This window comes from Chiloscyllium punctatum, chromosome 17 (assembly GCF_047496795.1).
Source record: "Chiloscyllium punctatum isolate Juve2018m chromosome 17, sChiPun1.3, whole genome shotgun sequence".
NCBI lineage: Eukaryota > Metazoa > Chordata > Chondrichthyes > Orectolobiformes > Hemiscylliidae > Chiloscyllium > Chiloscyllium punctatum.
Window position 1 is genome coordinate 45,503,069 of NC_092755.1, and position 144,179 is coordinate 45,647,247.

The window sequence follows — 144,179 nt, forward strand, 5'->3', positions numbered from 1 at the left end:
GCCCAAAATTGGGTACAGTACTCCAAATGGGGCCTAACCAGAGCTTTATAAAGTCTCAGTAACACATTGCTGCTTTTATATTCCAACCCTCTTGAGGTAAATGACAACATTACATTTGCTTTCTTAACTACTGACTCAATCTACAAGTTAACCTTTAGAGAATCCTGGACTAGCACTCCCAGATCCCTTTGTACTTTGGCTTTATGAATTTTCTCACCGTTTAGAAAATAGTCCATACCTTTACTCTTTTTTCCAAAATGCAAGACCTCACATTTGCTCACGTTGAATTTCATCAGCCATTTCTTGGACCACTCCCCTAAACTGTCTAAATCTTTCTGCAGCCTCCCCACCTCCTCAGTACCACCTGCCTGTCCACCTAACTTTGTATCATCGGCAAACTTCACCAGACTTCTCTCAGTCCCTTCATCTCGATCATTAATATATAAAGTGAACAGCTGCAGCCCCAAACTGAACCCTACAGGACACCACTTGTCACTGGCTGCCATACCGAAAAAGAACCTTTTATCCCAACTCTCTGCCTTCTGTCAGACAGCCAACCCTCAATCCATGCCAATAGCTCACCGTCAGCCCTCACCTTACTCAGCAGCCTCCTGTGAGGCACCTTATCAAAGGCCTTTTGGAAGTATAGATAGATAACATCCACTGGGTTTCCCTGGTCTAACCTACTTGTTACCTCTTCAAAAAATTCTAACAGGTTTCTCCCCTTACTAAATCCATGCTGACTTCTTCTAATCCGACCCTGCACTTCCAAGAATTTAAAAATCGTATCCTTAATGATGGATTCTAGAATTTTACTTACAACTGAGGATAGGCTAATCGGCCTATAATTTTCCATCTTTTGTCTTGATCATACAGAAAACCAGGCCAGAGGCTGGGACATGGTCAGTCAGGGCAAAAATGCCAGGGTCTTCTCATAAAGAGCAAGAACCAAATGCCAGGCAGCTGTCTGCTCACCATGGCATGTTCTGCTGTGTTTTGGGCTGTTTTCTCCTTGATGTAGAGACAGGGATGTGGTCAGCGATATGAAAGTGGCTTGCACAGCTCTGAGTGTTGATGAAGGTGGAGCAACTGTGGTGAAGTTTCCCAAGTGAGTGAGTGAGTGGTCAATGCTGAAGGCATGCAGGGTTAGTGTTGTCAGGGCTGGGATGGGTAAGAGTGAGTGAGGGAAGATAGAGTAGGCAATAATGTGAGTGGTGGAGCATGAGCCTTGGTGGGAGATGGATGGGACGTAGAGAGAGGGTGAGGTATCGGAGAGAAGATGGCGGCAGTTTTGCGAGCGGAGTGGAGAAGGACATTGACAGCACTGGGCATTTCCCCCAGAGCGGCTGAGACTGCCCGGAGCTGGGTGGTAACCTCGGACCAGCCTGGGCATTGTCTGGTGTCACGGCCTCCACTGCCCGTCCTGGGGGAAGACGACATGGTGTGTCTGCACCAGCCAATCCAGAAGGAGCTCCAGGGCACTGCCCACACCGTGGGGCACTGATCACCCCCGTCTGCCATGTCGGGGGGTAAATGTCAGGGACCATGCCCAGGATTGGCGGTGCTTGTCTGGGTGCACAATATATCCTTTTCAAGAAGGTGCCAGTGCCTGGGGTGGATATCCCAGGATAGTTTAGCAGTGACAAGTTCTTCCAGGAACTGTGAGTACTGGGATTGGGCTAAAATGAGACCAGGGTGTTGGCATTGGGTTGGGTAGATAGACCATAGGACAGGTTTGTGATGATATGGCAAGATATTTCACTAGGCCTCACAGAGGGAAATCCTCCATCAAACATGACAAAACTGGCAATTAGCCAAAATATGACAAGATTTCAGTTCTGCCTCAGTTTAAACATTTTTCAAACTGCCCTGCCACATCAAGCATTTATTTTCATATAGCCCTGGCCTTCTCTAGTCCCACACTATTTCAGGGTCGCATGCCATTTTATATTGCATCTACTCATTTTCCCCACCACAAATGTGTCCCCTTCCATTTCACTGCATTCACTTCCACACATGTACCTCATCCACAACCTCTGTGTATCATTCTCAAATATTTCACTGTCCCGCCAACAGTTCGCAATCCTTTCAAGTTTTCTGTCATCCGCAAATTTTGAAATTGGGCCTTGGTTAGGTCATTGCTATGATTATGAAACAGGAATAACAAACCAAACTGCATCCGGCCTCGTGGTCACTGGATTTGCAACACAGTGAAATTAGAACTCACAATGACCTCCAAACTGCCTGATTGTTCCTCACCAGACTTTACAAATAACACATTTCATACACCAAGTTTCTAACCTAAACAAAAGTTAACACGTCATCATGACTAATGTAACTTTAGCAGAACAAAGCTAATCAACAAGGTAATCTAATTAATATCTTTGATTTAGACCCAATCCTCTTTAAAAATGATTTCCCTTCTCACACAGAGACGGACAACAGTTAAGAAATAAATTGAAAAGAAAAATTAGTTTGATTTGATTTGATTATTGTCATATTTAAGAGACATGGGGAAAAATATCATTTTAAAGGCTAGCCACACAAATCATACCTTTCATAAGTATGTCAGGATAATAGAACAAGAATGCAGAATATCATGTTGCAGCTACAGAGAAGGTGCAGAGAAAGATCAACTCTAATATATGACAGGTCCGTTCGTAAGTCTGATAACAGCAAGGGAAAAGTTGTCCTTGAATCTGTTGGTACGTGTTTTCAAACATTCAGCCCGATGGAAGAGGGTGGAAGAGAGTATAACCCGTGGGGGAGGGGTCTTTGATGATGTTGCTGCTTTCCCAAGGTCGGGGGAAGTGTAGGTGGAGCCAATGGGTAGGATGGTTGGGTTTCGTGGTGGACTGGGCTGTGTTCAGATTTCTCTGTAGCTTCTTGCGATCCTGGGCAGAGCAGTTTCTATACCACACTGTGACACATCAGAATGCTTTCTATGGTGCGCCTATGGAAACTGGTAAGAGTCATTGTAGACATGTTAAGTCTCCTTTGCCTTCTGAGGAAATAGAGGTAGCGGTGTACAGGCTTTTTTGACTGTCGGACCAGGATGGATTGTTGGTTCACAGATATTTATTCGCAGGAACTTGAAGCTCTTGACCACCTCCACCTCAGCACCATTGACGCAAACAGGAGCACGTCCTCCACTCCACTTTCTGAAGTCAATGACTAGCCCTTTTATTTGCTGACCTTGAGGGAGAGATTGCTGTCTTTACACTATTCCAGTTATCTATCTATCTCCTTCCTACACCTGTCTTGTCATCGTTTGAGATCCAACCCACGATGGTGGTGTCATCAGTAAATTTGTAAATGGAGTTAGAGTCACACAGTCATGAATGCAGCAGGAATGTAGTAGGGGGCTGAGTACATCCCTTGAAATAAATTTTAAAAGTTAAGAAATAAGTAATTAAAAAGTTGTAATTGGCCAGTTCAGACAAACAGTTTTAAATGGTCGATGCTAAACTGTCATGCAATCCTCAGGTGATGAGTTACTCACAGGCCCAGCTATATAACTCATTTTAAAGTCAGCAGTGAATGCAATCAGATTCAGTAGACTCCCAGAATTATTGCCTGATTTCTTACAGACTGAGATTCTTCTATCAGAACATTCAACAATTATTCAACTGAACTGAGAGCTAGACAGAATATGAACCAACACTCAGTCTCCAAGTTTCCAAAATCACTTGTCAAAATCAGTTTGCCAGGACCATCACCAATCTCATTACCTTCCAAGATCTTCCCCCACAGCCTCCAACCTGACAGCCCCCCGACGCCGGATAGCCCGCTTCTACCTCCTTCCCAAAATCCACAAACTAGACTGCCCCAGTAGACCCCTCGTATGAGTCTGTTCCTGCCCCACTGTGCTCGTTTCCTCCATCTTTTCTCCACATGTCCAGACCCTGCCCTCCTACATCTGCAATTCCTCTGATGACCTCTACCATATTTACAACTTCCAGCTTCCCAGCCCTAATTGCCTCCTGTTCACCATGAATGTCCAACCCTCTCTCTATACCTCCATTCTCTACCAGGATGACCTGAGAACTCTCGGCTTCTTTCTCGATCAGAGGCCTGAACAATCCCCATCCACCACCACTCTCCTCCACTTGGCTTAACTTGTGAACAGTGAACTTCTCTCACTGAACAATTTCTCCTTTAATTCAACTCACTTCTGCCAAGTCAAAGGAGTGGCTATGGGCACCTGCATGCCTCTTTATGGGGTATGTGGAACAATCCTTGTTCCAGTCCTACCCTGGCCCCCTCCTACAACTCTTTTTCTCAGTAAATTGACGACCACTTTGGTGCCACTGCTTGTTCCAGCCAGGACCTTGAAAAATTTGTTTATTTTGCCTCTAATTTCCACCCCTCTATAACTTCCACATTGTCCACTTCCAACACTTTCCTTCCTTTCCTTGATCTCTGCCTCTATTTCCCCCCAGAATAAACTGTCCATTACCATCCACGACAAAGCCACTGACTCCCATAGCTGCCTTCACTATAGCTCTTCACACGCCACATTCCACAGGGATTCCAGCCCCTGCTCCCGGTTTGCCTGCATCATATCTGTTTGGATGAAGCCACCTTCCAAAACAGTGCTGCTGACATGGCTTGCTTATTCCGTAACCATGGTTTCCCACCCACTGTGGCTCACAGGGCCCTAAACCACGTCTGAACTGTCATCCATGCCTCCATCCTCGTCCCTTCCCATCACCCACAACGGCACGATCGCGGCCCTCTTGTCATCACTTTTCACCCCACCAGCCCCCGGGTTCAAAGGATCATCCCCCACCGTGTCAGACAATTCCAGCAGAACACCACCACCAAACACATCTTCCCCTCACTCCCCTGTCTGCATTTCACATGGATCGTTCACTCTAGTCCATTCCACAAGCACCAACACCACTCCCCTCCCCATGGCACCTTCCCATGTAACTTCCCGTACCCGTTCACCTCCTCCCTGCTCACCAACCAAGTCTCTAAACAGTCCTTCCAACTGAAGCACTATTTCCCCTGTACCTCCTCCAATCTTGTGGATTGTATTTGCTACACCCAGCGTGTCCTGCTCTACATTGGAGAAACCAAACGCAGACTGGGTGACCATTTTGCAGAACACCTCGGGCCTCTCCATTGCCAGTCATTTAAACACAGCGTACTGACTGCATGTCAATAGACAATAGACAATAGATGCAGGAGTAGGCCATTCTGCCCTTCGAGCCTGCACCACCATTCAATATGATCATGGCTGATCATTCCTAATCAGTATCCTGTTCCAGCCTTATCTCCATACCCCTTGACTCCACTATCTTTAAGAGCTCTATCCAATTCTTTCTTAAATGAATCCAGAGACTGGGCCTCCACTGCCCTCTGGGGCAGAGCATTCCACACAGCCACCACTCTCTGGGTGAAGTAGTTTTTCCTCATCTCTGTCCTAAATGGTCTACCCCGTATTTTTAAGTTGTGTCCTCTGGTTCGGCATTCCCCCATCAACGGAAATATGTTCCCTCCTGCCAGAGTGTCCAGTCCTTTCATAATCCTATACGTTTCAATCAGATCCCCTCTCAGTCTTCTAAACTCAAGGGTATACAAGCCCAGTCGCTTCAGTCTTTCCGTGTAAGGCAATCCTGCCATTCCAGGAATTGACCTCGTGAACCTACGCTGCACTCCCTCAATAGCCAGAATGTCTTTCCTCAAATTTGGAGACCAGAACTGTACACAGTACTCCAGGTGTGGTCTCACCAGGGCCCTGTACAGCTGCAGAAGCACCTCTTTGCTTCTATACTCAATCCCTCTTGTTATGAAGGCCAGCATGCTGTTAGCCTTCTTCACGATCTGCTGTACCTGCATGCTTGCCTTCATTGACTGGTGGACAAGAACACCCAGATCTCTCTGAACAGCCCCTTTACCTAATTTGATACCATTGAGGTAGTAATCTGCCTTCCTGTTCTTGCCACCAAAGTGGATAACCATACATTTATCCACATTAAACTGCATCTGCCATGCATCTGCCCACTCACCTAACTTGTCCAGGTCACCCTGTAATCCCCTAACATCCTCATCACATTTCACCCTACCACCTAGCTTTGTGTCATCAGCAAATTTGCTAATGTTATTGCTGATACCATCTTCTATATCATTTACATATATTGTAAAAAGCTGCGGTCCCAGCACGGATCCCTGCGGTACCCCACTGGTCACTGCCTGCCATTTCGAAATGGAGCCGTTAATCACTACCCTTTGTTTCCTATTAGCCAACCAATTCTCTATCCAATCTAGTACTTTGCCCCCAATCCCGTGCGCCCTAATTTTACTCACTAACCTCTTGTGTGGGACTTTATCAAAAGCTTTCTGAAAGTCCAGGTACACTACATCCACTGGATCTCCCTTGTCCATCTTCCGAGTTACATCCTCAAAAAATTCAAGAAGATTAGTCAAGCATGATTTCCCCTTCATAAATCCATGCTGACTCTGTCCTATCCTGTTACTATTATCCAGATGTGCCGTAATTTCATCCTTTATAATAGACTCCAGCATCTTTCCCACCACTGAGGTCAGACTAACTGGTCTATAATTTCCTGCTTTCTCCCGCCCACCCTTCTTAAAAAGTGGCACAACATTAGCCGCCCTCCAATCCTCAGGAACCGACCCCGATTCTATTGAACTCTGGAAAATAATCACCAGCGCATCCACGATTTCCCGAGCCACCTCCTTCAGTACCCTGGGATGCAGGCCATCAGGTCCCGGAGACTTATCAACCTTCAGACCTAACAGTCTCTCCAACACCAAATCCTGGCAAATAGAAATTCCCTTAAGTTCAGGTCCTTCAGCCACTGTTACCTCAGGGAGATTGCTTGTGTCTTCCCCAGTGAACACAGATCTGAAGTACCCATTTAATTCCTCTGCCATTTCTTCGTTCCCAGTAATATATTCCCCTGCTTCTGTCTTCAAGGGCCCAATTTTTGTCCTAACCATTTTTTTGCCTTGGACATACCTAAAAAAGCTTTTACTATCCTCCTTTATATTCTTGGCCAGGTTACCTTCGTACCTCATTTTTTCTCTGCGTATTTCCTTCTTACTAATCCTCTGTTGTTCTTTAAAAGCTTCCCAGTCCTCCGTTTTCCCGCTTATCTTCGCTAAGTTATACTTTTTCTCTTTTAACCTTATATGTTTCTTTACTTCCCTCGTCAGCCACGGCCGCCCATGTCTCCTCCTGGGATCTTTCTTCCTTTTAGGAATGAACTGATCCTGCATCTTCTGCATTATACACAGAAATATCCGCCATTGTTCCTCCACGGTCTTCCCTGTTAAGGTATTGAACCATTGAACTTTGGCCAGTTGCTCCCTTATAGCTCCATATTTCCCTTTATTCAACTGAAATATTGTCACTTCAGATTGTACCCACTCCCTCTCAAATTGCAGATTGAAGCTTATTGTATTATGGTCACTACTTCCCAATGGCTCCTTCACTTCGAGGTCACTGACCAATTCTGGTTCGTTACACAATACCAGATCCAGAATCGCCTTCTCCCTGGTCGGCTCCAGCACCAGCTGCTCTAAAAATCCATCTCTGAGGCACTCCACAAAGTCTCTTTCTTGAGGCCCGATACCATCCTGATTCTCCCAGTCTACCTGCATGTTAAAATCCCCCATAACAACTGTAGTAACATCTTTGCGACAAGCCAATTTCAGCTCCTGATTCAACTTACCTCCAACATCCAGACTACTGTTTGGGGGCCTGTAGATGACTCCCATGAGGGTCTTTTTACCCTTAGTGTTTCGAAGCTCTATCCACACTGACTCTACATCCCCTGACTCTAGGTCCGCCCGCGCAAGGGACTGAATATCCTCCCTTACCAACAAGGCCACCCCACCCCCTCTGCCCGTCAGTCTATCCTTACGATAACACGTGTAGCCTTGAATATTCATTTCCCAGGCCCTGTCCCCATGAAGCCACGTCTCAGTTATCCCCACAATATCGTATCTGCCAATTTCCAAAAGAGCCTCAAGCTCATCCACCTTGTGTCTAATGCTTCGTGCATTCATATATAGAATTTTTAATTTGTTACTGCTCTCACCCTTCCCCTCAACCCTTATTTCACTCAACTTTACAGCATGATGCCTTTTCCAGTTTCCTGCCTCCTTGACACATGTCCATGTGTCTGTCCTCGGCATGCTGCAGTGCTCCAGTAAATCCCAGCACAAACTGGAGGAACAACATCTTATCTTCAGGCTGGGCACTTTACACCCTTCTGGACTTAATACTGAGGTTAACACCTTCACATTGTGAACCAACTCCCATTCCTTCCCTTTCTTTTCACTTTACTCGTTACATTCCTTGTCACAGTGTCCTGCGTTTCCTTTCCCCACCGTCTGCTCTTTCCAGTCTGGCAGTTAGATACACCATTGTTCTGCCCTTTCCACATTCCGATCACTTAATCTGCACTCTCAACATCTTTTCTCCATCAGCAGTCTGCACCCCACCACTGCCAAGCCCCCTCCCCAAATAATAGCATAAATGCTGCCCCCTCCACACTTCACTTCAGCTCTGATGAAGAGTCATCTAGATTTGAATTGTTAGCTTGCATTCTTTTCATAAGTGCTGCCTAATCCGCTGTGATCACCAGCATTGGTTGTTTTCAGAATCAGTTTCTCCCTGGTTTTCTCTATTTAAATATATTTTCTCGGTGATTGGTTGGTTAGCACTGGTCCTCCCTTGATTGATTAACCCAATATCGAATCAGCTTCCAGCCCTGGGCATGGCTAAACATGGTATGGAGTACTGGATTAGTGGTGCTGGAAGAGCACAGCAGTTCAGGCAGCATCCAACGAGCAGCGAAATCAACGTTTCGGGCAAAAGCCCTTCATCAGGAATAAAGGCAGTGAGCCTGAAGCGTGGAGAGATAAGCTAGAGGAGGGTGGGGGTGGGGAGAAAGTAGCATAGAGTACAATGGGTGAGTGGGGGAGGGGATAAAGGTGATAGGTCAAGGAGGAGAGGGTGGAGTGGATAGGTGGAAAAGAAGATAGGCAGGTCGGACAAGTCAAGGAGACAGTAACTGAGCTGGAAGTTTGAAACTAGGATGAGGTGGGGGAAGGGGAAATGAGGAAGCTGTTGAAGTCCACCTTGATGCCCTGGGGTTGAAGTGTTCTGAGGCGGAAGATGAGGCGTTCTTCCTCCAGGCGTCTGGTGGTGAGGGAGCGGCGGTGAAGGAGGCCCAGGACCTCCATGTCCTCAGCAGAGTGGGAGGGGGAGTTGAAATGTTGGGCCACGGGGCAGTTTGGTTGATTGGTGCGGGTGTCTCTGAGATGCACCTCCGCCCTCAGACCCCACCCCTCCAACCGTAACAAGGACAGAACGCCCCTGGTGCTCACCTTCCACCCTACAAACCTTCGCATCAACCAAATCATCCACCGACATTTCCGCCACCTCCAAAAAGACCCCACCACCAGGGATATATTTCCCTCCCCACCCCTTTCCGCCTTCCGCAAAGACCGTTCCCTCAGTGGCTACCTGGTCAGGTCCACACCCCCCTACGACCCACTCTCCCATTCTGGCACTTTCCCCTGCCACTGCAGGAACTATAAAACCTGTGCCCACACCTCCTCCCTCACCTCTATCCAAGGCCCTAAAGGAGCCTTCCACATCCATCAAAGTTTTACCTGCACATCCACCAATATCATTTATTGTATCCGTTGCTCCCGATGTGGTCTCCTCTACATTGGGGAGACTGGGCACCTCCTAGCAGAGCACTTTAGGGAACATCTCAGAGACACCCGCACCAATCAACCAAACCGCCCCGTGGCCCAACATTTCAACTCCCCCTCCCACTCTGCCGAGGACATGGAGGTCCTGGGCCTCCTTCACCGCCGCTCCCTCACTACCAGACGCCTGGAGGAAGAACGCCTCATCTTCCGCCTCGGAACACTTCAACCCCAGGGCATCAATGTGGACTTCAACAGCTTCCTCATTTCCCCTTCCCCCACCTCATCCTAGTTTCAAACTTCCAGCTCAGTTACTGTCTCCTTGACTTGTCCGACCTGCCTATCTTCTTTTCCACCTATCCACTCCACCCTCTCCTCCTTGACCTATCACCTTCATCTCCTCCCCCACTCACCCATTGTACTCTATGCTACTCTCTCCCCACCCCCACCCTCCTCTAGCTTATCTCTCCATGCTTCAGGCTCACTGCCTTTATTCCTGATGAAGGGCTTTTGCCCGAAACGTTGATTTCGCTGCTCCTTGGATGCTGCCTGAACTGCTGTGCTCTTCCAGCACCACTAATCCAGTATTTGATTTTCAGCATCTGCAGTCATTGTTTTTACCATGGTATGGAGTAGCCTATCGTGTTTCTCAAACCAATAATTAAATTGCACTATCCCTCAGGCCAAATCACAACACCGAACATCTGCATCTATTCTCCTCCCTTTTCAAAACAGACTGCTGTTCAAAGTTTAACTAACTTTAACCTCACTCACAGTTCAACCAAAAAAATGAGAAAAATAAAAGAAAAGGAAAAGGAACGATGGTTTCTACAATATAGACCAGGAAAAGCACCGGGCCTAGTTTCCTCTGGAATTTCATTAGTTACCGCCCTTTCTACTCCTGGGCATATACTATGTGTTTTTTTAATACTTTCCTGGGAATCTGGATGGTGCTGGCAGATCAACATTGTTTGTTCATCTCTCATTGCGCTGGTAAGCTATCTTACTAAACCACTGCAGCCGATGTGGTCTAGGGACACCCACAGTGCTTTTAGGGAGGCTGTTCCAGGATTCCAATCCAGTCACAAAGAGGAATGGAAATGTCATTCCAAACCCTGATTATATGTCCTTCTGATTAGTAGAGATTGCACAGTTGGAAAGGTCATGTGGAGGGAGCCATAGTGACGTTGCTGCAGTTACACACTGCTGCCACTGACCATTAGGGGTGGAGACAGTGAGTGTCTAAGTTGGTGGCTCGGCTGATGGTCAAGCAGACTGCTTTATCTTCGATAATGTCGAACGTCTCAAATATTCCTTGGAGTTGCACCGATCCAGACAAGTGGGGAGTATTCCATCACAGTCCTGACTTGTACCTTTTGATGGTAGGCAGGCTCTATTCCTAGGCTCTGGCCTGCTCTTGTAGCTACTGTGTTTATGTGGTGAGTCCAGTTGAGTCTCTGGTCAATGGTAACTCCAAGGATCTTGGTAGTGGGGGATTGTTAACAGATAACACTGTTGAATGTCAAGAAGTGGTGATTAGATTGTCTTTTGGTGGATATCGTCATAGCCTGGCAGGAATGTTACTTGCCACTTGTCAGCCCAAGCCTGGACATTGTCCAGATCTTGTTGTATTAGAACATAAACTGCTTCAGTATCTGATGAGTCACAAATGGTGTTGAACATTGTGCAATCATTGGCAAACATCCCCACTTCTGCTCTTATGATGGAGGGAAGGCCATCACTGAAGATGGTTGGGCCTAGGACACTACCCTGAGGAACTCCTGCAGGGATGTCTTGGAGCTGAGATGACTGATCTCTAACAACCATGACCATCTTCCAATGTGCCAGGTATGACTCCAACCATTGGAGAGTTTGCCTCCTGATACCCATTGATTCCAATTTTGCTAGGGCTCCCTGATACCACATTTAGTCAAATGCAGCCTTGATGTCAAGGGCTGTCACTCTCACCCCACCCTCTGGAATCTAGCTCTTTTGTCCATGTTTGAACCAAGGCTGAAATGAGGTCAGGAGCTGAGTGACCCTGGGATAACCCAAACTGGGTGTCACTAAGCAGGTTATTGCTGAGCAAGTGCTGCTTGATAGCATAATTAACAAAACTGACTGAGTAGGAGTGGTGAGAATCGGTTAGATTGGATTTGTCTCGCTTTTCGTGGATAGGACATACCTGGGCAGGACTAGTTCTGGAGCACACGTCTGATTGTGGGCACTTTAGGGGTGCCATAGCCTTTGCTGTATTTCTTGGCTTCAACGTGTTCATATCGGATACAGTGGATCGAATTGGCTGAAGACTGGCATTTGTGATACAGGAGACTATATGCAGAGGACAAGATGGATCAGCCCTTCAACACTTCTAACTAAATGGGAGGTCATGTTGCGGCTGTACAGGACCTTGGTTAGGCCACTGTTGGAATATTGCGTGCAATTCTGCTCTTCTTATCGGAAAGATGTTGTGAAACTTGAAAGGGTTCAGAAAAGATTTACAAGGATGTTGCCAGGGTTGGAGGATTTGAGCTACAGGGAGAGGCTGAACAGGCTGGGGCTGTTTTCCCTGGAGCGTCGGAGGCTGAGGGGTGACCTTATAGAGGTTTATAAAATTATGAGGGGCATGGATAGGGTAAATAGGCAAAGTCTTTCCCCTGGAGTCGGGGAGTCCAGAACTAGAGGCATAGGTTTAGGGTGAGAGGGGAAAGATATAAAAGAGACTTAAGGGGCAACTTTTTCACACAGAGGGTGGTACGTGTGTGGAATGAGCTGCCAGAGGATGTGGTGGAGGTTGGTACAATTGCAACATTTAAGAGGCATTTGGATGGGTATATGAATAGGAAGGGTTTGGAGGGATATGGGCCGGGTGCTGGCAGGTGGGACTAGATTGGGTTGGGATATCTGGTCGGAATGGACGGGTTGGACCGAAAGGTCTGTTTCCATGCTGTACATCTCTATGACTCTATGGCTGTAAAGATAGCTGCAAATGCTTTAGGCTTGTCTGTTGTGCGGTTCCCCCATCATTGAAAGTGGGGTAATTTGTGAAGCCTTCTCCTCTGCTTTGCTGTTTGATTGTCCATTGTCCGTGGAGGTAGTCATGGGGGGCTTTAGATGATTATTTGGATAGAAATGCTGTGCAGGGATATCAGGAAAAGGCAGGAGATTGGCACTAGGTAATAGAATCAATGCAAGGACAATGGGCCGAATGGCCTTTTTCTGTGCTGTCACAACTCAGCGATTGTGGGTTGATTCACGACTGGATGCATCAGTGTGACAGAGTGTAGATTTGAACCGTTAGTTGTGTGACCACTGAGTCCCAACTGTCACATGTGTTTCTGCAGTTCCTTTGACACTATGTCCACATTGGAACATGGTGGGAAGATCGTCAACAACCACAAACACAACATCAGGATAGCAACCTTCAAAGCTCCAAAACCGATGTTAACACAAACAGTAAACATCTAAACATCTATGTTCTGACAGTCAAAGTACTTCTAAAAATGTTATCTTACTTACTAGGGCCGACCGGGACACAGATTCTGTCAATTGAGTGTTTGGAAATGGCTCAAACTAAAGATAACGTAATAATTTTGTATCTCCAGGAATCGTGTTGCATAAAGTGAACAGGTGCTCCTGGTAACATGAAAATATCCCAAATGATAGAAACAGATTATTTCAGCAGTGTCATGTACTAAGCCAGGATGGACTAACTGAGCCTGAGGACATGGCTTCTCTTTGGTGGACAGCAAAGAATTAGATAAGATTGAGAAGGTTAAAAGAAAATTGGACATAGTCCAGGCAGGCACTGAGACTGACTGCACGAAGCATGTTCACTCCCCTCCCTTTCCACTAAACTGCAAAATGGAGCAAAACCTAGGATGAGATCTCAGAGCCAGCCCCAGGATAGTCTTCAAAGCACTGCAACCCACAGTCTGCGGTCTGCCCTTTAACATCGGAAAGGATCTAATGCCCTATTTCTGTCATCTTTCCCATAGTGTAATTCCCAATCAGTGTCTCTTACCCTCTTAGGGGTAAACAAAACCTTAGGACATTCAGGCCTCCGGATTGAGTTAGCTTCACATCTCTGACCCTCAAAGGATCAATGGCATTCTCTAGAGGTAGTTTGCCCAATCTCCTCCTCTGATTAATAAGTGTATTAGAAGTCAATGTGCGGCGATGAGTGAGTTTCATTTTGTCTGGTCCATCATGGCCTGGAATTAACTCACACCACCAGCTGCTTTTCACCTCAACGATTCGGCAACCAAGTCACTCAGTGTATTTTCTCGGGGAATTGAGCAGGAGAGAGATGGAAGTGTGAAAACTTTCAGCTTCCTCTCCTCTCCTTTCCAGGAGGGAGGGAGGTGAAAGTCTAGGGAAAGTTGCAGACCACTCCAGTACAAGAGAATGCAAATATTAGCAGCATGGCGGGTTCCACAGAATTAAGATGCTTCACTTTTAAAGAAAAGGTCTTGATCTTGCAAAAAAGTGAAAGAGATCGATCAGGAAGAATCCAAGAGACGCTTCCAAAAAGGCTTTGGGAAAGACTTACAACTAAGACTTGCAGAGTTACATTGTACGTTGCTCAAAAACTGCATGAATCCATGTGAGACTCTGTTAACTCACTTTTTAGATTAGAATCAGTCTAACCATTATGGCACTGACAGGGAACACAGGGGGCTTACACCTTCAACATATTATCTGGCTGACACCAATTGTTACAGTAAACCTGAGAATGTAACTTTTAAAAAGAGTTTTGTGATTTACGTATGAAAGAAGTGAAACTATCATGGTCATTCTAACAGATGAGAGACTTAACAAACAATCAAGGTATCTTTCAATGTATAATTTCAGTTCCATCACACTGTAAACTTTCACTATAAATTCTGTGTCTTACAATTGTGTCCTTCACAACCACCTGATGAAGGAGCAGTGCTCCGAAAGCTAGTGCTTCCAATTAAACCTGTTGAACTATAACCTGGTGTTGTGTGATTTTTAACTTTGTACACCCCAGTCCAACACCGGCCTCTCCAAATCATGACTTATGACTAGATATAGAATTAGAACATAGAACATAGAACAGGCCCTTCGGCCCACGATGTTGTGCCGAACATTTGTCCTAGCTTAAGCACCTATCCATGTACCTATCCAATTGCCGCTTAAAGGTCACCAATGATTCTGACTCTGCCACTCCCACAGGCAGCGCATTCCATGCCCCCACCACTCTCTGGGTAAAGAACCTACCCCTGACATCCCCCCTATACCTTCCACCCTTCACCTTAAATTTATGTCCCCTTGTGACACTCTGTTGTACCCGGGGAAACAGTCTCTGACTGTCTACTCTATCTATTCCCCTGATCATCTTATAAACCTCTATCAAGTCACCCCTCATCCTTTGCTGTTCCAATGAGAAAAGGCCTAGCACTCTCAACCTATCATCGTACGACCTATTCTCCATTCCAGGCAACATCCTGGTAAATCTCCTCTGTACCCTCTCCAAAGCTTCCACATCTTTCCTAAAGTGAGGCGACCAGAACTGCACACAGTACTCCAAATGTGGCCTAACCAAGGTCCTGTACAGCTGCAACATCACCTCACGACACCTTACTTTGTGAGAAGACGCTAAACCTGAATGTCTTTTAAAACACAGGAAGGTACGATACCCGTGACTGAAGTAATTCCAAATCCAACTAGAGGAGATGACTAGGATGAGAGTCATGTGTTCTCTCAGAAAGTCTGCAGTGTATTTCTCTGGAATGCTTCTATTTCCTGACATAATGGCCCTCTTCTGAGTTGTGCAACTTAATAAGATTGCAGCAAAAGCAATAAAGCTAACGACTTTGGTGGATGAAAGTTTGTGAAGATTGTCCAGTTGTACCATAGTTACAAGGCACAGTTTTTGGCAAGTTCCTTTGGGCAAGAAGTCAAATATGCATTACTCCACTCAGGCAATTATTTAAGTTCGAGTTAGCTCGTATCATGTCACCACAAGAAACTTCCAAAAGGACTCTGTCAAACATCAACAGGGCCTTTAAGGAGTAAGATGCCACAATTTTATCACTGGTGAGTCTGTCAAAAAATGTGAGCTGAGGGTTACAGCAGTTTTAAATCTGCTTAAAGCAAGAAGAAGGCCTGACACTTAATGAAAACGTAGAATTCTCAGAAAACTCTATGTGTTTCCCAGAGCACTTTATTAGGAGCTGGGGTACATTAGCAAATCCACAAAAAATAAGATCTAATCATGAGTTCCCGCTTCCCAATTCCCATTTCAGTCCTAAATCATCAATGATTTCTTGGAATGATAAATCAGCTGACAAGCTTTTTGTCCAGTTTAGTCACTTACCGACCCCTTAAGACAGCTAGAATATAGAACAGTACAGCACAGAGACGGGCCCTTCAGCCCACAATGTTGTGCCAAACAGGATGCCAAAATAAACTAATCCCTTCTGCCTGCTCTTGGTCTGTAACCCTCCGTTCCTTACATATTCATGTGCTTATCCAAAAGTCCCCCAATAAATGCCCCTATTGCATCTGCCTGCACCACCACCCCTTGGCAATGCATTCCAGATACTGTCTACTTTCTACTGGAAAACATCTCCTTTGAACTTGCCCCCTCTCACCTTAAATAGCACGAAGGGTGGCTCAGTGGTTATGCATGCTGCCTCACAGTACCAGAGACCCAGGTTCGATTCCAGCCTCAGGTGACCATCTGTGTGAAGTTTACACATTCTCCCCATGTCTGCATGGGCTTCCTCCCACAATCCAAAGATGTGCAGGTCCTTTGAATTGCCCATAGTGTTAGTCAGGGGTAAATATAGGGTTGGGGAAATGGGTCTGGGTGGGTTACTCTTCAGGGGGTCAGTGTGTATTTGTTGGGCCAAAGGGCCTGTTTCCATACTGTAGAGATTGTAATCTTAAATGTATGGCCCCATTTTAACTCTGGGAAAACAAATTCTGACCGTCAACCCTATGTATGCATTTCATGATTTTACAGACTTCCACCAAGTCTCCCCTCAGCCTCCGCTGCTCCAGAGAAAACAACCTGAGTTTTGCTAGCCTCTCCTCTAAGGTTCATACCCTCTAATCCAGTCCAGCAAGAAATTGAAATATTTTGTTGGACAAAAGAAATACTGAGTTCCCCAGATATTTTAACATATTATAATCCCTCCCTATAAACCACAATTGCAGCCGATGCCTCATCTTCAACGTAGGGCACTGCTTCTCCAAGAACAGCCCGATCGATGACATGAACACGTTTAAGTACACATTTCGGTCATTGTCTGATACCGAGAGGAGGTATGTTGTCAGAGAGAAACAGGCTGTTGCAGTCACATGGGCTCGTGAAACGTTCTTAGCTGATATCATTGACTTAAAGGGCATGATGTAGACAAACCACAGATCCCTTGTTTCTTTCCTTTAACGAATCGAACATTTCAGAGAAGCCAGCGATTCTAATAAGGATTTTGTAGTGCAGATAGTTCTGGGATAACGTGCGTTTCGGCAGCACGATTTGGCTACAATGTCGCTGAAGGATTAGGAGTCGAGAATGTTGACAATAGCCCGGTTCCAGCAGGGATCAGTTTGTGCGCTCCGTCCTGCGCCTGTGTGATGTGAGCTCTGGTCTTCGGGCTGTCCTGTGAATGGACTGATGCCAGCTGCTGACTGAGCAGCTTTCTGTGAGAGATGCTGAACAGAGTACTGGGTTAAATTTACTTTGGTTTCATTAATAAATGTGATTTCAACCTTCATTCAGGATGTGCTATACTTTGTGTTAGATTTATGGGTGATTTTCTTTGAGTGATTGTGAGTGATATTTTTTGCTGGTCTGCCCCCAACTCCACCTTTTCCATAAGCCCCATTAAGTGATTTTCTATTAAGCGAGGTTTCACTGGAACGCAACTAAGGGGTTATAGGAGAACTACCTGTAATTGGCCCCCATAAAGACAAGTGCTGAGGTAGGAGTCATGTGACCTGCAAGTCCAGTCAGGGACAGACCTGAAGGAATCTGCACGAGGTGCGTGGGGACTTAGCCAATAACTGTATCAAGGAGTGAGCTCTGTAAATTGTCATATATCATGATGCTTTATAAATTAACCAGTGCAGCTAAGTGTTGAAGTTATTACATTGGCGATGAGGTAAAGGCCAAATTGCAAAAGAAAAAGCCTGTCAAATCCAATCTGCAAGGAAGATATCAGTGAAATGGCTCTTTTCTGAAAACTGGAGCCATTCAATCTCTTCAACACTTCAAACTCTTCAACCGTGAGGCTGAAATAGGAGGGGAGAAGAAACGCAGTGAATTTGTTAACCGCCCATGAGGGTGGGAGGCAGCAGGGGCAGACATAACAATCTAATCAAAATGTAATTGAATTGAATTGAATTGATTTGAATTTATTGTCACGTGTACCGAGGCACAGTGAAAAGCTTTATCTTGCGAGCAATGCAGGCAGATCAGAGTTAAGTAGCATAGATAGCAAATGATAGGTAAACAGTGGCAAAAGCAAAGACACAGGTATAGGCGAACATTAAGAGTTTAGAGTCCATTGAGTATTCTAACAACAGTAGGGTAGAAACTGTTTTGAAACCAGCTGGTGTGCATGTTCAGGCTTCTGTACCTTCTCCCCGATGGTAGACGTTGTAGAAAAACATTGCCAGGGTGGGATGGATCTTTGAGAATACATGGACATCAACTAGCAACAAAGAGAGATGACCCACTCTCACTAGCGTCCTTACATATAGATGAGGAAGGACGCCACTTCGACTGGGATAACACATCCATCTTAGGACAAGCCAAATAGAGACACGCACGAGAATTCCTAGAAGCGTGGCATTCCAGCCGGAACTCTATCAACAACACATCGGTTTGGTCCCCATCTATCGTCCTCTGAGTAAAAGAACCAGAAATGACATCAGCAAACACCCAAAGAAATCTAAACACATAAATAGAAAGCGGGCCATACCACCAGTGCTTCACCAGAGGCTCACTGATGATGTTACCTGGCATGGTGACAAAATGTCTAAGAACAAACCTTCCAGCTCAGCAAGCAAACCCACATCCAGGACCTCACTCTGAGTTACAAACCTTTTCAAAACTCACTAAGAAGGATATTCTGTTTCCATTCATTGGTATGTCAGTAACTGGAGGTCAAAGTTTCAAGGTTGTCAGCTAGAGAGCTAAGAGTGGGATGAGGAGAAACTCAGAGAGTTGTTAGGATTTGGAATCTGCTGCCTGGGAGAGTGATGGAGGTGGATTCCATTGGAAGTTTCAAAAGAAAGCTAAATATTTGAAAGCGATCAATTTGGAGGGCTATGGAGATAGGGCTAGAGAATGGGACTAACTGGGTAGCTCTTTCAGGAACCAGTACCAACACGACAGGCTAAATACCTTCATGTACTGTGAAATTCCACGATTCTAATCTGTGATGCTGTTTGAATGCTCACTGATTGTCCATTATTTTTCTTCCTTTTTTTGTTACCAATTTTGGTTTGGACCTGAGAACTGTGATCTGAAAATGACTTTGGACTGAGGGAAGCAGCTTGTGCTAAAGTAAGTGGAAGAGAGAACACAGAAGCTGGTGTTTGTTTGGTTGTGAGACCAGGCCTGGGAGTTAATAACAGGTTGATTTTTGATTGGAAGGTTCTGCAGACGCTTCATCACTGTTTATGTTTAAGCAGAGAGCAGCAGTTGGCTATTAAAGTGGCTCAGTGGTTAGCACTGCTGCCTCACAGCGCCAGGGACCCGAGTTCAATCCCAGCCTCAGGCGACTGTCTGTGTGGAGTTTGCACATTCTCCCTGTGTCTGCATGGGTTTCCTCTCACAATCCAAAAATGCGTAGGTTAGGGTGAATTGACCATGCTAAATTGCCCATAGTGTTCAGGGCCGTGTAGGTTTGGTGCATTAGTCTGGGCTGAAAATGTGTTGCTGGAAAATCGCAGCAGGTCAGGCAGCATCCAAGGAACAGGAGAATCGACATTTCAGGCATGAGCCCTTCTTCAGGAATCCCTTGGATGCTGCCTGACCTGCTGCGCTTTTCCAGCAACACATTTTCAGCTCTGATCTCCAGCATCTGCAGTCCTCACTTTCTCCTCGAAGATTTTTGCATTTGTCTGGGGTAAATGTAGAGGAATTGGTTTGGGTGGGGTACTCTTCGGAGGGCTGGTGTGGACTTTTTGGACCAAAGGGCCTGTTTCCACACTGTAGGGATTCTAAGACTACCTGGGAATTGTTTCCAGCAAGTCTGGAAGATTTTTAAGCATTTGGCAGAAGTTCAGAATAATTGCATGACAGTTTGTTTGCAATACTCATGCAGCTCACTCAAATTTAGAGGCTAATACCGGTGAACCATTAAGGGTTTTATTGGAAATGCAGAGAGAATGGGAAAAATATAACACAAGTTATACAAAGGTTTCGAAGGAGGGAAGATTGATCACAGGATTAGATTAAAGAGATGAAGAGCCCATATAAGTTTAATATAGGGACTCAGCCAGGTGTAATGATATGAGGTTCTTACCAATCATACAAAGTAAAAGGACTTCCTTCAGAACTATGTGGTGACGAGAGTGGGATATGCTGCTCAAGAAATTCGCTCACCACAGTCTTCTTTGAGTTGGGATAAGCATTTCTGACATCAGGCCATTATTTGGGAAAGGAGACAGTGAAGTCTGCAGATGCTGGAGATCAGAGTTGAGAGGGTGTTGCTGGAAAAGCGCAGCAGGTCAGGCAGCATCTGAGGAGCAGGAGAATCGACGTTTCAGGCATAAGCCCTTCATCAGGAATCCTGCTGAAGGGCTCCGGGCTGGAATGTTGATTTTCCTGCTCCTCAGATTCTGCCTGACCTGCTGTGCTTTTCCAGCAACACCCTCTCAACGTTATTTGGGAAACTTGACTCATGCGATACTACCAGCAAAGACCGGACCCAGTATGTGGAGAGAATGTGTCGCTATTTCCCAACAAATGAAGTTGGGGCAGATGAAAAACAGCAAGAAATTCTCCTGGCAGCTTGCGGACCTGCAGCTTTCTTGGTTATTCGGTGCCTAACGTTTCCTGAGGCATCAGATACTAAAGCCTTTCAAGAGTTGACGGGATCTGTCTATGGAATATTACAACCCCAAGCCTCCTCTAATTCTGAGATGCTTTAGGTTTTATTCAGCAATTTGAGAACCGGGGAATCTATACCGGGATTTTTGACGAGGTTAAGACGACTGGCAGAGGCATGTGACTTTGGTATAGCCCATAATGAGATGTTGAGAGAGTGTTTGGTACGTGGGATTAATGATGTAACCACGCAAAAGCATCTACTAGCTGGACTTACCACTGCAGCAAGTGGAGCATATGGGTTGCAGGGTATTCCAATGGAAGTGGACACCCTTGGGGAACACCACTTGAGTGAGGCCAATTGTGTAGCCTCACTCAGGGTATATCCTGAACAGGGGGACTCTAGGACAGCCCACAGCTAAACCCCAAAACAAGGCCAAGCCTCAGCCAAACTGTTAACATTTTCTTCAGGATCTGGGCTGGCAACCCATAATAGTTGCTGCTGGTATGCAGACTCAAGACAACAAAACAGTCCCACCAAGCCTAAATGGAGTAAGAGAACCTATAGACTGGTATCCAGGAGAGTACACACAGTTAAAAGTCTACCTACATCTGGTCTGGAACATCCAATATCCATATCACAGCCGATAAAATAAGCATATGGTTAAATGATCACCAGTGGTAGCAGAACTAGTCTTTAACAAAATTCATTCAGGACTCCAACACTTATGTTTGTGCAAGATCTCAGCTAGACAACCTGGGGCAGCATGGTGGCCCAGTGATTAGCACTGCTGCCTCACAGTGCCAGGGACCTGGGTTCAATTCCATCCTCTGGCAATTGTCTATGTAGAGTTTGCACATTCTCCCTGTGTCTGCGTGGGTTTTCTCCAAGTGTTCTGGTATCTGAGTGATGTGTGGGTTAGGTGAACTGGCCATGCTTGATTGCCCATAGTGTTCAGGGATGTGTAGGTTAGGTACATTAGTTAGGGGAATGGGTCTGAGTGGGTTACTCTTTGGAGGATTGGAGTGGACTTGTTGGGCTGTAGGGCTCATTTCTACATGGTAGAATTCTAAGAACCTATACTGGGGAACCTTTACAGATTAAGATTATGACTTTGGTTCCAGTCTCTTATAAGAAGCAGCTAGTTCAGTTACCCATGATTGTAGTAAAAGACTTGGGACCAAGCACGATGGGGAAAGATTGGTTGAGAAAGATTCACCTAGATTGGCTTAAGACTTTTTGATTAGAAAATGGCTGGGGACTATGGAAGGAGCCAAAGGCAACCTTACACATTGACTGGGAAGCAGTTCTGTGATTCTGCAAAGGCCAACCAGTGCCACTTACCTTATGGGCAAGAGTAGAGGAAGAAAATCAGGAAAATGAAGGTATCATCAAACTGGTCCAAAATGTGGAATGGACAGCACCTGTTTGTACCATGGTGAAGCCTGATGAGGCAGTTTGATGTTGTGGGGATAAATAACTAGTAAACAGTTTTGCGCAGCCTAATAGATACCCAATCCCTGGCATAGAGAATATATACACAAAGCTGGCAGGGGGCGCTGTCCTTCATGAGCCATACCCACTTACAATGAGCTGATGGGTGACCCAATGGAGAGGAGCATCCGATTGTGTATGCATCCAGGACTTTGGTTAATGCAGCACGTAAATATGCCCAGATAGAGAAGGAAGGTTTGGCAGCCACATTTGGATTCAGAAGGTTCCACCAATACCTTTATGGATGTAAATTTCTAATAATAATGGACCACAAACCCCTGCTAGGTCTACTGAAAGAGGACATACTTAAGACCGAATTCAGCAGTGGGCTCTAATACGAAGTGTGTATGATTACAAGTTGAACACCTTCCCCAAGGCCAAATAGCAGATGGACGATCCGGCGGGGGGGACAGTAAACCGGACGCTACGTCCAGAGCCCTGAAGGACACGGTAAAAGATGCCAAGCTGCACGATGTCTTCAGCACCCCTGCAGATGGAGCGCAGCGTAGATACACCTGGTCACGGGCAGACGGGTCTATCCGCTCAAGGATAGATTACCTGTTTGTGTACCGAACGCTCTCGGTCAGAACCACCGACATCAAGCCGGTGTTCTTCTCTGACCACTGCCTCCTGCTGGCCGACGATCACCTACAGGACGAGCAGCGGGCGGGCAAGGGAACGTGGAAACTGAACACTAAGCTGTTGACCCTGGGAAACATCGAAGAGCTCAAGAGGGACTACGCAGGTTGGAGAACCGTGAAGCCCCTCTTTGAGTCTCCAGCGGACTGGTGGGAAACAGTAAAAGGCAACATCAAGAGGTTCTTTATCCTCAAAGGTGTCCAGGAGGTGAGAGAGAGGTGGGGAAAACTGTCCCAGCTCCAGGAAAGTATGCAGAACCTGCTCCTGCTGCAGGCGATGGGGGTCAATGTCACGGAGGACCTCAAGGAGGTGAAGGGCCAGCAAGCCTCGCTCTTTGCCTTGGAGGCCTCCAAGATAATCTTCCGGTTCAGGGTCCGCTTGGTGGAGCAGGACGAGACGTGCTCACGTTTCTTCTTCCAGAAGGTGCACAAAGAGAGCTCCGTGCTCAGCAGCCTGAAGGAAGAAGATGGCTCGGTAATGTCATCTCAGGCTGACGTCATGAGGATCAGCAAATCCTTCTATGCCAGTCCGTATGACTTGAAGCCAACTGACAGTGCAGTCTCCCAGTCATTCCTGTCCTCTATCACGGAGGTCTTGGACGATGGAACATGAGAGAGGCTGGACCAGCCGCTATCTCTGGACGAGTTGACCAAGGCCCTCGAGTCCTTCGAAAAGAATAAAACTCCCGGAAGCGACGGCTTACCGGTCGAGGTTTATTCCGCTCTTTGGGACTTGATTGGCCAGGACCTGCTGGAGGTGTATGTCAGTATGCTTCGGGCAGGTACCATGAGTGAATCCATGAGGAAAGGCATCATCACCCTCGTCTACAAGCGGAAGGGGGAGAGGGAGGAAATTAGAAATTGGAGACCGATCTCACTGTTAAATGCAGACTACAAAATCTTGTCAAAGGTCATCGCCAACCGGGTCAGGTCTGCTCTGGGATCGGTGATCCACCCGGACCAAACCTGTGCTGTACCGGGCAGGAAGATCTCTGAGAGTCTCGCACTCCTCAGGGATACGATTGCCTACGTGCAGGACAGGGGGGTGGACACCTGCCTCATCAGCCTGGACCAGGAGAAAGCCTTTGACAGGATATCGCATACATATATGAGGGATGTCCTCTCCAAAATGGGCTTTGGGGAGGGAATCGGAAATTGGATCAGACTGCTCTACACCAACATTGTCAGTGCAGTCTCAATCAATGGGTGGGAATCAGATAACTTCCCTGTAAGATCTGGAGTCAGGCAGGGATGCCCCCTCTCACCCGCCTTGTTTGTGTGTTGCATAGAGCCATTTGCTGAATCCATCAGGAAGGATGCGAGCCTGAGAGGGGTGACCATTCCTGGCAGCGGGGGCCTGCAGGTTAAGGCCTCCCTGTATATGGATGACATTGCCGTTTTCTGCTTGGATCCGCTGTCCGTGCACAGACTCATGTGCATCTGTGACCAGTTCGAACGGGCCTCGAGGGCCAAGGTAAACCGAGGCAAGAGCGAGGCCATGCTCTTCGGGAACTGGGCCGACGAATCCTCGATCCCCTTCACCATCAGGACCGACCACCTAGGTATTTGGTTTGGGGGGGCTGGGGCGTGCGCCAAGTCTTGGGAGGAGCGTATCAGCAAAGTGAGGCAGAAACTAGGCAGATGGGGGCAACGGTCGCTCTCCATCGCGGGAAAAAACCTGGGCATCAGGTGTGAGGTACTCTCAGTATTGCTATATGTGGCACAGGTCTGGCCTATCCCCAGGACCTGTGCCGCCGCAGTCACCCGGGCCATCTTCCACTTCATTTGGAGATCAAAGATGGACCGGGTCCGAAGAGACACAATGTACAAAGACCGGTGCAATGGGGGAAAAAACACGCCCAATGCCACCCTCACCCTGATGGCCACCTTTGTGTGTGGCTGCATCAAGCTGTGCGTGGATCCCGGGTACGCAAACACCAAGTGTCACTACGTACTGAGGTTCTACCTGTCCCCGGTGTTGCGGAGGATGGGCCTGGCCTCGCTGCCGCGGAACGCTCCGAGTAGTTGGACCGTTCCATATCACCTGTCCTTCATGGAGAAATTTATGAAGAAAAACACCTTTGACCACAAGTCCATCAGGAAGTGGTCAGCACGTAGTGTCCTCGAGACCCTTCGGGAAAAGGAGAGGGTGGATCCTGTCGAGCAGTTCCCTGAGCAGACTGTCAAAGCCATTTGGCAGAATGCCTCATCGCCAGAACTTTCCAACAAGCACCAAGACGTGGCTTGGCTGGTGGTGAGAAGGGCTCTGCCTGTGAGATCCTTCATGCACGCCCGGACTCTCTGCCGCACTGCACGCTGCTCTCGAAGTGGCTGCGGGGGGGACGAGACTGTCACACACCTCCTTCTGGAATGTGCCTATGCAGAGGAAGTCTGGAGAGGAATGCAGTGGTGCTTGTCGAGGTTCGTCCCGAGCAGTGCCATGACGCGGGACTCCGTGCTCTACGGCCTGTTCCCCAGGACGCACACCAAGATGAACATCAACTGCGCCTGGAGGATCATCAACTCGGTGAAGGACGCTCTCTGGGCGGTCCGAAACCTGTTGATCTTCCAGCTGAAGGAGTTGACCCTGACTGAGTGTTACAGACTGGCACATTCCAAGGTCCAGGACTACGTGTTGAGGGACGCGCTGAAGCTTGGGGCAGCTGCCGCCAAGGCGCGGTGGGGAAAGACCACCGTGTAACATCTGCCTGCCTAAGAAGAACAGGGGGCCCGCGCAGTCATTTGGGCTCCGCTGACGCCTCAGCTAAATATATGGATATATGATTGATAAACGTACAGACCTGTATATAACAATGATAAATTCTGATCTCTGTATGTAAATGTTGACATATGTATGGCATGACCAACTGTACAGACAATCAAATTATTTTATGAATAAAGTATATTTTTGAAATAAAAAAAATAGCAGCTTTGAGCCACCTCCCACTGGCAGATACACCACCAGCGGTGCAGCTACTAGAAGTGTTTGTAACGGTTTTAAATTTTCAGGACACACTTCAAGACACACCTGACAATATCAGACTTTGGACACAGAAAGATCTGGTCCTGGCAAAACTGAATCTGCTAGTGGTGATGAGGGAAACCAAAGAGCTGTCACAACCAGCATTGAAACCTTTTCAGACCCAGGGAGGTCAGATCACAGTGGACAGCACCATATTATTATGGGGAGCAAGAGTGATTGTCCCGATCAAAGGTCACCACATGACGTCAACATCGACTTCTCCAGCTTCCAAATCTCCCCTCCCCCACCTTATCCCAGATCCAACCCTCCAACTTGGCACCATCCTCTTGAACTGTCCTACCTGCCCATCTTCCTACCCACCTCTCCACTCCACCCTCCCCACCAACCTATCACAATCATCCCCTACCTGCATTTACTTATCGCCTTCTCATCTACCTTCCCCCAGCTTCACCCTCCGAGTTAGCTCTCAGCGCCCTTCCCCCTCCACATTCCTGATGTAGGGTTAATGCTCAAAATGTCGATTCTCCTGCTCCTCGGATGCTGCCTGCACCACACTTGAGACTCTGATCTCCAGCCTTGGCAGTCTTCACTTCCTCCTGAACTTCACTCGGGTCTTCCAGGGGTTTTCAAAATGAAGATGTTGGCAAGAAGTTACGTCTGGTGGCCTGGACATTCAGACATGGCCATGTTTGTGGGGCAGTGCCCAGAGGGCCGATAGGGGCAAATGTGATTACGAGCAGTGCCCACACATGGGAATGGCCTGGTAAACCCTTCACTCAGCTACACAATGACTATACAAGTTCTTTCGTGGGCTCAAAGTTCTTAGTCATTGTGGGCACCCATCAAAGTGGCTGGACGTGCTCAGAGTTCATTCATCAAACACAGGGATGATAATAGAAAAGCTGTTCACGTCTTTTGCAATACATAGAGTCTCCATACCATCTATCATCCAAGGGTCTAGCAGAAAGAGCAGTCCAAACTTTGAAGACAGGCTTAAAGAAACAGCCTACAGCTTCACTCAATACCAAACTGTCCTGATTCCTAGTTGGATATCAGAGCACCCCTCACAAAACTGTAGGGGTAGCTCCAACTGAGTTGCTAATCCGGAGAAGGTTCTGCACCAGGTTAAATCAGATCTTTCTGCTGCGGGAAACAGGGTTGGGGGAGGGAGAAGGGTGAAGCAGCATAAGGAATACCAATGTCGGATACAAGTCTTCGTTAAGTGGGAGAGACAGTTTACTTCAGGAGTTGAAGTTTGGTGTCGGAACCACGGGAATGGTCCTGCATGAGTAACAAGCATGGTCAACACAAGATCAGGTCCAAATGATGGATAAGATGGTGTGACAGTCCTCCACAAGCATGTGGACCATATGAAAGCTGCAAACTCACAAACGGTGTGGGAACAAAACGTGCTCAGCTCCTCGACCGCCTTTCCGACTGTTCTGAAACCCATGGGATCCCCCTTTCCATCTCAGAACCTGAAACGGACATGAAGGATGTCACTGCCTCGATGCCTTGATGAAGAGGAGAATGAGCTCTTTCCAAAATCCTCTGGGCTTGAGAGATGAGCTTCTGTGGATCACATGCTGCCCGTACCAGAGGCAGGGTTGGAGGAACCTGACCTGATGCTAAAACGCCCCAGGAGAAGCGACAGAAAAAAGAATCAGCCTTTGTCCTCAGGTACTGAGGGAGTGGGATGCGGTGATTATTACAAGGTCAGACAGGTAGCCCTCATTGAATATGAGCTCCCTGATTGCATTGTAGATGTGGTCCAGCCACATAAACATAGAAAATAAGTGCAGGAGTAGTCCATTCGGCCCTCCTAGCCTGCACCACCATTCAATACGATCATGGCTGACCATGCAATCTCAGTATCCCACTCCCATCCTCTCCCCATACCCCTTGATCCCTTTAGCTGCAAAGGCCACGCTCAACTCCATCTTGAATGAACTGGCCCCAACAGTTTCCTGTGGGAGAGAATTCTACGGACTCACAACTCTCTGAGTGAAGAAATTCTTCCTCATCTCAGTCCTGAATCGTTTACCCGTTATTCTCAGACTGTGACCCCTAGTTCTGGACTTCCCCAACATTGGGAACATTTTTCCCGCATATAGTCTGTCCAGTCCCATCAGGATTTTATTCTTTATTCTTCTAAATTCCAGTGAGTACAAGCCCAGTCAATCCAGCCTTTCCTCATATGTCAGTCCTGCCATCCCAGCAATCAGTCTGGTGACCCTTCGCTGGGCTCCCTCAATAGCAAGAATGCCCTTCCTCAGACGAGGAGACCAAAACTGCACACAGTACACAGGGTGTGGCCTAACCAAGGCCCTGTATAACTGCAGCAAGACATCCTTACTTCGATACTCACTATGAAGGCCGGCATGCCATTAGCTTTCCTCACTGCCTGCTGCAGCTGCGTACCAACCTTCAGCGACTGTTCCACCATGACACCCAGGTCTCGTTGCACCTCACCTTCTCTTAAACTGCTGCCATTCAGATAATAATCTACCGCCTTTTAGATTATAATCTGCCTTCCTCTTTTTGCAACCGAAGTGGATAACCTCACATTTATCCACATTATTTTGCTTTTGCCTAGTGTTTATCCACTCAGCCAGTCTGTCCAAGTCACCCTGCAGCCTCTTACCATCCTCCTCACAGCACACCCTGCCACCCAGCTTAATGTCATCTGCAATTTGGAGATATTGCGTTCAATTCCTTCATCCAAATTGTTGATGTATATTTTGAACAGCTGAGGTCCCAGCACTGAAGCCTGCGGTACCCCTCTTGCCTGCCACTCCGAAAATGACCAGTTTATTCCAACACTCTGCTTCCTGTCTGCCAACCAGTTCTCTATCCATATCAATACATTACCTCTGATACCATGAGCTTTAATTTTCCTCACTAATCTCTGTGTGGATCCTTGTCAAAAGCCTCGTGAAAGTCCAGATAACAACACCTACTGATTCCCCTTGTCCACTCTACTGGTCACAACCTCAAAACATTCCAGAAGATATATCAAGCATGACTTCCCTTTAGTGATTTCAAATGCTCAGTTTTACATCCTTCATAATTGACTCCAGCATTTTCCCCACCTTCAATGTCAGGCTAAGCTGCCTATAATTCCCCATTTCCTCCTCTCCTTTTTTAACAAGTGATGTCACATTAGCTCCAGTCAATTGGAATTCTTCCAGAGTCTACAGAATGCTGGAAAATGATCACCAATACATCCGACATTTCGAGGACTACTTCCTTAAGTACTCTGTGATGCACAGCATTAGGTCCCAGGGACTAAGCAAGTTTTAATCCCATCAATTTCTCCAACACCATTTCCTGACTAAGAAGGATTTCCTACAGTTCCTCCTTCATTTTTGACTCTGTCCCCTAGCATTTCCTGAAGGCTGTGTTCTCCCTCAGGTCCAAAGTATTTGTTCAGCTGCTCTGCCATCTCTTTGTTGCCCATTATCAATTCACCTGATTCTAACTGCAAGGGACCCACATTTGTCTTCACCAGTCATTTTCTCTTCACTTATCTATAGAAGCTTTTCCAATCAGTTTTCATATTTTCTGTAAGTTTACTTTCATATTCAATTTTCCCTTTCCGAATTAAACCTTTTGTTTTCTTCTGCTGAATTTTAAATTTCTCCCGATCCTTAGGTTTGCTGCTTTTTCTGGCCAATTTATCTGCCTCCTCTTTGGCTTTAACACTATCCCTGATTTCCCTGTTTAGCCACCTTCCCTGTTTGACTCTTACACCAGACAGGGATGTACAATTGTTGAAGTTCATCCAAATGTTCTTTAAATGTCGGTCAATGCCTATCGACGGTCAACCCCTTAAGTATCCTTGCCAGCTTATCCTAACCAATACTTGCCTCATATCATTTAGGATAGCTTTCTTGAAGTTCAGGACCCTAGTTTGGGATTTAATTGTGTCACTCTCCATCTTAATGAAGAATTCTACTATATTATGATCACTCTTTCCCAAAGGATCCCGCCACATAATCAAGAACGTGGCTTACAGATAGGAATAGGTCTGTCAGCGATTCTGCTCACTCAGAGGAAGTTGGATCAGTGTCAAGGACATTCCACATATCAATAAAGGGTGACTTGGGGAAGGGATAGCGGCCTCTGTGGAGTTATTTCTACAAAACCAGTATCGAGCATTGGTTATTCACAGTCTGTGAGCAGTTATTCTAAAAGTCGGGCGAGGAGCCATTGGAGTCAATTTTGAGGGTCTTTGAATGTTTTAATCTGACTGTGCTGCGAATGTAGAGGTAGGGTGGCTGATTTGGTTTGGCTGTCTGTCCCTATGTTACAACATAACCCAGCAGAATGTTTAGATTGAAAAACCTACTTATGCTCCTACATCTTATGATCTGATGTGCCCCAATCAATCTCTGGTGGCACATGGTCAAAATATCAGAATATTCTTGTTGTTATTACCCTTGCTGAGTCCTGTAGGTCTTTCTTTACATTCAATGCTACAAAAACATGGTGCAGCGGTATGATCTCTCCCTCCAAGCCAGGAGGCCCAGATTCAATGCTGGCCTACTCCAAAGGGGCATAATGATATTCTCTGAAGAGGTTGAGTGGAGGAATGCATATATATATGCTGCTATAGTTATAGTTGTTGATGGTGTGCTACACTGTGGATTTTGAAACAGAAATTGCTGAAAAAAAACTCAACAGATCTGGCAGCATCTGTGGAGAGAAACCAAGTGTCAATGTTTTGGGTCCAGAGGCCCTTACTCAGACCTGTGGATTTTGAGGTAATCCCAATTCCTGAATAAAATAAGTTCAGGCAGAATGAATCGTCGCTATGATCCATCACCAAATAAACTGAAGGTAAAGATTGGACTTGTAAAAATGCTCAGAATAATGGCATGGCAGTTTATTCACAATACATCTTTCAGCTCAATCAAGTGCAGGCGCTAAAGCTAGTGATGCATTGAGTGCTTTATTGAAAATGCAGAGAGAATGGGAAAAATATCACACAGTGATGTAAATTATATCAAGGATTCGATGGAGGTAGGATTAATCATAAGATTAGATCATAGTGATGAACAACACACAGAAGATAAAACAGGAACTCAGTCAAGTTAATGATGTCAGATTAATGCGAGTATTCTAAAGCTTACAGAATTATGGTCACTGTTCCCAAAGAAATCCCCCACCGCAACTTCTACCACCTGGCCTGGCTCGGTCCCCAGTACCAGGTCCAATATGGCCCCTTCCCTTGTCGGACGATTGACATTCTGCTCTAGAAAACTCTCCTGGACGCTTTTTACAAATTCTACCCCATCCAGACCTCTGACGTTAAGTGTATCCCAGTCAATGTTGGGAAAATTAAAATCTCCCGTGACCTCCACCCTGTTGCCTCTACATCTTTCCGTAATCTGTTTACCTATTTATTCTTCTATCTCATGCTCACTGTTGGGAGATACCACCAGGGTGTGTACTGCACCTCAGCGAGATCCCACCAGGGCAAATACTGTACCTCAGTGAGTTATCGTTCAAGGAAGTTTGGAAGGTTAACGTATGATTTCATCAAAGTTTCTAAAGTACTGAGGAGAACAGACAGAGCTAGAGAGAGAGAAACTGTCTCCAGTTATTGTGGAGTCTAGCATTGGATAGGAAGTTTGGACTCCTGCTTAAGACACATTTATCTCTGTTGGGTTATATTAATTATAAATTTTAAATGTGAGATGGATCCTATGAACAAGCATGTAGTGACAACAGATATCTTAATTTTAGTCAGAGTTTAACTATGATCTGTTAGAAGATGTGATAGATCTGATAGGACAGATTGGCTCAAAGTGTTTAATCATCTCTTCCTGGCTGTGTTTCTGTTGACCCAGTGGGAAATCCATCATGGAATCCATATCCCAGTGAGACACTGAGAACAGTGAAAAGAGGGGTCTGGCAGACAGAGCAGGACAGAGTTTTTGGGAGGTATTTCTAACTCACTCTTGAGAGCTGTGATTTTCCTGTTTGAATGATCCAATCTGGAAGCGGAGCTGTACTGGTAGCAGCACTGTCAGGTAAATAGATTGGCTTTTATATTGTGTACTTTACAACTACTAGATTTTCCAAAGCAACTTAAAACCATTGGTGCACCCATCAAAGACTGTTCATTGCTGTGATGTAGGGAGACAGCAAATCCCTTACAAACTACTCTGTGATAGTAACAAGATCCATTGGTTTCCGCAATGCAGCCTAAGGGAAAGATAGCACCTCTGACAGTGCTGAATGTCTTTGGTTCTGCTCTGAGTTTGTCAGTGAGTGATGAGGCACTGAATAATGAGGCAGTGGTTCAGTGTATTTTCTGCTGCAAAGATCTTCAATCGAGTTTTCGAGGATGTTGATTAAGCCCCTCTCCTCCCTGCCCTGATTTAATTGGGAACTGTGAACCGCCTGGACAGACTCATCAGTTAGTGTCTCATTAATAACACACTTTTAGGAAGGGGCACCTAACTTGTGCTAACCCTGAGCCTGGATCATCCTCCATTCAGGTCTTATCACCTGAAGATAAGAATCTCCAGCATTTGCTAAGAGTGATCCTCAGCACACTTCAGTGCTGTGATGAAGTGCAGACAAAGACTGTATGAGCCACGTGTTTGTACTTGCTCTGAGTTGGAGCTGTGCTGACCTGTTCCATCGTTGTCTCACATACCCAGCGAACCATCATAGAATAAAATACTGACCCACTCGTTTCTGGGTGTGTTACAGAATTGGCATACGGATACAGAGTGTTTTCACTCATTTTAATCCTCAATTTGCTCATCCCATCTAGAATTAGACTTTCTTGTTTTCGCTCCCGGTCTTGGGTATCGGGACACGGTCATCCCCTGGGATCCTCGGGTGTTTTTAGGCACTGATTTGGAACAAGCAGATATTTGGCTTTCCTTTTCTGTTCCCAATAGCAACAGCCCTAAAGTTGACTGTAGCCTCTCCTCTAACTGTCCCAACTGTGAATGGCTAATTCCCAGAGAGAAGAGTTTCTGACTGTCTCAGGCATGTGCAAAACCACCTGATCCGTCCGAACAGTACCCTCACTGCTCAGTTAGATTCTCATCCGCCTTTTCAAGGGTCCTCCCCCAGGATGGAAGTGAGGCCATTCAGCCTTGTAGGTGTGCTGCACTACTGAATTAGATCATGGCTCATCATTAACCATTGACCAAGCTTTGTCCTGTATCTGTTGACTGGCCAAAACAAAAAAACAATTGTCTCAGCCGACAATCCCAGATATCAGGAGGAATTTCATTCCAATTAGAACTCTGTCCACCTTTTCCAGATTATTACTGTGTCATTGTAGTGCTTCCTAAACAGACTTATCCAGTCCATTCCAAGCCACTATTACCATTCACTGAGATCACCTGCCTTGGAGCCTGTGTCCTTCTATCGGGTCCAACAGAAAACCAGACTTTAGATTTTAAAATGTTAATTCAGGGTTCACCGTTTCACATTGGCAGGGTTGAGCTTCAATCTCAAGTTTGCAGATGACACAAAACTAGGTACGCAGACAAGTGGTGAGAATGATGCACAGAGTCTGTTGAGGGATATGGACAAGTCAAGTGAGTGGGCAAAATAGACTCATACAGTCAGAGAGTTGCACAGCACGGAAACAGACCCTTCAGTCCAACTAGATATCCTAAATTAATCTAGTCCCACCTGCCAGCACCCGGCCCATATCCCTCCAAACCCTTCCTATTCATATACCCATCCAGATGCCTTTTAAATGCTGTAATTGTACCAGCCTCCACCACTTCCTTTGGCAGCCTATTCCATACATGTACCACCCTCTGTGTGAGAAAATGTTGCCCCTCAGGTTCCTTTTAAATCTTTCTCCTTTCACCTTAAACCTACGCCCTCTAGTTTTGGACTCCCCTACCCAGGGAAAAAGACCTTGGCTATTCATCCTATCCATACCCCTCATGATTCTATAAACCTCTATGAGGTCCCCCTTCATCCTCTGATGCTCCTGGGACCAGAGCCCCAACTTCTCTCCATAGCTCAAACCCTGGGAACATCCTTGTAAATCTTTTCTAATCCCTTTCAAGTTTCTCGGCGTCCTTCCAATGACAAGGAGACCAGAACCAATGCTGTAGTCCAAAAGTGGCTGAATGAGAAGTTTGACATCGCCACCACTGAGGACATCAATCCAGCTCCTAGGTGCCCCCATAATGTGGCTTCTTCCATGGAGAGTTTGGCAACACTCCTTGGACAGCAATAGATCACACAGCAACAACAACTTAAATTTGTATGGTGCCTTTAAAGTATTGAAACATCCCAAGGTGCTTCACAGGAGCATTGTAAAATTAAGTACGCCACTGGACCTGCATGAGGAGATGTTAGTTGGGTCACCAGATGTTTGGTCAGAAGATCAATTCCATGACATTTCTGAAAGGAGGAAAAGGAGGATGTAATTTTCCAGCACAAAAATGTCCAGTTTGGTGGATCAGCCTCTATGAGCCACTGGCCTAGGCAGTGAGCGAAACGGGTGGATATTATGTTGGACTGAGTGTCTCAAATCCTTTCTGGGTTTGAGTTTCTCACCTTCCAAACCCAAGATCACTTCCATCTTGGACAAGGGCAGCAGATACATGGGAACAACACAACCAGCAAGTTCCCCTCCCAACAACTCACCATCCTGACTTGGAAATATATCACCATTCCTTCAGCGTCAAAATCCTGGAATTCCCTCCCTAACGTCTACCCACAGCACATTCACAGCAGCGGTACAAGAAGGCAGTTCACTCCCACCTTCTCAAGGGCGACTAGGGACGGGCAATAAATGCTGGATAAGCCATTGACATACACACCACACAAATGAATTAAACAATAAAGAAGATTACTTCTTGTGCTGGCTTATGGAGCAAAGTGTGGCAATACTCTTGGCCTTGGAAAAGAGCTCACTGTGAACCTTTTACAAGCCCCAGTGCAACAGGTCATTCTATCAAACACCCGCCATTTATTCCAGCTCACTCACCTAAACCAAATGAGGTCAGCTGTCACAGAAGGCCTAGGGTTAAAGGAGGCCCAATTCAACCAACTCCTTCCATTTTCAGATCTTCATTGGGTGTTACCAAGGGGACGTTCAGTGTAATATATGAGGGGGCTGCTCCCTGTGTCTTTTTGATGGCAGTAGTGAGTGAGTCCATGCATATAAGGAGCATTTAAAAGCGCACTGCCCCATCTCCAAAGTCACAAACTTCACTGAAGCAGCTGTGACGAACACTGAGGTACTTTCCTCACCAAAGTCACCACAATGTACCCCGAGAGGCCCTGAATCTAATGTACTCCGAGAGGGACTGAGCCCAATGTACCCCGAGAGGGGCTGAGCACAACTTACCCCGAGAGGGGCTGAGCACAACTTACCCCGAGAGGGGCTGAGCACAACTTACCCCGAGAGGGGCTGAGCACAATGTACCCCGAGAGGGGCTGAGCCAAATGTACACCGAGAGGGGCTGAGCCCAATGGACCCCAAGAGACCGTGAGTCTAATGTACCCTGAGAGACCCTGAGCCGAATGTACCCCGAGAGACCCTGAGCCTAATGTACCCTGAGAGACCCTGAGCCGAATGTACCCCGAGAGGGACTGAGCCAAATGTACACTGAGAGACCCTGAGTCTAATGTACCCCTCGAGGGACAGAGCCCAATGTACCCCGAGAGGCCCTGAGCCCAATGTACCCCGAGAGGCCCTGACCCTAATGTACCCCGAGAGGGGCTGAGCGCAATGTACTCCGAGAGGAGCTGAGTCCAATATACCCCGAGAGACCCTGAGCCTAATGTACTCCGAGAGGGGCTGAGCCCAAAACATCCCGAGAGACCCTGAGTCTAATGACCCCGAGAGGCCCTGAATCTAATGCGCCACAAGAGGGGCTGCGCCCAATGTACCCCAAAAGTCCTGAGCCCAACGTACCCTGAGAGGCCCTGAGCCTAATGTACCCCGAGAGGGGCTGAGCCCAAGGTACACCGAGAGCCTCTGAGTCCAAGAATATACCCCGAGAGACTCTAAGCCCAATGTACACCGCGAGGACTTGACCCTAAAGACCCCGAGAGGGGCTGAGTGCAATGTACCACGAGAGGGGCTGAGACTAACGTACCCTGAGCCTAATGTACCCCGAGAGGGGCTGAGCCCAATGTACCCCTAGAGACCGGGAGCCTAATGTACCCCGAGAGACCCTGAGCCCAATGTACCCAGAGAGGGGCTGAGCCCAATGTAACCCGAGAGACCCTGAGCCCAATGTAACCCGAGAGACCCTGAGCCCAATGTACAACGAGAGGAGCTGAGCCTAATATACCACAAGAGGGGCTGAACCTAATGTATCCTGAGAGGGACTGAGCCCAATGTACCCCAAGAGGGGCGGAGCCTAATGTACCCCAAGAGGGGTGGAGCCTAATGTACCCTGACAGACCCTGAACATAATGTACCCCGAGAGACCCTGAGCCCGATGTACCCCGAGAGACCCTGAGCCCAATGTACCCCGAGAGACCCTGAGCCCAATGTACCCCGAGAGACCCTGACCCCAATGTACCCCGTGAGACCCTGAGCCCAATGTACCCCGAGAGACCCTGACCCCAATGTACCCCGAGAGACCCTGAGCCCAATGTACCCCGAGAGACCCTGACCCCAATGTACCCCGAGAGACCCTGAGCCCAATGTACCCCGAGAGACCCTGAGCCCAATGTACCCCGAGAGACCCTGAGCCCAATGTACCCCGAGAGACCCTGACCCCAATGTACCCCGAGAGACCCTGAGCCCAATGTACCCCGAGAGACCCTGACCCCAATGTACCCCGAGAGACCCTGACCCCAATGTACCCCGAGAGACCCTGAGTCTAATGCGCCACAAGAGGGGCTGAGCCTAATGTACTCCGAGAGGGGCTGAGCGCAATGTACCCCAAGTGGGGCTGAGCGCAATGTACCCTGAGAGGGGCTGAGCCCAATGTACCCCGAGAGACCCTGAGTCCAATGTACCCCGACAGGGGCTGAGCCCAACGTACCCTGAGAGGGGCTGAGCCAAATGTACCCCGAGAGGGGCTGAGCCCAATGTACCCCGAGAGGGGCTGAGCCTAATGTACCCCGAGAGGGGCTGAACCTAATGTACCCCGAGAGGGGCTGAACCTAATGTATCCCAAGAGGGGCTGCGCCCAATGTACCTCGAGAGACCCTGAGTCCAACAATGTAACCCTAGAGGCCCTGAGCCCAAAGTACTCCAAGAGACCCTGAGCGCAATGTACCCCGAGAGGCCTGACCCCAATGTACCCCGAGAGACCCTGACCCCAATGTACCCCGAGAGGGCCTGAGCCCAATGTATCCCGAGAGACCCTGACCCCAATGTACCCCGAGAGACCCTGACCCCAATGTACCCCGAGAGACCCTGACCCCAATGTACCCCGAGAGGGCCTGAGCCCAATGTATCCCGAGAGACCCTGACCCCAATGTACCCCGAGAGACCCTGACCCCAATGTACCCCGAGAGACCCTGACCCCAATGTACCCCGAGAGGGCCTGAGCCCAATGTATCCCGAGAGACCCTGACCCCAATGTACCCCGAGAGACCCTGACCCCAATGTACCCCGAGAGACCCTGACCCCAATGTACACCGAGAGACCCTGAGCCCAACGTACCCCAAGAGACCCTGAGCCTAATGTACCTCAAAAGGCCCTGAGCCTAATGTACCCCGAGAGGGGCTGAGCGCAATGTACCCCAAGAGACCCTGAGCCCAATGTACCCCGAGAGGCCCTGACCCCAATGTACACCAAGAGACCCTGAGCCCAATGTACCCCAAGTGACCCTGACCCCAATGTACCCCAAGAGACCCTGAGCCCAATGTACCCCGAGAGGCCCTGACCCCAATGTACCCCGAGAGGCCCTGACCCCAATGTACACCGAGAGACCCTGAGCCCAATGTACCCCGAGTGACCCTGAGCCCAATGTACCCCGAGTGACCCTGAGCCCAATGTACCCCGAGACGGGCTGATCTTGATATGCTGACATGTGACCTTACCTATAGTGGTGAAAAGGAGAAGGAGGGTGGCTTGTGATGAAATCTCCCTCACTACACTCTGCCCTCTCAGATGCAGTGCCACCATCAGGTGCCCCCTTTAAGCTCTCTGCACTCTCCCCATTTTGATGGAGGGGTCAAACGCTCAGCTTTGACCATGTGCATCAGAGACTCAGCGGGGGGCCCAGTCTTTGAGGACGCTCTCCCAGGTCACCAAACTGATGTCCCTGAGGGTTTGCCTGGTGGGGTCTGCTGGGTGACTGGGAGATGGCAGTTGAGGAATATCCTGCTCAGGGTTGCAGGTACAACGCTGGGGAAAGGCATGGTCTGTGGCCCCTGGAGTGGGTGTGGTTTTGGAGGAGGGTCCAGATGCCTTGGGATCTCACCATTGTTTCCAGACAGACATATCCAGGGTCAAAGGGCAGGTGCCAAGCAGTTCAGACCTGCTGTTGTTTCAGTGGGGGTTGGTGCGGGTGGGGGACGTGGCCCCTCAATTTGGAAACATTTGTCAGCTGGTACACTTAATGGTAGGGTCCTAGGGAGTGTTGCTGAACAAAGAGACCTTGGAGTGCAGGTTCATAGCTCCTTGAAAGTGGAGTCTCAGGTAGATAGGATAGTGAAGAATGCGTTTGGTATGCTTTCCTTTATTGGTCAGAGTGTTGAGTACAGGACATTGGTTAGGCCACTGTTGGAATATTGCGTGCAATTCTGGTCTCCCTGCTATAGGAAGGATGTTGTGAAACTTGAAAGGGTTCAGAAAAGATTTACAAGAGTGTTACCAGGGTTGGAGGATTTGAGCTATAGGGAGAGGCTGAACAGACTGGGACTGTTTTCCCTGGAGCGTCAGAGGTTGAGAGGGGACCTTATAGAGGTTTATAAAATTGTGAGGGGTATGGATAGGGTAAATAGACAAGGTCTTTTCCCCAGGGTGGGAGCGTTCAGAACTAGAGGGCATAGGTTTAGGGTGAGAGGGGAGAGAAATAATAGAGACCTAAGGGGCAACCTTTTCACACTGAGGGTGGTACGTGCATGGAATGAGCTGCCAGAGGAAGTGGTGGAGGCTGGTACAATTATAACATTTAAAAGGCATCTGGATGGGTATATGAATAGGAAGAGTTTAGAGGGATATGGGCCAAGTGCTGGTAAATGGGACTAGATTAGGTTAGGATATCTGGTCAGCAAGGACGAGTTGGACCGAAGGGTATTTTTCCATGCTATACATCTCTGTGACTCTGTGACAAGGTGTCTCCTTCCCTTAGCTCCATTGATGAAGGTGATGTCATTTTCCCCAGGAGGTGAGGCATGGGGAGATTTGAATTGTACCCTCAAGGGTCAGCACTGCAGACAGACCCAGACCAGCTCAGCATCGGTGGGGGGACGCTGAGGGATTCAGTTGGTTCCTTGGTTTGGCAGAATCTCCATTCTGACTCCGTCACCTTCACCTTTGTGAGGCCTGGGGTGACCAAAATTGGGCAGCTCCAGCTTTCCAGGGCAAGTACCTCCTGTGTGCCAAAGACCAACCCGCAGCAGGGACCATTCACCAATCACTACCTGGTGTAGCTGGAGCTCATTGTGTTCGGTACGGGGCTGAGGTCCGCGTTCTGGCACTTTAACAACCTGCCCCTGGAGGACAGGCCATTCCAGGTCTTGTTTCATCACTTCTGGGCTGGCTGATGAAGGAAGCAAGGGGTGAGTCAGGCAGGGGGTTCCTCTCCTTGAGATTGTGGTGGGACTTGGGTAAGATTCACGTCCCTGCCTTCTGTCAGCTATACACATGGGGATCGATAAATCCAGGAACAAGGGGTTGGAGAAGGAGGTGTATGACCTGGAGTCACGTCTCAGTCAGCCCGATGTGGACCCGGCCCTGTGTGGGGGGGTGTACAAAGAGAAGAAGGCCACACTCAGCTCAGTGGGTCCCGGGGCGCGTACGTGAGGTCTCGGATCCGGCTTTTCCAGGACCTGGACTGCGGCTCCCCCTTCTTCTACTCGCTGGAAAAAAAATGCTTGGCACCCGTCAGCAGCTCCTTGTGCCTCTCTCTGAGCCGGAGGTCTACAGAACCCACATGAGAGGATTGTAATTCATCTTTTTTTCCTTTCCTGCATGTCTGGGACCTGACTGAATCATAGAATCCCTACAGTCTGGAAACAGGCCAATCAGCCCAACAAGTCCACCCCAACCCTTCAAAGAGAGACCCATTCCCCTGCCCTATTACCGTACATTTAACCCTGACTAATTCACCTAACCTACACATCCCTGGACACTATGGGCAATTTAGCACGGCCAATTCACCATAACCTGCACCTCTTTGGACTGTGGGAGGAAACCCACACAGGCACAAGGAGAATGTGCAAACTCCACACAGACAGTCGCCTGAGGCTGGAATCGAACCCAGGTCCCTGGAGCTCTGAAGCAGCAGTGCTCACCACTGAGCCACCAGCCACTCAGTCTGGGTCCCCCAGAGGTGTAAACCCCTCAGTTTCTCCATGCTCTCCTCAGCATTGGTCTCATTGAAACAAGGCAGAAGGACTTTGCAAACCAATGTTTGTGGGAGGCTGTGCCTGGATTTCAAAAGATAGAAACTGTCAAGTGGGACAGCTCTTTCCCAGCAGCCAGCTATCAGGAATATGCACGATATCCACTGGCAAAGGTTCTGAGAGAGCCCGAAATATGAAGCAATTCACTTCAGAGAATAACTGCCTACAGAGTCTATAAATGCAAGATTGATGACTTGCAGCATAAAGCAGGCACACCTCATGAAGGGAGTGCTAACTGACTAACTGTTCCAGAACTGATGGGTTTGGCAAAGCACTGCTTCTGAAATGACTTAATTGAGACACATCCCAGACACAGAACTGTCATTGATATGAAGGGTCAGAGACAGGAATCTGCCTCCCCCTATTCTATGAAGGCTCAGTGGAAGTGTTTCAGGTCCCACCTGCCCCGGAAGTATGTTATCATACAACTGAGAAAGTTCATTAAAATCACTTTGTCCATGTCAGGCGGAGAGCAGGCCCCTGACAGCGTCAAGGAGACAACCATTATCCTTTCAGATGCTCCAGTGCAAGAGAGCAGGGCTGGTCGAGTTTAGTACAGTGTGTATACGTGCTGCTGTCAAATGTGCCACACAGTGAACAAGAAGGTGCAAGGGAATATTCCAGTAGCCGTAGAAAGCCAAACGCAAAGATAAAGTAATAATTTAGACACAGGAAGTAAATGTAATTTCTCCACGTTTGGAGACAACACAAAGCTGGCTGGGAGGGTGAGCTGTGAGAAGGATGCGGAGAAGCTTCAGTGTGAATTGATCAAGTTGGGTGAGCGGGCAAATGCCAGGCAGATGCAATATAATGTGAGTAAATGTGAATTTATCCACTTTGGGGGCAAAAGCACAGCACCGTGGCTCAGCGGTTAGCACTGCTGCCCTCACAGTGTGAGGGACCCAGGTTCAATTCGCCCTCAGGTGTCTATCTATATGGAGTTTGCACACTCTCCCCATGTCTATGTGGGTTTCCTCTCACAGTCCAAAGATGCACCACTTCCCAGAACCTTACCATTACGTGTACAAGCCCAACTCTGATTTGCCTTTCCAAAATGCAGCACCTCATGTTTATTTAAATTAAACTCCAACTGCCATTCCTTGGTCCAGTGGCCCAGCTGATCAATATCCTATTGTATTCTGAGGTAACCTTCTTCACTGTCCACTACACTTCCAACTTTGGTGTCATCTGTGAACTTGCTAAGTACACCTCTTATGTTCATATTCAAATCATTTATATAAATGATGAAAAGTAGAGGGCCCAGCACCGACCCTTGCAGCAGACCACTGGTCACAGGCCTCCAGTCTGTAAAGCAATCCGCCACCACCACCTCTATCTTCTACCTTCGAGCCAGTTTTGCATCCAAATGGCTAGTTCTCTCTGTATTCTATGTGATCTAACCTTGCTAACCAGTCTCCCATGAGGAACCGTGTTGAACACCTTACTTTTAGATCATGTCCTGCCCTCATCAATCTTTCTCCTTACTTCTTCAAAAATCTCAACCAAGTTTGTGAGACATGATTTCCCTCGCACAAAGCCATCTTGACTATCCCTGACCTTCGAGTGCAGGTTCATAGTTCCTTGAAAGTGGAATCTCAGGTAAATAGATAGTAAAGGCGGCATTTGGTATGCTTTCCTTCATTGGTCAGAGCATTGAGTACAGGAGTTGGGAGGTCATGTTGCAGCTGTACAGGACATTACTTAGACCACTGTTGGAATATTGTGTGCAATTCTGGATGACAGGCCTGATATACGAAGAGATCAGTTGGAACTAAATTCACTGGAATTTAAAAGGATGAGGGAGGATTTCTTGGAAACCTATAAAATTCTAACAAGATTGGAGAGGGTAAACGGAGAAAAGCTATTTTTTTCTCCTTATCTCTGTACTTGTTTTGAATAGACATATCATTGACAAGGCTGTGATGAACTTTTACACTGTAATGATTCTGCAATTTGTAACTTATCCTTGATTTCCCTGAGAAGTGAGTGGTTTAATGTGGGGTTTATGCTGGGCTACTTCAGAGACCAGTTAAGCATCCAACCACCTTCATGTGGGACAGGTCCAGGTGAGCCCTGGGATGTTTGTGATTGGGCATGGTCCAGGAAAGTAGCATTGGGACCTCAATCAGACCAGCCACTACCTTATCGAATGGCAGAGCAGAGCTTGATAGGCTGAATGGCCTCCTCCAGCTCCTAATTCTAATGTTCATACATGTTGTTCCCAAAAGGACAGTACTGAACCTGTCAGATTTTGACAATAATTCTTCTAATCTTCAGCCTCAAGCTAATTTTCTTTCTTGAAGTGATTACAAAATCTTCTAGGATGCAGAGGATCATTTGACATTTTTTAAAAATGATAAAAACACGGAGCGTGCTGAAGAAATTCAGCAAGTCGGGCAGCATCTGTGAGAGAAAGAAACATAATTTGTGTTCAGTTTCCAATACACTTCATCTTCAGAACTGAAAGAGGTTGGAAAATGATATTTTTAAGTTGTTGATGGGGGGGAGTGGGGAGGAGCAAAAGGAATAGATTGTGAGGTTGTGTGAAGCCAAAGAGAAAGGGAGAGGTAACAATAGGGAAGGAGGATTGAGTTGTAAAATGAGCGAACACACAGGCGTGGAAAAGAGAATATGGGTCTGCTCTGTTGAAAATTGGGTTGCTTTGTCCTCCATTTTTCTTACATCCCTCCTCCCACAGCTACACTTGCTTTGTTTCTTGTTGACTTTGACCAATGCCAAGACGCTGAACATCTTAAATGACTAAATTATCTCCTGACAATCCAGTAATGACTCTAAATCTAAATCTTCATACGCAATATTTTGAAACATCTCACTATTTAATTGATTTGATCACATACATAATCTCTGCTTGGTTCCAGGCAAGTCCTTTCCAGAACATTCCTGGCCTGGTGCCAGTGCTTTCAAGCTCGTTCCTCAGGCTGAAGCAATCAAGCAATTGTACAAGGATCGGAGAACCGGACCCTTACCAGTCAAACAGAGAGCAGCCAAACCATTGAACATATAAGTCAAATAAAAACTCGCATCAGTTCGCTGCACCATGTAGTCACCTGAGTCCTTCAAAAACCCATGCCTATGCTGGTTCCTTGTTCATCACAATTACTGTCATATCTAATTGTAGATTAGTAGATCTAACATAGCTCAGATCCTTCCATCATTTTACCGACGATGGAGAGTAGACTGATGGAGCAGTATGTGGCCGTGTTGGATTTGTCCTGCTTTTTATGTCCAGGATATATATTGACAACTTTCCACATTGTTGGGTAGATGCCAGTGTTGTAACTGTTCTGGACCAGCTCGGTAGGGGAGGTTTGGAGCACATGTCTTCAGTACTATTGCTAGAATGTTATCTGGTCCCAGAGTATCCGATGCCTTCAAAGGTTTCTTGATATCACGTGAAATGAATCGAATTGGCTGAAGATGGGCATCTGTGATACTGGGGACCACTGGAGGAGGCTGAGTTTCCAGAGGGGAGGGAAGAGTGACAGCCCTTGACATCAAGGCTGCATTCAATCGAGTGTGGTACCAAGAAACCCTCGCAAAACTGGAAAAAAATGGGCATCAGGGGCCAAACTGTCCACTGGTTGGAGTCATACCTAGTACATAGGAAGATGGCCGTTGTTGTTGGAGCCCAGTTATCTCAGCTCCAGGACACCTCTACAGGAGTTCCTGAGGTAAATATCCTAGGCTCAACCACCTCTAGCTACTTCGTCAATGACCTTCCTTCTACAATAAGGTCAGAATTGGAGATGTTCACTGATAATTACACAATGTTCAGCACTATTCGTGACTCCTCAGATACTGAAGCAGTCCTTGTTCAAATGCATCAAGATAATATCCAGGGATGGGCTGACACGTCGCAAGTAACATTCATGCCACACAAATGCCAGGCAATGATGATCTCCAATAAGAGACAATCTAACGACCACCCCTTGACATTCAAGGTGTTACAATTACTGAATGCCCCACGATCAACACCCTGGAGGTTATCATAGAACATAGAACATTACAGCGCAGTACAGTCCCTTCTGCCCTTGATGTTGTACCAACCTGTGAAGCCAATCTGAATCCTCTCTATTCTACACTATTGCATTTTCATCCATATGTTTATCCAATTACCACTTAATGCCCCTTAAAATTGGTGAGTCTACTATTGTTACAGCCAGTGCATTCCACGCCACTACTATCTCTGAGTAAAGAACCTACCTCTGACATCTGTCCTATATCTATCATCCCTCAAATCAAAGCTATGTCCACTCATGTTAGCCATCACCATCCAAGGAAAAAGGCTCTCACTGTCCACCTTATATAACCTCTGATTATCTTGTATGTCTCAATTAAGTCACCTCTCAACCTTCTTCTCTCTAACAAAAACAGCCTCGAGTCCCCCAGCCTTTCCTCATAAGACCTTCCCTCCATACCCAGCAACATCCTAGTAAATCTCCTCTGAGCACTTTCCAAAGCTTTCACATCTTTCCAATAATGCGGTGACCAGAACTGTACATGATACTCCAAGTGAGGCTACATCAGAGTTTTGTACAGCTGCAAAATAACCTTGTGGCTCCGAAACTTAATCTCTCTACCAATAAAAGCTATCGATAGTCACAGGTGAGGTGTCTGAAGACTGGAGGTTGGCTAACGTGGTGCCACTGTTTAAGAAGGGTGGTAAGGAAAAGCCAGGGAACTATAGACCAGTGAGCCTGACCTCAGTGGTGGGCAAGTTGTTGGAGGGAACCCTGAGGGACAGGATGTACATATATTTGGAAAGGCAAGGACTGATTAGGGATAGTCAACATGGCTTTGTGTGTGGGAAATCATATCTCACAAACTTGATTGAGTTTTTTGAAGTAACAAAGAGGATTGATGAGGGCAGAGCAGTAAATGTGATCTATATGGACTTCAGTAAGGTGTTCGACAAGGTTCCCCATGGGAGACTGATTAGCAAGGTTAGATCTCATGGAATACAGGGAGAACTAGCCATTTGGATACAGAACTGGCTCAAAGGTAGAAGACAGAGGGTGGTGATGGAGGGTTGTTTTTCAGACTGGAGGCCTGTGACCAGTGGAGTGCCACAAGGATCGGTGCTGGGTTCTCTACTTTTCAGCATTTATATAAATGATTTGGATGCGAGCATAAGAGGTACAGTTAGTAAGTTTGCAGATGACACTAAAATTGTAGGTGTGGTGGATAGCAAAGAGGGTTACCTCAGATTACAACAGGATCTGGACCAGATGGGCCAATGGGCTGAGAAGTGGCAGGTGGAGCTTAATTCAGATAAATGTGAGGTGCTGCATTTTTGGAAAGCAAATCTTAGCAGGACATATACACTTAATGGTAAGGTCCTAGGGAGTGTTGCTGAACAAAGCGACCTTGGAGTGCAGGTTCATAGCTCCTTGAAAGTGGAGTCACAGGTAGATAGGATAGTGAAGAAGGCATTTGGTATGCTTTCCTTTATTGGTCAGAATATTGAGTACAGGAGTTGGGAGGTCATGTTGCGGCTGTACAGGACATTGGTTAGGCCACTGTTGGAATATTGCATGCAGATCTGGTCTCCTTCCTATCGGAAGGATGTTATGAAACTTGAAAGGGTTCAGAAAATATTTACGAGAATGTTGCCAGAGTTGGAGGGTTTGAGCTATAGCGAGAGGCTGAACAGGCTGGGGCAGTTTTCCCTGGAGTGCCGAAGGCTGAGGGGTGACCATATAGAGGTTTATAAAACCATGAGGCGCATGGATAGGGTAAATAGAAAAAGTCTTTTCCCTGGGGTCGGGGAGTCCAGAACTAGAGGGTGACAGGGGAAAGATATAAAAGAGACCTAAGGGGCAACTTTTTCACACAGAGGGTGTGTGTGTACAGAATGAGCTGCCAGAGGAAATAGTGGAGGCTGGTACAATTGCAACATTTAATAGGCATCTGGATGGGTATATGAATAGGAAGGGTTAGATTAGATTAGATTCCCTACAGTGTGGAAAGCAGGCCCTTCAGCTCAACCAGTCCCCACCGACCCTCCGAAGAGTAACCCACCCAGATCCATTTCCCCTCTGACTAATGCACCTGACACTATGGACAATTTAGAATGGCCAATTCACCTGACTTGCACATCTTTGGACTGTGGGAGGAAACCGGAGCACCTGGAGGAAACCCACGCAGACACGGGGAGAACGTGCAAACTCCACACAGACAGATGCCCGAGGCTGGAATTGAACCCGGGACCCTGGTGCTGTGAGGCAGCAGTGCTAACCACTGAGCCATCATGCCACCCCAAAACAGTTAATAGATTAGATTCCCTACAGTGTGGAAACAGGCCCTTCGGCCCAACCAGTCCACACTGACCCTCCGAAGAGTAACCCACCCAGACCCATTTCCCTCTGATTAATTCAGCTAGTGCTACGGGCAATTTAGCATGGCCAATTCACCTGACCCGCACATCTTTGGACTGTGGGAGGAAACCCACACAGACACGGGGAGAATGTGCAAACTCCACACAGTCGCCCAAGGCTAGAATCGAACTGAGGTGCTGTGAGGCAGCAGTACTAACCACTGATCTACCATGCTGCTCACAGGCGTTTGCAGGGGTATGGGCCGGGTGCTGGTAGGTGGGACTAGATTGGGTTGGGATATCTGGTCAGTATGGACGAGTTGGAGCGAAGGGTCTGTTTCTGTACAGTACAACTCTATGACTCTATGACGCCATATGCCTTCTTACCAACCCTATCAACCTGAGTGGCAATTTTCAGGGATCTATGTACATGGACACCAAGCTCTCTCTGCTCATCTACACTACCAAGAATCTTACCATTAACCCAGTACCTTGTATTACTGTTGCTCCTTCCAAAATGAATCACCTCACACTTTTCTGCATTTCACTCCATTTGTCACCTCTCAGCCAAGCTCTGCACTTATCTATGTCCCTCTAACCTGCAACAGCCTTCTGCACTATCCACAACTCTTAGTGTCAACCGCAAACTGACTAATCCATCCTTCTAATGCCCTCATCCAGGTCATTAGTAAAAATGATAAACAGCAGTGGCCTCAAAACAGACCCTTACAGTACTCCACTAATAACTGAACTCCAGGATGAACATTTCCCATCAACAACCACCCTCTGTTTTCTTTCAGCTAGCCAATTTCTGACCCAAACCGCTAAATCACCCTCAATCCCATGCCTCCTTATTTTGTGCAATAGCCTACCATGGGGAACCTTATCAAACACCTTACTGAAATCCATATACACCACATCGACGGCTTTACCCTCATCTACCTGTTTGGTCACCTTCTCAAAGAATTCAATAAGGCTTGGGAGCCACAACCTACCCTTCACAAAACTGTGTTGACTATCCCTAATCAATTTATTCCTTTCTAGATGATTATAAATCCTATCTCTCATAACCTTTTCCAACACTTTACCTGCAGCTGAAGCAAAACTCACTGGTCTGTAATTACCAGGGTTGTCTCTACTCCCCTTCTTAAACAAGGGGACAACATTTGCTATCCTCCAATCTTCTGGCACTATTCCTGTCGACAATGACAACACAAAGATCAAAGCCAAAGGCCCTGCAATCTCCTCCCTGGCTTCCCAGAGAATCCTCAGATAAATCCCATTCAGCCCAGGGGACTTATCTATTTTCACACTTTCCAGAGTTGCTAACACCTTCTCCTTGTGAACCTCAATCTTGTCTAGTCTAGTAGCCCATAACTCAGCATTCTCCTTGACAATATTGTCTTTTTCTAGTGTGAATAGTAACAAAAAATATTGATTTTGTGCTTCAACATCTCCTCAGACTCCATGCACAACTTCCCACTAGTATCCTGATTGGCCCGAAGCTCTCTCTAGTCATTCACTTATTCCTGATATACCTATAGAAAGGTTTCGGGTTTTCCTTGTTCCTATCTGCAATAACTTCTCATGCCCTGTCCTGGCTCTTCTACCATTGTAGAAACAATGACTGCAGATGCTGGAAACCAGATTCTGGATTAGTGGTGCTGGAAGAGCACAGCAGTTCAGGCAGCATCCAAGGAGCTCCATCTTCTTAGTTCCCCCCTAAGGTCTTTCCCGGCTAACGTTCAAGTGCCCTGACTGAGCCTTCACATCTCATCCTAACATAAGCTGCCTTCTTCCTCTTGACAAGTGATTCAAATTTCTTTAGTAAACCACGGCTCCCTTGCTCAAACATTTTCTCCCTACCTGACCTGTACATACTTATCAAGGACACACAGAAGCTGTTCCTTCAACAAGCTCCATGTTTCAACTGTGCCCATCCCCTGTAGTTTCCTTCCCCATTCTATGCATCCTAAATCTTGTCTAATTGCATCATAATTGCCCTTCCCCCAGCTATAACTCTTGCCCTGCAGTACATACCTGACCCTTTCCATCGCTAAAGTAAACATAATCGAATTGTGGTCACTATCACCAAAATGCTCACCTACCTCCAAATCCAACACCTGGCCAGGGTCATTACCCAATACCAAATCCAACGTGGCCTTGCCCCTTTTTGGCCTGTCTACAAACCCTCCTGCACACATTGGATAAATATCCCCCCCCCATTGGTATCCCTCTGGTTCAGGTGAAGACCACCTACCCCAGAAAGAGTCCCAATTATCCAGGAATCCAAAACCCTCCCTCCTGCACCATCCCTCTAGCCAAATTTTCAACTCCTCTCTCTCTCCCTTATTCCTTGATTCGCTAGCATGTGGCACAGGCAACAGACCAGAGATAACATGGGCGGCACAGTGGCACAGTGGTTAGCACTGCCGCCTCACAGCATCAGAGATCTAGGTTCAATTCCTGCCTCAGACAACTGACTGTGTGGAGTTTGCACATTCTCCCCGTGTCTGTGTGGGTTTCCTTTGGGTGCTCCGGTTTCCTCCCACAGTCCAAAGATGTGCAAGTCAGGTGAATTGGCCATGCTAAATTGCCCCAAGTGTTAGGTGAAGGGGTAAATGTAGGGGAACGGGTCTGGGTGGGTTGCTCTTTGGAGGGTCGGTGTGGACTTGTTGGGCCGAAGGGCCTGTTTCCACACTGTAAGTAATCTAATAACAACTCTGTTTGTTCTAGCTCTAAACTTCCATCCTAGCTCCCTGAATGTCTGCCTTGAACCCCCATCCATTTGCCTACCTATGTCGTCAGTGCTTACATGGACCATAATTTGGGGCTGCTGTCCCTCCCCTTCAAGGATCCCGGAAACACAATCTGAGACATCGCGAACCCTGGCATTTGGGAGGCGAAACATCAACCGCGGGTCTCTCTCATTCCCACAGAACCTCCTATCTGTCCCCCCTAACTACGGAGTCCCCAATGACTAATGCTCTGCTCCTCTTGCCCCTTCCCTTCTGAGCAACAGGGACAGACTCTGTGCCAGAGACCTGGACTCCATGGCTTACCTCTGGTAGGTCTTGCCCCCCAACAGGATCCAAAATGATATACCTGTTGAGGGGAATTGCCAGAGGGATCCCTGCACTGTCTGCGGGTTCCCTTTCCATTTCCTGATTGTAACCCTCTCCCTTTTTCTTACTCCTGAGGTGTGACTCCCTCCCTGTAACTGCTCTCAATAACACCATCAGCCTCCCGAATGATCTAAAGTCCATCCAGCTCCAGCTCCCTAATGTCGTGTTCGAGGAGCTGGAGTTGGGCGCACTTCCCGCTGATGCAGTCAGCAGGGACACTAGTGGTGACCCTTACCTCCCACATTCTGCAGGAGGAACATTCAACTGCCCTCACCTCCATTCCCACTATTCTAAATTCCCAAAGAGGCATTGAAAAATAAGGAATAAAAAATAACTAGTTACCTTACCAATCCGGCAGACAGAATCTTTTATTTGGTTAGAGGAGGAGGAAGCGTGGGAGACGTTACCTAAGTAGTGTTTCAGGTAATGGAACCACTCAAATATATTACTTCACTTACTCAGCCATTCTATGTCTGCTCCTGCTCAACGTGCGCTCCGCCTATTTGCGAGGTAACTTCTTAAATCAATGATTCACCTTCCCACCAGTGCCCTGCTCAATGCTCCCCCTCTTCCTGCTGCTGAAATAAAAATGGAGGACCCCAATGCTCAAGGTAAGTTTTTAAATCAGTGACTCACCTTCATTGACCAGAAACTCAACTGCTCTCACCACATAACCACAATGGCTACAAGAGCAGGCCAGAGGTTGGGAATACTGCAGCAAAAACACTGTGGATTGAGTTGTTGTAACAACTATGTGGTGGCTCATTGCTGACAGCTAGTTTGTGTTAAAGCTCTTCAACTGGTTTGAACTGGTTCATAAATCTTTGGAGCTCACTTTCTGAGCAACTGAAAGCTTTATAATGGAGCTTCTGTCTTGTTAGTGGATCAAATCAGATACATCTATAAAATACATGTGCAGAAGTCAAGAGTTCAGTGCAAGAGTTTAGCCAGACCATTGGCAAGATCCCACTGGAGCGTTCTTTGATTGAACAGGCCACTTCCAAAAATATTCGAGGAGGAAGTGAGGACTGCAGATGCTGGAGATCAAAGCTGAAAATGTGTTGCTGGAAAAGCGCAGCAGGTCAGGCAGCATCCAAGGAGCAGGAGAAACGACATTTCGGGCATGAGCCCTTCTTCAGCCTGACCTATTGCGCTTTTCCAGCAACACATTTTCAGCTCACTTCCAAAAATATCCAAATTTCAAATTCCAGGAGCCAGAAGCATGTTAACTGAACCTTTAAAACAAGTTTGGAGATGAAATGAAATGATTCAGAGACAGGAGCATAATAGAACGACTGTATCAGATTGTTAGCCAAGAAATTACTAAAACATTCAAACACGCAGAAGTGGTATGTCCTTCTCCAAACTTTACAGTCGATCTTTAACACTGAATCCCCACCCTCCCCCCACCATGACTAAACTGTTCACAGTAATTACAAAAGTGACCACCCTAATCCCACTGCTTTCACAATCCTTGGAAGTGTTAACTGAGGATCTGTTACCTAAGATGTGGAGTTGATTCAAGAGATAACATGTTGCAATTGACGTGCTGTGGTGTGGAGGTGATGAGGGTGGGGGAAGTGGGGAGCAGGGGGTGTATCATGGGCGTGACTGTTGTAGTGCAGGGTAAAAGGTGTGCATTTACAGAGAGAGTGAGTGAAATGGAAGGAGAAGCGTGGACAGGAGTGATCGCGTGTGCAGATTTAAAGCAAAATGCTGCGGGTGCTGGAGATCAGGAATAAACACAGACAATGTCGGAGAAGCTCTCTGCAGTGTCTGTGGACAGAGAACCAGAGTTACCCATTGTGAGCCGGGTTCGGAAGACATGTCAGATGTGATAGATGTCCATGAGTGACCATGATCACACTGCCGTTTCCAATGAAGGAAGCTCAAGGAACAGCACGTTAATTGAAAGCAATATGCAATCAAACCCAGTCTACTGGCATTCCTTCAAGCTCAGGGATGTGCAGGGTCTGTTTGTTCTATTGTGGGAAAGGAAATCCACTCCCTGGTCTCACTAGCAGAGGCTCTCAGATTGAACAAGTACTTTCTTGTATGGTAGCAACATGTCGCAGGTTGCACTGGTATGATAGGCATTGTTCCAGAATCTCTGAGAAGGAGCTTGGGCTCAATTTGTTCAGATGCTAGCTGTGCCTATCGGGGTGGTGTTTAAAGCACTTCTCAATATTCACCCTTTCAGAGCCTTACATCACATCTACCCCCCCCCCCCCCCCATGTTTTGTTCTCATCATTAATATGCATATACATCAATATTTCTACCTCTATCCCATGGTGACACCTTTAATCTGTTTCTGGATTAGTGGTGCTGGAAGAGCACAGCAGTTCAGGCAGCATCCAACGAGCAGCGAAATCGATGTTTCAGGCAAAAGCCCTTCATCAGGAATAAAGGCAGTGAGCCTGAAGCGTGGAGAGATAAGCTAGAGGAGGGTGGGGGTGGGGAGCGAGTAGCATAGAGTACAATGGGTGAGTGGGGAAGGGGATGAAGGTGATAGGTCAAGGAGGAGAGGGTGGAGTGAATAGGTGGAAAAGAAGATAGGCAGGTAGGACAAGTCCGGACAAGTCATGGGGACAGTTACTGAGCTGGAAGTTTGGAACTAGGGTGAGGTAGGGGAAGGGGAAATGAGGAAACTGTTGAAGTCCACATTGATGCCCTGGGGTTGAAGATGAGGCGTTCTTCCTCCAGGCGTCTGGTGGTGAGGGAGCGGCGGTGAAGGAGGCCCAGGACCTCCGTGTCCTCGGCAGAGTGGGAGGGGGCGTTGAAACTCCCCCACTCACCTATTGTACTCTATGCTACTTTGTCCCCACCCCCACCCTCCTCTAGCTTATCTCTCCACGCTTCAGGCTCACTGCCTTTATTCCTGATGAAGGGCTTTTGCCCGAAACGTTGATTTCGAAGCTCCTTGGATGCTGCCTGAACTGCTGTGCTCTTCCAGCACCACTAATCCAGAATCTGGTTTCCAACATCTGCAGTCATTGTTTTTACCATCTTTAATCTGTGTCAACAGAATGTTATTTTCAATTTGGTGGCCAATCCCCATGGATTTATGTCAACATTTTATTTCAGCTTGCTGATTGATTTGGACTGTCTTGTTCACCCTCAGTTTGCTCAGTTCTGTTGGTTGAAGATTTCCCTTTGCTTTGCATTATTTCTGCCGTCAGGAATTCTTCCTGGATGAGGAAATGAAATGTTCTATTTGAACTTAAACTCTTCCAAATTATCATGTCAATTCCCTTAACCCTTGAGTCCCTTTGCTGATTAAAAATCTCAGCCGTGAATATATTTAATGACCCAGTCTCGACAGCTCTCTGCAGTAAAGAATTCTTCAGATTCACCACCCTCTGAGAGAAAATATTCCTCCTCATCTCTGTCTTAGATGGTTGGCCCCTTATTCTGTGACGATGCCCTCTGGTCTAACGCTCTCCCACACGGGGAAGCAACCTTTCTGCATCTACCCCGTCAAGTACCTCAAGAATCTTGTATGTTTGATTAAGGTCATCTCTAATTCTTCTAAACACCAATAAGTGCAGGCTTAATCTCCTCAACCTGTATCAATGTTGAAAATGGATGGATTAACAGTTAATTTCAGGATTCCTGGCTTTGCAGGTTCATTGACCCCTTTTAATCTTCTTTCAGTTTTGATGGTGGTTGGTTGGTAGGACTCAGAGCAAGAGAGTCCTTCCTGTCATGCTCCCTGTTTAGCTGGCTTCTAGGACTCAGAGAGAGAGCGTCCTTTACCTGCAATGGAGGGGTGACTAGTAGGTTCCTCTTTGACTGTGATATTTATAGCACACTAGTACTGAAATACAAGGGAGTACACAAATACCTCAGCCCTCTGGAACATCCTGTGTGTTGAACTACCTGTGTATAACAGCCTGGGTAAGAGCATTAGTGTGTGCTGTGAAGGTCACAGTTGAGGAACTCTTCCCTCTTCACCTCTGCGTTGCAGGTAAGGGCAATGTCTCACTCTGAGCGCCAGAAGCCAGCTGGCTCCTAAGCCAGACAAATTGAAACAGGAATGGTGGAATTCAATAATGGTCAAAAAGAATCAGGACTACAGAATCTCAATCAACCTGCAGAGCTAAGAATGTGGAAATCTCCTGTTCACCTATCAATATCATCATCATTAATAATCTCCACTGAAAGGGCTAAAACTCCGCGCACTGCAAACAATTCAGAGAGTGATCAGTGTATATCTTTTTCTGAAACTTTCATCCTTTGAGACTCAACTCCTATTTCTAAATTGTGTGCATGATTAATTCTTCCCATCTTTGGTCACTAATAAAGTCACTCTGTTAACTCAAGAAAGCCTGGTTAAACCAGCTTCTTTGAAAACACGCGGAACTGGGAGAAATCTTGATATGACCAACCATGGGGGTGGGTGAATATAGAAGGAGGAAACTGTTCACCCTTTCTCACCCAGGGGTCTAAGGGCTTGAGGTATCCTGCCTGGCACTATAGTAAACTGGGTCTGGCCATAAAGCATGGTGACCTTTACCCTTAGTTAGCATCTCAAACACCGTGCTGGCTCTCAACACGGGGTTTTGCACTCAAGGGTCTGTGCCGGGATTTGGACTCACTGCCCTTACTGACTCAGATGTGGGATATGTCAGTGCCTTAATAGTTGAGTCAGCAGCTGTGGGGAAAAAGCTACAAGTAACCTGTTCTGATGAAGGATTATACCCAAGACCCTAACTAGCCTCAACTCCCCAACACCACGGCATAGATATCCTCTGTTTTTGTCAATAATGTTCCCTTTTTGGTTAAAATTCATCTGCATCTCAAAGTTAATTTGACCTTGGAGCAAAAGAGAATGGCTGATGATCAAAAATGTTGCCACATGAAACAAAGCGAAGTCAGTGAGGCCTGTCATCACCACACTCACAGAATATATAATTACTGAGAGGGCAGGAGTGAACAATAAAGTGGGAACCTCTGTGAAATGAAAAGGAAACACAGATAACATCAGACTCTCTCCCATGTGCAATCTTTCTTTGTTCAGCAGAGCGTGAGCAAACACTTTTCAACAAATCATCCAAAAATAACAAGGAAATCAGGCAACAGATCTGGCAGAAAGAAATGTTTTCAAAGCGCATTAAAGGAAATGTTTTCAACAATGTATAGCCATTTGCTTGTTTCTCCTGACCTTTATTCTTGGTACTTGTTTCTCCACAGCCTTTCAAAGTAAACGGATTTCCACTAAAAATCGAACCAGCTGCGGCACCTGGATGGAGCAAAGCGATTCACAAGCAGTGTAATGCTTTGAGGAAACACTTCTTTGCCAAGTGCCACGGGACCAGGGATGGGTGTCTCGAGTTAATTGCTGATTTTAGAGGGCTCTTCTAGAGGTTTGTGTGAGGACAACGTTTTGAGTTCGAGGGGCAACTTTTTAATCTTTTGGCCAGCCGGGTGGGCCTCATAGAATATGGGTTCCCTGACTGGGGCTGCTAATCTGGTCGAATCGGGGAGCCCTGGCTGATTGATATACAGGAGTGTCAGAGGTTCTGTTCACTCTGAGAAGCTAGACCAGTGTCGAAGTACTATCCACATGTAGATAAAGGGTGACTTGGTGACAGGATACCGTCCTCTGTGGAGTTATTTCAGACACCATAGAGTCAAATAGCATGGAAACAGACCCTCGGTCCAACCAGCCCATGCTGGCAATAATCCCCAAACAAAACTAGATCCACCTGCCTGGGCTTGGCCCATACCTGCTACATTTCTTATCCATGTACTTTTCCTTTAAATGTTGCAACTACACCAACATCCACCATTTTCTCTGGAAGTTCATTCCTTGTGCGAACCACTCTCTGTGTTAAAAGAAATTGTCCTTCATGCCCTTTTTAAATCTCTCTCCTCTCACCTTAAATATATGCCCCTAGTCTTGAAATCCCTCATGTTAGGGAAAAGGCACCTGCCTTTCTACTTATTTATATCCCTCATGATTTTATAAACCTCTCAACCTCCTATGCTCCAGTGACAAAAGTCAAAATCAAATGTCCTTCCTAGCATGCCCTAGTCATGTGACCTGTCCCATGTGGACGTTTCAGCGCTTAACCAGGACAATGGACTGGATTTGCACACAAATAGAGTGCGGCTACTTTCAGAATGAGAAAGAGTACCTGGCCATTGCCTGGGGCTGGTGAACATTTTCATCAAAACCCATTTCAAAGAGATAAATTGATGGTTCAGGTCAAAGTATTATCCTCAAGCTGCTACAATCTGCCCCAAAATGTCTGCAGAGAAGGTTAGTCAAGTGACAGAGATATCATCTGGGTGTGACATACAAGCAGGGGAAGCAGTGAACACATTAGGGATGGACACAAAGCTGTACAAACTGGACACGATAAACCAGACATTACATACCGTTCACAATGTGCTGGACACTACATATGGTACACGATAAACTAGACACTACATACTGTACCCAATTTGCTCTACTTGACATACTATATGTACTATGCTATATATGAAATTAAATACAATGCACAATATGCAATGTACGGTACACTCAATAGGGAAGCACGATATGATAGGGTTTCCCTAGCGCCTTCTTCCATCAGGAAGACCTGACATCATAAGGACGTAGCTCTGAATGCACATGCTCACTGGTTACCTTTAGAGTTTGATCCAGCCAGCTCTTTACTCCATGTGTTTCTCCTGACTTCAGGACACACCATCTCCTGTCTGGGCCAGGCAAGGCAAGGAAAGGGGGCATAGCAAACCGTCGCACATCCATGTACACTCCAGGGTGGGAAACAGAGGGGATACCTGGGATTGGAGGTGGGGCAGCAGCGTGTAAGAGACAGTTTGAGGAGCAGGTCCTTTTGGATTCTGTCCCATGCATTCACAACTCCTCCTATCACAGTACTCCAGACAGTGACCTCACCTGTACTTTAAACCCCCTCCTCCATTTTGTTTTTAAGGGGCTATTTATGAGGTTTCCAAGGGCACAACAAATGGAAGCAAAAGACACAACATCTGAGTCTATAGACCATTCCCAAGATGAATGAGTAATCCAGGAAGAAATGGAAAGGTTCAACCGAATGTTAATTGCAGAGACATGAGGACAGTGGTTTCTGAGGGGGGGGGGGGTACTTCTTTCAGGAACTCAGCCCCTCCCACACTGAGGAGCATTAAGTGGATTAGGGTAAGACCAGAGGAGGCCATCCATCAACTTCCCACTTCCTACAGTGCCATCAAAAGCAGTGGCCACGTTCAGACTTACATCCACCAACCCCCAGCAAACAAGAGCCAGGAACTGGTGAGAAGATATGTCTCAGGGATCTGTTAGCATGGCCCAGAGCTAGAAGGTCCCAAGGGAGGGGAGAGGCAGACAGTTAGTAATTAAGAGACCCACTGAATTATAGCAGCGACCCCCTGCCCTCGCAGATTCACTTGTGGCAGTGGGTCTAACCCTGTCCACGGTTACTGGATGACCAAATATCCCAGGAGTACTTAAGTCTTCGAAGAAATTGGCAAAATGGAAGCGGAGTGATAAAGATGGGAATACCAGAGAAAAGGAATCTTCGCTCAGACAAAATGCAGAATCGGTTTAGGCAGAGCTAAGGAATAACAAGAGGCAGAAATATCATTGGAAGCCATTTATAGGTCACCACAGAGTAAACAAAGTGTTAATCAGGAAATTAGAGTTTCACGTCACAGGAATAACACAGTAACCATGAGGGGATTTTAATCTTTATTTGAACAGAGCAAAAGGACTTTGCGGTAACAGTTTGGAGGCTAATTTCACAGGATGTGTACAAGATTGTTTATAGACCAAAGAACTGAGTGGGAGCAAGTTATTTTAAATCCAGTGTTCTGCAATGAGAAATAGTTAAGTGATAACATTATTGTAAAGGATCTCGAAGGAAGAGTAATCAAATGTGCTGGAATACTCGATTGATTTTGACTTTGTTTATTTAAATCCAATTCAACACAACAAATCTGAACAAAACAGACATTGTAGTTCTGAGAGGTGGACTGCCTCAGGTTGAGAAAGTAGGTTAAAAGATAAACAATAGCAAACGTTTAATGGATTAGTATTTACTTTACAATAAACATGCAATCTCTTGAAGCATCAAAACACCACAGGAAAAGTCATGTAACTGTAGCTAACAAAAGGAGTTAAGAACATTGGATTAAAGTGAGAAGCTAATAATGTGGCCAAAAAGAGTAAGAAACCTAGGATTGACAAGATTTAATGTTTGACAAAGAGGGTCCAGGAATTTGATTAAAAAGGAAAATTAGGCAGCACAGTGGCTCAGTGGTTAGCATACTGCTTCACAGCACCAGGGACCTGGTGTTCGATTCCAGCCTCAGGCAACTGTCTGTGTGGAGTTTGTACATTCTCCCAGTATCTGTGCGGATTTGCTCTGGTTTCCCCCTACAATCCAAAGATGTACAGGTTAAGTAAATTGCCCACAGTGTTCAGGCTGTGCAGGCTAGGTGGGTTAGCCACGGGTAATGTGGGTCTGGGTGGGATGCTTCCACACTGTAGGAATTCTATGATTTTATAATGTTGAATTAAACTAGCAAGGAAAACGAAACAGATGGTAAAAGCTTCAGCAGATATGTAAGAAGGAAGCAACTGGTGGTTCTGAGCTGCCTGCAGTCCATGCGTCTAAGATACTCTCAATTCTATTAGTTGCCCTTGAGAAGGTAGCGGTGAGCTGCCTTCTGGAACCGCTGCAGTCAACATGCTGTGAGTTGACCCACAATGCCCTTAGGGAAGGAATTCCAGCCTTTAGACCCAGCAACACTGAAGGAAGGGGGATATATTTCCAAGTCAGGATGGTGAATGACTTGGAGGGGACCTTTCTCACAGGTTTGAAGTTGTGGAAGAGCATCTTATTTCCAGCACTCCCTGCTGCTGTTGCATGTCAGTGGTGAAGGGAGTGATTATTGAAGGTGGAGAGTAGGGTGCAATTGAGTGAGTTGCTTTACTCTGGGTGGTGTCAAGCTTCTTGAATGTTGTCCCAGACAGTGGAACGGTAAATCTTTACACATGGCTTCATCTAAGTTGAAACAATGGAAGATGGTCAGAATAAACTATTTATCCACAGTTTATTTCTAGTTAAGTTGGGACCATAAGCAAGAACAATCCCAGTCCGAATTAATTCAGAAACTGAAACAAATCTAATGATTCTCCTGAAAAGTTCTTCCATTGATTTTGAACAACAGAAAAAAATGAGGCTAGGTTTGGGGATTTTGCAAAATCTATATGTTATACTGAATCATGTTATAATTATACATGTTCCAAAAACTTATTGCCAACCAGAGGATTGGAAATTTTTTAGGAACCAGAAGCAGATGACTTTCAGTTTTGAAGTCACACCGGACATAAAAAGTCAACTTTGTTTCACCCTCTGCTCATGTTATCCGTTTCTCTGACAGCCTCTGTGTCGTCATGTGTGTCGCTATCTAACCAGTTCAATTCATTTGCTGTTAGCTATAAGAAAATAAGAACCAATGAATATGATGTGATAGCTATTCTTGGAAATGTGACCGCAAGGTGACCGAGACTGAGGACTGAATGTTGAAGGGAATTTGATATTCCTACAAGACAGACAAACAGGAAAAGGAGGTAGAGTAGCTTTGTTAATGAAGGAAGGTACCATTGAGGCAGTGAGCAGTCATTTAGGTGAAATAGATGGTGATGTGGAATCAGAGTGGATGGGATAGCGAAGGTTAGAATTCATGGGTGGGAGTTGGCTATAGCCACGGAGAGTTGCCCCACCTTTTAATTTTTTGAAAAATTCATTTATGGGCTGTGGGCATCACTGGCTGTGCCAGCATTTATTGCTTGTCCCTAGTTGCCCTTTGAGAAGGTGGTGGTGAGTTGCCTCCTTGAACTGTTACAGTCCATGTGCTTGAGTAGGCCCTCAATGTCTTTGGGAGGGAATTCCAGGATTTTGACCTGGAACGGCACTTTCATGTGGTGGTGGTCCCATTTATCTAGTGCTCTTTACCTTCCAAATTGGAAGTGATGTGGGTTTTGGAGGTGCCGTCTGAGGACCTTTGGTGAATTTCTGCAGTGCATCTTGGAGATAAGGCTGCGTCTGAGCGCGGGTGATGGGGGGGGGGAGTGGATCTTTGCGGATGTGGTGCCAAGCAAGCAGGCTGCTTTGTCCTGGAAGATGTCGAACTTCCTGTATATTGTTGGGGCTGCACTGATCCAGAGTTATTGGGGAGGAATCCATCACACACCTGATTTAGAGTCATAGAGGTGTACAGCACAGAAACAGACCCTTCGGTCCAACTCGTCCATGCCGACCAGATATCCCAACTCAATCTAGACCAACCTGCCAGCGCCCAGCCCATATCCCTCCACCTTCCTATTCATATACCCATCCAGATGTCTTTTAAATGTTGCAATTGTACCAGCTGCCACCACATCCTCTGGCAGCTCATTCCATACATGTTCTGTGTGAAAAAGCTGCCCCTTAGGTCTCTTTTATATCTTTCCCCTCTCACCCTAAACCTCTCATTCTGGACTCCCCCAGCCCAGGGAAAAGACTTTGTCTATTTACCCTATCCATGCCCCTCATAATTTTGTAAACCTCTATAAAGGTCACCCCTCAGCCTCCAAAGCACCAGGGAAAACAGCCCCAGCCTGTTCAGCCTCTCCCTATAGCTCAAATCCTCCAACCCTGGCAATATCCTTGTAAATCTTTTCTGAACCCTTTCAAGTTTCACAACATCTTTCTGATAGGAAGGAGACCAGAATTGCACACAATATTCCAACAGCGGCCTAACCAATGTCCTGTACAGCCGCAACGTGACCTCCCAACTCCTGTACTCAATACTCTGACCAATAAAGGAAAGCATACCAAATGCCGCCTTCACTATCCTATCTATCTGCGACTCCACTTTCAAGGAGCTATGAACCTGCACTCCAAGGTCTCTTTGTTCAGCAACACTCCCTAGGACCTTACCATTAAGTGTATAAGTCCTGCTAAGATTTGCTTTCCAAAAATGCAGCACCTCACATTTATCTGAATTAAGCTCCATCTGCCACTTCTCAGCCCATTGGCCCATCTGGTTCAGATCCTGTTGTAATCTGAGGTAACCCTCTTCGCTGCCCACTACACCTCCAATTTTGGTGTCATCTGCAAACTCACTAACTGTACCTCTTATTCTCACATCCAAATCATTTATGTAAATGATGAAAAGTAGAGGACCCAGCACCGATCCTTGTGGCACTCCACTGGACACAGGCCTCCAGTCTGAAAAACAACCCTCCACCACCACCCTCTGTCTTCTACCTTTGAGCCAGTTCTGTATCCAAATGGCTAGTTCTCCCTGTATTCCATGAGATCTAACCTTGCTAATCAATCTCCCATGGGGAACCTTGTCGAACGCCTTACTGAAGTCCATATAGATCACATCTACTGCTCTGCCCTCATTAATCCTCTTTGTTACTTCTTCAAAAAACTCAATCAAGTTTGTGAGACATGATTTCCCACCCATAAAGCCATGTTGACTATCCCTAATCAATCCTTGCCTTTCCAAATACATGTACAACCTGTCCCTCAGGATTCCCTCCAACAACTTGCCCACCACCGACATCAGGCTCACTGGTCTATAGTTTCCTGGCTTGTCCTTACCACCCTTCTTAAACTGTGGCACCACGTTTGCCAACCTCCAGTCATCTGACACCTCACCTGTGACTATCGATGATACAAATATCTCAGCAAGAGGCCCAGCAATCACTTCTCTAGCTTCCCAAAGAGTTCTAGAGTACACCTGATCAGGTCCTGGGGAGTTATCCATCTTTATGCATTTCAAGATATCCAGCACTTCCTCCTCTGTAACATGGACATTTTTCAAGATGTCACCCTCTAGTTCCCTACGTTCTATATCTTCCACATCCTTTTCCACAGTGAACACTGATGCGAAATACTCGTTCAGTATCTCCCCAACTCCTGTGGCTCCACACAAAGGCCATCTTGCTGATCTTTGAGGGGCCCTATTCTCTCCCTCGTTACCCTTTTGTCCTTAATGTATTTGTAAAAACCCTTTGGATTCTCCTTAACTCTATTTGCCAAAGCGATCTCATGTCCCCTTTTTGCCCTCCTGATCTCTCTCTTAAGTATACTCTTACAGCCTTTTTACTCTTCTAAGGATTCACTCGATCTATCCTGTCTATACCCGACATATGCTTCCTCCTTTTTCTTAACCAAACCCTCAATTTCTTTAGTCATCCAGCATTCCCTATACCTACCAGCCTTTCCTTTCACCCTGACAGGAATATACTTTCTCTGGATTCTTGTTATCTCATTTCTGAAAGACTCCCATTTTCCAGCCGTCCCTTTACCTGTGAACATCTGCCTCCAAACAGCTTTTGAAAGTTCTTGCCTAATACCGTCAAAATTGGCCTTTCTCCAATTTAGAACTTCAACTTTTAGATCTGGTCTATCCTTTTCCATCACTATTTTAAATCTAATAGAATTATGGTCGCTGGCCCCAAAGTGCTTCCCCACTGACACTTCAGTCACCTGCCCTGCCTTATTTCCCGAGAGTAGGCCAACCTTTGCACCTTCTCTAGTAGGAACATCGACATACTGAATCAGAAAATTGTCTTGTACACACTTAAGAAATTCCTCTCCATCTAAACCTTTAACACTATGGCAGTCCCAGTCTATGTTTGGAAAGTTAAAATCCCCCACCATTACCACCCTATTATTCTTACAGATAGCTGAGATCTCCTTACAAATTTGTATCTTAATTTCCCTCTGACTATTAGGGGTCTATAGTACAATCCCAATAAGGTGATCATCCCTTTCTTATTTCTCAGTTCCATCCAAATAGCTTCCCTGGATGTATTTCTGGGAATATCCTCCCTCAGCACAGCTGTAATGCTATCCCTTATCAAAAATGCCACTCCCCATGCTCTCTTGCCTCCCTTTCTGTCCTTCCTGTAGCATTTGTATCCTGGAACATTAAGCTGCCAGTCCTGCCCATCCCTGATATTCCAGTCCCACGTCCCTAACCATGCCCTGAGTTCACCTGCCTTGCCTGTTAGACCTCTTGCATTGAAATAAATGCCGGTGTTGGACTGGGGTGGACAAAGTTACAAATCACACAACACCAGATAGTAGTCCAACAGGTTTAATTGGAAGCACTAGCTTTCGGAGTGCCACTCCTTCACCAGGTGGTTGTGGAGTGCACAATTGTCTTACAGTTGTGTGATTTGTAACTTTGAAATAAATGCAGTTTAATTAACCGCTCCTACCTTGTTCTCTGCTTTGTCCCTGCCTGCCCTGACTATTTGACTCGCTTCTTTTCTCAACTGTACCAATCTCAGACTGATCTCTTTCCTCACTATCTCCCTGAGTCCCACCCCCACCTCTCCCCGAGCTCCCCACCCCCCCCATCCCCCCACCTTACTAGTTTAAATCCTCCCGAGCAGCTCTAGCAAATCTCCCTGCCAGTATATTAGTCCCCTTCCAAATTAGGTGCAATCTGTCCTTCTTGTACCAGTCACTTCTACCCCAAAAGAGATTCCAATGATCCAAAAATGTGAATCCTTCTCCCATACACCAGCTCCTCAGCCATGCATTCATCTGCTCTATCCTCTTGTTCCCGCCCTGACTAGTTCGTAGCACTGGGAGTAAAAGTGACATTACTACTCTCAAGGACCTCTTTTTAAATTCCTGCCCAACTCTCTATATTCTCCCTTCAGAACCTCATCCTTTTCCCTTCCGATGTCGTTGGTTCCAATATATACAATGACCTCCTGCTGCCCCTCTCCCTTTTGAGAACATTCTGCACCCTCTCTGAGACATCCTTGATCCTGGCACCAGGGAAACAACACACCATTCTGATCTTTCACAGCTGGCCACAGAAACGTCTGTCTGGACCTCAGACTAGAGAGTCCCCTAACATAATTGATCTCTTGGAACCCAACATACCCCTCATTGCCTTTGAGCCAGTCTCGATACCTGAAACTTGGCTGTTCGTGCTACATTCCCCTGAGAATCCATCACTCCCTACATTTTCCAAAACAGCATACCTGTTTGAAATGGGGATAGCCACAGAAGGCTCCTGCACTACCTGCCTATCTCTCTTACCCTTCCTGGAGTTAACCCATCTGTGTAACTGTATCTGAGATTTTCCCCCCTTTCCATAACTGCCATCCATCTCATCTCCTTGCTCTTGTAAATTCCTCATTGCCTCTAACTGTCGCTCCAACTAATCCATTCGATCTGATGGGATTCGCAACCAATGGCACTTATTGCAGATATAATCCTCAGTAGCCCATAAATATTCCCTAAACTCCCACATCTGATGTCACTCTACTAAAGGCCATTTTTGGTTGTTTCAATCTACAGACCCAGAAAATAGCCCTGTCTTATTCCTCTACAAAACACTGCTCCAGGTTAAATTAATACTTACAGCTTATATTTTTAAGTTTAATCAAGAGACATATCTTATAAAACATCTAATTATGAAAGAACCCACTCTACTCACTACTGCAAACTTACTGTAGGGCCACACCTAAAAATATTCACTTATCTGTTTCTGTGCTGTGACCTCTCCCAAACAGGTTCTTCCAAGATTAGTTGTGAATTTCACTGTTTGTTAATTTCCCCAGATATACTCCGATGTCCAGCGATACATGAATTCAAACAGTAAAGGCAGTAACTGTGCAGGTTCACTGTGCTTTCTGTAGCGTTTGTATCCTGGAACATTAAGCTGCCAATCCTGTCCATCCTTGAGCCACGTTTCTGTAATTGCTATGATACCCCGGTTTCATGTTCCTAACTTAGCAGTTAGCAGTGTGGGTGTCTTTCTCTCTTTCTCTCTCTCCTGCACTGACCTCACCGTGTGCTGCCTTTGTCTGTCCCTCTCTCTTTTACAAGTGCTGTCGTTTTGACTTTTTTTTTCTCTCCAAAGTTCAAAAACAATGCAACAGTGTATAAAGCAGTAATTGCTGCTCTTGGAATTCAAGGAAATCACCTCCAACACCAAACTGTGCCTTGTAAATGGTGGACAGGCTTCAGGGAGACAGGAGGTGAGGTACTTACTGCAGGATTCTCAGCCTCTGACCTGCTCTTGCAGCTACAGTATTTATGTGGTGAGTCCAATTCAATTTCTGGTCAATAGTAAACTTCAGGGTGTTGACTGTGGGGGATTCAGTGATGGTAACATGGTTGAATGTGAAGGGGCGGTGATTAAACTGTCTATTAGAGACGTGGAGTCATAGAGATATTCAGCACAGAAACAGGCCCTTCGGTCCAACTCTTCCATGCCAATCAGCCCAGATCCCTCCAAACCCTTCTTATTCATAGACCCATCCAGATGTCTTTTAAATGCTGTAATTGTACCAGCCTCAACCACTTCCTCTGGCAGCTCATTCCATACACGTACCACCCTCTGGGTGAAAATGTTTCCCCTTAGGTCTCTTTTAAATCTTTCCCCTCTCACCCTAAACCTGTGCCCTTTAGTTTTGGCCTCCCTTACCCTGTGGAAAAAGCCTTGAGTATTCACCCTATCCATGTCCCTCCTGATTTCTAGCTCTCTATTATATCACCCCTCAGCCTCCGAAGTTCCAGGAAAAATATAAGGTGCCGGTGTTGGACAGGGGGCAGTCAAAGACAGAAGTCACATGACACCAAGTTATATTCCAACACTTTATTTGAAATCACAAGCTTTTGGAGCGCGGGTCCTTCATCAGGTGAAGTGGAGAGTTGTGCACAGGTGCAGGTATCCCATGTAGTCTGTGCCTGTGCACCTCCCTCCATTTCACCTGGCGAAGGAGCCGCGCTCCAAAAGCTTGTGATTTCAAAATAAACCTGTTAGAACTGGTGCATATCACTTCTGACTTTGTCGAGGGAAAATCGCCCCAGCCTCTTATTCGAGATGGTCATTGCCTGGCATTTGTGTGACATGAATGCTACTTGCTACCTGTCAGCCCAAGCCTGGATATTGTCAAGATTTTGTTGCATTTGAACATGGACTGCTTTAGTATCTGAGTGATGGAGCTGAATATTGTGCAATCATCAGTGAACATCCCCACTTCTGACCTTATGATGGAGGGAAGGTCATTGATGGAGCAGCTGAAGATAGTTGATCCTAGGACATTACCCTGAGGGACTCCTGCTGAGATGTCCTGGAGCTGAGATGCCTGACCTCCAACAACCACAACCATCTTCCTGTGTGTTGGGTATGACCTAACCAGTGGAGAATTTGCCCCTGATGCCCACTGATTCCTGTTTTGCCAGGGCTCCTTGATGCCATACTTGGTTAGCAGTGGCTAGCACTGCTGCCTCACAGCGCCAGGGACCTGGGTTCGATTCCTGCCTCGGGTTACTGTCTGTGTGGAGTTTGCATGTTCTCCCTGTGTCTGCGTGGGTTTCCTCCGGGTGTTCTGGTTTCTTCCCACAGTCCAAAGATGTGTAGGCTAGGTGAATTGGCTGTGGGAAATTGCCCCGCGGTGTTCAGGAATGTGTACGTTAGATGCATTAGTCAGGGGAATGGGTCTGGATGGGTTACTTTTTGGACGGTCAGTGTTGACTTGTTAGGCCAAAGGACCTGTTTCTACACTGTTGGGATTCTAAGCTGTCACTCTCACCTAACCTCTGGAATTCAGCTCTTTAGTCCATGCTTGAACCAAGGCTGTAATGAGGTCAGGAGCTGATTGGGTGATCAAAATGGGGAAATGTGAATTCTACTTCCTTGAAAGCTCTAGCTCACACTGAGCAACAAAACCATGCCAGACAAGCTGCTTTGTTCACAGATGTAGTTGCAGTTGTTTGGCCTGGGTCTGGCTGTTACTTTGGCTGAGAAGCAGTCCATTATCAAACTACCATGTGTGTCCTCTGGCAATATCTGATGAATCACCTGATGTAGGAGCGTCGCTCCGAAAGCTAGTGTGCTTCCAATTAAACCTGTTGGACTATAACCTGGTGTTGTGTGATTTTTAACTGTGTACATCCCAGTCCAACACCAGCATCTCTGAATCATGACAATATCTATAATTAGCTCATATACCCACACACACACTCTCTCAAATACTCACTCACACTCACAACACATGTGCTCAAATACTTACACTTACACACTCTCACACTCACAACACACGCATACACACTAACACTCTCAACTACTCACACACACACTCAGAACACACACACACTCCCACACTCACAACACACACACACTCCCACACTCACAACACACACACATTCTCTCTCACACACAGACACACACACACACACACAGGCACACAAGCATACACACACACACATGCACAGACACACTCTCTCACACAGTCTCACATACACACACACTCACATACTCATGCCCTCTCACCACACACTGTCACATACTCTCTCACACACACTCACACACTCATACACACACTCATACACACCCATTCCCTAACCCACACCTACACTTACTCACACAGTCTCTCTCACAGACACCTACACTCACTCACACATACACACAAACACTCATACTCACACACACAAACCACACTCACTCACACACCTACACTCAAATGCACACACTCACACTCATACACCTACATTCACACATACCCTCACTCTTATACACTCATTCACTCACACATACACCCTCACTCTCACACACTCATTCATTCACACTCACTCGCGCACAGTCACACCTACACTCACACACTCGCACACACATTCATTCACACTCACTCGCGCACAGTCACACCTACACTCACACACTCGCACACACATTCATACTCACAGACACACACACTCACTCTTTCACTCTCACACACACATATACACACTGACATGGACAAATACATGTGCATACATTCACTCACACACAAACACTCATACTCACACAGACACATGTATATACACACTGACACACACACACACTCAAACATTCTTGCAAACTCACACAACATACACACCCATAAACACACTCATAGACACATGTACACACTGACACATACTCATAAACAGTCGTGCACACTCCTACACACAAACACACACACTTAAACCCATGCAGATACACTTTCTCTCACACTCACACACATACAAACATGCACACACACACACACACATAGGCACAAACACACATACCTACGCATAATCATGCACAGACACATATGCACACACAAACACACAATCAAACAGAAATGTGTACCATTACTCTCAGTTCACTGACAGAGTAGCCTTCCATCAGCCAGGGTCCTCGGTGTATTGACCAGAAATTCAGTTCTTGGAACAATCATGTCAAATTCCCCCAGAGTTACTGTAATCTGTATCAGATGTGAGGAATTGCTCCATTTCACAACTTCAGTGAAACTGTCTAAGAGTAAGTGAAAGAGAAACATCAGAATTTTGTCCTGTACTTTCCCCTTGTCTGCCACAGAATCACATCTTGTTCCATCACTGATTTTTAAAATCAGATTGGTTTTTCAAACATGGCTCCTTGACTGGTCGCTGTCTATATTTGAGGAACTACTAAGACTGACCAGTGGATGCTATCAGTTGAGCCAAGGCTAATACTTCATTACAGAAGAAGCAGTCATGAAAAGCACATGTCCCCTCCTGCTCTGTTATATTCCTGCTTTCATTTTGATGTTTGGAGATATCAGCCATAATGCAATTAAATCTGGGACATCAAGATTCCCTTCTCTGTAATTCCCAGTGGATAAGCTGATGATAAGGGATTTGTAGAATTTCCTTCCAAATGTAATCTTAACATCAGTTTCTAAATCTCCCCAACCCAACCTCATCCCAGATCCAACCTTCCAACTCAGCACCGCCCTCCTGAACTGTCCTACCTGTCCACCTTTCTTCCCACCTCTCCGCTCCACCCTCCTCACCGACCTATCACTACCATCCCCCACCTGCACCTACCTATCGCCTTCCCAGCCACCTTACCCCCACCCCTCTATTTATCTCTCAGCCCCGCCCCACACACACACACACACACACACATTCTTGATGAAGGGCTTATGCCTGAAACGTTGACTTTCCTGGTCTTTGGGGTGCTGCCTGATCAGCTGTGTTTTTCCAGCACCACGCTTTTTGACTCTCATTCCATCTCTTATGTCAAGTGTCAGTACCATAGATGGGGGGCAAGGGAAACAGTGAGGACACAGAGATTGGGTTGGGTGGAGGGGGAGGGGTGGGGTGGGGGGGAGCTTTTCCAAGCTTGGGTTTGATGCATGGGATTTCCAAACTGGGTGAGACAGCCAGGAATTCTGAGGAGCAAAGGGCTCCACTGATATTGTGCTCCCAACAGCAGCCCAGGGAATGGTGGAGGAATTGCGAGGGCTAGGTAGAGAGCTGGCTGGTGTTCCCATATCAGGCGAGTGTAAACTAGATGGTGCAGGAATGCAGTGACCAGGCAGGGCTGCACTTGTTAAAAGCTGGCACGACGTGTTGAGAAAACTGTTAAAATTGCCTTTATGATCCATGGAGGTCTTGAAAAGAAGACAGGAGTGAAGAGCTGTGTGAGAGTTGAAAAATGGGGTGAAGAGAGAACTGGCTAAAAAACCAGGAAAAGGGGCAGAAATATTTTCACACGGTGAGGTGTTGCAACTGGAATGTGCAGCCTGTCACCATAGTGGTTCCGGGTTGACAGTTGCTTTCGAGTAGGAATGGGCTCATTGAGACAAGTAGAAATTTCTCCTGTGGACCTGGGGAATTCTCTACCTCGGAAAACAGTCAAGGCCAAAATATTGAACGTTTTCAAGAACAAATTCAATTTAGTTCTTAGGATCAAAGAGTATCAGAAGAAAATAGGAGCAGGGGTCCGAGCTGGATGGTCAGCCATGATCATATACAGCAGGATTAAGGGGCTGAATGGCCTACTCCAGCTCCAATTTCTATGCTTCTATGTTTAAGACTCTTCTTAAAACCTCTCTATTTGATCCAATGTTTTGTACGGGAACCTTGTATCAGCTTCTCTATCTCCATGTCATGCTTTTGGTTTACACTGTGATGAAATACATTGGAATATTTCATGACATGAAAAACTTGATGCAAATGTAGGCAGCTGCTGTTTATCAAATGCTTTTTCACACTCCCCAGCTGATGGCCTCAGTCATTGCCCATGTTAAACACCATCTGATGTTGTTTAATGCTTCCTGGGTTGATAAGCTTTCCTGTTCTTGATGCTTGGGCCTAACATTTTGGGTATGCAAGTTCAGAGGCCAATGGGACCTTCAACTTGCAATTGAACCCCCCCCGCCCACCCCAGACCATTACCACATGCCTCTAGTTCTCCCTTCTGAAATTCAGAGCTACGGTCTTTGCTTAAAATCTCTGCAGTTTGTACGTGACTTGCCAAAAGCCGGACTCGAAGGTTCGTGTATACGAAATCCGGTAAGCATAATAAAGCAACGTGAATTCTAACTATTGTTTCTTCCCTCTCACGGATCACGCATCAGAGTCCGATTCTCCGTGCTCCATGATTTTATCTGAGTTCTGAGGTAGTTCCTGTGGAGGCCACAGTTTCCTGTTTTCAAAGCTATTTGCTCTTTATCTTTTCAATACATTCAGGGTCTTGCAAAATGGCCAGGCTAGGAGGATCGGTGCAGTTGACCTTGAAACCTGGAAGAATTATAAACTGTGAGGAAGACACTGTAGAATTCTGAAAGCACATTGACAAGTTAGTTGTGCGGGCGGATAGGTGGTAGTTGGGGTTCGGTGTGGAGAAGAGTGAGGTAATGTACTTTGGTAGGAAGGAACACTGAAAGACAGCATTAAATAGAGGGTACAATTCAAAAAGGAATTGGTTCAGCTCAGTTGGTTGGATTGTTGGTTTGCAGAGCAGTGTGATGCTATAGCAAGCATTCAATTCTCATCATTGGTTTGAAAACCTCTCCTTCTCAACTTTTACCCTTGCCTGAAGTCTGGTGTCCCTTAGGTTAAATCATCACCAGTTACTTCTCTTTAATGAGAGAGCAGTCCTGATGGTCTGGTAAGACTGTGGCAACACAACAGCAATTTGAAAGGGGTATAGGAGCAGAGGAACCTGGGTATATACTTGCAAGGATGGCAGGACAAGTGGAAAGAGCAGTTAATAAGGTGTGCAGTGCCCTCAGCTTTATTATTTTGGGCATAGCAGATAAGTGCAAGGAAGTGATACTGAATTTATAGATGACCCTTGTCAGCCATCAGCTGCTGTTTTGGCTACAGTTGTGGATGCTGCATTTTTAAATTACTATCTGCCTGTCTACTGGTGCACAAGGGCACCCAGAAAATAATACTCTGCTTTTCTGTATTTCACACCCAAGTGTATAACTTCCCATTTTATCATCTGCCAAGCGTTTACCCATAGACTCAACTTGTCACCTCAAGGCAAGTAAGTTCTGAAATACAGGACCCGAAAGGTTAACTCTGTTTCTCTCTCCACCAGACATACTGATTATAAAGCAATTTCAGTTTATGTTTCATATCTCCAGCATTCACAATTCTTTATTGTATTTAAGGCATGTGGTATGTTGGCCTTCATCGCAAGAGGATTTGAATTTAGAGGTATGGATATCATACTGCAGTTATACAGAGTCTTGGAGAGACCACACAAGGTGGTATTGTGTGCAGTTTTGGTCTCCCCACTGAACTAAAGGATATACTTGCCATAGAGAGGTTCACCCAGCCCTTATCGAGAATGGGAGGACTATTCCGTGAGGAGAGATTGGTTCGAATGGGCCTGTATTCAGAGTTTAGATCAGAGTGGTGCTGGAAAAGCACAGCAGGTCAGGCAGCACCGAGGAGCAGGAGAATCAATGTTTCGGGTAAAAGTCCTTCATCAGGAATGCTGATTTTGTCCGAAACGTCGATTTTCCTGCTCCTGAGATGCCGCCTGACCTGCTGCGCTTTTCCAGCACCACGCTAATCTAGACTCTGATCTCCAGCATCTGCAGTCCTCGCTTGGGCCTGTATTCAGTAGAGTTGAGAAGGATGAGAGGAAATCTATTTGAAATGTCTAAAACTCTAACAGGGTGGACAGACTAGATGAAAAGGGAATGTTTTCTGTGGCTGGGGAGTTCACAAGCAGGGGACACAGTCTCAGAATACAGAGTAGACCACTTGGGACTGAGATGAGAATCACTTTCTTCACTCCGATGGGAGTAAACCTGTATAATTCTCTATCTCAGAAGGTTGTGGAGGCCTACTCACTGAATATACTCAAGAAAGAGATAGACTTTTAGGTGTTGAAGACATGAAGGGGGAGGTGGGAACGGGATTGAGATAGAGGATCAGCCATGACCATATTGGATTGTGGAGCAGGCTCAAAGGCCAATCCTGATCCCTGTTTTGATGTTTCTCTTTTGTTTGCTTGTAGACTCTGTTTTGATGGATAAAGTTGCGGTGTTGCGTTCGGCTTTGTGTTAACACATTGCGATCTAGAAATAAGCACAATGCTTCCTTCAGAAAGCGCCAAGCTTTAATCTCAAGGAAAATATTGATGAAGAATTGACTATTACTGCCCAGAACCCATTCATTGTTGCTCAGGGTCCAATCCGAAGAGCATGAAATATCACAGTTTCAAACTGATTCTAATCTTCAGTATTAACTACAAGTATGAACTGACTTTATTGAAATATAGAGTAGAGATCTTAAATGTTAGGAGACAAGGGGCTGAATCTTATGATTTTTCTTGTCAAAACTGAGTTGTGTTGAGATTTTGTTTTTGAAGAGATTTTTTTCCACAAATCCCAATGAGTTTCTCTCCCCATGTGATGAAACTCTCCTCAGTCACTGCTAATCCTCGCCCTGTGATGTCTCTCACATACGATTCTAGCTTCATCCTACCTCGCCACTGCTCCCACAATAACTCACTGCTCAGTGGATATCCCAGAATCCACCAGTATCCCTTGTCCCTGCGCCATCTTTAAAAGCCCATTGTTCTCCCAGACAATCACTGTCAATCTGGGGCTGCCCTGCATGGTCCCTGACTTTTACCCCCAGACATGGCAGACAGGGGGGTGATCAGTGCCCCACGGTGTGGGCAGGGCCTTGGAGCTCCTTCTGGATTGGCTGGGGCAGACATGGCATGTCCTCTCCCCCCAGGATGGGGAGTGGAGGCCGTGACACCAGACCATGCCCAGGCTGGTCCGAGGTTACCACCCAGGTCCGGGCAGTCTCAGCCGGCTCTGGGGGAATGCCCAGTGCTGTCAATGACCTTCTCCACTCCACTCGCAAAACTGCCGCCATCTTCTCTCTGATACCTCTCTCCTCCAGCTCTGACAACCACCAACCCTGAATGCCCTCTGTGCCGCCCACTTAGTCACTTGGTCCAGCTTCCTACCTCCACCAACAGCTGTGCCACCCACTTTCATCTTCATAATGCCTACCTCTCTCTCATTCCAGGAGGAAGACATCCCCCAATAGGGCAGAAGACTGAAGACGGATGTTGTGCAGTCCGACATTAATGTCCTCACCCTTTATCTGGAGGGACCCTGACTTTGACGACCCCATAAAGGTCCGAGGCCGGTCTGATGGGTTACTCTTGACTTACTGAGTCACGACTCCCTGAGAGAAGGCTGGGGCCTGCTGACAACTATGACAAACTTCCTTCCTTTGTGTCTGCAGTAAATGATACGAGACAGTAATAATATCAGCCCAGTGTCACTCGCTGAGGGGGCAAAGTGCAAACAGGGAAGGGAAGACCATTCAGGGATGCTGTGAGCATCCAAGTACACTGTGACAGTGAGTGAAAAGCCTGGAGATTCAGCTCACAGACTGGATCAGGCCGTTTGGGTGTCCCTGAGTACACAGTGTCCTTGCTGTAGCATTACAATGAGGGTTCCTGCTGCAGCCAAAGGTGCAGCACTGAAGTCCAGAGGCATACTGTAATTAAATGGGAGATGTGCCATAACAGTTCTCTGAGGCTAGTACATATCGGTGCCAATGTCCAGGGATGTAGGGTGCATATAGCTGGTGCCGATGGAGCGTAACCTGAGATTAGATGCGAGCATAAGAGGTACAGTTAGTAAGTTTGCAGATGACAGCGAAGAGGGTTACCTCAGATTGCAACAGGATCTGGACCAGATGGGCCAATGGGCTGAGAAGTGGCAGATGGAGTTTAATTCAGATAAATGCGAGGTGCTGCATTTTGGGAAAGCAAATCTTAACAGGACTTATACACTTAATGGTAAGGTCCTAGGGAGTGTTGCTGAACAAAGAGACCTTGGAATGCAGGTTCATAGCTCCTTGAAAGTGGAGTCGCAGGTAGATAGGATAGTGAAGGCGGCGTTTGGTATGCTTTCCTTTATTGGTCAGAGTATTGAGTACAGGAGTTGGGAGGTCATGTTGTAGCTGTACAGGACATTGGTGAGGCCACTGTTGGAATATTGTGTGCAATTCTGGTCTCCTTCCTATCAGAAAGATGCTGTGAAACCTGAACGGGTTCTGAAAAGATTTACAAGGATGTTGCCAGGGTTGGAGGATCTGAGCTACAGGGAGAGGCTGAACAAGCTGGGGGCTGTTTTCCCTGGAGCGTCAGAGGCTGAGGGGTGACCTTATAGAGGTTTACAAAATTATGAGGGGCTTGGATAGGATAAATAGGCAAAGTCTTTTCCCTGGGGTCGGGGAGTCTAGAACTAGAGGGCATAGGTTTAGGGTGAGAGGGGAAAGATATAAAAGAGACCTAAGGGGCAACTTTTCCATGCAGAGGTTGGTACGTGCATGGAATGAGCTGCCAGAGGAAGTGGTGGAGGCCAGTACAATTGCAACCTTTAAAAGGCATTTGGATGGGTATATGAATAAGAAGGGTTTAAAGGGATATGGGCCGGGTGCTGGCAGGTGGGACTAGATTGGTTTGGGAATATCTGGTTGGCATGGACGGGTTGGACTGAAGGGTCTGTTTCCATGCTGTACATCTCTATGACTCTATGTTTCTACCCAGTCTCAAACATGGGAGATGATCAGAGCAAGCTGTGAACTGAATCTGCCCAGAACCTGCTCTAGTTTCCATGTCAAAAGTTTTTGGCATTGAGCTTGTTTAACGAGTTCAGTCAGATTGAAAGCTGGATATTAATGAGGTGAGTTGTGGCATTAATGAGGTGTCTAACAAGTAATAATGTCTTGTTACATCACACAGCTACCTAGTGAGAAACTCACTTTGCAAAAAACATAAAAGACAGAACGAGATTCACTTGGCATCGAAATAGGCCTTGCTGACACATCACCACAGCAAGGCCTGTTTCGATGCCAGGTGAATCTCATTCTGTCTGATTGGCATGGATGGGTTGGACCAAAGGGTCTGTTTCCATGCTGTACATCTCTATGACTCTATGTTTCTACCCAGTCTCAAACATGGGAGATGATCAGATGACACCTCACCACAGCCCAGGTCACTCAGACCCATATCACATACAACCCAAGAGGTCAGAGCTTCTTGCTGGGTCCCTGGGAATGGACAATCGAAGAGCATCAATTCGCACAGCACGAGAAGAGGGTATTGATTGGTCAGGCCATTGTTGGTGTGGAGATATGCCGCGGGAGCAGTTAACTGTCAATTGTCATTCTCAGACTAGGGCCCGGAGGTCTCTGATTGGTCAGGAAGTTGTCATGGGAATGCAATAGGAACCTTGTATTCCATCTTCAATTATTCACGTTTGCCATTGCAGCAACCTGATCCTCTGAGTAAAGGTTTCTGTGGAACTTTGACAACTGGGCTAACGTTCAATCACCGGTCTTGTTTATGTGCCAGGAGAAACCCAAAATTAACCTCTCACCGTCTACCCCCCTCACCACACATACAACCTCTCATTTCTTGAAGGAATCTGGATGTTTAACTGTTCATTTAGTGTGAAATGAAACAACTGCAGAATTAAAGGAATCTCCCCTCTGAATTCCAGTAACATCTGGAATCATTAATTCATCCCTCAGATCGTTCAGCTAAGTCACCGTGTTTGTCTCAGACAGACACATTATCCAAATTTCCCTGTTTACTCAATCTGGAGATTGTGATGTGAAGGCTGTTTGAGAGATGTTTTCGTTCTTTATCACTGACCATTACACATTCCTGATGACTATATAAGCCCACATGTCGACTTTACTATTTAATGTTGTGTGGAGATGAGTTCATATGTAAACGAGATATTTTGATGCTTAATTGTAAAGGATGACGAATGATTAACCCTCGACCAGCAGCAGCAACAGCAGATTATCCGACCATGATTACAATGCCATTTGTGGGATCTTGCTGTGTCCGACCTGGCAGTCACACTTGCTTCCACTTGACCATGTGGTAAATGTCTTTCGTTAACTGTCCAGTTCATCGGGACTGTCCTCAACTCATGACAACTGCTACATAAACACAAGCCCCTCTATTATTGCTTTGGGACGGCTAGCATTCTTATCCTGAGGGCTTAAAGTGGTCTAAAGTATAAGGTCAAATCTGGAGCAGCTGGAGAAGGAAGGCAAAAGCTGGGGAATAGTAACTGCCAGGAGGGCTGTTGGACAGGAAGGGAGGTGTGATGATGGGAAGAGTGAGACCACCAACAATTAAAACACAAGCAGGAGGGTAAACTGCAGTGACTGAATGCAGTAACCAGCGTTGGTCAATCAGCAACAGTTAAAAACGACACAACGCCTGATTACAGTCCAACAGCATTATTTGAAAGTACAAGCTTTTACAGCACTGCTTTTTCGTCAGGTAACTAGTGGGGCAGGATACACAGGACACAGAATTTATAGTAAAAGGTCAAATTTCATGACAACTGATGTAATGTATTCGACAAACCTAGATTGCTGTTAAGTCTTTAATCACTTCGAATGGGGATGCAGGTTCCCATTGATTAATATGTAAATCCCAGAACTTCATTCAAGTCACAGTCCCGCCATAACTTAAAGTTTTATTTAAAAAGTGACATCTCAGCTCAGGAAATGCATTAAAGGTGTAAGGTTAGGGTCTGTCTGTATCCCAACTTGGAATCAGACCGGTTTGATTTGTAAGAAGTCTCATGGATTGATTGCCGACAGATTGTGTGCTTTTCGAACAAAATAGAATGTATCTGCAAATACAAATTCACTCCATCGACTTATATATGTGTGTGTGTGTGCGTGTGTGTGTAGGAGTGTCTGTGTGTCTGCGTCTGTCTGTCTGTGTGTATAGTGCAGTGGGGTCACCTGTAATGTGACATGAATTTAAGGTCCCAGTTGAGGCCATTCCCATGGATACCGAACCTGGCTATCGGCCTTTGCTCAGCCACTTTTCATTGTTGGAGAAAGTGAGGACTGCAGATGCTAGAGATCAGAGCGGAAAAATGTGTTTTTGGAAAAGTGCAGCAGGTCAGGCAGCATCCAAGGAACGGGGGAATCGACGTTTCGGGCACGGGCCCTTCTTCAGGAATGAGGAAGGTGTGCCAAGCAGACTAAGATAAAAGGTAGGGAGGAGGGACTGAGGGGGGGGGGGGGGGGGGGGGGGGTGGGGGGCAGTGGCGTTGGGAATGCGATAGCTGGAAGGAGGTTAAGGTGAGGCTGATAGGCCAGAGAGGGGGGTGGGGGCTGAGAGGTCAGGAAGAAGATTGCAGGTCAAGAAGGAGGTACTGAGTCCGAGGGTTGGGACTGAGATAAGGTGAGGGGAGGGGAAATGAGGAAGCTGGAGAAATCTGAGTTCATCCCCTTGTGGTTGGAAGTTTCCTAGGCGGAAGATGAGGCACTCTTCCTCCAGGCGTCGTGTTTCCATGGTCTGTCTCCCCCTACTTGCAGAACGTTTCAGAGAACACCTCTGGGACACCCGCACCAACCAACCCAACCGCCCCGTGGCTGAACAATTTAACTCCCCCTCCCACTCTGCCAAGGACATGCAGGTCCTGGGCCGCCTTCATCGCTTGACCATGGCAACATAGGGAAGGTCTTGGCAAGGTGCTCATCCTCATTGATAACAAGTTGCAGGCTGTAAAGAACATGGCATAGTTTCTCAGCTCTGGGGAAGTACTGGACAACGAAGGGTACCTTATCAGTTGCATCCTGCATCTGTCTCCTGAGGAGGTCATTATGGTTTCTTGTTGTTGCACGTCGGAACTGGCGGTCGATGAGTTGAGCATCGTATCCTGTTCTTATGGTTGTATCCTTCGGCACCTTCAGGTGTCCATCACGTTCCTCTTCATCTGAACAGATCCTGTGTATGTGTGTAGGGCTTGTCCGTAAGGGATGTCTGTTTTTGTATGTTTAGGGTGAAAGCTAGAGAAATGTAGCAGCTTGGGGCATTGATGGGTTTGCAATAGAGTGAGCTACTGAGGTGCCCATCTTTGAGGGAGATGCATGTATCCAAGAATGAGACAGAAACCGAAGAGTGGCCCATAGTAAATCTGATGGTGGGGTGAAACTTGCTAATGTCACTGTGTAGTTGTTTCAGTGACCCCCTTGCTACGGGATCAGAGGAAGAAAATGTCGTCAATATGTCTGGTATATAGCGTTGGTTGGAAATCCTGTGCAGCAAAGAAGTCTTGTTCGAACCTGTGCATGAAAATGTTGGCATATTGGGGTGCAAGTTTGGTCTCCATGGCTGTTCTGTGTGTCTGGATGAAGAACTGGTTGTCAAAGCTGAAGGCATTGTGGTCAAGGATGAAGTGGACGAGTTGTTGGACGGTGCTTGGAGAATGACAGTTGTTGGTGTTGAGTACTGAGGCTGTTGCCGCGATGCCGTCATTGTGGGGGATGCTGGTGTAGAGTGCGGAAACGTCCATTGTGATGAGGAATGTTCTTGGTTCGACTGGTCCATGAGTGCTGAGTTTGTGTAAGAAATCTGTAGTGTCACGGCAGACACGGGGGGTCCCCTGTACAATGGGATTCAAGATACTGTCAGCATAGCCAGGGAGGTTCTCACACAGGGCCTATTTGCTGATATGATATTTGCAGGCTGTGAAGAACATGGCATAGTTTCTCAGCTCTGGGGAAGTACTGGACAACGAAGGGTACCTTATCAGTTGCATCCTGCATCTGTCTCCTGAGGAGGGTGTCCTGGTGTTTTGGCTTTGTGTATCTTTGGAAGTTCCCCATGTGAGAGGTATGTGAGAGGTGTGTAGGGTGCTCTGAAGGACTGGATGACAAGTGATTAAAGACTTAACAGCAATCTACGTTTGTTCAATATGTCGCATCAGTTGTACGACACTTTGATCTTTTACAATAAATTCTGTGTCCTATGATCTTACCCCACTAGCTACCTGACAAAGGAGCAGCACTCCAAAAGCTAGTGATTCCAAATAAACCTGTTGGACTATAACCTGGTGTTATGTGATTTTTAGCTTTGTCCACCCCAGTCCAACACTGGCACCTCCACATAATGAGCACAAGAGTAATGATCATGATGAAAGCTTTAAGGGTGGGAGAGACTCAGGCAGGAGTCGAGTCTGATGCTGCCAAAGGTATGGCTAGTGTAGAGAACAGAGAGTGGAGTATCTTCAAGGAGGAGGGGGATGGATATTGAAAATCATGAACCTCTCAAGTTCAGAATGCTGATGTTGAACTCAATCAAGTATTGGAAAGCAAATGGGGATGTCGAAGTTCTATCTCACAGAATGGCAGCATTATTACTGTGTGTGGAAGGAGTCCACTCAACTTGTTGCACCTGCACCAACAGTCTAATTACAATGGAAAGAGACTGTTAATCTTTAAATAAATGTATTAAATTTATTAATCTTTAAATAAATGTATAATCTTTACATAAATATATGATTCTTAAATTTAACAGGATATTTAACCTCCAGCCTTGTCCAAGTGAAGCCACTGTCAGATTGTGGCTTCACTTGGACAAGGTTGGAGGTTAAATATCCTGTTAAATTTAAGAATCATATATTTATGTAAAGATTACACATTTATTTAAAGATTATACATGTATTTAAAAAGAAATGAGCTCTGGAAGTTAATGGAACTACACATCTTGGCTTCAGTGCAGAAATATGTCTCTACTTGACCGTCACCAATGACCCATCAAGATTCACAGGGTAGGGAGCGGCTGTATGGTCAGTTCTCGGAAGACTAAGTGCATAATAGATTTTTAGACCTCCTAGATTTGGCTTGTGGAATAAGCAGGGTTAATTAACAATCTTGGTTTGAAAGGTGCTTTCGGCAAAGGTAACCACAACATGATAAGATTCTTCATTGGAGTCGAAGGTAAAGTAGTCTAATCAGAAACTAGGGTCATAAATCAAAACAATGCAAATTATAACAGTATGAGGGACGAGTTGGCTGTAATAGGCTCAGTGACTTCATCACAAGGTGAGACAGTGACCAGGTAATGACTAGCACTTAATGAACAAATGCACAGGTTGCAGAAATCATACATCCCTCTGGGTGAAAAGTACACAAATAGAGAAAGGGCCAGTCATGATTAACAGAGGAATTTAGAGATAGCATTCGATCTAACAGAAATCATGTAAAATTTCTTGTAAAAGTAGTAAACCTGAGGACTGGGAGTGCATTAGAATTTAGCAAAGAAGGACCAAGAGGTTGAATAAGAGGGAAAAAAAAGAGTAAACTTGCAACAAACATTAAAACAGGATGTAAGAGCATCTTTAAGTATTTAAAAAGAAAAAAAAACACATGCAATAAACCCCTTACAATGCAAAAATGGGAGAATTAATAATGGAGAACAATGAAAAGGCAGAATAATTAGACAACTACATCTATTCTGCCTTCACTGAAGAAGACACAAAAAAGCCTCTCAAAAGTACAATAAAACAAGGGTCTTTTGGGAAGGAGGAATTGAAGCAGGTTAGGATTGATGAAAAAAAGTGAGGAGAAAATAATAAGACTGAAACCTGATGGACCTCCAGAACCTGGTAATCCCTCCGTGGCATGGACTGGGAAGCCCAGAGTGGGACTTTGGTGATGGGATGCTGGAGCAGTGGAACAGGAAGCGTTGGACTCTCTTTAAGTTATCTTTTTCCATTTTATTGTATTTCACAACATCCTTCCTATAGCAGGGAGATTAAAATTACATGCAGTATTCCAAAATTGGCTTAACCAATGTCCTGTACAGCTGTAAGATGACCTCCCAACTCATATATTCAATGCCCTGACCAATGAAGGCAAGCATACGAAATGTCTTCTTCACTATGCTCTACTTTCAAGGAGCAATGAGCCTGCACTCCAAGCTCTCTTTGTTCAGTAACACTCCCTAGGACCTTACCAGTAAGTGTATAAGTCCTGCTAAGGTTTGTTTTCCCAAACTGCAGCATCTCGCATTTATCTAAATTAAACTCCATCTGCCACTCCTCAGCCCATCTGATCAAGATCCCATTCTTTGCTGTCCACTTTCTCTCTAATTTTGGCATCATTTGCAAACTTCCTAACTGTACCTCTTATGCTCACATCCAAATCATTTCTGTAAATGACAAAAAGTCGAGGACCCAGCACCGATCCTTGTGGCACTCCACTGGTCACAGGCCTCCAGTCTGAAAAACAACCCTCCCCACCACCCTCTGTCTTCTACCTTCAAGCCAGTTCTGTATCCAAATGGCTAGTTCTCCCTATATTTCATATGAATGAAACCTTGCTAACTAGTCTACCATGTCGAACGCCATATAGATCACATCCATCAGTCTGCCCTTACCAATCCTCTTCATTACTTCAATGGGCTGACTGGCCTGCTTCCACACTGTAGGGTTTGTATGATGCCTTTTTGTTCTTCATGTTAATGTGTGCCTGCTGGCTAGAAAGTTATTGCAAACAATTGCACGATTGACTCATTTTGAATTTATTGAAGCATGGTTACTCTAAGTTTAAATCAAAGTTCATAAAGAATTCAAAGTTTGAAGTGAGCAGAAGTAAGATACAAAGGATTAAATTGAAAATTTAATGACTCCCAGTTGGAGATGGTGGATAGGCTTTGGGGAGTCAGGTGGTGAGTTTCTTAGTGCTGTATTCCTAACCTCTGACCTGCTCTTGTTGCCACTATAATATGGCAAGCCCAGTTGAATTTCTGGTTAACGATAACCCCCAGGATTATGGTAGCAGGGGATTCAGTGATGGTAACACCATTGAATGTCAAGAGAGCGGTGTTTGGATTGTATCTTGTTGGAGATGGTCACTGCCTGGCATTTGTGTGGCGCGAAGGTTACTTGGCACCTATCATCCCAAATCTGTAAATGACCTGCTGACTGTGGGGATACACTGCTTCAGTATCTGAGGAGTTGCAAACAGAATCAAACACAATGCAAGCACTCCCATTCGAAACCTCACCTTGGATGGAAAGCCTGAGGTGAAGATATTTGAGCCCAAGACGTTGCCCTCAGGCACCAGAGCAGATTTCGTCTAGGCCCAAGACGTTAACTCCTTCCCTAATGTTAGCATCCTCATCCTACCACGGTAGTACACTCCTGAAACTCTTTACCCCTCAGATTTACACCCTTTTGTGTTTCTCCACTGTTCTCCCTTCGGGTACCTGAGCCCTGTGCCTTCCCCTTCTCTTTTAAGCCCCTCCTGTTTGACCAAGTAATCACTGGCTATATAATTTCTTGGCAAAGAAGGATACTTGAAAGGAGTGAAGAAATAAGAAAGATTAAAGAAGAGAGCAGGAAATGTTCTGTAAGTGATCATTTTGGCAGCATGCAAGTATTTTAAAAACTAAAATGTGTTATTTGTGTGTTCCAGTAAACAGAGCACCATGAAGAGTCTCCAGAGATGATTCTGTGGATTGGTTCTTGGAGAAAGCCCAGTATTCAGTCTCAAAGATCAACACGGAGCAGTCAAGATCGTGGGATAGATCAATGTGGAGCCCAGGAGGTTACTGACTGCAAGTCCCAAAGCAGCTTTTTGCAAAGAATCAAAATTACTCACTTTTGGATAAATATTTACCGTTTGCATCAGTGTATTTTACACTCCAAAGCAATGTACAACAGTACTGGATATGGATAGAAGCACCTGAAATTCCCACTTCTTCAACCCAACTTCCCACTTCCTCAACTCCCACTTCGTCACTTCATCAATCCCAAGTTCCCACTTCGTCAACCCCGTTTTCCAATTCCTCAACTCTATATTCCCACTTCCTCCACCTGCTACTCTACCTCCTCACTGAACCCCTCAGTCCACACTTTTCCAGTCCCCATCAATCCAATTTCCAACCTTCTCATTGTTTCTTTCCACCACTTACCCTCCTTATCACCATATCAGTCAATCCTTCGTCTCTCTCCTCCAGCCATTTGTCCTGTCCAGTTCCCGGGGACAATAACTCGACATAGGACTCTACAATAGAGTAGAAACCGGAGCCTATGGTTACGAGTTTGGACTGGAAACCTTCTAATAATTGGTTCAAATCCAACAAAGACAAAGTTGTGAAATTCCATTCAATAAGTCTGGAGCTGGTGAAATTGCAATGGATTCACTAAAGTTCACTAGATAAGAGAACTGTCAATGATACTCTATTCTATTCAGTTTGGCTGAACCAGGACAATCAAATTCTACATTTCTCACTGACCATCTCCACAGTTCAAAAAGCATTTTCCCAGGGTTAGTCTGATGATGACCATTGTCAATTATTAGAAAAGCCTATCTGGCTCACTAATGTTCTTTAGGGAAGGAAACCTCCTTCCTTCCCTGGTCTGTCCTACATGTAATGTTCATAAGTGTCCTCTTGGCAATTCAGAATGGGCAATTTCTGATGAAGAGCTTATGCTTGAAATATCGACGCTCCTGCTCCTCGGATGTTGCCTGACCGGCCGTGCTTTTCCAGCGCCACACTCTTCAATTCTGATCTGAGCACCTGCAGTCCTCACTTTCACCTAAAACTGCTAGCCCAGCCAGTGACACCCACATCCTGTGTGTGAACCATCAAAAACACCTACAGAGTCCTTTTGAAGTCTGCTGTTTCTTCCAAAGCTTAAATTCTCACACCTTCGTTGTTTGTTGGCAAACTTCTGGGGTTTCGACAGTCTTTACATGTTTGGTTTGTTTCTCCCAGAAACCCGTCTAGACCATTGAAGGTGTATAGTCACGTAACATCACACACTTTCTGTTTGGGCTTGTAAATTGTTTGTGCACCATCTCTACTTTTCAACCTTTGAGCTGAACAGAGCTGGAACTTACCAGGAGCCCCATGCTCACCTATGGAGACTCTTTGCCAGTATTGCAACACCTTCTTCTGCACGTCACTGTGTTGCTCTGAGCTGTGTATCTGTGCGACCCTCAAGATGGCGTCGCCGGCAAGTGCTCGGGTTCCTAAGCCTGTCCACTCCAGACCGCTGCTCCCTCCCTTCTTGCTTTACCTTTGCTGACCTCTTCCTTTTTCTTTTTCCTTCATCTTCTTCCTGTCAGCGGTGGTGGAGAAGGTGACATCTTAGAGGAGGGCGGCTGGAGCGGGACTCTTGGTGAGTCAGCGGCCTGGGCGGCCCTGGCCTAGCAGTGGAGTCGAGGAGCCTGGCTGTGATAGGCCCATCAGGGATCGGGTCCTCCAGATGTTGGCCAGGCAGCGGTTGCAGAAGTGGCGGTGGTGGTGCTGTATACGCTGAGCAGGGACTCCTGGTGGCAGAGCCTGGTTGTGGTAGGCCGAAAGCCAGGGACTCCTGGTTATCAAGGAGGTGGCTGTGGCAGCAGAGCAGGGTGGCTCCAGGTGGGGGAGGCGGGGGAGGGGGGAGGGGGTGGGGGGTGGGGGGGATCCAGAATTGCCACCTGGTCAGGAAGAGTGGTAACTGGTGGGTCTGGCACGGGCAGCAGGGAGGCCATAGTGGAGGGTTGGCAGCACAGATGTCATCGGTGAACCAGCTCAGGCCTCGTGGCGACAGAATGAAAATGGATTCTTTTTCAGTGGTGTCTTTTTATTCTTAGAGTTTTCAAAATGGCGTTGGATCATGGTGACAGGTGAAGCTCTTTGCTGTATTTTACTGTATTATTTGCTGTGAAATGCAGGTGAGAATTAAACATTCAATTCATTCCTGCGCTGGGGAGAGCTTCATTACACTCTCTTTAAGAGTAGACAAGGTTTTTTTTTTCCCCGGATGGGGAGTCCAAAACGAGAGGGCATAGGTTTAGGGTGAGAGGGGAAATGTTTAAAATGGATCAAAGGGGCAACTTTTTCACACAGAGGGTGGTATGTGTATGGAATGAGCTGCCAGAGGATGTGGTGGAGGCTGGTACAATTGCAACATTTAAAAGGCATCTGGATGGGTATATGAATAGGAAGGGTTTGGAGGGATAGTGCTGGCAAGTGGGACTGGATTAATTTAGGACATCTGGTCGTCAGGGACTGTTTCCATGCAGTACATCTTTATGACTGTATAACTGTCTCCTCATTCAATATTATACTTGAAGGATCTGTGGAACATGAAAAACATTGGAACAGTAAAAGGTCTTGATTGGTTGATTTATTGTTGTCACATGTACCGAGATACAGTGAAAAGTGTTGTTTTATGTGCTCTACAGGCAGATTGAACCATACAAGGTGCATCAAGGTAGCAGAGAAGGTGCAGAGAGAGAGAGAGAGAGAGAGAGAGACAGCAAGACAAAGAGAAAGAGAGAAAGAGAGAGAGAGAGAGATCAGAATTAACATTTGAGAGGTCTGTTCAAAAGTCTGATAACAGCGGGGAAGAAGTTGTTCTTGAATCTGTTCAAATGTGTATTCAAACTTTTATATCTTCTGCGAGATGGAAGAGGATGGTAACGAGTATAACTGGGGTAGGAGGGGTCTTTGATGATGTTGGTTGCTTTCCCAAGGCAATGGGAAGTGTAGATGGAGTCAGGGATGGAAAACCGGTTTGCATGATGGACTGGGATAAGTTCACGGCTTGGGTCTTGGGGCAGAGTAGTTGACGTACCACACTGTGATGCATCCAGATAGGAAGCTTTCTACGGTGCATCTATAAAAATTGGTCAAATTCATTTTGGACAAGCTGAATTTCCTTAGCCTCCTGAAGAAGTAGAGATGTTGTTGTGCTTTCTTGATCGTTGCGTCGACAAGATTGGACCAAGACAGTGATTGTTGGTGATCGTTACTCCCAGGGACACGAAGCCCTCAACCATCTCCACCTCAGCACCATTGATGGCCCTCCACACCACTGCCTGAAGTTAATGACCAGCTCTTTCATTTTCCTGACAGTGAGGGACAGATTGTTGTGGTTACACCATACCAGTAAGCTCTCTATCTCTGTCCTGTATTCTGTCTTATCATTGTTTGAAATCAGATCATTGTTTGAACTCTACCACCAATATTGGTGTCATCTGCAAACTTACTAAAATTAGAACAGTTGTGCAAGGTTTGTGAAGGTTTGTAGCTCAGGTTGAGGTTTAGGGTGTAGGTTTGCTCGCTGAGCTGTAGATTTGATATCCAGACATTTCATTACCTGGCTAGGTAACATCATCAGTGGCGACCTCCAAGTGAAGCGAAGCTGTTGTCTCCTGCTTTCTATTTATATCTTTCTCCTGGATGGGGTTCCTGGGGTTTGTGGTGATGTCATTTCCTGTTCGTTTTCTGAGGGGTTGATAGATGGCATCTAGATCTATGTGTTTGTTTATGGCGTTGTGGTTGGAGTGCCAGGCCTCTAGGAATTCTCTGGCATGTCTTTGCTTAGTCTGTCCCAGGACAGATGTGTTGTCCCAGTCGAAATGGTGTTTTTTTTTCATCCGTATGTAGGGCTACGAGGGAGAGAGGGTCATGTCTTTTTGTGGCTAGCTGGTGTTCATGTATCCTGGTGGCTAACTTTCTTCCTGTTATCTAGTCATCTAGCCTACACATCTCTGAATTTCACCTGGCCAATTCACCTGACTTGCATTTCTTTGGATTGTGGGAAGAAACCCACACAGACATGGGGAGAATGTGCAAACTCCATACAGACAATCACCTGAGGCTAGAATTCAACCTGGGTCCTTAGCACTATGACGCTGTGCTAGCCACTGAACCAGCATGCTGCCCTCAACTCACATGAGCACAAAGTTACTGAAGGTACTGCAAGCAAATAACAAGATGATAGCCTCTACTCTTGTACTTCAAGAAAGAAATCTTGCACAATTGTACAGGGCTTTAGTGAGATCACACCTGAAGAAGGTAGCAGTTTTGGTCTCCATAGTTATGGTAGTGTAGACAGTAAGGCTGCTTACTCTCGCTGCGTAATCTAAAACAGGGAACAATCGCAGGCTCATTCCTGATGAAAGGCTTTTGCCTAAAACATCGATTTTCCTGCTCCTCAGATGCTGCTTGACCTATTGTGCTTTTCCAGCACCACTCTAATCTCGACAACAATCTCAGGCTAACAGGCCATTCATACAAGGCTGAACAAAGGAGATATTTCTTCTTCAGACCACAAGTGCGTCATTGGTTATAGTCTGCCACTGGGCTGGAAGGCCCTGGCTTCAAGACCAACTCCAGGACTTATTGACGCTTAATGAACTCAGCTGGGAGTGCTGACATGCCAGCTGGGATTGGTACTGGTCTGCAGCCTCGGTAAATGGGGCAAATTAACATGATGGTGGATGTGTGAACAATAAGCAGAGCCCAAATCAAAACTCATCTCAAGGGTCCAAAAGAAGACATTGCTATGATTAAAGTCTGACTCCAGGGACTCTTGAGATTTTAAAACAAATTTGGGTTCAGGGATATGACTGAACCAAGGCTTATTCATAATCTTTTCACCTGTCATCCAGTTCCTCTATCATTTGCCTATCTCCCTAAGTTCAACTTCAGGCATATGTCTTCCATAACGACAAAGCCAACACAAGGTTTTCAATGTATTAAAACTTCAGAGGTACAAAGTGAATAAGTGAACATCTTGAAATTTGTTTTTTTTTTCTCTCAGGTAACCAGCGGATGCAATTTTAAGATAGCTTCCAAAAGAACCAAAGATAAGGAGACTTTTCTTTAAAAAGCACAGTACACTTACTGAAAGGGTGGTGTTAGCAGATTCAATCATAACCTTCAAAGAGGGTAACTTTGGAGAAAGGGTGGGGCAATTACGTTGATTGGGTAGCTCTTTCCAGCAACCAGCACAGTCGCACTATGCTGAATGTAAACATCAACTGTCCTGCATTATTATGTGCATCCAGCTGTTGCATTTTGTGCATTATTAATGAAACACTACACGATCAAGAGCGTTATCTGTTTGAAGAGAGATCAAACCATCTGTGCTCTCAAGTATACACAGTTCCACACTGATGTTCAAAAGAGAAAGGACATTGGTCTAAAATTGTCAGCACTTGATGTAGAGGGGGCTGGCGTTGGACTGGGGTGGACGCAGTCAGAAGTCACATGACACCGAGTTATAACCCAACACGTTTATTTGAAATCATAAGGTCTTGGAGCTCTGCTGCTTCACTTGCTGAAGGAGTCGTGTTCCGAGGGCTTGTGGACTATAACCTGGCGTTGTCTGACTTCTGACTTTGTCAGATTACAAGGTCATTTCTATCACTTGTGTGAGGGGCTCTGATGGGCACAATTGTGTATCCTCTCCTACGTTGTCACAGAAACTACAGTCCAAGAAAGTTCATTATGTGCAATAAAGCACAAGACGACAGTCAAGGTCATGAATGGGCACGGTGGAAATACAGGCCTTTCCTTCGAGGTTTCCCTGATACTTTATGAACGGTTCAGCCAGAAGGTGGTTAATCTGTCAAAGTCATTACCACAGGACGCCAAGTCATGGTGTCTATTTAAGACAGAGATAAATAGATTCTTGATTAGTAGAGAGGGGGTTCAAAGGTTACAGGCAGAAGGCAGGAGAATAGGGTTGAGAAACTTATCAGCCATGATTGAATAGTGGAACAGACTCAATGGGCTGAATGGCCTAATTCTTCTTCATACAACATAAGGTCGAATGTTGAATGGTAGAGCAGGCCCAAGGCTGTGAATGCGTGCAAGTTGACCACAAAGCCTGTTGCAATTAGAGGCAGCCTCACAATATATTACAATTGTGCCTCCCTCCCCCTCTGTCAGGCAGTTGACTGTGGGGGTGGAGTTCTGCTCAAGAGACGCTGTCAGAACACTGAGCATCTTCAGCACCCTCTGTTTTCATTTGCAGCCCTCCCAAGTCTATCATGATCCAAGGTCAGAGTACGTTTAGTTTTGTTGGATTGAACCGCTGCCTTGGATAGATGCATTAAACAACTCCCAGTGTCAATTCCATTTGTGATTCAGGCTCTGCTCAAATCCCTGGGGGACTTCCATGCCTTGACAGAAGCCAGATTGAGCAGGCAAGTTGAATTCTGTCCTTTATTCACTGTAAGAGGAGCCTCTCGCTGCACATGTTTAGACCAGCTCCAGCTGTCACAGACTGAGGGGTAAACGTCAAACTGAGATTGTCAACATCGTTCTCAAGGGAACAAAGCTCAGCCAGCCCACTTCAACCACTTTTAGCGTTTGTACTCAGCGTTATTTATTCAACAGGACAGAGTCTGAGCATGTTTCTCTCTACAGTAGCAGAAATATTTATCTGACAACAGCATTTAACAGTCACATATGAGTTACTTGTTAACGTGGACAGGACTTGGGGGTGCAGAGTGCTTACTTCAGCTTTAACCTCTTCACCATCCCTCTCTCCTCCCCACAAGCCCCGACGAACAGAGCCAAAGGCTATACCAAAACCATAAGACATGGGAGAAGGCCATTCAGCCCATCAAGTCTGCTCTAATGGTCAAGAAAGGGAGCAAAGAGAAAGGAGCCAATTCTGATAGACCCTCTCCTCTATATCAGAGCATGCAAAGTCTGGTGAACCCCCTGTCACACTCTGGGGGTGGGCTAGAAGTTGTGTGAAGGATGGAGTGGTCTTCCCTGATAAAGAATATGTAAACATTATCCCTTACCTGTGTTTGCAGGAGATCATGCAAAACATCAAATGTCTGCCTTCTTTCCTGATTTGCGACAGTGACCTCACTTTCTAAACGTCCCCACTGGCTGTGACACACTCAGACACGTACTGAGAAGTGTGATTGATGTGATAAAAATGTAGCAATCTCTCTCTCTCTCCCCTCTCTGAGACCTGACCCTTTCCCATCACTAGCTGATGGCTGTACTGATGGTGCAAGGTTTGTAAGTGTCTTACATCGCAGCAATTAAACTTTCCAGGATTGTGTTGGGACATTTGTTCTTTTTGATGGATGATCTGTTAATGTAGTTGTTGTGTTTATTTCGGACTTTCTTTGTTTATTCATTGACTCGGATGGAACAAAGCGTTGATTGTATGTGTTGCTCTGGGGGCCTCCCTGTTTGTAAATCCTAATCTGTGAGGCTGACAATGAGGTCTTTATGTTCACCTAACTTTAACCCAGGGCCCCCAGTTGTAAGACATAGAATATTGGTGCAGGAGTAGGCCATTTGGCCCTTCAAGCCTGCTCTAGCATTTAGAAAGATTGTGGCTGATTATCCAACTCTGTTCCCTGTTCCTGCTTTCTCCCCATGCCCTTTGATCTCTTTAGCCCTAAGAACTATGTTTACCTCCTTGGGGTGGCACGGTAGCACAGTGGTTAGCATTGCTGCCTCACAGCACCAGAGATCCAGGGCCAATTCCCATCTCAGGCAACTGTCTGTGTGGAGTTTGCACATTCTCCCTGTGTCTGCGTGGGTTTCCTCCGGGTGCTCCAGTTTCCTCCCACAGTCCAAAAATGTGCAGGTTAGGTGAACTGGCCGTGCCAAATTGCCCATAGTGTTAGGTGAAGGGGTAAATGTAGGGAATGGGTTTGGGTGGGTTGCTCTTCAGAGGGTCGGTGTGGACTTGTTGGGCCGAAGGGCCTTTTTCCACACTAAGTAATCTAATCTAATCTAAAAACATTCAATGTTTTGGCCTCAATAGCTTTCTGTGGCAGAGAATTCCACAGGCTCATCAGCCTCTGGATGAAGACATTGCTCCTCATCTCAGTCCTAAATGGTTAGCACTGCTGCCTCACAGCGCCAGGGACCCGGGTTCAATTCCAGCCTCGGGTAACCGACTGTGTGGAGTTTGCACATTCTCCCCCTGCCTGCCAGGGTTTTCTCTGAGTGCTCCGATTTCCTCCCACAGTCCAAAGATGTGCACATTAAGGTGGATTGGCCGTGCTAAATTGCCCATAGTGTTCAGGGATGTGTAGGCGAGGTGGGTTAGCCATGGGAAATGCAGGGTTAGTGGGAGAGTGTGGGGGGGTGGGGGGTGAGGTGGGTCTGGAGCGGGATGCTCTTCAGAGGCGGTGTGGATTCAGTCCACTACATTGTAGGCATGCGATAACTGTCTGATTGTATGAAGTGGCCGGCCCTTATGCTGAGAGTGTGACCCCTGATTGTGGACTCCCTGCTCCTGTTAGAACTTTATAAGTTTCCATGAAATTCCCTTTCAGTCTTCTAAACTCCAGTGAGTACAGTCCTGACTGACCCAGACTCTCTTTATATGTCAGTCCTGCCAAGAATGATTGGATATAGCCTCTGCCATTGTGGAGTCAGGCCTTCCTGATAATGAGAAGATCACTGTAATTCAGCCATACCTTAGAGTCATAGAAATGTACAGCATGGAAACAGACCCTTCGGTCCAACCCGTCCATACCGACCAGATATCCCAAACCAATCTAGTCCCACCTGCCAGCACCCAGCCCCTATCCCTCCAAACCCTTCCTATTCATATACCCATCCAGATGCCTATTAAATGTTGTAATTGTACCAGCCTCCACCATTTCCTCTGGCAGCTCATTCCATACACACACCACCCTCTGAATGAACAAGTTGCCCCTCAGGTCTCTTTTATATCTTTCCCCTCTCACCCTAACCTATGCCCTCTAGTTCTGGACTCCCCCACCCCAGGGAAGAGACTTTCTCTATCTTGTCCATGCCCCTTATGATTTTATAAACCTCTATAAAGGTCACCCTCCGATGTTCCAGGGAAAACAGCCCCGGCCTATCTTACTTCTCCTTACAGCTCAAATCCTCCAACCCTGGCAACATCCTTGTAAATCTTATCTGAACCCTTTGTATTACTTATTATAATCAGGGCATGTTGTGTTGAGTAAGTGTCCCTTTAAGAGGTGAGTCATGTGAGCACCGGTCAGTGAACAGTCCGGTTTGTGACTTGCTCAGGCCTGGAATGAGTTTTTACGGTGTGTACGGCTTTGAGATTAAAGCCTCCCTGTTGCTTGGCAACAACCAAAGACCTTGAATGTTCTTTCATTCTGACTGGAGCCTAATAACTGCCCAGTACAGAATGCACAGCACCAGGCTGACACTCCAATGCGGGGATCCTGTAATGTCAGAGACTGGCTTTAAGATGGACTTTAAGATAATCCAAGAGCCCGCCTCTCCTGTCAGGTCAAGTGAAACATCTCACATCACAAAGTGAACTGCAGCTGGAGGCTTCCTCCCCAGTGACCTGGCACCCCATCATTCAGAGAGATTTTTGTGACATTACCACCTGGCAGCTTGTGTGTGTGCTTCACATCATAACCATGAGCACACTTCAAAAAGGACATCAGTGGCTGTGGAGTCCTGACCTCTAGACAGTGTGATAGACAGACGCTAACTGAAAGGCAGGTCCATCGTTTTGTAAAAAACTGGATGAATGGGGATTTCAAAATCAAAAATAATTATTTCATTAAATAGATCATTAGGCTTCAATTTAATCCCTCTAACCCCTTCCTATTCATATACCCATCCAGATGCCTTTTAAATGTTGTAATTGTACCAGTGCAAGGAGTGGAGGTGCCCCAATACACCATTGCATTTTGGCTGCTGAATAATGGAGGCTGTTTGAAATCTAATTTTGTAATGTCTCCCTTTCTCATTAATAAAAGGCTTTCTTTTTCAATTCCTCAACTGTGTTGTCTTGTTACTCGCACAACACCCGCCCACCCACACTGACAAGCCCTTGGCCTTACCTCCATCTCAATAGACTCCATTTTAACAGATCAATCTCCTCTATTGATCCCTCAGTCAGTCCACGAGCTTCCTAAAGCACCAATTTAAACCTCTGACATGCTGGTCCAAGCTTCAATCACCATAATATTCACTACCCCCTCCCACAACACATCCCCACCTCAATAGTTTCCAGTTAATGCACTGGAAGTGGCCCAATGACCAGCCCTTCATTACCATGGTGGGCTGACTCAGTAGTATTTCTATGTTGGTGAGATGCAGACCCTAGGAGTACATGCCCAGTGAAATAGCAACGAGAGTCTGAGCTATAGGGAGCTATAGGCTGAATAGGTTGGGGTTGTTTTCACCGGAGCATTGGAGGCTGAGGGGTGACCCTATAAAATCATTGGGGTTATGGATAAGGTACAGGCTAAGGTCTTTTCCCCAGGATAGGGGAGTCCAGAACTAGAGGGCATAGGTTTAAGGTGAGAGGGGAAAGATTTAAAAAGGGACCTAAGGGGCAACGTTTTTCACACAGAGGGTGGTACGTGTATGGAATGAGCTGCCAGAGGATGTGGTGGAGGCTGGTACAATTACAGCATTTAAGAGGCATTTGGATGGGTATATGAATAGGAAGGGTTTGGAGGGATATGGGCCGGGTGCTGGCAAATGGGACTAAGTCAGATTGGGATATCTGGTCGGGGGCAGACAAATTGGAACCGTTGGGTCTGTTTCTGTCCTGTATGACTCTATAACCCTGTAGCCTACATTTCTCATGCCACATGGAAATACCAGGCCAACTCCTGTGAGGGGCATGACCCCATGTGTGGACAGTGCCTCCAGTTACTCAAACACAGCTACCAGGTTTCTGAGCTGACCAAGCAACTAGATCCAACTTCAGGTGAAGTACAACATACTAGGCCCACAGCTACAGGGAGGTCCAGTGGTGGGTCAATGGGTTACCCTTCGGTGGGGATAGGAAGGAAAATTATTGATGGGACATTCAAAGCTGAATTGGTGGGGGGGGATGAGGTGGTCAACAGATGGATGTTGTGTACCATGTGGGGACACCAGTGGCAAAGGAAGGAACAGTCTACCACAGTTATTTTGAGGACCTACACAACACCTTCCAAACCCATGACCACTTCCATCTGGAAGGATAAGGGCAGCAGATATATGGGAACACCACCCCCCTGCAAGTTCCCCTCCAAGCATTCGCCATCCTTTTTCTTCCAAGATGACAGTGGAGCATCAGCACATCACTTGGGCTCCTCAACCCAGGAGCCTGGAGCTCATTCACTCTGTTTCTTTCTCTTTCAATGCTTTCTTCAAATGTTTCCTTTTATTATGATGTGGAGGAGCCGGTATTGGAACGGGATAGACAAAAGTGTGGAAACAGGCCATTTGGCCCAACAAGTCCACACTGACCCTCTGAAGAGTAACCCACTCAAACACATCCCCCTACCCAATTACTCTACATTTCCCCTGACTAATGCACATAAAATGGTTCAATATTTAGAAGAAACATATACTGAAACTTCTCTTTGTGGAATGTGACTGTTGCAGCTCAGTCCACTGGCATGTCCATTCTACACATTCGGCCAAATTGGATTGTGCCTTTTGATGAAACACAACTTAATCATTCAGAATCCAATTTGTATGTTTGTACAACTGAGTTTTCCACTGGGTTGGCACATTTATGTTGAGATTTTGGTTAATCAATTTTGCTTGTTTTCACAGTTTCCTTTACTCAGATGTAAAACTTTGTGGTATATGTGTGCAATAATTTGTATAATTTCAGTTGAATATCTCGAGGCAGAGTTGCTGAGGTAACACTATTTGTAAATAAGAATAACATAGGGTTCAGGAATGATTTTCTTTAGTACTTGATACTGTTTTCGGTTAGTTATGACAGTTTTTGAAAGACACCCCTGTACCTGCGATCTACTGGACAGGAAGGTATTTTAAAAATGCACAGTCATTGAATGTTGGCTGTTTTATATGTGATGAACTTTATAAATTGTTTGGGTTTCATGCAATATAGTTATGATTCAGCTTCATTGTATACTGGATTGTAAACATAAATTGAGAAACCTGCTAACATTTGGAAAGCATTTTGAAAGTTGACTCAAAAATGAAGCAAAACAAAGCTGTTAATGAAGTATGCTTCATTCACGTTTGAGCTCAAAGGGCAGCTGTTTTAAGTTAATTTAACTTAACAAAAGCGTCAAAGGCTGAGGGGCGACCTCATAGAGGTTTATAAAATCATGAGGGACATGGATAGGATAAACAGACAAAGTCTTTTTCCTGGGATGGGGGAAGTTCAGAACTAGAGGGCATTGGTTTAGGGTGAGAGGGGAAAGATATAAAAGGGACCTAAGGGGCAACATTTTCACGCAGAGGGTGGTGTGCATGGACTGAGCTGCCAGAGGAAGTGGTGGAGGCTGGTACAATTGCAACATTTAAAAGACACCTGGATGGGTATATGAATAGGAAGGGTTTGGAGGGATATGGGCCAATTGCTGACAAATGGGACTAGAGTAGGTTGGGATATCTGGTCGGCGTAGACAGGTTGGACTGAAGGGTCTGTTTCAGTGACTTTGTGACACAGTGACATCTCTGTGACTTTGTGACCTGAACTACACACCCCTGAACACTATGGGGCAATTTAGCATGGCCAATTCACCTAACCTGCACATCTTTGGACTGTGGGAGGAAACCGGAGCACCCAGAGGAAACCCACGCTGACATGGGGAGAATGTGCAAACTCCACACAGTCACCTAAGGTGGGAATTGAACCTTGGACCCTGGTGCTGTGAGGCGGCAGTGCTGAACACTGAGCCACTGTGCTAACTTTTGCAGTAAGCATTTTCTCCCGTCCCAGGTCTAGCAATGAGGTGGCTTCCAACAGCCAGGCATGGCGGGATAAGCCTGCCACTTGGCAGGGTGGTCTCCAGGTGTGGCAATCTTGTCCAGGAAGGGGTGGTCTTGGCCTGGAGTGGTGGCCTTCTTTGGCTCCATTCCAGTGGCTCAGCATGAAGGTCTCATCTCAGCGTGGACTGGTGATCTTGGCATGGCCATGCACGCCAGAATCAACCTAGTTTTCCAATGTACCCCTGAACCCAAGGGCCGTTAATTGAACTGCGATGAACTTTTACTTTCTTTTCTTCTTATTTATGACTTCTGTCATTAATTTAGACACTGTGGTATAGTGATTTATAGAAGTTTTTCAGTGTATTTTTTTGTTTGTAAAAACATACGTGAAATATCTCGCTGTTCTTTCACTGTCACTGGGTCAAAATCCTGGAACTGCCACTGTGATTGTCCCTGTGCAGTAGTTCAAGAAAGCAGCTCACCACCATCTTATTGATAGCAATTGATATATTGATAGCAACTAGAGATCAGCCAGCCAGCAACATTCATCAAAAAATCCCAACAAAGACACTAAAAGGTATATATCTCTACACTGCTCTAAGTATCATGCATTGGTGAGTATAAAAATATGATAAAACAGGTTAAAACTGGGAAGGAAACATGATCCAGGAGACAGGGCATTAAGACTAATTCTGGGCCAAAAGAGTTTGGTTCAAGGCAGACGTTAAACAGAGCTGAGTGAGCCAGTGAGGAACTTTAACATTATTTGCAGGGGAAGGTTTGAACCAATCGAGTTGGGGAAATGGAGACAAGGCAGCGAGAGGATACAGTAGATATGAACATTTGAGTAAAGCAGAGTTCAGAAATAGGAGGGGTCAGATAGGGGAAAATGGGAGGAAGTTAAAGCTGGGTTTGAGGGAACATGTATGTCATGCACTTAGTAAATAAGGTAAGTAAACCTCAGGCTCAACTCACTGTAAGTACAATGTATTAGTGGCAATATCAGAGCCTTGGCTCGGAGGAAGAGAGGATTGGAAACTTTACTCCAGTCTCCAACATATCTGGAAAAGAGAAGCTGAAACAAGAAACACTGGCAGCAATGTGGATCTGAGGAACTACTGAGAGACTAGAAAGGTTGCTGTTGAACACACCAATAACTATGCATTAAACAGCCAAAGACTTTCAAAGATATGCAAGGACTGGATTGTAAATCCATAGTTTAGTACAAACATCAGTTTCCACATTTCCCTGTAGACCACTTCCCTATCCAGACTCCACCATCCCCACTCAAGAACTAGCCAGCTCTTTTTAATTTTCACTCCGACATTATCCTGGATCTCTGGATTGTAGATCAATGGCATTACCTCCCCGTAGTACCCAGGTGATCTTTCTGTTTTTATTAAGAGGAGATCTTACATACAACTGAGTGGCTTTATTCCGATCACTAAATCACCCATGTTTCTTTCCAACCTATTAACCGCAGCCAGTAAATCATCCATCTGGTTAGTTAGATACTTACATGCAAGAATTAACTTGAACCATCAAAAATGAGGGAGGGTGGTAGGGAGAGCAGGATGGGGCTAAGTCAAAATGGAGTCGGAGAGGGAAATAAAATAGCATCCCCTCCCGCGGTGCCCCTATCTCTCTAAAGACATTGATGGATACCACATGCTCTGTCTCCAATGATACCCGGGCTCAAACTCCCCAGAGGAAGATGGGCAGGCAGTCAGCAGAGATCACACACTCCACAGCCGGCTGCCTGGACCTCTTTATAGCCAGCCTGGTCAGTAGTACACAGTTCCATTTCTCAGAAACCTAATTTTCTAAGCACCTTGTTCAGAGATGTTTTCACACACCACTGGAGCAGATTGGATTTGAACCCTGGTCTGGCGGTTCAGAGGTACGTTTACAGAAGAGGGCCCATTTGCCAGCTCCTAATGAGAAAGTTCAATGAGCATCACCAGCCATCAAGCAATGCCAGAGCGAATGGTGTTAACCCTTAAAGGGGGCTGCATTTCTAACACTAACAGCTTACGGGATCAAAGATCAAGTCAAATCAGTGAGAACTAATGAACAGTAAAGACAGTATTGTCATTTGGGTGTATTCAGCAGGTGAGAGAGAGCTCAGATATGTGTGATCTCCCACCTCCAAGGAGCTGGTAAGCAGGGGAATGTTGGCAGTACATTGGTTTATCCTAATATTTATCTTCACTGCTGCCCTTGGATTATCTCAGACACAATAACCCTGCAGGTATCCACTCGTATATCTCAGATACAATAACCCTGCAGATATCCACCGGGTAGCTCTGATACAATAACCCTGCAGGTATCCACCGGGTAGCTCTGATACAATAACCCTGCAGGTATCCACCGGGTAGCTCTGATACAATAACCCTGCAGGTATTCACTGATATATCTCAGATACAATAACCATGTGGGTATCCCACTGGGATATCTCCGATACAATAACCGTGGAAATATCCACTGGGATATCTCCTATACAATAACCATGCAGGTATCCACTGGGATATCTCAGATATAATAACCATGTAGGTATCCAGCAGACTAATGCCATTTACAAGTTTGCTGATGACACCACCATAGTCGGTCGAATCTCAGATGGCGACGAAATGCACTACAGACGGTAGGTGGAAGACCTGAGAAAGTGGTGCACTAAGAACAACCTAGCTCTCAATGCCAGCAAAACCAAGGAACTCATTATTGACTTTCGGAGGGATGTTACTCATGCACCCCTTATACATTAAGAGCGCAGAGATGGAGTGAGTGGAGAGCGTCAAGCTCCCGGGAGTGGTCATCCACAACAAGCTTTCTTGGATTCTTCATGTGGATGCACTGAATACAAAGGCCCAACAACGTCTCTTCTTCCTCGGGCAGCTGAGGAATGACATGTGGCATGACAGCGAATACCCTTGCCAACTTTTATAGGTGCGCCATTGAGAGCATTCTGTCTGGATGAATCACTACCTGGTATTGCCAGATCGGAGACGGTTACAGAGAGTGGTGAACTTGGCCCGGACAATCACAAAGGCCAACCTCCCATCTATAGAATCCATCTACTAGGCCTGCTATTAAGGACAGGCCTCTAGCATTCTCAAAGATCCATCGCACCCCAGCAATGCTTTTCTACGACCTCTACCATCAGGGAGAAGGTACAGAAGCCTGAACACACACACCAGCTGGTTTCACAACAGTTTCTACCCTACTGTTGTTAGAATACCGAATGGACTCTCAAACACTGAACATTCACCTGTACCTGTGTTTTTGTTTTTGCTGCTGTTTACCTTTTATTTACTACTTATGCTACTTAACTACTCAGGTTGGTATTAGTTACTCAGTTGTAATCTGCTATGGAGGGCAAAGTGAACCAACCCACAATCGAGCGAGAACTTGACCGTTTCCGAAGGCCACACAGCAGCGATGATGCACCCTTGACCGTGGTGACTATTGGAACCTGTACTCCGCCGATCAGCGACCACGTTCTGTGGTCTCTTTTCAACTTCGTAACTTCTATTGCCTTGGCTTTCTGGCTTTGGTCTTTTCAGTCAAGTCTAGAGATCGTAAAGCTGTGGGAGACGTAGCTAAGGCTGAACACTACAGCTCAACATCCAAATCGCTGAATATAGCCACAACATCTCTGTCCATCCTTACTTTTGTGATTTTGTTCGGACTGCTGGTTACTGGTGTGATCCAGATTCCCCGTTACTGAGGACCAAACTCTATTCAAGGATGAACATCACAAATCATTGATGCATAACAAATGATTGACTTTTCCTGTAAATAAAAAAAATATGGGCGGCTCAGTGGTTAGCACTGCTGCCTCACAGCACCAGACTCCAGGTTCGATTCCAGCCTTGGGCGACTGTCTGTGTGGAGTTTGCATATTCTCCCTGCGTGGGTTTCCTCCGGGTGCTCCGGTTTCCTCCCACAGTTGAAAGATGTGCAGGTCAGGTGAATTGGACATGCTAAATTGCCCATAGTGTTAGGTACATCATTTAGAGGGAAGTGGATCTGGGTGGGTTACTCTTCGGAGGGTCGGTGTGGACTTGTTGGGCTGAAGGGCCTATTTCCAAACTGTGGGGAATCTAATCTAATCTAACTATGTGATCTGCCTGTATTGCTCGCAAGAAAAAGCTCTTCACTGTGCCTCGGTACACGTGACAATACATTCAAATCAATTCAAATGATTATGCAGATATCGATCAGGATATCCCCGATACAATAATCGTTCAGATATCCACTGGGATATATCAGATACAATAACTGTGCAGGTATCCACTGGGATATCTCAGATACAATAACCACGCAATATCCACAGGAATCTCTCAGATAAAATAACCATGCAGGTATCCACTGGGTTATCTCAGGTACAATAATTGTGCAGGTACTCACTCGTATATCTCAGATACAATAACTATGCGGTATCCATCAGGATAGCTCAGATACAATAACCATGCATTGTTCATCAGGATCGCTCAGATACAATAACCATGCAGGTATTCACTGGGACATCTCTGATGCAATAACCATGCAGTATCCTCAGGGATATCGCATATACAATAACCATGCAGGTATCCACCAGGATAGCTTAGATACAATAATAGTGCAGGTATACACTCATTATATCTCAGATACAATAACCATGCAATATCCTCAGGGATATCGCATATACAATAACCATGCAGGTATCCACCAGGACAGTTTAGATACAATCACTGTGCAGATATCCACCGGGGTAAACCATATGCAATAACTGTGCAGGTATCCACTGGAATATCTCATATAATAATTGGGCAGGTATCCACTGGGTTCTCTCAGGTAAAATAACCATGTGGATATCCATCAGGATATCTCAAGCACAATAACTGTGCTGGTATCCACTGGGATATCGATATGTCAGGTATAATAACTGTGCAGGCATCCACAAGGATATCTCAGATACAATAACCATATAGTATCCACAATGCAGACACGGGGAGAATGCATGGGTTTCCCCTGGGTGCTCCAGTTTTCTCCCATAATCCAAAGATGTGCAGGTCAAGTGAATTGGCCATGCTAATTTGCCCATAGTGTTAGGCGCATTAGTCAGGGGTAAATATAGGGTAGGGGAATGCATCTGGGTGGGTTACTCTTCAGAGGGTCGGTGTGGACTTGTTGGGCTGAATGGCCTGTTTCCACACTGTAGGCAATCTAATCTAAGCTAACAACCGTACAGGAATCCACTGGGATATCTCAGATACAATAACCATGCAGGTATCCATGGGGATATCTCAGATACAATAACGTTGCAGGTATCCACTAGTCTATCTCAGATACAATAACCATGCAGATATACATCAGAATATCTCAGATACAGGAAACATGCAGGTATCCACTGAGTTATCTCAGATACAATAACCATGCAGTATCTCTTGGGATATCTCAGATACAATAATCATGCAAGTATCCACTGGGATATCTCCAATACAATAACAGTGCAGGTATCCAGCAGGTTCTCTCCGATAAAATAACCTTGCAGATATCCATCAGGATAGCTCATATACAATAACCATGCAGCATCCACCGGAATATATCGGATACAAAAACTGTGCAGGCAGCCACTGGATTATTTCAGATACAATAATCATGCAGTATCTGCTGGGATATCCCAGATACAATAACTGTTCAGATATCCATCAGGATATGTCAGATACAATAACCATGCAGGTATCCACCGGGATATCATAGATACAGTAACCATGCAATATTCACTGGGATATCTCAGGTACAATAACTGTGCAGTATCATCAGGATATCCCAAATACAGTAACAGTGCAGTTATCCACAGGGATATCTCAAATACAATAACAGTGCAGGTATCCACTATTATATCCCAGATACAATAACCATGCAGCGCACAGGGCTATCTCAGATACAATAACCGTGCAGGTACCCACTGAAATATCACAGATACAATATTCATGCAGGTATCCACCGGGATATATCACATATAATAACCGTGCAAGTACCACTGGGATATCTCAGATACAATACCCTTTCAGATATCCACAAGGATATCTCAGATACAAAAACCATGCAGGTATCCACCGGGATATCACAGATATAATAACCATGCAGACATCCACCGGAACATCTCAGATACAATACCCGTGCAGGTATCTACCGGGACATCTCGGATAAAAGAACACTGCAGGTATCCACTGGGATATCTCAGATGCAATAAGCGTGCAGGTACCCACAGGGATATTGATATCTCCGATACAATAATCGTGCAGGTATCCACTGAGTTATCTCAGATACAATAACCATGCAGTATCTCTTGGTATATCTCAGACACAGTAACCGAGCAGATATCCATCAGGATATCTCAGGTACAGTAACTGTGCAGGTATCCACTGGGTTATCTCAGATAAAATAACCATGCAGTATCTAGTGGGATATCTCTGATGCAATAACTGTTCAGATATCCATCAAGATACGTCAGATACAATAACCATGCTGTTATCCACTGGGATAGCTCAGATAAAGTAATCATACGGGTATCCATCGGGATATCTCAGATATAATAACAATGCAGTATCCACTCAGAGATCTCATATACAATAACCCTTCAAATATTGACCGGGATATCTCAGATACAATAACCTTACCCACCGGGATAGCTCAGTTACAATAGCCATTCAATATCCACCGGCATATCTCAGATAAAATAACAGTGCAGGTATCCACTTGGCTATCTCAGATACAATAGCCATGCAGTTTTCACTGGGATATCTCAGATACAATAACAGTGTAGGTACCACTGGGATATCTCAGATAAAATGCCCTTTCAGATATCCACAAGGATATCTCAGATACAATAACTTTTCAGGTACTCACAGGGATATCGATATCGCAGATACAATAACCATGCAGTATCTCTTGGTATATCTTAGATACAGTAATCGTGCAGATATCCATCAGAATGTGCCTGATACAATAACTGTGCAGGTATCCACTGGGTAATCCCAGATACAATAACCACACAATATCTACTGTGATATCTCAGATAAAATAACCATGCAGGTATCCACTGGAATATCACAGATTCAAAAATCATGCAGGTATTCACTGGGATATCTCCAATACAATAACTTGCAGGTATACAGCAGGTTATCTCTGTTAAAATAACTGTGCAGATATCCATAAGGATAGCTCAGATACAGATACAATAACCCTGCAGGCACATACAATAACAATCCAGGTATCCTCCGGGATATCTACAATAACTGTGCAGTATCACCAGGATATCTCCGATACAGTAACAGTGCAGGTATCTCAAATACAATAAGTATGCAGGTTATAGCACAGTTGGTATAGCACAGATGCAATAACCATGCGGTATCTGCTGGGTTGTCTCAAATACAATAACTGTTCTGATATCCATCAGGATATGTAAGATACAATAACCATGCAATATCCACTGGGATATCTCAGATAAAGTAACCGTACAGGTATCCACCGGGATATCTCAGCTATAATAACAATGTAGTATCTACTTGGAGATCTCATATACAATAACCCTTCAGATATCGATTGGGATATCTCAGATACAATAACCTTACCCATTGGGATAGCTCAGATACAATAGTCATTCAGCTATCCACCGGGATATCTCAGATAAAATACCCATGCAGTATCCACCGGGATATCTCTGATACAATAACAGTGCAGGCATGCACTGGGAAAGCTCAGATACAATAATTGTGCAGGTACCACTGAGGTATCTCAGATACAATAACCGTGTGGGTATCTACTGGGATATCTCAGGTACAATATCCATATTGTATCTACCAGGATATCTCAGATACAATAACCATGCAGGTATCCAATGTGTTATCTCAGATACATAACCGTGCAGTTATCCACCAGTATATCTCAGATACAATAACCATGCAGGTAATCACAGGGATATCTCAGATAAAATAACCACGCAGATATCCATTTGAATATCTCAGACTCAATAACTATGCAGGTATCCACTGGGTTATCTCAGATACAATAACCGTGCAGGTATCCACCAGTATACCTCAGATACAATAACTGTGCAGGTATCCACTGGGTTATCTCAAATAGAATAACAGCGCAGGTATCCACTGGGATATCACTATCTCTGATACAATAACCATGCGGGTATTCACCGGGATAGTTCTGATACAATAATTATGCAGTTATGCTACACGTTCCCCATCCCCCAGCTCAGCAAGGGGATGGGAACCAGAGGTGTAGTTGTAGTGCATAGGAGGATGAGAGTAGGAAGGACAGGGACAGGATTTCAGGGTCACAGGAATGTGCTGGCAGACAGCAAGCTGATTGGAAGTGCATCTACTTCAACGCCAGAAGTATCTGAAATAAGGTAGGGGAGCTTGCAGCATGGATAGAACAGGGTGAGGAGTGGATGTTGCAGGTTCCAGGGTTTAGATCTTTCATTAAGAACAGGCAAGGCGGTAAAAGAGGGGGAGGTGTGGCCTTGTTAGTCAAGGATAGTATAACTGTGGCTGAAAGAACTTTTGACGAGGTAGTGGGGGCTGAGGTTAGAAACAGGAGAGGCGAGGTCACACTGCTTGGAGTTTTTTATAGGCCTCCACAGAATCCCAGGGAGGTGGAAGAGAGGATTAGCAAAATTATTTTGGGTAGGAGTGAAAGGAACAGGGTGGTCATTATGGGGGACTTTAACTTCCCCAACATTGACTGGAAATGCTATAACTCTAGTATGTCGGATGGATCAATTTTTGTCCAATGTGTACAGGAGGGTTTCCTGACACAGTATGTCAAAGGGCCGACAAGAGGGGAGGCCCCACTGGAGGCCCTGCTTGGTAATGAACCAGGCCAGGTGTTTAATTTAGTTGTAGGTGAGCACTTTGGAGAGAGTGACCATAATTCAGTTATGTTTAGTTTAGCAATGGAAAGGGATAGGTACATGCCACAGGTCAAGAGTTATCGATGGGGCAAGGGCAATTATAATGCGATTTGGCAAGAATTAGGATGCATAGAATGGAGTAACAAAATGCAGGGGGTACAGACAATGGAAATGTGGAGCTGGTTTAAGGAACAGATATTGCATGTCCTTGAAACATATGTCCCTGTTAGGCTGGGAGGAAGTGATAAGGTAAGGGAACCATGGTTTATTACAGAAATTGCATCTCTTGTTAAGCAGAAGAAGGAGGCTTATGTGTTGATGAGGCAAGATGGTTCAGATGAGGCAATGGAGAGTTACAGATCAGCTCGGAAGGATTTAAAGAGAGAGTTAAGAAGAGCAAAGAGAGGACACGAGCAGTCATTAGCAAATAGAATAAAGGAGAACCCTAAAACTTTCTATAGGTATGTGAAGAATAAGAGGATGGTCAGGGTAGCAATAGGGCCAATCAAAGACAGAAGTGGGAAGTTGAGTGTGGACCCTGTGGAGATCGGAGATGTGCTAAACAAACATTTCTCATCGGTTTTCACTCAGGAAAAGGAGAATATTGTAGAGGAGAAGAATGAGGTACGAGATATTAGACTAGAAAGGATCGAGGTTAGTTACAAATGGGTGTTATCAATTCTAGAAGGTGGGCCGGGATTTATCCGAGGATTCTCTGGGAAGCTAGGGAGGAGATAGCAGAGCCTCTGGCTTTGATATTTGAGTTGTCATTGTCTACAGGTTTGGTACCAGAGGACTGGAGGATTGCAAATGTTGTGTCCTTGTTCAAAAAGGGCAGTAGAGATGACCCAGGTAATTATAGACCAGTCAGCCTTACTTCTGTTGTAGGAAAGGTTTTGGAAAGGATTATAAGAGATAAGATTTATAATCATCTAGCAAGCAACAATTTGATTTCCGATAGTCAACATGGTTTTGTCAAGGGCAGGTCGTGTCTCACAAACTTGAGTTGTTTGAGAAGGTGACCAAGCATGTGGATGAGGGTAGGCCAGTTGACGTGGTATACATGGACTTCAGTAAAACCTTTGATAAGGTTCCACATGATAGGCTGTTGGAGAAAATACAGAGGCATGGGATTGAGGGTAATTTAGCAGTTTGGATTGGAAACTGGCTTTCAGAAAGAAGGCAGCGAGTGGTGGTTGATGGAAAATATTCAACCTGGAGTCCGGTAACTAGTGGTGTGCCACAAGGATCTGTTTTGGGACCACTGCTGTTTGTCATTTTTATAAATGACTTAGACGCAGGCATATGTGGATGGATTAGTAAATTTACAGACAACACTAAAGTTGGTGGAGTAGTGGACAGTTTGGAAGAATATTACAGGTTGCAGGGGAACTTGGATAAACTGCAGAATTGGGCTCAGAGGTGGCAAATGGAGTTCAATGCAGCTAAATGTGAGGTGATGCACTTTGGGAAGAATAACAGGAAGACAGAGTACTGGGTCAATGGAAAGATTCTCGGTTGCGTGGATGTGCAGAGGGATCTTGGAGTCCATGTACATAGATCCCTGAAAGTTGCCACCCGGGTTGATAGTGCTGTTAAGAAGGCATACCATGTGTTAGGTTTCATTCGTAGAGGGATTGAGTTCCGGAGCCGAATATCATGATGCAACTATACAAAATGCTGGGGTGGTTGCACTTGGAATATTGTGTACAGTTCTAGTCGCCCCCATTATAGGAAGGATGTGGAAGCATTGGAAAAGGTGCAGAAGAGATTTACTAGGATGTTGCCTGGTCTGGAGGGAAGGACTTATGAGGAAAGGCTGAGAGACTTGGGTCTGTTCTCATTGGAAAGACGACTAAGAGGGGATTTGATAGAGACATACAAGATGATCAGAGGATTAGATAGGGTAGACAGTGAAAGTCTTTTTCCTAGGATGATGACGTCAGCTTGTACGAGGGGGCATAACTCCAAATTGAGGAGTGATAGATTTAAGACAGATGTCAGAGGCAGGTTCTTTACACAGAGAGTAGTAAGGGTGTGGAATGCACCACCTGCTAATGTAGTCAACTCAGCCACATTAGGGAGATTTAAACAATCCTTAGATAAGCACATGGATGATTTTGGGATAGTGTAGGGGGACAAGCTGAGAATAGTTCACAGGTCGGCACAACATCGAGGGCCGAAGGGCCTGTTCTGCGCTGTATTGTTCTATGTTCTATGCACAATAACTGTGCAGTTTCACCAGGATACCTCAGATACAGTAACAGTGCAGTTGACCACAGGGATATCTCATATACAATAATCATGCAATATCCACTGGGTTATCTCAGATACAATAACCATGCAATATCCACTGGGTTATCTCAGATACAATAACCATGCAATATCCACTGGGTTATCTCAGATAAAATAGCCACACAGATATCCATCAGGACATCTCTAATACAATAACCATGCAGGTATCCACTGGGATATATCACATACAATAACCATGCAGGTATCCACTGGGGTATTGAAATTTCAGATAAAATAACCTTGCAGATATCCATCAGGATATCTCAGGTACAATAAGTGTGCAGGTATCCACCGGCATATCTCAGATACAATAACCGTACAGGTATCCACTGGGTTATCTCAGATACAAGGTAAAAGCAATGACTGCAGATGCTGGAAACCAGATTCTGGATTAGTGGTGCTGGAATATTCCTGACGAAGGGCTTTTGCCTGAAACGTTGGATTTTCCTGCTCCTCGGATGCTGCCTGAACTGCTGTGCTTTTCCAGCAACACTCTACTCCTATCTCAGATACGATAAATATGCAGAATCTCTTGGGATATCACAGATTTAATAGACCATGCAGATAGCCATCTGGATTTGTCTGATACAACAACTGTACAGGTATCTACGAGGGTATTGATATCTCAGATACAATAGCCATGCAGGTATCCACCAGGATAACTCATAAAATAACCATACAGGTATCCACTGGAATATCACAGATACAATAATCATTCAGATATCCACTGGGATATCTCTGATACAATAACTATGCAGGTATGAACCAGGTTATCTCAGATAAAATAACCATGCAGATATCCATCAGGATATCTCAGATACAATAAACAGGCAGGTATCCACTGAGTTATCTCAGATAAAATAACTGTGCCGTATTCACTGGGATATGCCAGATACAATAACCATGCAGTTATCCATTACGATATCTCAAATACAATGACCATGCAATATCCACTGGGATATCTTAGATAAGATAACCATACAGGTATCTACCGGAATATCACAGATATAATAACAATGCAGTATCCACTAGGAGATCTCATATACAATAACCCTCCAGGTATCAACTGGGTGTCTCAGATACAACAACTGTGCAACAACTGGAATATCTCAGACAAAATAACAGTTCAGGTATCTACTTGGCTATCTCAGATACAATAACCATGCAGTATCTATTGGTATATCTCTGGTACAATAACCATGCTGATATCCACTGGGATGTATCACATACAATAACCGTGCAGGTATCCACTGGGATATCTCAGATATAATAACAATGCAGATATCCACCAGGATAGCTGAGATAAAAGAAAAGTGCAAGTATCCACCAGGATATCTCAAATACAATAACTGTGTGGGTATCCACTGGGATATCTCAGGTATAATATCCATATTGTATCCACCGGGATATTTCAGAAACAATAACCATGCAGGTATCCACCACGATATCTCCAACACAATAACCATGCAGTATCGACAGGGATATCTCAGATACAATAACTGTGCAGGTATGCACTGGAATATCTCAGATATAATAGCCATGCAGGTATCCACCTGGATATTTCAGATACAATAGCCATGCAGGTGTGTGCTGGGGATATCTCAGATACAATAATTGTACAGGTATCCCACCGGAATACCTCAGATACAATAACCATGCAGTATCCACCTGGATATCACAAACATAATAACCGTGCAGGTATTCACTAAGATATCGCAGATACAATAACCATACAGGTATCCACCGGGATAACACTGATACAATAATCCTGCAGGTACCCAGAGATTTATCTCAGATACAATAACACAGGGGTAATCACAGGGATATCTCATGTACAATAAAGGTGCATGTACTCACTGGGATATCCCAGATACAATAACCACTTGGGTATCCACTGGGATATCTCAGGTACAATATCTATAATGTATCCACCGGGATATTTCAGAAACAATAACCATGCAGGTATCCACCACAATATCTCCAACACAATAAGCGTGCAGTATCCACAGGGATATCTCAGATATCATAACAATGCAGTACCTGCTGGGATATCTCAGATACAATAACTGTTCAGATATCCATCAGGATATGTCAGATAACATAACCGTGCAGTATTCACTGGGATATGTAAGATACAGTAACCATGCAGTTATCCACCGAGATACCTCAGATACAATAACCATGCAATATCCACTGGGATATCTCAGATATCATAACAATGCAGTATCAACTGGGAGATCTCAGATACGATAACCCTCCATATATTGATTGTGATGTCTCAGATACAATACCCTTAATGGCATCCACTGGGATATCTCAGACAAAATAACAGTGCAGGTGTCCACTTAGCTATCTCAGAACAATAACCATGTAGTATCCACTGGGATATTTCCGAAACAATAATAGTGCAGGTATGCATTGGGAAAGCGCAGATACAATAACTTGCGCAGATATCCACTGAGATATCTCAGATACAAAACCCTTTCAGATATCCACTGGGATATATCACATAAAATAACTGTACAGGTATCCACTGGTATATCTCCTATACAGTAGCCATGCAGTATCCACCGGGATATCTCAGATATAATAACACCGCAGGGGTATTGATAGCTTGGATACAATAACTATACAGGTGACCACTGGGTAATCTCAGGTACAATAACTGCACAGGTATCCAGTGAGATATTTCAGATGCAAGAACCATGCAATATCTACTAGGATATCTCAGATACAATAATCATGCAGGTATCCACTGGGATATATCACATACAATAACCATGCAGACATCCACTGAGGTATTGATATCTCAGATACAATAACTGTACAGTTGTCCACTGGGTAATCTCAGGTACAATAACTGCACAGGTATCCAGTGGGATATCTCAGATACTATAACCATGCAGGTATCCACCAAGGTATCTGATGCAATCACCATGCAATATCCACTGGAATATCTCAGATACAATAACCGTGTAGGTATTCACAGGGATAGTTCATATACAATAAAGGTACAGGCATTCACTGGAAAATCTCAGATACATTAACCATGCAGGTATCCACTGGAATATCTCAGATACAATAATTGTGCAGTGTCCACCTGGATACCACAAATACAATAACCATGTAAATATCCATCAGGATAGGTCTGGTACAATAACTGTGCAGGTATGCACAGAGATATCTCAGATACAATAACCATGAAGGTATCCACCGGGATATCTCCAATACAATAATCTTGCAGGTATCCATCAGTATATCTCAGATACAATAACTATGCAGGTATCCACCAGAATATCTCTGATATAATAATCTTGATGGTATCCACCAGTATATCTCAGATACATTAACTGTGCAGTATCCAACTGAATATCTCAAATACAATAACCGTGCAGGTATTCACTGGGATAGCTCTGAAACAATAACCATGTAGGAATCCACAGGGATATCTCAGATACAATAACAGTGCAGGTATCCACTGAGATAGGTCTGATACAATAACAGTGCAGGTATCCACAGGGATATCTCAGATACAATAACAGTGCAGGTATCCACTGAGATAGGTCTGATACAATAACAGTGCAGGTATCCACAGGGATATCTCAGATACAATAACAGTGCAGGTATCCACTGAGATAGGTCTGATACAATAACTGTGCACGTATCTGCAGGGATATCTCAGATATAATAACCATGCAGGTAACCACTCGTATATCTCAGATGCAATAACCATGCAGTTATCCACCAGGATGGCTCAGATACAATAACCTTGCAGGTATCCACTGGGATATCGCTATCTCAGATGCAATAACTGTGCAGTATCTGTGTATCTCAAATATAATAACTGTACAATAGCTTTCCCAGACAGGGTGCCTGGCCTTGCACTCAGATCGTGTGCAGAGCAGCTGGTGGTAGCATTCACAGACATCTTTAACCTCTCCTTCCTATGATCTGAAGACCCCCACCTGCTTCAAGAAGACCACCACAATGCCAGTACCAAAGAAAAACCATGCAGCATTCCTCAATGACTACCGCCCGGTGCCTCTGACCTCCATCATTATGGAGTGCTTTGAGAGGTTAGTCATGGCTCACACCAACTCCAGCCACCCAAGCTGCCTTGACCCTTTGCAATTCACCTACCAGCGCAATAGCTCCATGGCAGATGCCATCTCCTTGGCTCGACACCCATCTCTAGAACAGATGGATAACAAAGATACCTACACCAAGCTCTTATTTATTGCCTGCAGCTCCTAACAATTCCTAACAAACTCGAGAACTTAGATCTGGGTAAACCCCACTGTAACTGGGTCCTTGACATCCTGACCCACAAACCACAATCAGTAAAGATCAGCAATGACACCTCCTCCACCATTATCCTCAACACTGATGTGCCACAAGGCTGTGTACTCAGCCCCTTATTATACTCCTTATACACACACTACTGTGTGGCCAATCTGCACCACCCCCTCTCCCCCGACTTCCATGAGCAAGTTTGCTGATCACACCACCGTTGGAAGTTGGATCTCAAACAGCAACGAGAGAGAATTCAGAAAAGCGATCGAGTGCTTCGTGGCACGGTATAAAGACAATAATCTCTCCAACAATGTCAACAAAATGAAGGAGCTGGTGTTTGACTTCAGGAAGCAGAGTGGAGGCCATACCCCCAACTGCATCAATGGTGCTGAGGTGGAGATGGCTCGGGAGTGATGATCCCTAACAATCTGTCCTGATCCACCCACATCAATGTGACAGTCAGGAAAGCGCAACAGTGCCTCTACACCCTCAGAAGGCTAAGGAAATTCAGCATGTCTGCAAAGACTCTTGCCAATTTTTATAGATGCACCCTAGAAAACATCCTCTCTGGCTGCATCCCTGTGTGGTACAGCAACTGCGGTTCTGCAAGAAGCCACAGAGAGTCACGAACACAGCCCCAGTCCATCACAAAAACCAGCCTTCCATCCACTGACTCCATCTACACTTCCCACTGTCTCGGGAAAGCAACCGACATCGTCAAAGACCCCCTCCCATCCTGGTTATACTCTTTTGCACCCTCTTGCCTCAGGCAGAAGATATAAGGATTGAATATTCTTCCCTGCTGTTTTGAACAGACCTCTCAAATGTCAGTTCTGATCTCTCTCCGCACCTCGTTTACAGCTGTGACATTGTTATTCTGTTACCCTGACACACATTGTATGTTACCATCTGCCTATATATCACACAAAACAGCACTTTTCGCTGTACCTCCGTAATTGCAACAAGTCAAATGCAAACTTTGCCCTTGGTATTCTCCATGCCAATCCACCTAATAATCACCATAGTCAAAGTTCAGGAAATGGGCAGAAATGAAATAAAATTCCAAGTGTTCCTTACAGACCTCACAAGATAAAAGACACTCTCATTCACTAAAGCCTATTCAATACGGTTAAATCCTCTCTAGCTCTTCATCCTTTATGAAAAGCAAACATTTGCTTTCATAATCCCTAGTCAAAGGCATCTTGTCCTTTCAAACAGTGCAGCCCCCACTGTGATAATGATAGGTTGTGGAAAACAATCTAGCTGTTTGCAATAATTACAACATATAAGCTTAAGGGTAATATCAATTGAGACCAGCTAACACAGATTTCTTTCAACTCACTGACGCGAGTAGACACTTGTTTAAGAAGCAGGGCTCTTGAAATGACAACAGCTTGACAGTTCTGCAGACCTGACTGTCCTTCACAGACAAGTCTCCTGTAGAAACTAACAAGTCAACACAGAGAGCTCAGAACTCTTTTCAAAGGAAGTGGAGTCAATGTGAGCCCATTCAATATTGCAGAGTTCAGATCTCCCCCAGGTGTAAATCCCACCTGTTACTACCCCCCACATCCCTGAGTTCAGTCTGTGTGTACAGAATGCCTGAAGGCATGGCCACTGTCCTGGTCATGCCACAGACGAAGAGCCTCTCCTCCACGCTGTAAAACTCCAAACTCCATTTCCCTTCTTTGATCACTATCCAGACGTCCTTTTGAGATGAATATTCTCAATCCTACTCCTGCAGGTTTCAGTTATTAACCACTACAATAGGAACATGGAAAACAGGAAATTTGGAGTGATTGTAGTGAGGTCAGCAGAGTGGTCCTAAAAGAATGCGAGTTCCCTAATTGGGGCTGTTAATCTGGTCCAATCAGGGAGCCCAGGCTGAAAGAGAGAAACAAGAGTACAGTGGAAATTGAATAAAAAAGAGAAACAGAAGTTTACTCTGAGAGCTGGCTCAGTGTGTGTGCAAGGACTCTCCTCCTTGAAGGGGACTCTCCCTGAACTAGCTGCCCCCACATTGAGAGAGAGAGAGAGAAGAAGGAGGAAGGAAAGAAGGAAGAAGAAGAGGAGGCAGAAGCAGAAGGAAGTGAGAGCTTTTGAGGCTGGGGCCTACCTTTGGAGCTGCAGCCTGGGCCTCACCCAGGTCAAGGTAGTGTTGCTGCTGACCTGGGGCCCACTCTCACTGCTGGTCTCTGAGACCCTGCCCGGACCTGCCTCACTGCTGCTGCCTGGGACTTGCCTTGGGGCCCCTCCCAGGACCTCCACCACTGCTGCTGACAGAGGCCCACCTCCACCACTGCTGCCTGAGGCCTAACATCCAGCAGCAGAGTATGGCGAGCCCGAAGGTCGTGGGGCCCAGCCGCACCTATGCCGGGGTAGCCGCTGCCTTAGGCTCGGCTGGCCCAGCCCCGGCTGCAAACCACACCCCCTTCAGGCACCTCACGAAACGCCTGGGGGTCAAGGCCTATTCCCACCCCAATATGAGCATCGAGGCCTGCAGCAAGGCCATGGCTAGTGTGGTCGGCCCACTGGCCATCGTCGCTGCGGCCCGGATGTATGGGAAGGCCGTATTTTTCCTAAAGACCGAGCAGGCGGTCCACCTGGCCGTGGAGAGGGGGCTCACTGTGGGCGGGACACATTTGCCCGTCGACCCTCTGGAGGTTACGGCCCAGAGGGTCGTGATCTCCAACGTCCCGCCCTTCATTGCCAGCGAGCTCCTTCTCCCCCACCTCACCACCTTGGGGGAGATCCGGTCAGGGATCCAGCCGCTCCTGCTCGGTCTGAAGGACCCCGCCCTCCGGCACATCTACTCCTTCTGACGCCAGGTGTTTATTTGCCTGGCCCGGGAGGAGGTCACAGAGGGCTCCTTTACCCTCCTCCACGAGGGTGTGGCCTACCGCCCCTTCTAGACGGCAGACGGCGTGCGGTGCCACCTGTGCCGCAAGGTGGGGCACATTAGGAAACACTGCCCCACCCAGAAGGCTGCCCAGCCCTTGCCAACGGCTGACGGTGGTGCCGCCGCACCCACTCCCCCTCCCCCACAGTCAACACCGCAGGCCCCGGCACCGGAGCCTGAGCCGGAGGGTTCCGATCCTCCAGCCTCCGGCAGGGAGGGGGGTGAGCGCCCAGCCGGCCGGAAGGCGCTCAGGAAGGCGCGACGCGTCAGGCCCGCCCACGGGGAGACCACCCTATCCCCATCCCCGACACCCAGCCCACGACCTGCCCCGCCCCAGCACGACAATGCCCCTGCGGCCGTGCCAGCGTCGCCCCGGCGCGGGAACCCTGACCCCCAAACCCGTACCCGACCCTGACCCCACATCTACCCCCCACCCCGATGGAGAAACCCCTGGGGCTGCGACGCCCGCCCCAGGCCCTGCAACACCTGGCCCCGGGGGACCCTGAGCCTGAGCCTGAGCCCGAGCCCCGCCCAGCCACACCCTGGCACTAACCTCGGGGGGACCACCGCTGCCCGACCTCCCGCAGCAACCGTGTCTCTGGGCCCCGGAGAGGGAACTGGGCCCCTGCCCCGCCTGCCATCACCTGATAAACCAGGGGCGGGGCAGGAAGTGACATGGCTGACCCTCCCCACCCTGGCTGCGCCCCCTGCCTTCCCCCAGCCAATCGTATTCTGGGAAAGGCTGGGGGGAGGGGCCTCAGGCCCCATGACCACCTAGGCGGGCGGGGAGGGGAAGGCCCATAAATCCCCCCCTGTCTCTCTGGGGAGGAGAGACAGTCCTGCAGCGTGCTGGCGGCGCTGCCCCTCTCCAGGGGACGGGCCCACGGTACCCCCCGATGATCCCGCACCGCGGCCCGACCTGCCCAAACCCCCAGGGGCTACCAGCAGGGCTTCCTGCTGTCTCGACTCCACTGGCCCCTGGGGGGGACTTCAACAACCATGAGGACCGCGGTGCGGGTGACGACAAAGGACCCTTTACTGGGTCGCCGAGTGGCGGAGGGGAGGTAGGTGTTATCCCCGCTCCTCCCTCCCAGACTGTTTTTCCGGGAGCCTTGGCCCTGGGGGATGACCTTTTCCTGGGGGATGACCTTTTCCCCGAGGAGCCTGGTGTCGGGAGAGGAGCGGGGCCCCGAGCCTCTGCCGCCCGACGACCCGATCTCGGGGCGTTCCGGGATGGGGTGCGCTGAGGAAGGTACCGCTGGTGACCCCTGGGGGTAGGGTCGCCGGGGGTTTGAGGCCGGTTGGCGGCGCCGGACCAGCCCCCATCCTCTCGGTGGGGGAGGGGTTGGCGACCGAGGGCGACCTCCCAGAGGAGGGTTCGGGATCGGTGGCGGACACCGGGGATGACGTGGACTCTGTCTGTAGCGACACTTTTGAGTCCCAGGTGCCCCCCGCCGATCTCCCCCTCATCCCCCTCGAGGAACTCCGGGAATTTGTCGAGGAAACTCGAGGTCGCCGGGATAGAGCCCAACTGGCGCTCGACCGCTGGAGCTCTTTCGAACAAGTTTATTGGTTGGTCCACGCTGCTCGCCAGGCGCCTGGGCTCGATTCCAATGAGCGAAAGCGAGTCAGGAACTTCCTGGGGGCACTCCTGGTGAGGGCGAGGGACTCCTGTGCCCCTCCCTCGTCCTCCCAGTAATTGTACTTGTTTTTTAACTGTACTGGTGGTGGTAGCACAACGCTTCCGACATGGAGACGACTATAGCCAGCCTCAACATCAACGGCAGCAGGGAGTCACAGCGCAGATTCCAGACCCTCTCGGTCCTTCGGGACGGGAGGTATGCGGTGTGCTTCCTGCAAGAAACCCACACTACCCCGGGAGACGAAGCCACCTGGCTCCTGGAGTGGCGAGGGGGGGGTCTACATGAGTCACCTCACCCGCAGATCTGGCGGGGGGGCTATCCTGTTGGCCCCGCATTTTCAGCCGGAGATCTTGGGGGGTCAGGGAGCCGGTGCCAGGCCGTTTGCTTCACCTGACGGTTCGGCTGGGGGGCGCGGTGCTTCACTTGGTGAACGTATACGCTCCCCTGGCCGGGCCGAGGCAAGCGAGCTTCTTTCAAGAACTGTCCGCTCATCTCGCTTCCATCGACGAGAACCAGTGCGTCGTCCTCGGGGGAGATTTTAACTGCGTCCTCGAGGGCAGGGACCACGGCGGTGCCCGCACTGGCTGTGCGTCGGGGAAGAGGTTGGGGGACTTGGTCAAGTCCTTCGACCTGGTGGACGTCTGGCGGAATCTCCATCCCGACTCCATCGCCCTCACCTTCGTGAGGCCTGGGGTCGGAGCGTCCAGAATCGACCGCCTGTACGTTTCGCGGGCGTACGCCTCCTGTTTTCCGAAGGCCTCCACGCGGCAGGTGTCGTGCACGGACCATCACCTGGTGTGGGCGGAACTCCTTCGTTCGGCGCCAGGCTCGGCTCCGCGTACTGGCACTTTAACAACCTGCTGCTGGAGGACGAGCGGTTCCGGGACTCGTTTCGTCGTTTCTGGGCCGGCTGGAGAAGGAAGCGGGGAAGCTTCCCCTCCCTGAGGCTATGGTGGGACGTGGGCAAGGCTCACGTCCGCGTCTTCTGTCAGGAGTACGCGAGGGGGTCGACCAAGAGGCGGAAATCCAGGATCGTGGAGTTGGAGAGGGAGATGCTCGACCTGGAGTCACGCCTCGGTCAGCCCGACGCGGACCCGGCCCTGCGCGGGGTGTACGAAGAGAAGAAGGCCGCGCTCCGGGACCTGCAGCTCGTCGGGGCGCGTACGTGAGGTCGCGGATCCAGCTCCTCCAGGACCTGGACCGCGGCTCCCCCTTCTTCTACTCGCTGGAAAAAAGGCGCCGCACCCGTCAGCAGCTCCTTGTGCTGCTGGCCGACGACGGGTCCCTCGTCTCGGATCCGGAGGGCGTCAGGGCCCACGTCCGAAACTATTACACGGCTCTGTTCTCTCCGGATCCGTCCAGCGAGGACGCTCGCAGAGTTCTGTGGGAGGACCTGCCGCAGCTCGGCCAGGAGGACGCCGGAAGGCTCGACGCTCCCGTCACTTTAGAGGAGCTGACCGGCGCCCTCGACCGGCTCTCGAGGGGCAAAACCCCGGGGCTGGACGGGCTGACTGTGGAGATCTTCAGGGCGTTCTGGGACGTCCTGGGGAACGACTACGCACAGGTCCTGGGGGAGTGTCTAAATGCCGGACAGCTGCCCCTTTCTTGGCGCAGGGCGGTCATCGTCCTGCTGCCGAAGAAGGGGGACCTTCGTTCCTTAAAGAACTGGCGTCCGGTCTCCCTCCTCAGCACGGATTACAAAATCTTCGCCAGGGTGTTGTCTTCTCGCCTGGCTTCCGTGCTGGCCCACATGATTCACCCGGCCCAGTCCTACACGGTCCCGGGCCGGAGGATACACGACAACGTCCACCTGGTCCGGGACCTGATCCATTTCTGTCGACGGGCTGGTCTGCCGAGCGCCTTCCTGTCTCTCGACCAGGAGAAGGCATTCGACAGGGTCGATCACGAGTACCTGCTCGGGACTCTGCGGGCGTTCAGGTTCGGGACGCGGTTCGTCGCCCGGATCCGACTTTTGTACACCGCCGCAGAGTGTCTGGTTAAAGTTAACGGGTCCCTGACGGCGCCCCTTCGCTTCGGGAGAGGAGTGCGTCAAGGCTGCCCCCTGTCCGGCCAGCTGTATTCCCTGTGCGTGGAGCCTTTCCTGCGCCTCTTGTGGAGGAGGTTGTCGGGGCTGGTTCTGCGCGGCGCGGGCACGGGGGTGGTCCTCTCGGCCTACGCCGACGACGTGCTCCTCACTTTCACCGACCCGGCTGACCTGGGGAGGATGCGCGAGTGCCAGGCCGTGTACTCTGCGGCGTCTTCCGCCAGGATCAACTGGGTCAAGTGTTCCGGACTACTGGTCGGTCCGTGGCGGGTGGACTCTCTGCCGGAGGAGTTACGGGGGTTCAGCTGGAGTACCACCCATCTCCTCTACCTGGGGGTCTACCTCAGCCCGGCTGAGGAATCCTGGCCGGCCAACTGGCAGGAGCTGGAGGCCAAAGTCTCGGCTCGCCTAGGCCGCTGGACAGGACTGCTCCGAGTGCTATCTTACAGGAGTCGAGTGCTGGTCATAAACCAGCTGGTGGCTGCCATGCTGTGGTACCGGCTGGTCACTTTGGTCCCTCCTCCTGGCTTTGTCGCTGACATCCAGAGAACGTTGGTCGACTTCTTCTGGGACAAAAAGATGCACTGGGTCGCCGCGCAGGTTCTGAGTCTCCCTATCGAGGAGGGCGGTCAGTCGCTGGTGTGCGTCCGCACCCAGGTCGCGACGTTCCGCCTTCAGACCTTGCGGCGATACCTTTACGTCGAGCCTCCTCCTAGGTGGTGCGCCCTGGCGACGTATTTTTTCCGCCAGGTGCGTAACCTTAACCACGACACGCAGCTCCTGTTCGTCGACCGTGACGGTTTGGAGGTTGCCCTCAAGGTGCTGCCTGTCTTTTACCAGGACCTGATCACTGTCTGGAACATGGTCGAATCGCGTCGCGCCTACCCTCCGGCTGGAGTAGCGGCTGTCGTCAGGGAGCCGTTGCTCAGGAATCCGCACCTCCGTACTCGCGGGTTCGAGTGGCTGTCGGAGGGGAGGGCCGTGGCGGCGTGGGAGACCAGAGTCGGGGACGTGCTGGGTGCCTGGGGCCTGGGCTGGACGCTGCCGCAGGACATAGCGAGCAGGGCAGCGGTAGACGTCCGGTACGTGGCCACCGCCATCAGACGCCTTAAAACGGCGGTGCTCGGACCCGACGTAGTGCACCGGTTGGAGGACGCTCAGGTGTGCGGTGGGATCCCGTCCGCGCTCACCCCGGCCCGGACGGAATTTCACATTGGCCCCAAGGTCCCGTACTTCCCGCGGGAGCCTGTGCCCCACAACCTGAGCCGCCTCCGGAATTTTAATTTTGTCCCTTTCAGGGATATAAAAAGGAAGGCCCTGTATCGACTGCTGCTGCACACCGTCCACCTCTTCTCCCTCATCCACCGTCTGGACACGCCTTGGCGTGCCCATTTGCCACCGGGCGGTGGAGATCCCCAGTGGAGGGCTCTCTACGCAGGAGTCCTCCCCCTTTCTCTCGGGGATCTGGGGTGGAGGGTGCTGCACGCAGCAGTCCCCTGCAACCGCAGATTGCGGTGGTTCACGGACTCCCAGCCCAACTGCTTGTTCTGTGGCGCTGTGGAGTCCGTGGACCATGTATATATTGGGTGTGGGCGTTTGCACTCCCTTTTTGATTTTCTCAAAAACCTTCTCCTCTGTTTCTGGCTGCACTTCAGTCCCACGCTCCTGATCTTCGGGCACCCGGTACGCTGGAGGGAGGGCAGGTCCGAGGACCTCCTCGTGGGTCTGCTCCTGGGCCTGGCCAAACTGGCCATCAACAGGTCCAGGCAGCGGGCCGTGGAGGGGGTCGTTAGGGCCGACTGCCTGCCCCTCTTCCGGGGTTACGTTCGAGCCCGGGTGTCCTTGGAGAAGGAGCACGCGGTGTCCACCAACACCCTGGAGTCATTCAGGGAGAGGTGGGCGCCGCAGGGAGTGGAGTGTATCATTTCTCCCTCCAACTCTATTTTGATTTAATCCCTACCCTCCCCTTCACTGTTTGATCACACAGCATTGTCCTTTGTCCTTTGGTGTGAAGCGCACTGCTTGTCACTGGCCACTCGGGTGTTTTCCTTTTCCTTTTGAGAGTTGGATCCATGTGCAAGGACTCTGCTCCTTGAAGGGGACTCTCCCTGGACCCGCTGCCCCACATCCAGAGAGCTGAAGGAAGGAAGAAGAGAAGAAGGAGGAAGCAGAAGCAGAAGGAGGTGAGAGTTCTGAGTCCTGGGCCTACTTTTGGAGCTGCAGTCTGGGCCTCACCCAGGTCAAGGCAGTGTTGCTGCTGACCTGGGGCATACTCCCACTGCTGGTCTCTGGGACCCTGCCTGTAACTGCCTCACAGCTGCTGCCTGGGACTTGCCTTTGGGCCCCTCCCTGGACCACCACCACTGCTGCTGTTATTAGAGGCCCACCTCCACCACCGCTGCCTGGGACTCAATTTTGGGGCTGCCTGGGACTTGCCTTGCGGACTCACCCCAACAGGTCCACCCCCACCACTGTGACCAAGGGCCTTGGGTAACTCACCTTGGGCACCTCCCCAGGACTTCCGCCACGACTGCTGCCAGAGGCCCGTCCACCAGGTCAAAGGACTTGACCAAGTCCCCCAACCTCCTTCCCGACACCCAACCCGTGCGGGCACCGCTTGTCACTGGCTACTCGGGTGTTTCCTTTCTTCCTGCTGGTGGAAATTGAATAAAGATTTGTGCACCTTGTGTGTTTCACTGTGTCTCACAGCTGCACACACACAACCTGGGTGCTTTTTAAAAAAAAGAGAGTGCGGCAAGAGGAGCATTCAACTTGCAGGGTAATCCAATAGGAATGGACACTAGCGCCAGTCTGATTGAGCAGGAAGGGAACCACTTGAGTGAAGGGAACTGTGTAGCCTCACTCAGCACATATTCTGAATAGATGGACTCCAGGTCAGCGCCCCCGCCCCCAGCTAACCCCCAAATCAAAACAAAACAAAGCCAAGCCTGGACCAACCAGTTAAAGGACTCTTCAGGATCTGGGCCAGCAAGCGTTATAGTTGTTGGTGTGCAGACTCGAGACAGCAAAAGAGTCCCACTAGATGTGAGCTCAGCGATCTGGCCGGCGTCCAAGAGAGTACACATCCTGGAAAGTCCCACAGGAACATTTGAATTACTTGGCAATCTCCAAATCCGAACCAATCTAAGTTATCTTCTGGTTAACCAGTCACTGAGTTCTGATGGAGGTTCAAGCCCGCACAGCCTTTTCAGAGATCGCAGAACTCGTCTTTAACAAAATTCACGCTGAACCCCAATCCTGAAGTTTGTGCGAGACGTTGGCGAGACTGAGATCCTACACCGGGGAACCTGTACAGATTGAGGCAAAACTTTGGTCTCTTCTAAGAAGCAGCTGGGTCAGTTGTCACTGATTGTGGTAAAAGACTTGGGACCCAGCTTGGTGGGGGGGGGGAAAAAAAGATGGTTGGGAAAGATTCAACTTGATTGGCTCGACATTTCTCCATTACAAAATGGCTGCCTGAGTGAAGTCCCAATTAAATATCCGGACATTTCTCAGGAAGGTCGAGGGACCATCAAAGGAGCCAAGGCCACCTTGGCATATTGACCAGGAAACAACTCCACGTGTGTGCGAGGCCAGCCCAGGACCATTTGCCTTACGGGCAAAAGTAGAAGCATGAAATCAGAAAGTAAAGGAATCATCAAACCAGTCTAGTTTGCGGAATGGGCAGTACCTCAACTATCTGAACGAGACGGATGGGGAGTATTTAGTTCAGATAATTGATCATTCGGATAACCAGAAACAAACAGTAATTTGCATCCTGATTATCTGCACATTTCTCAGTTGCCTGGCAATGCACACCATAATGCCATTTAACCGATAACTGATCTATCTAAACAAGCGGTAATTTGAGTGCCGGTTATCAAACATCACTCGGTTATCCAGCAATACACACTGTTTAACCGATAACTGAATGCTGAGTTGGCTAATGCCGTTTTTACAATATCGTGTTCGGATAATCCAAAATTCGGATAATTGATGTTCAGGTAATTGAGGTTCTACTGTACATGCAAAGCTGGCAGAGGGGTAGCAGTCCTTCACAAAGCTGGACATGACTGATGTGAACCTACAATGGCAATTAGATGAGGATTTTCTGAAGTACACCACGATTAATACCCATAAGGGGTTGTACAACACATGAGACTGCCATTTGAGTATCATCAGTCTGTGTAATGTTCCAGCAGATGACGGAGAACATTTTACAAGGTCCACCCCAGGTCACCATTTATCCAGATGACATGTCCATAACCTCAGAAGGAAAGCCATTTTTCCAGTAACCCCACGTGACTTACTTGGGCTAGCCTCAGTTACATCCATTAGAAGATAAAGTGATGGCGATCAGAGGTACCCCAGCTCCCACATCTGTACCAGCTGGTGAACTAATACAGGAAGTTCATCCATAACTTGGCCTCCATCAACTTTGCATCAGCTATTAAAAATATCAGACCTTGGACGTAGAAAGATCCAGTCCTGACAATCCTGAAACAGTTGGTGGTGATGGGGGAAACAAAAGGGTCATCACAACCAAAATCAAAACCTTTTTGGACTCAGAGAGACTAACCCTGGGGTGGGGATGTCCAAAACTAGGGTTAAGGGTGAGAGGAGAAAGACTTAAAAAGGACCCTAAGAGGCAAGTTTTTCACACAGAGGGTGGTTGTGTGTGTGGAATGGGCTGCCAGAGGAAGTGCTGGAGGCTGGTACAATTACAACATTTAAAAGGCATCTGGATGGGTATATGAATAAGAAGGGTTTGGAGGGATATGGGCCAAATGTTGGGAAATGGGACTAGATTAATGTGGGCTATCTGGTTGACATGGGTGAGTCTGTTTCTGTGCTGTACATGTCTATGACTATGACCCTATCGCTGTAGAGGACAGGTACGTTATGGGGAGAAAGAGCGATTGCCTCAAGCAAAGGTCACCACCAGATCCTGAACTTCACCTGGGTCATCCAGGGGTTTCCAAACTGAAGATGTTGGCGAGAGGTTATATCTGGTGGCCAGGTTTAGATGCAGACATAGCCACTGTGGAGGAAGCAGTGCCAAGACTGCTAACAAACATTTGGTTTTAATTTTGAAAGTATACTTTATTCATAGAAAATAAATCTTTGGTACATGACAGTCAATGAACCCACTCAGATCGCTACTCTTTTTGCTTCAAGGTGGCACATTAAGTCTTTGAGGTCCATCATACTCTATATTTACAGACGACCTCTTGGCCTGTAGCTGAGGCAACAATGGAGCCCAGTTACTGAATGGGACCCCGTTATTCTTTGGCACACGGACCTTACACGGTGGTCGTTCCCACCATGCCTCTGCAGCAGCTGCCCCAAGCTTCAGCACATAGTCCTGGACTGCAATCAGTCTGCGATCACCTCCAGCATTCCCCCATATTCTTAGGAATAGCCTGGTAAACCGTGGACTCGGTTACACGTTGACTATGCAGGTCCTTTCATAGGCTCCATGTTCTGAAGTCATTGTGGGCGCCCACTCAAAGGATGTGCTGTACACGCCGAGGAGAAAGGGAGCACTGTAAATGTGGTGCTAGACACGCACAGCAGGTCAGGCAGCATCCGAGGAGCAGGAGAATCGACGTTTCGGGCAAAAGCCCTCCATCAGGAACAGTACATACATAGGGTCCAGTCGTCAAACATGGGGATGACAATAGAAAAACCATGCACATCTTTTGCAAAACACGGACTCCCAGAAGTGTTGGTCACTGAAAATGAGCCAATGTTTCCTGCCAAATCAGCAGGGAATTTGAGTATTTCCTCAAGTCAAATGGCATTTGTCACATAAGGACAGCTCTATGCAATCCATCGTCCAATGCTCTGGGGGAAAGAGCAGTCCAAACTTTGTACGCAGACTTAGAAAAACAGCCTACAGCTTCACTCGATACAAACTGTGCTGGTTCATTGTAAATTAAAGGGCCAGCCCTTCATGCAACTACAGGGATAGCTCCCGCAGAGCTGCTAATAGGGAGAAGACTCAGCACCAGGTTCAATCTGATCCTCCCAGACCTGGGGTGAGGGTGAAACAGCATCAGGGATATCAATGCCAGACTGCTAAGCGAAAGAGGCAGTTTACTTCGGGGATGGAGTTTGATGTAGGAACCAAGGAAATGGTCCTGCTTGGGTAAGAGGCATGGTCAGTGCGAGGTAGACAGGCAGGAGGCTGGAAGAACACAGCGAGCCAGGTAGCATCAGGAGGTGGAGAAGTCGACATTTTGGGTGTAACCTTTCTTCAGGATTGAGGGTGGGTGTGTGGGGTGGGGGGGGGAGCTGAAGAAAGGTTACATCTGAAATATTGACTTCTCCACCTCCTGATGCTGCCTGACTTGCTGTGTTCTTCCAGCCTCCTCCCTGTCGACTCTAGATTCCAGCATCTGCGGTTTTATTTTGTTTCATGGTCAATGTGAGGTCAGGTCTTGTGACGTACAGCATTTGGGTAGGTGTGACGGTCCTGAACAAAGCACATGGACCATATGAGAGCTGCAAAACTCACAAGCGACAGCCTTTCCGACTGTTCCAGAACCCGTGGGTTCTCTTTCTCTGTCAAGCGTTGAAGATACCTGCGAAGCTGAGATGGACATAGTGGCTGTCACTGCCTCACATCTTTGCACCTGAAGAAGAGCATGAATTTCTTCTGAGATGCTCCGGGCGCAAGAGGTGAGCTACTGTGCGTTACGCACCGCCCGTATCAGAGGCAGAGTCTGAGGATCCTGACCTAGTGCTAGAGTGCTCCAGGGGGAGCTGCTAAAAAACAGAACTGGCCTATGACCTCAGACTCACTGGGGAAGGGATGTCGTGATTATAACATAGAATATGAGTTCCCTGACTGGGGCAGTTAACATCGAGGAGCCCTGGCTGACAGTTGAGGGTCAGATATCCTGTTCACTTTGAGAGCTGGCTCTGAGGGAGCTGGATCAGTGTCAAGGACCCTCCCCAAGTGTAAATGGACAGGATACCAGCCTCTATGAAGTTATTTCATATCTGATCTCATCTTCTGCTCAAGGGTTAATCCTGCTTTAACATGTTGTGGGATTGAGGAGGGAATTGTATGAAAACGTTTGGCAAACAGTTTTTAGGAGGAACTTGGGATTGTTAGGATAAAAAAAGCACAATCTGTGTTTTTTCTGCTCAAACACTCACTTGGAAAGATATGGTTTTGATACCATTTCCTGTCCAGCCAGTGTGCAGTGAGAAGCTTCTGCCCGTGACAACTGAGAGATTGATGGTAAGCTTTCACGCAATCCAGTTCTGAGCTGGTTCTGCATTGAGAGAAATCACAGCTCTTTCCCATATTCACATCTCACTATCACTTAAAACCGCTCAGCAGCTGCACCTCAACAAACAGACAGTCAAACTGAGAGCTAACTGGGCAGTCACAAGAACAAGGGCTGGGCAGGGAGTCACTGACCAGGAGTCACACTGACTGCGACTTGGATTCACCCTCTCCCTCAATCCTCACTCACTCCCTTAATCCTCACTCACTCCCTCAATCCTCACTCACTCCCTCAATCCTCACCTACTCCCTCAATCCTCACTCACTCCCTCAATCCTCACTCACTCCCTCAATCCTCACCTACTCCCTCAATCCTCACCCTCTCCCTCAATCCTCACCCTCTCCCTCAATCCTCACCCTCTCCCTCAACCCTCACTCACTCCCTCAATCCTAACCTAATCCCTCAATCCTCACCCACTCCATCAATCCTCACTCACTCCCTCAATCCTCACCCTCTCCCTCAATCCTCACCCTCTCCCTCAATCCTCACCCTCTCCCTCAATCCTCACCCTCTCCCTCAACCCTCACTCACTCCCTCAATCCTAACCTAATCCCTCAATCCTCACCCACTCCATCAATCCTCACTCACTCCCTCAATCCTCACCCTCTCCCTCAATCCTCACCCTCTCCCTCAATCCTCACCCTCTCCCTCAATCCTCACCCTCTCCCTCAACCCTCACTCACTCCCTCAATCCTCACCCTCTACCTCAACCCTCACTCACTCCCTCAATCCTAACCTACTCCCTCAATCCTCACTCTCTCCCTCAATCCTCACCCTCTTCCTCAATCCTCACTCACTCCCTCAATCCTCACTCACTCCCTCAATCCTCACTCACTCCCTCAATCCTCACCCTCTCCCTCAATCCTCACCCTCTCCCTCAATCCTCACCTACTCCATCAATCCTCACCCTCTCCCTCAATCCTCACCCTCTCCCTCAATCCTCACCCTCTCCCTCAATCCTCACCCACCCCCTCAATCTCACCTACTCCCTCAACCCTCACTCACTCCCTCAACCCTCACTCACTCCCTCAATCCTCACCTACTCCCTCAATCCTCACCTACTCCCTCAATCCTCGCTCACTCCCTCAATCCTCACTCACTCCCTCAATCCTCACTCACTCCCTCAATCCTCACTCACTCCCTCAATCGTCACCTACTCCCTCAACCCTCACTCACCCTCAACCCTCACTCACCCTCAATCCTCACTCACCCTCAATCCTCACTCACCCTCTCCCTCAATCCTCACCCTCTCCCTCAGTCCTCACTCAGTCCTCACTCACTCCCTCAATCTTCACTCACTCCCTCAATCTTCACTCACTCCCTCAATCCTCACCCTCTCCTTCAATCCTTATGTCTCACCTTCATTCTTCTCCCTCACCTCTTCCTTCCCATTATCACTCCCCACCCTCATCCTCAATCCTCACAGCCCACCTCTCAAACCACTCCCTCGCCCTGACTCCTCACTCTCACCATCCACCTTCACACCTCACCCTCACCCCTCACCCCTCACTCATCAAAATATTGCCAGTTTCTTTGTTCTCTCTTCAATTATTTAGCCAATTTTTTTAAGGCTACAACAGAACTTGTTTCCATCCTCCCATCACTGAGGGATAACTTCATCGACACTTCCTTCATTGCTTGAAGTTTCATTCGCTCATTTCTCTGACTGCACATTTCCTGCACCACCTGAACTCAGCCCCCTCAGTGACTCTACCCTTCAAAGCTTTTAGCATTGCTATCAAATTCCTCTTTCAGTGCCTTGTCTCTGTGAACAAAGTCACCCTCTCTTGTCTCTCTGTGTCACGAGGAGAAAGTGAGGACTGCAGATGCTGGTGATCAGAGCTGAAAATGTGTTGCTGGAAAAGCGCAGCAGGTCAGGCAGCATCCAAGGAGCAGGAGAATCGACGTTTCGGGCATGAGTTCTCCTCATTCCTGAAGAAGGGTTGATGTCCGAAAGGTCGATTCTCCTGCTGCTTGGATGCTGCCTGACCTGCTGCGCTTTTCCAGCAACGCATTTTCAGCTTTGTGTCACAAGTCCTCTCATCTCTGCGATTTTTTTTGACTGAATCCCGCTCACTTTCTCCAGCGGTTTAGTGGACTGTCCAGAATTGGTCAGAAGGTTCCAGAATTTTAGACCCAAAAGTCAAGTCAGGATTCCAACAATTTACTCAGCACCACTTCCCCGGTAATTGCAACTGTCTTGACTTCCTCCCTCCCTTTTAATTCCTTGATTTACAGCTATTTCTGCAAGGTTACTTGTACTCTCTCGAACAAAGACCAATGCAAAATATAGAATAGCTTTGATGAAAAACATGAACAGTAGACCCTTTACTGTGTGATCTGCACCATCATTAGACAGAAGGTTATGAGTTTCTGATCAGGAACTGTCGGGTAGGAGAGAAAGAAGGAGAGGTGTGAGGGTTGTTCAAGGTGACATTACATTGCTGGGTACAGTGAGAATGAGAGAGAGAGGGGTGGATGTAGTGTTAGAATTAGATAATTTTGGAATAAGATTTCATTGTCACATGTACTCAAGTATGGGAATACAGTGTAAAAAGTCGCCATTGCCTGGCGCCATCTTGATTACACATTTGATTACAAAGCTGAAGTTTTAAAAAACCTGAAAAAAGAAAAGAAACAAAGCCAAAAATCTAGATATCAGTGTGTTATCTCGGCCTTATCTCCATGCAGACACTCAGGTCAAGTCAAAGTGAGGCTATAGATTGAATGCATCTGTTTAAGAACCAATTGAGGTACACTACGCCAACACAACTAGTGGCAGACAGCTGCAGGATCACTTTTCCAGAGAACCTACAGGGGGCATCCATTACAGAGGAGCATCGGTGAGGGATATCCCCTATTCTAATAGAAACTGGGATTGTCATGGTTGAAAAAGCAGAGAGGGGTAGAGTGTTTCTGAAGTGTGTTGAGGAGAATTGCATCAATCAGTATTGGAGCTGAACAGATGCAGAAACTTGCGCACAAGTCCGGGAAGCTCCTCGAGAGAGCTAGCATAAACACAAGGGGCCAAATGGCCTTCCATTGTGTTGCAATAAATCAATCAGTGAAATGATATGATTGTAGCAGTACAAAGCTCCTCAATAAACTCCTCTAGTTGGGGATTAGCAATGCCTTGTATAGTTAAAACCAGCGTAACCATTGATAGCTACTGATGCTAAAACAGTCCAAGTTTGCTTGATCGTCAGGTAAAGGTAACACTTTTCAATTGACATGAGTTTACACGGTCAATCTTTCCCATTCAGACTCACTAAGTTAACCCTAGCCCAGTCCATTGACCATCTGAGGAGCGGAATAGAATGGATCCTCCTTCAGGCTATGCTCAAGGAAGCTGGCTTCATGCTGGGAGGGAGTGTGGGGATGAGCAATAGCTAGGACCTCTGCCCAGGGTTACTGCCAGGTGGGGTGCCCATATGAAATGCCCACCTTGATTCACTGAGACCTCAGCTTACTCTAATCAATGTGTTCGACATTGAAACAGGCCTGGATTAAAGGCTGTTCCTACTGGCTAAAGGTATAAAGACCCGGGGGTGGGGGGAGAATGGAGGGGGAAAATCTGGACAGGAGATACAGGGCAGATGTGAGGAGGAACAGTTTTTACTCAGTGAGTGCGAATGTCTTGGGTCTCACTGACAACAAGAGTTGGGGAATGTGGAAATAATCAACAATTTCAAATAGGAATTGGATGGGCACTTGTAGAGAATATACTTGGAATACAGATGTTTAGAGGAGGCGATGGTCTAGTGGTATTATCGCTGGACTGTTAATCCAGAGACCTGGATAATGTTCTGGGGATGTGGGTTCAAAGCGCACACCACCCCACGCCCCCCCCCCCCATGCTGGATCAATTTAGTCACAAATGAAGAGTCTAATGATAACCATGAATCTATTGTCAATTGTTGTGAAATCCACACCGGAGTTCACTAATGTCCTTTAGGGAAGGAAATCTGCCACCCTTACCTGGTCTGGCAAGGATGGGTAATAAATACTGGCTCAGCCAGTGATGGCCACATCCAGTGAATAAAGAAATAATGGGGATGGGTGGGAGGTATTGCTCCAGAGCCATCATCAGTGATGGTGAGTAGGGAAGGCACTTATTTGGTTGGGGAGATGGGGTACCCATTGTCCAGTTCTCAGCTCCAACAGAAATAAACCAGAGTCAATGACTTCAATCAGTTCCTGATCAAGGAGCTGGACATGGGCCCATGGGAAATCATTAAATAATCTCCCTGTCGAGCTCATTGAGTATGAGTTCCCATGGTAACAGTCAAGGACCTGTCCATCTTGAACTCATCACCTGAGCCCTGGATTGCTGTTTGGAGAACAAAAAGCACTTCTTAAGATCTTTAAAAAACAAAGTAGACTGAGGGGAAGTGATGACTTGTGGTATCATTATGAGACTACTCATCCAGAAACTCAGCTAATGCTCTAGGGACCCAGGTTCAAATCCCGTCAGATGATAGAATTTGAATTCAATAAAAACAAATCTGGAATTAATTACTTAAAAAAAAGCAGACTGGTGAGCCTGGGTAGTTGAATCGGAATAGCACCAGACTTTTAATCTGAAGGCCCAGGGTCCTAGTGACTGCTTGTTCTTACAATGACAATTAAACATAAGAATTAGTGGTTGTTCGGGTTGTAAGTTTGCTCGCTGAGCTGGCAGGTTTGATCTCAGACATTTTATCACCATGCTCAGTAACATCATCAGTGAGCCTCTGTTGAAACACTGGTGTTATATGTCCCACTTTCTATTTACGTATCTTGGTGATATCATTTCCGGTTCTTTTCCTCAGAGGTTGGTAAATGGGGTCCAGATCAACGTGCTTATTGATGGAGTTTCGGTTTGAATGCCAGGCCTCTAGGAATTCCCATGTGTGTCTCTGTTTAGCCTGTCCAAGGAAGAATGTGTTGTCCCAATCAAAGTGGTGTCCTCCTTTATCTGTGTGTAAGGATACAAGTGATAGCTGGTCGTGTCTTTTGGTGGCTAGTTGGCGCTGTTGTATCCTGGTGGCTAGTTTTCTGCCTGTCTGTCTGGTGTAGTGTTTGTTGTCGTCCTTGCATGGTATTCTGTATATGATGTTCGATTTGCTGGTTGTTGGTACAGGGTTCATCAGTAGCTGTTTTTAGTGTGTTGGTAGGTCTGTGAGCTACCATGATGCCAAGAGGTTGGTGTAGTCTGGTAGTCATCTCAGAAATGTCTTTAATGTATGATAGTGTGGCTATAGTCTCTGGGTGTGTTGTGTCTACTTGTTCTTTAAGAATCAGTGGACTGTGTTTATCAGGTACCTATTGTTCTTGAATACGCTGGATAGGTATTTATCTTTTTCTGCTCATAGTTCCTGGGTGGGCTGCAGTGTATTGTGGCTCATTTAAATAGTGTCCTGATGCAGCTCCGTGTGTAGCTGTTGGGATGATTGCCCCTGTAGTTGAGTATCTAGTCTGTGTGTGTTGCTTTCCTGTAGACGCTGGTCTGCAGTTCTCCATTGACTATTTGTTCCGCTGTGACATCTAAGAAGGGGAGTCTGCTACTGTTCTCCTCCTGTTTTGTGAAAATTATGCCAGTAAGGACGTTGTTGATGATGTTGTAGGTTTCCTCTAATTTGTTCCATTTTGTGATGACAAAGATGTCACTCATGTAGCAGAGCCAAAATGTGGGGTGGACCATGGGGAGAGCTGTTTGTTCTAGTCTCTGCACCACTGCTTCTACTAAGAGTCCTGATATCGGTGATCCCATGGGTGTCCCGTTGATTTGTTTGTAGGTCTGGTCAGTGAAGGTGAAGTGTGTGGTGAGGTACAGGTCCACTAGCTTGAGGGTGCTGTCCTTGCTGATGGAGTTAGTGCTGTTTGGTGTTTGTGTCCTTGGTTCATCTCGTCGTGACTTCAGTGCTTCTTTGGTCAGGCTGATGTTAATTGATGTGAATAGGGCCATTACATCGAAGGAGACCATGACTTCATCTTCTTCTATCTTGGTGTCTTTGATGATGGTCAGGAATTCTTGGGTGGAGTGGATGAAGTGGCATGAGTCTTCTACCAGGTATTTCAGTTTATGGTGAAGTTCCTTTGCTAGTCTGTATGTTAGTGTGTGCTGGGAAGTGAGACTATGGGTCCGAGGGGGGGCCCTGGTTTGTGTACCTTAGGTAATCCGTAGAAACAGGGTGGGTTGGATCCATCAGGAGGCAAAATTGAGGACTGCAGATGCTGGAGATTAGAGTCAAGATTAGAGTGGTGCTGGAAAAGCACAGCAGATCAGGCAGCATCTGAGGAGCAGGAGACTCGACGTTTCAAGCCGGAGCCATTTTCTGATTAAGGGCTCCTGCCCGAAACATCGATTTTCCTGCTCCTCGGATACTGCCTGACCTGTTGTGCTTTTCCAGCACCACTATAATCTTGAGTTCATTTTATTGGAGACCTGTCTTGTTAATTTGGCCTGGTTTATGAAGCTTCATCAATGAGGCTGTGACATGGTTTTCTAGCTGTGTAGTCAGGTCCATCGCCACCTGTTGGTGAGTGTCAGTATCTGTGAGCAGTGAGTTCGCCTTTTCAATGGACCGTGTTCTGTTTATGATGAAGGTCGTGCGCTCTTTTTCTGCTGGTAAGATTACAACGTTTCTGTCTTTTCTGAGTCCACCCAGGGCTCTCCTTTCCTGTGTGTAATATGTGTTCCTTTCCTACTTCCTGCTTAATGTTGGTGCTACTATCTGTCTGATGGCCTGCTGGGTTTCTGCTGTGAGTCCATTGTCTTTCAGAGTTGATTCTGATGCTGCTAAGAAGTCCTTTTTGTCTGTGTCTCTGTAGATGTAGCTCATCCCTCTTACTAGGACGGCTTTATCCGTGTTTGTTAGTGTCCGTTCTGATAGGTTTTTAATCCAAGCTTCTGAATCGTCTGTGTTGTTCTTTTGTGCAAGCTTGTCCAGTTTTTCTTGTAGGGATAGTTTTATCTTTTCCATGGTCTGCTGTTGGTTGATGCTGATGGCTCGTTCTAACATGCTGGTCCATTCCTGGTCTGTCGTATTGGCGTACAAAGTTTTTTTGTGCAAAGTTTCCTGATTGTATTTGTAGAGTCAGTTGTGGGCGTCGTTCACCGTTTCTCTCAGCATTCTGTGGCCATTCTGTTTGCATGTTCTTCTGGCTTGTCTGGTGTTGAGCGATGGTTTGTACTTGAGACATCTTGGTACATTAGATTAGATTAGATTACATCACATTACAGTGTGGAAACAGGCCCTTCGGCCCAACAAGTCCACACCGACCCGCCGAAGCGCAACCCACCCATACCCCTACATTTACCCCTTACCTAACACTACGGGCAATTTAGCATGGCCAATTCACCTGACCTGCACATCTTTGGACTGTGGGAGGAAACTGGAGCACCCAGAGGAAACCCACGCAGACACGGGGAGAACGTGCAAACTCCACACAGTCAGTCGCCTGAGGCGGGATTTGAACCCGGGTCTCTGGCGCTGTGAGGCAGCAGTGCTTACCACTATGCCACCGTGCCGCCCAAACAGGTAATACCTGTTTCCTGAGGCATTCATGTAGGATATACCGTTATTGGTGGCTGGCACTCAGCTGGATGGCGTTGGCTCCCCATCTTCGGGATAGTTTGAGCGTATTGCACCCATAAGGGTTCATTTCTCTGAAGGGTGCTTGAGGAGCCATTAGCTAGGGTTGTTGTGGCACAGTGATAGTGACCATATCTCTGAGCCAGGTGGCCCAGGATCAAGTTCCACCTGCTCCAGAGGTGTGCAATAACATTTCGGAATCATGTTGATTTTACAATAATGAAAAAGCTGACCCCAGAATACTCAATTGGCCACAAGGGTGATTTACTGATGGTAGTTAATTATTAAAAACCAAAATAAAATGTTCACAGTGATTTGGTGATGGGGAGAAATGGTTTACTTTGTGTAAGAGGACTTCCTGGATATAAAGAATAAAGTATACCTCGCAGCTATTTTGGTTCACCTGATCATTGGGCACCCAGTGCGGAGGGCTGCAGGCAGATGGGAGGACACCTCATGGGTCTTCTCCTAGGGCAGGCTGGCTAAAAACAGGCCCAGGTAGTGGGCTATGGTGGCTCTATTTTAGTGTTCAGCCAGAAATGCTGACTGCCTGTCCCTCGTTCACAGTTACATTCATGCCAGGGTGTCCTTGGAGAGGGACCGGGCATGTCCATCGACATTCTTGATGCTTTTTGAGGGAAGTGGGCACCACGGGGGTAATCGTGCTTTATCTCTCCTTCCAAATCCATTTTTATTTAGCCCCTACATGTTCTCCCTACCTCTGCCACACTTTCTAATGGTCTGCCTTCCCCTTAATGGGCTTTGCATGTAAATTAATCAATTCGAAACACGAGTGATAAACTGCTGATGGTTAATAGAAAGTAAAAAAGCTCCTTACTGTGGTTTGTAGATGGGAGATACACTACCAGTAGGATGTGGATGCTTTGGAAAAGGTACAGAAAAGATTTACCAGGATGTTGCCTGGTATGGGGGATTTTAGTGATGAAGGAAGGTTGGATAGACTGGATTTGTTTTAACTAAAAGGCAGGCACTTCAGATGTGACCTGATAGATGTTTATAAGATTGTGAATGGCATGGATAGAGTGGATAGGCTTTTTCCTAGGGTGGAGGGTTAATTAATGGGGAACACAGATTTAAGGTGCGAGGGGGCAAGTTTAAAAGAGATGTAGAACATAGAACATAGAACATAGAAGAGTACAGCGCAGTACAGGCCCTTCGGCCCTCGATGTTGCGCCGACCGAAGCCTACCTAACCTACACGAGCCCAATAACCTCCATATGCTTGTCCAATGCCCGCTTAAATGACCATAAAGAGGGAGAGTCCTCCACTGATACTGGCAGGGCATTCCATGAACTCACAACCCGCTGAGTAAAAAATCTACCCCAAACATCTGTCCTATACCAACCTCCCCTTAATTTAAAGCTGTGTCCCCGAGTAACAGCTGACTCCATACGCGGAAAAAGGTTCTCACTGTCAACCCTATCTAAACCCCTAATCATCTTGTACACCTCTATCAAATCTCCCCTAAACCTTCTTTTCTCCAATGAGAAAAGCCCCAAGTGCCTCAGCCTTTCCTCATACGATCTTCCTACCATACCAGGCAACATCCTGGTAAACCTCCTCTGAACCCGTTCCAATGCCTCCACATCCTTCCTATAGTATGGCGACCAGAACTGTACACAATACTCCAGATAAGGCCGCACCAGAGTCTTATACAACTGCAACATGACCTCAGGACTCTGGAACTCAATTCCTCTACCAATAAAGCCCAGTACACCATATGCCTTCTTCACAGCACTATTTACCTGGGTGGCAACTTTCAGAGATCTGTGTACATGGACACCAAGATCCCTCTGCTCATCCACACTACCAAGTAGTCTACCATTCGCCCAGTAATCCATCTTCTTGTTACTCCTACCAAAGTGAATGACTTCACACTTAGCTACATTGAATTCCATTTGCCACCTTTCTGCCCAGCTCTGCAACTTATCTATATCGCGCTGTAACCTGCCACATCCTTCTTCGCTGTCCACAACTCCACCGACTTTCGTGTCATCCGCAAACTTGCTCCACCTAGCCTTCAAGCCCCTCCTCCAGGTCATTTATAAAAGGCAGGTTTTTCGCACAAGGGGTGGTGAGTACCTGGAACATCTGTCAGAGGAGGTGGTGGAAGCAGACACAGTAGCAGCATTCAAGAAGCACCTGGACAAATACATGAGTAGGAAGGGAACGGAGGAATACCGATCCTGTAAGTGGAGACAGTTTCAGTATGGAGGGGCAAATTGTGGTGGTGCAGGCTTGGATGGCCGAAGGGCCTGTTCCTGTGCTGTATTGCTCTTTGTGTGTGTGATAACACTTATCAAAAGTAAATGAGAGCAAAAGAAGAAATAGAGCAGACCCAGGGATTGTCTGTCCTGGGCTGGGGTATATATATACAATGAGTTGTGGCTTTATTTTGGTGTTCAGTAAGAAATAATGCCCCTTTCCAGTTGGGTTATTACAAGGGACAAGGCTGCATTTCTGGCAAATGGAATCCTGGTGTTTATTGCAAAAGGACTGGATTGTAAAAGTAAGGAAGTGTTGTTACAATTATATAAGGCATTGGTGAGACCACACCGGGAGCACTGTGTCCAGTTTTGGCCTCCTTACTTGAGGAAGGATGGGGAGGCACTGGAAGCAGTTCAGAGGAGGGTCACCATATTGATCCCAGGGATGGAAGGGCTGGTGGGTGACAAGGGGTTAAACAGCTCAGGCCTGTACTCGCTGGAGTTCAGGAGAATGGGGAGGGGTGGGGGGGGGGGGGTGATTGAGGGATACAAAATGCTAAAGGGGACTGATAGGGGGGATTTTGAACAGATGTTCCCCCTTGTGGGACAGTCTCAAACAAAAGATCACAGATATCGAGTGAGAGGAGGGAGGTTCAACACTGAGAGGAGGAGGGGTGGGAATCTGTGGAGCTCACTGCCCGAGGGTAAGGTGGAGGAAAGATCAATCCACAGATTCAAGAGAGAAATTGACATGGTTCTAATGAAAAGTGAGATAAAGAGATAAAGGGAGCAGGCAGGACAGTGGGGTGGAGACCACGATAAGATCATACCCATGTGAAGGGGCTAGAAGGGCTGAATTGCCTACTTCCACTCCTAATTCCTGTTTCTATGTTCACTGAGAGCCATCCCCTGTCATTGATACTCTTTTCCCCCTGCGTCCCCCACCCCAGAGACCCTGTAGCTACTCCCTCTCTGCCAATCACACCAGGCTCTTCCATGATCCTGGAGCTCCTCCTACAGTGACCACAGCCTCCTGCAGGCAGCTGGGACTGGCCAGGGGCTTGGTCCTGGGGCAGATGTTCTGACAATCTCGGCGCTGACGTACTGGCATGTGACTGGCATGGCCCTTCCTGGAAAGAGGGATCACTGACTCTGGAGTGAGCAGGTAAACAGCCTCACCACCTGAGCAGGATTCCAGGCAGCCACTCCAGCACATGGGATGTATTTACTGGAATCTCCAACAGACACAGCTTCATTATCAGACAACCCTCAATGTCTTTGGGATAACGTGTGTGGAAACAGAATTGTTGCTCAAATAAACCCAACAAATCTCACTTCAATACCAACCATCCCCAGACACCAGTGAGCCGCACACAAGAACAACATCCTCTTTCCCAGATACCAATACCTTCGTATAACATCCTGGGCTCCACAAGTAACATATGTGCCACACAAGTGCCAGGCAATGATCATCACAGAATCTAACCATTGCCCCTTAATATTCAATGGTGTTACTTTCACTGAATCCCCCCACTATAAACATCCTGGGGGTTACCATTAACCAGAAACTCAACTGGACCCACCACATACAGCGCCTATAAGAGCAGGTCAGAGGTTAGGAATTACTGCAGTGACTCACCTCCTGAATCGCCAAAGCCTGTCCACCATCTCCAAGGTACAAGTCAGGAGTGTGTTGGAGTACTCCCTCACTTCCCTGGAATGGGGGCAGCTCCAACAACACTCAAGAAGCTTGAGACCATCCAGAACAAAGCAGCCCACTTGACTGGCACCAAATCCACTCCCTCCACCACCAATGCTCAGTAGCAGCAGTGTCTACCATCTACTAGATGCACTGCAAAGATCCTTAGACATCACCTTCCAAACTCACAACCACTTCCATCTCGAAGGACAAGGGCAGCAGCTACATGGGGACACCGTTCCCTGCACGTTCCCCTCCAAGCCCACATTGTGTGAATAAAGAAGAAAACAACTTTGATAGCTTGGCTTTGTATAGCTGAGGTACAGCTTCTACCTTGTCCCCTCTGGACCAACGAGAGCTTACTTTGTATGTTCAAGTCCCACACCAAGGATGTAAGTCCCTAAGCGGGCTGGCACTAAAGTGCTGGACTGAGGGAGTGCCGCACCAGTACCAACTCTTGAGTACGCCTTCAAACTGAGACCTCGCACCTACCCTCATGTGTGAATGTGAAAGATAAGGGCTGCTGGCCAATGTCTAGGCCTGAAACAAAAGCAGAGGCACGTCACTTCCACATGATCTGATTGCAGTGCAAAGGCGCTACGTGAATGCAAGTCTTTTTTTATATGCTGACAGGGAGCGCTACCTGCACAGTGACTGCACCCCCTTGGAAGGTTCTGGAATTTCTGATGAAGTAATTGTGAATTTCCTGAGGTTAGGATTCTAAAAATCAAACGTCTTTCTCCTATATTCCAACAGTGATAGAGCTGAGACATGGAACAGCGGATTTTACCCATTAAGCTGAGGCATGAATCAAGTGGACATTAAACATGAATCAAGTGGAAATATCATCTTCCCCTTGCTTCTCTCTGACAGACTGCAGATTGAACAGGATGGAAACAAGTCCCTGAACTCTCTGATGTTACTGGGGTCAATGCTATTGACTTTGTATAAATGGGAGGCGGTGGATGGTAAATATGAAGTGCTCTTTAATCTTGCTAAGTACAAGCTGTTTCCTGCAATGAGCTGCTGTTCATCAGCAAAGCCTGGTCCTGACCAGACTATTACCTTGGTAAAAGACTGAGCAACAAACACCCCAGACAAAGAGTAGGGGTGGCCCAGTCAGTTCCTCAATCCAGTGACACCAACTCAACAATCAATCTGTACCTCAGAGTCACATACCTTATCCTTGTTCAATATCCCTTAAGACCCTAAAGCAACTATTATCAGACCGCTGCCATTTGACAAGCCCAACTGGAAGGATCCCTGAATCTATATGCATAGGAGGCGGGAAGTGCAAGGTGTTCCAGATTTCCACCATCCAATCTATGAACATTGTTTCTGGTTTCACCCCAGTACACCAGGCTCAAACATTAAACATCGAGGGCTGAAGGGCCTGTACTGCGCTGTAATGTTCTATGTTCTATATCCCCTAGACAACTGAGACTTGCAGTAACACCAGCAGGCCCAAAGGTTTGAAGAAGACCTCAAATGGTTGGGATGGTTTTTTATTTGTTCACGGGATGTAGGCATCTCTGCCCAGGCCAGTATCTAACGTCCATCTCTCTTCACCGGTGTTAGCTCTGCTTTTGGATCACATGCAGGCCAGACCAGGTAAGGCTGGCAGATTCTCTTCTCCAAAGTAGAGAACCAGGTGGGATTTGACCATGGTAGGCCATTAGCCTGGCTTTGAATTTAAATTCCACCATCTGCCTTGGTGGGACGTTGAGTCCATGACCTGGAACATTAACCTGCTTTATGAGTGCAGTGAATTGACCAGTATAGACCAGCAGCTCTGAGTGAGACACTCAAACCGAATTGTCTTGTCCATTTTGGTAAGACCTGGGTCTGATGTGGGTTACTTCAGCTCATCATTTTCACACTCACCTAACAGGGGTGTTGGAGCTGATGTGCGGAATGCTGTGGCATAGTATGGTAGAGGATGGTGTGGTACAGTTTGGTACAGGATAGTGTGATATGGTAGAGGAGGGTGCCCCTGTAAGTGAGGTAACGATGGAGAGTCAGTAAGTGGAGAGGAGGAGCTTTGGCCGTGTGATATTTTCCAGCATGATCCTGCAAACCTTTAACTTACATTTTGTAATTTTTTAAAGAAGGCCTGAAGCTGTGTGTGTGTGTTGGTGTGTGTGTGTGTGTGGGTATGTCTGTGTGTGTGGGTATGTCTGTGTGTGTGTTTGTTGGTGTGTGTGTGTGTGTTGGTGTGTGTGTGTGTTGGTGTGTGTGTGTGTTGGTGTGTTGGTGTGTGTGTGTGTGTGTTGATGTGTGTGTGTGTGTGTGTTGGTGTGTGTGTGTGTGTTGGTGTGTGTGTGTGTGTGTGTTGGTGTGTGTGTTGGTGTGTGTGTGTTGGTGTGTGTGTGTGTGTGTTGGTGTGTGTGTGTGTGTGTTGGTGTGTGTTGGTGTGTGTGTGTGTGTTGGTGTGTGTGTGTGTTGGTGTGTGTGTGTGTTGGTGTGTGTGTGTGTGTTGGTGTGTCTATATGGGTATGTCTGTGAGTGAGTGTGTGTGTCTGTATGTATGTCTAAGTACGTGTGTGTGTGTGTTGGTGTGTGTGTGTGTGTTGGTGTGTGTGTGTGTTGGTGTGTGTGTGTGTGTGTGTTGGTGTGTGTGTGTGTGTTGGTGTATGTGTGTGTGTGTGTTGGTGTGTCTATATGGGTATGTCTGTGAGTGAGTGTGTGTGTCTGTATGTATGTCTAAGTACGTGTGTGTGTGTGTGTTGGTGTGTGTGTGTGTGTTGGTGTGTGTGTGTGTGTGTGTGTGTGTGTGTGTGTTGGTGTGTGTGTGTGTGTTGGTGTGTGTGTGTGTTGGTGGGTGTGTGTGTGTTGGTGTGTGTGTGTGTGTGTGTCTGTATGGGTATGTCTGTGAGTGAGTGTGTGTGTCTGTATGTATGTCTAAGTACGTGTGTGTGTGTTGGTGTGTGTGTGTGTGTGTGTGTTGGTGTGTGTGTGTTGGTGTGTGTGTTGGTGTGTGTGTGTGTGTTGGTGTGTGTGTTGGTGTGTGTGTGTGTTGGTGTGTGTGTGTGTGTGTGTGTCTGTATGGGTATGTCTGTGAGTGAGTGTGTGTGTCTGTATGTATGTCTAAGTACGTGTGTGTGTTGGTGTGTGTGTGTGTGTGTTGGTGTGTGTGTGTGTTGGTGTGTGTGTGTGTGTTGGTGTGTGTGTGTGTGTGTTGGTGTGTGTGTGTGTGTGTGTGTGTGTTGGTGTGTGTTTGTGTGTGTGTGTGTTGGTGTGTGGGTGTGTGTGTGTTGGTGTGTGTTGGTGTGTGTTGGTGTGTGTTGGTGTGTGTGTTGGTGTGTGTGTTGGTGTGTGTGTGTGTGTTGGTGTGTGTGTGTGTGTTTGTTGGTGTGTGTGTGTGTGTGTGTCTGTATGGGTATGTCTGTGAGTGAGTGTGTGTGTCTGTATGTATGTCTAAGTACGTGTGTGTGTGTGTGATGTTATGTCTGTATGGGTATGTCTGTGAGTGAGTGTGTGTGTCTGTATGTATATCTAAGTACGTGTGTGTGTGTGTTGGTGTGTCTATATGGGTATGTCTGTGAGTGAGTGTGTGTGTCTGTATGTATATCTAAGTACGTGTGTGTGTGTGTATGTGTGTGTATGTGTGTGTGTCTATATGGATATGTCTGTGAGTGAGTGTGTGTGTCTGTATGTATGTCTAAGTACGTGTGTGTCTGTGTCTATGTGTGTTTGTGTTAGTATGCCTGTGTGGGTATGTCTGTGAGTGAGAGCCTGTGTTTTGAAGGTGTCTGTGTCTATGTGTGTTTGTGTTAGTATGTCTGTATGGGTATGTCTGTGAGTGAGAGCCTGTGTTTTGAAGGTGTCTGTGTCTATGTGTGTTTGTGTTGGTATGTCTGTGTGTGTGTGAGTATCTGCGAGTGGGTGTCAGGGGAGAACGGTAATGTTCCCAGTGCTGTGAGTGTTCCTGTTTAATCCAGCAATACTTTCTCCTCCCTTTACAGCATCATCTTCCAACCACTTGGCTTTGAGCTCCCATGTGGCCTACCTCACAAGGTATTATACACTAACACATGTCTAACAGACATGTGAACATAAATCAGGAATGCCTTATAACATGGGGAATACACACGATATTAAAATACCTTGTACAAGTGCTAAGATGTAGTACTCTGTGCCTGGTCCTTGTCAGTCTCAGCAACCTGATATGAAAGTCCAGCATAAAAGAGAATAGTAATCAGCTCCTTCGATATTACAAACTGAAAGGTTAAAAGTCTTTTTCAACACAATATCTGAAGGATTATGTCTGCACTGTGTTGGAGCTAGTCCCAGAAGCTTTTGTACATTTACAAAATTCTTATAAAGCAGCAAAATAATTTTGAACTATTTAGGGAGATGCAATTAAACATTCCTGAGACAAATAGCTCAGAATGATTGCTTAAGTACCAAAAAAATGAACTGTTTCAAGTATTTCACTAGATCAGAAAATGTGAGTGGGGGTCTGTGAATAAGAGCCCTTCCAATCATCCACAATTACTCACAGGATAATTGACAATACAAGATGGGAAACAATCCAACCTCCACTATCTCCAGTCCAAATCCAAAACCAGTCCAGGCTGACTCTAGGGAAAGTAATCCAGCTTGCAGATCATACTCACTCTGTGCACTCACTTGGAAACTGGGTTCCAGATCATTGTCAAGCTGGTCTCAAAACCAGATAAGGAAATGAATCTTAAAACTAAGATCCTTTTTTAAGTGGAGCAGAACATTGACCCCTCCCCCACCCCCTCAATTTGTCATGATTAAATCATTCAGACATTTCATTGCACACAGCTTGAGTGCTGCTGTAAAAAGGCATACTTATTGGGGATGTTCATCTTGTGGTCATGGGGACAATTCTTAAGAAATTCAAATGTAAAGGGGGATCTACGTTTAGACTGTCTGACAGAAGACTGTTAGCTGTTTAGCAAGTGGGCTCTGATTGGGTTAGAGGCTCTGACTGACAGTGCAGCTCTCTGTCAAATTAGATCTGAAGATCAGGCCCAAATTGGGCAACATGGTGGCCCAGTGGTTAGCACCGCTGCCTCACAGCACCAGGGACACAGGTTCAATTCCAGTCTCAGGTGATTGTCTGTGTGGAGTTTGCGCGTTCTCCCCGTATCTGCATGGGTTTCCACTGGGTGCTCCAGTTTCCTCGCATAGTCCCAAGATGGGTAGGTTAGATGGATTGGCCATGCTAAATTGCCCATAGTGTCGAATGTTGTGCAGACTGGGTGGATTATCCATGGGGCATGGAGGGTAACAGGGATAGGGTAACGGGGTGGGTTTGAATGAGATGGTCAGTCAGGAAAGAGTCAAACTGGTTCCCTAAACTGCTAGGCCTCAATTTCAAGGCAATGGCAACAATGGTCTGTGAAGGAGCATCAAATTCTCAACCCCAAATCCCAACAATGAAATCCTTCCAGCCAGCCTATCCCCCACCAGCTCTGGTCCATTCTAACTGCTCGTCAGGCAGAAGCCCCTTCATTCACTATTGGACAACATGAACCTCATATAAGAACTAGGAGCAGGCCATCTGGCCCATCGAGCCCACTCCGCCATTCAATGGGGTCATCTGTATCCCACAATCCCCTCACTGTTCAAAGGTCTATCTACCTTTGCCTTAAATACATTCAACAGGAAAGCCCCAACTGCATCACTGAGCAGGGAATTCCAGAGATTCCCAACCCCTTGGGTGGAGTTCCTCCTCAACTCAGTCTTAAACCTGCTCCCCCTTATTCTGAGACTATGCCCCCCCCCCCTACTTCTAGTTTCACCGGCCAATGGAAACAACCTCAGACAAAAAGCATGGTGCTAGAAAAGCACAGCCAGTCAGGCAGCATCCGAGGAGCAGGAGAGTCGATGTTTTGAGCAAAAGTCTTTCATCAGGAAGGGCTTATGCTCAAAATGTTGACTCTCCTGCTCCTCGGATGCTGCCTGACCAGCTGTGCTTTTCCAGCAACAACGTTTCAACTCTGACTCTCCAGCATCTGCCCTCCTCACTTTCTCCCGGTGGGAAGAACCTCCTTATCTATTCCATTCATAACCTTATATGTTTCTAAAGGATGCCCCCTCCTCGTTGCTTTCCCATTCACCAAGATATCTGTTCAAATTCACTGTTGGAAAACCCCACCAACGCCTCACACCCTTCAACCACTGCAACCTCCTCCTGTCTGCTATCTCAAGAGTCCTGAGCTTTCACAGGAAGAGAATGAGGCCAGTCAGCCCCTCTCACCTTCAATTCAAACACCGTGCCACATCCCCCCACCCCGCCCCCACTTGGTGTATAGTCTTACAAACCCATGTCATATTGAGAAACAAAGAGATGGCAGACTGCATATACTGGTTCAATCTTCACAACAGATGGACACAAACAATGTTCCCAAGAATGTAGGAGAACGCAGGATCTAGTGACAGGAAGGAAGTGAAGGAAGTCAGTATTAGTAGAGAACTGTTGTTGCAGAAATTGCTGGGATTAAAGTTAATGCCCAGGGACCAATAATCTACATCCCAGGGTACTTCAAGAAGTGGCCCTAGAAATAGTGGATGACACATCTTTCAAAATTCAATCGAATCGGGAACAATTCTTATGGATTGGAGGCTCACTATTGTAACTCCACCTTTTAAAAAAAGAGGTAGAGAGAAAAAACACAGGATTAAAGTCTGGTTTGCCTGACATCAGTAATGGGGGAAATGCAATCATAAATGATTCAAGGCAGATCTCTCATTACTTCATTTCTTTCCAACAGCATGCTGCACTTGTTTTCACCGTATTCATCCGCAGCCATTTGTTGTTGACATAACAAGTGAATCTGAATGGAAATATGCTGGCTGAAAGGTTGGCAGAGACAGGCACCATGCACAAGGAACTGGCATGAATAATTGGAAAGGAAGTGCTGGCAGTCGAGATGGAAAAGGAGGAGAGGTTTGGACTAGTTGTGTAACACAGCTTTCAAGGAGCTAGGACAGACATAAAGGACTAAATATTTTCTTTTTTACTTTGCTCATGCAATTTGGACATCACTGGCAAGGCCCAGCATTTATTTAGGCAGAAGTGAGGATGGCAGATGCTGGAAACCAGAGTTAAGATCAGAGTGGTGCGGGAAAAGCACAGCAGGTCAGACAGCATCCGAGGAGCAGGGAAATCGATTTTCCTGCTCCTCGGATGCTGTCTGACCTGCTGTGCTTTTCCAGCACCACCCTGACCCCAGCATTTATTTCCCATCCCTAGTTGCCCTTGCGGTGGTGGAGAAAGTGAGGACTGCAGATGCTGGAGAGTCAGAGTCGAAACGTCTGGGGGCACTGGAAAAGCACAGCAGGTCAGGCAGCATCCGAGGAGCAGCAGAGTCATCGTTGCGGGGGGTTGAAGGGGGCTGGGAGAGGAATGGGAGGGTGGGACTGGTGGTGGAGGGAAGGTAGCTGGATGGCGATAGGTGGATACAGGTGGGGGTCAGAGGGGAGGGTGAAGTGGATGAGTGAGAAGGATGATGGCCAGGTAGGATAGGTGTGCCTCCTGCCAGACTGGAAAGGATGGGCCGTCCTTACTGGGAGTGAGGAAGGGGATAGAGAACATGATAACAAGTGCAAAGAAAGGGAAGGAATGGGAGTTGGTTCACAATGTGAAGGTGTTAACCTCAGTATTAAGCCCAGAAGGGTGTAAAGTGCCCAGCCTGAAGATAAGATGTTGTTCCTCCAGTTTGTGCTGGGATTTACTGGAGCACTGCAGCATGCCGAGGACAGACACATGGACATGCAGTCAGTACGCTGTGTTAAAATGACTGGCAATGGAGAGGCCCGAGGTGTTCTGCAAAATGGTCACCCAGTCTGCGTTTGGTTTCTCCAATGTAGAG

At 46.8% G+C, this 144,179-nt stretch overlaps 1 long non-coding RNA gene across 2 annotated transcripts; it reads right to left on the reverse strand.

Annotated features, from left to right (window-relative positions):
* Nucleotides 1-18,195: 18,195 nt before the first annotated feature.
* Nucleotides 18,196-89,706, reverse strand: LOC140487678 (uncharacterized). 2 transcript variants are annotated; one of them, XR_011962864.1, is made up of 3 exons: nt 89,556-89,706; nt 82,927-83,018; nt 18,196-18,580 (listed from the first exon to the last, which is right to left on the reverse strand). It is a non-coding gene; the product is annotated as an uncharacterized lncRNA (long non-coding RNA). The 2 variants fall into 2 exon arrangements; XR_011962863.1 differs by lacking the exon at nt 18,196-18,580 and adding an exon at nt 57,849-58,255.
* Nucleotides 89,707-144,179: the final 54,473 nt, after the last annotated feature.